Source organism: Salvelinus fontinalis, chromosome 39, assembly GCF_029448725.1.
Source record: "Salvelinus fontinalis isolate EN_2023a chromosome 39, ASM2944872v1, whole genome shotgun sequence".
NCBI lineage: Eukaryota > Metazoa > Chordata > Actinopteri > Salmoniformes > Salmonidae > Salvelinus > Salvelinus fontinalis.
In genome coordinates, this window is record NC_074703.1 from 11762171 (window position 1) to 11884066 (window position 121896).

At 42.8% G+C, this 121896-nt stretch overlaps 2 protein-coding genes, 1 long non-coding RNA gene and 5 gene segments (V, D, J or C); 4 read left to right on the top strand and 4 right to left on the bottom strand.

The window, feature by feature from the left end:
• Positions 1–5742: 5742 nt before the first annotated feature.
• Positions 5743–6314, bottom strand: LOC129838919 (Ig kappa-b4 chain C region-like). The segment is given in 1 exon segment: positions 5743–6314. A coding segment is annotated over 1 exon segment (243 nt).
• Positions 6315–7834: 1520 nt separating this feature from the next.
• On the top strand, positions 7835–8747 carry LOC129838918 (Ig kappa chain V region K29-213-like). The segment is given in 2 exon segments: positions 7835–7904; positions 8055–8747. Coding segments are annotated over 2 exon segments (366 nt in total).
• Positions 8748–18377: 9630 nt separating this feature from the next.
• LOC129838367 (Ig kappa-b4 chain C region-like) lies at positions 18378–22292 on the bottom strand. The segment is given in 3 exon segments: positions 18378–18969; positions 20010–20126; positions 22124–22292. Coding segments are annotated over 3 exon segments (603 nt in total).
• A 2928-nt stretch (positions 22293–25220) lies between these two features.
• LOC129838368 (uncharacterized) lies at positions 25221–43352 on the top strand. Its single transcript, XM_055905302.1, has 5 exons — positions 25221–25287; positions 25432–25771; positions 40770–40914; positions 41732–41813; positions 41944–43352. The coding sequence occupies exons 1-5, from the start codon at positions 25239–25241 to the stop codon at positions 42267–42269; spliced, it is 942 nt and encodes a 313-aa protein (XP_055761277.1). The 5' UTR covers positions 25221–25238; the 3' UTR covers positions 42270–43352.
• Positions 43353–48903: 5551 nt separating this feature from the next.
• On the top strand, positions 48904–51255 carry LOC129838920 (uncharacterized). The gene is made up of 3 exons (XR_008756931.1): positions 48904–50158; positions 50343–50394; positions 50553–51255. It is a non-coding gene; the product is annotated as an uncharacterized LOC129838920 (long non-coding RNA).
• Positions 51256–66374: 15119 nt separating this feature from the next.
• Positions 66375–67825, bottom strand: LOC129838369 (Ig lambda chain C region-like). The segment is given in 3 exon segments: positions 66375–66963; positions 67617–67733; positions 67822–67825. Coding segments are annotated over 3 exon segments (438 nt in total).
• An 867-nt stretch (positions 67826–68692) lies between these two features.
• Positions 68693–69567, top strand: LOC129838916 (Ig kappa chain V region 3547-like). The segment is given in 2 exon segments: positions 68693–68762; positions 68922–69567. Coding segments are annotated over 2 exon segments (390 nt in total).
• A 12518-nt stretch (positions 69568–82085) lies between these two features.
• Positions 82086–118397, bottom strand: LOC129838370 (immunoglobulin kappa light chain-like). Its single transcript, XM_055905303.1, has 3 exons — positions 118334–118397; positions 87262–87540; positions 82086–82511 (listed from the first exon to the last, which is right to left on the bottom strand). The coding sequence occupies exons 1-3, from the start codon at positions 118395–118397 to the stop codon at positions 82195–82197; spliced, it is 660 nt and encodes a 219-aa protein (XP_055761278.1). The 3' UTR covers positions 82086–82194.
• Positions 118398–121896: the final 3499 nt, after the last annotated feature.

Below are 121896 nucleotides of genomic sequence, written 5' to 3' on the forward strand. Positions count from 1 at the left end.
CTGAATCACAATTCCAGGGGGTCAGAAGTTTACATACACTAGGTTGACTGTGCCTTTAAACAGCTTGGAAAATTCCAGAAAATGATGTCATGGCTTTAAAAGAATCTGATAGGCTAATTGACATAATTTGAGTCAATTGGAGATGCACCTGTGGATGTATTTCAAGGCCTTCCTTCAAACTCAGTGCATCTTTGCTTGACATCATGGGAAAATCAAAAGAAATCAGCCAAAACCTCAGAAAGAAAATGTAGAGTCTGGTTCAGCCTTGGGAGCAATTTCCAAACGCCTGAAGGTATCACGTTCATCAGTAAAAAACAATATTACGCAAGTATAAACACCATGGGACCATGCAGCCATCAAACTGCTCAGGAAGGAGACGTGTTCTGTCTCCTAGAGATGAGCGCTCTTTGGTGCGAAAAGTGCAAATCAATCCCAGAACAAAAGAAAAGGACCTTGTGAAGATGTTGGAGGAAACAGGTACAAAAGTATCTATATCAAGAGTAAAACGAGTCCTATATCGACATAACCTGAAAGGCCGCTCAGCAAGGAAGAAGCCACTGCTCTAAAACCGCCATAAAAAAGGCAGACTACGGTTTGCAACTGCACATGGGGACAAAGATCGTACTTTTTGGAGAAATGTCCTCTGGTCTGATGAAACAAAAATAGAACTGTTTGGCCATACTGACCATCGTAATGTTTGAAGGAAAAAGGGGGAGGCTTGCAAGCTGAAGAACACCATCCCAACCGTGAAGCACGGGGGTGGCAGCATGATGTTGTGGGGTTGCTTTGCTGCAGGAGAGACTGGTGCACTTCACAAAATAGATGGCATCATGAGGCTGGAAAGTTATGTGGATATATTGAAGAAATATCTCAAGACATCAGTCAGGAATTTAATGTAATGGCTTCTAGGAGTAGTGTGTGGAGGAGTCAGGCGCAGAGAGCAGGGTAGTTCAAAACGTGGATCTTTATTCCAAGAACAGAGTAACGGTCACGCCAAACACAAGGGCGCATAAAATACCCAGTCCAACAAATAGGATGAAACTGTCCAGGAAAACGGAATCCACAATAATCCACACACCATGAACAGAAAAACAAGCCCGCACAAAAGCCAGCGGGCCTAACAGGTTTAAATAGCCCAAAACAAAACCCAAACAAGAAAAAGGTGAAACTAATCAGACAAAACTAACTGAAACAGAAAAGGGGATCGGTGGCAGCTAGTAGGCCGGCGACGACGACCGCCGAGCGCCGCCCGAACAGGAAGAGGCACCATCTTCGGCGGGATTCGTGACAGTTAAAGCTTGGTCGCAAATGGGTCTTCCAAATAGACAATGACCTCAATCATACTTCCAAAGTTGTGTCAAAATGACTTAAGGACAACAAAGTCAAGGTATTGGAGTGGCCATCACAAAGCCCTGACCTCAATCCCATAGAAAATTTGCGGGCAAAACTGAAAAAGCGTGTGAGAGCAAGGAGTCCTACAATCCTGACTTGGTTATGTAAGAAATTGTAATAGATACTGGAAACTTGTTATAACAACTTCTCAACACAAGCTATACTTTGCACAACATGCACCCCCCCCCCCCCCCCCCCCCCCCGCTTTTCTCTCAGACACATTCTGCTCTCATCAGATAACAACCACAGACACACACACCCACACCCAGAACAGGCCCCTGCAACAACAACACGCACACACATTCTTTTCAAGGTTGGGACTCGAAGACAAAGAACAATGTTAAGAGCCAATGGAACGTCGACACCAGGCCCGAACAGGACTACCCACGACCCAGAGCGACCAATCCGACGAACAGACTCCCAGAATATACCTACGTCATTTTACTGTATAAATGATCTGCACACCATGTTTCGGGGCTCCTTCCGATAGTTCCATAAGAACTAGACGAACGAGTCCGTGCAGCACGCTTTGCCAGATATCTTTACCTTTGAATAAACTGCCTTTACTATATCTAAGTCCACCCTGTCTAGCGTCTCAACTTGGTCTCATTTCTCCAGTAACGATTCATCAACAGTCACAACATCTCTGTCAGGAGGAATGGGCCAAAATTCACCCAACTTTTTATGGGAAGCTTGTGGAAGGCGACCGGAAACGTTTGACCCAAGTTAAACAATTTTAAGGCAATGCTACCAAATACAAATTGAGTGTATGTAAACTTCTGACCCACTGGGAATGTGATGTAAGAAATAAAAGCTGAAATAAGTAATTCTCTCTACTATTATTCTGACATTTCACATTCTTAAAATAAAGTGATGATCCTAACTAACCTAAGACAGGGAATTAATACTAGGATTAAATGTCAGGAATTGTGAAAATGTGTTTAAATGTATTTGTCTAAGGTGTATGTAGACTTCCGACTGTATGCTACAGTCGGAATGTTGTGTAACCCTCTACATTGTGTAACCCTCTACAATGTTGTGTAACCCTCTCACCAGGCTCGAATTTGACTCTCACAATATTAACTTATTAACAATATTAACTTACGTAGAGAATCTCAACAGCATGGGATGTTAGGTGAGAAGGACATCTCCAATAAGAATCGCTGTTGTAAACTATCTAGGGTGATGACAAATAGGGTATTAACTTCAGATGGAATGACTATAGATTTTTGTTATTGTATAAGGATATAAGCTCCCATTTAAATGAAATTGAAACAGGAAATGACTCCACCAAAGCAACATACAGTACATTAGGTTCAAGATGTGTTTTTACATTTTCAGTGCACCACACCAAAATAAAAATAAAAAATAAACCCCAATGAGTCGTGCACAACACATGTCCAAAGCTTGCTTAACCCGTTGGAGCTTTTTTTTTTATGACACACATAAAGTCCCGAAGCACCCCACCGTTGTGGTTACTCACTACTCGTAGATATTCCCTCAGCGAAGTATGGCAGTTCCTTGCAGGTTTCCTCACAAGATCCACACCAAGCACCGCTATCAATGCAGACAGTACTCTTTAGCAGTAACCAATATCCCATGGGAACATGAACTCGTTAATCTTTCCCAAGCAATTCTCTCTCGGTGTCACACGATGCTAGGCTAACCTCAAGGCTAGTCTTATAACAACTCTCTTATAAAATAAAATTGGTATTTCCCTTCACAACTTGTAAGGTATGGGTCCTATTTTTATCGTCTCCTATTATAATTTTTCTTCACCAACGGTCATAATGTAATGTCCATCCTTTTCTCAACGTCTTCACGTTTCGTTAGTTCGCTTCATTGTTTTTGTTCTTTGAGTTTTCTCTTCCTAATAAAAGGGATGGAAACATACCACGCTGCATCTGGTCTAATCATTATGCCGATCGTGACACTAACTGAAGTTTGTTTAGTGCTTTATCCAGGTAGCCAGAAAGTAGAGCATTCCAGTATTCTAATCTAGAAGTGACAAAGCATGGATTAACTTTTCTGCATAATTTTTGGAGGGAAAGTTCTTTATTTTTGCAATGTTACGAAGATGGAAAAAAGTTGTCCTTGAAATAGTCTTGATATGTTCGTCAAAAGAGAGATCAAGGTCCAGAGTAACGCAGAGGTCCTTCACAGTTTTATTTGAGACGACTTTACAACCATCAAGAATAATTGTCAGATCCAACAGATGATCTCTTTGTTTCTTAGGTCCTAGAACTAGCATCTCTTTTTTGTCAGAGTTTAAAAGTAAAAATATTTGCCACCATCCACTTCCTTAAATTAGAAACACAGGCTTTCAGGGAGGGCAATTTTGGGGCTTCGCTATGTTTCATCGAAATGTACAGCTGTGTATGGTCCGCATAGCAGTGAAAGTTAACATTATGTTTCCGAATGACATCACCAAGAGGTAAAATATATAGTGACCTGCACTTCGAATAGCTAGAATTTCATCAGCATGATACAAAAACATACAATAAAACCCCTAAACATTACCCATACATCCTCCCTCACACTACTGACGTAGTTCCAGAGAGCAGCAGGTGAAGCAGGAGACTGGAGACGTCAGAGCTCTGGAGATCTCCCCTTTAGATCAGCCAGCAGCATCACACAGTCCTCAGACAGACTGCAGTTACTGAATATGCTTCAATTGTAGATGTCTAAAATCAATATCACTCCCAATTCAGCAGTTCTATCAGAAACCATGTCAGGGATTAAATAGTTATCATGTTTCTACATCACATCACACAACATTTATTAATAAAGTCTGACTGTCCAGGAAGACTATTTACATATAAGACACTTTGCATTAGCAGCACATGCTTCAGTGGTCTGGGAGTGTTTATATCCCTGTGAGTTGAACACTTCATGACTGAGAGCTGTCCTGACCAACAGAATTTCAACAATGACTTTTATAATGAGCTGTGTGTGGATATTGATGTTCCTAATTCAAGGTATGATTTATACTTTGTTGGTCTAAAATTACTTTCTTCAAATATTGTATCTTAATTTTGCCTCAAATTGAGAAAATGAGACATTAGAGATTTAGACAACATGGTCAAATGTTATCACATATATAATGAGTTCTTAAATGTCTATTTTTCAGAATTCAGAGGTCAGTACACTGTGACTCAGACTCCTACAGTGGAAACTGTTATTCTCGGAAAACCAGTCTCTCTGAACTGTAAAACCAGCAGTAATGTGTATCGAGCAGGTTACTCTGATGCCCGTCTTGCCTGGTATCAACAGACAGCTGGAGGAGCTCCTAAACTCCTTATTTACTATGCTACAACACTTCAGTCTGGGACTCCATCTAGATTCAGTGGCAGTGGATCTGGGAGTGACTTCACTCTGACCATCAGTGGAGTCCAGGCTGAAGATGCAGGAGATTACTACTGTCAGAGTTTCCACTATCCCAATAGTAAATATGTGTTCACACAGTGATACAGAGTCGTACAAAAACCTCCCTCAGTCAGACTGCACAGTGACTGTACTGCTACAGCTGGGACCTACTGCAGGTACTGAGGGGGAAGAGACAGTGACATGGAACACTGGTTACTGGACGAGGTCAACTGTGACATGTGACAATATGTTTAGAAAGCAATCATTCAGATCACATGACCATAATCATCATCATCATCATGGTTATTACTTATAGTATTTATTATGCCCTGAAAGTGTATATACAAGTTATTAGATGTTTTGAAACACAATGCCTTTCCATATGTAAATGCTGAAGTAAAACAAAAGGTGTTGTGACATCAACATTACTTCAAAGTTACAATCACTTCAGTTACAACCACAATAACAATAACCGACAAAGACAATGGGGAACAGAGGACACATATATATACATACTAATCAGGGGGAATGGGAACCAGGTGTGCGTAATGAGACAAGACAGTCCGGTTTTGGTGGTAATGAATCTAGTTGCGTGATGCCTAGAAGGGCGCCGACATAGACCTCCGGAGCTGGTGAACGGAATGAGCAGCAGTAAATGGGGGATCCGTGAACCTACCAGTGGTAGAAAAAGTACCCAATTTTCATACTTGAGTAAAGGTAAAGATCCCTTAATAGAAAGCGTCTCAAGTAAAAGTGAAAGTCACCCAGTAAAATACTACTTGAGTAAAAGTTTTAAAGTATTTGGTTTAAAATATACTTAAGTATCAAAAGTAAATGTAATCGCTAAAATATACTTAAGTATCAAAAGTAAATGTAATCGCTAAAATATACTTAAGTATCAAAAGTAAAAGTACAAGAATAAATCATTGAAAATTCCTTATATTGCCTCCCGGGTGGCGCAGTGGTCTAGGGCACTGTATCGCAGCGCTAGCTGTGCCACCAGAGACTCTGGGTTCGCGCCCAGGCTCTGTCGCAGCCGGCCGCGACCGGGAGGTCCGTGGGGCGACGCACAATTGGCCTAGCATCGTCCGGGTTAGGGAGGGTTTGGCCGGTAGGGATATCCTTGTCTCATCGCGCACCAGCAACTCCTGTGGCGGGCCGGGCGCAGTGCCCTCTTAGAGAGGAAAGCCCTCTGTTAGTCTACATGTCAGTGATCAATAAGACAGAGAACATCTGATCTCAGAACAGAGTCAAAGCAGAGGAACCAGCAGCCTCTCTCCACAGGGATGTGTGACTGAGGGATCCTACCCAGAACAGTCAGCCTTCTTCAAGGCCTTGGTGACTGGAGTCTGGGATTTCTGCTGGGCTTCACAGGTCACCTCTCCTGCCTTGGTCCACTCCTGGCCAGTGAGAGTCAGGGTGCTGCTCCAGCTGTACAGACCATCCTTCTCCAGGACCCTAGAACTGGCCTCTTGTATCTGGCTGGTCCCGTCCACTTTCCAGCTCATGGTCCAGTCTGAAGGGAAGCCCTTGTTGGCCAGACACATCAGTGTGGCTGTTGTTGTACTGGACAGCACTGTTAGCTGGAACAAACAGATCACATCAACTAAGTAACTCCATCAAGTACAGCTACGGTAATATATTATCTTCAGCAAAGGACACATCGCTATACAGTGATTTAAAATGCCGTCTAAATATGAATGTAGAAGTTAGATTGTTTATATAATTTGTGGTATCAGGGTGGGTGGGAGAGAAAGGAGTTAGCTACAGCTGAATGAGTGAAGGTAACCTGTAGTGGACCTGTCATATTTGTTTGTGTTTTTTCTGACCAGAGGGAGCGGGCGCTCGGTGTCACACAACTTGGGTAAATGTCTGTTTCTTGCTTTGTTCTTAGAAACAGGGCACCATTGAAAGGGGTGATTTATGGGATAGCATTACGTGTGGAGGTGGAGCAATTGCAGTTTAACATTTCTGTTGTTTGTGACGCCCGCCGTTTGGTGCGACGCAGACCCAAGAGTGGTGAAACAGAGGAGTCATTGTCAGTCCTTTTGATTTGAGTCTGACAAAGTCATGTTATGATGTATTAGATATCCTGTTAGAGTTTTTGTGCAGAATCCACTGCTCTGTTTCAGGTGTTGGAAGTCTGCAGGAGGGCATGGGACAGAGGATTGTGTAGTTTCGCTGGATAAAGTTGTGTGTGTCAACTGTAGGGGTGCTCTTGCTGCTGGAGGTCTGAAGTGTCCGGTGTGAGAGAGGCAGGTTGAAGTGGCCAGAGTCTGAGTAGTGCAGAGGGTGTCATATGCTGAGGCAGTGAATGAAGTGCAGGAGGATGGGTCAAGAGTGAGGCATCCTGAGAGGATCACAGTGAGTAGTAGATTTGTGCCAGCACAGAGGGATAGGGCAACGAGTGAATTACGCTTCAGTAAGGTTGTTGTCTTAGCGTTCATAGTAATGGTTATAAACTGTTCCACAGGAATGGTAGGTAAAACACAAAGAATAGATGTTGTCGTGGCAGCTGCAGAGAAGTATATGGGTATACGAGATTAGACTTCAGAAGAGTTACAGGGTGTGTTGAGGGGTGGTGTCCCGTCCTCCCAGGTCGTTGGCATGGTGCAGGAGCAGATATGGTCAAAGTAGTGGAATGGGGTAGTGGGTTTTAATGTGTAGGTGGTAGCTGAAGAGAAGTACCTGGTGTACAAGATTTTACTGCAGACAATTACTGGGGAGGTGATTATATTTTTATGAAATAGTGGTATGTGGGTGTAGGGTTAGTTGGTGTAAGTTTATCCTTTTAGGAACAGGAATAATAAAGATAATTTAATGTAGATACTGTAGGCCGTGACTGTTCTCACAATTTAGTACAGTAGGTGGCGGTGTATACACCTTTAAATTGGATGCAATCCGCCAACCTAATCCCAAAGAAGAAGAAGAGCTCTTCAACTACAGTTTCCCTGGGGACCAATGAAGTCTGTTTGCATAGAGAGGACACTTTGCATAGATAGCACATGCTTCAGTGGTCTGGTAGTGTTTATATCCCTGTGAGTTTAACACTTCATGACTGAGAGCTGTCCTTCATGACAACAGAACCACAACAACCATGACTTTTATTACCATCTTCATCTGGACACTTGCTTTCTGCTTTCAAGGTTAACATTTTCAGAATTTGTTGTTTAAAAATAATTACATCTACACAAAGGTATAACATACAGTATATTAATGTTAATATTTCTATTCAGAAGTATTCATTACAACATGTAACATTTATTTCATATAAATGTTTTTATTCTATTTTCCAGAATCCAGAGGACAGTACACTGTGACTCAGACTCCTTCAGTGGAAACTGTTCTCCCAGGACAGATGCTCTCTCTGAAGTGTAAAACCAGCAGTAATGTTTACAACAATGACTTTTTAGCCTGGTACCAACAGAAACCTGGAGGAGCTCCTAAACTCCTTATTTACCGTGCTACAACACTTCAGTCTGGGACTCCATCTAGATTCAGCGGCAGTGGATCTGGGAGGGACTTCACTCTGACCATGAGTGGAGTCCAGGCTGAAGATGCAGGAGATTACTACTGTCAGAGTGAACACAGTGGTGATGTGTTCACACAGTGATACAGAGCCGTACAAAAACCTCCCTCAGTCAGACTGCACAGTGACTGTACTGCTACAGCTGGGACCTACTGCAGGTACTGAGGGGGAAGAGACAGTGACAGGGAACACTGACTGAACTAAAATACACCGAGCTAAATATATCAGTGATGGTGACTATAATGTAAACTTATCCACCTTCATGTGAAATCATTCCTGAACTGACAACACCCATAGGTCCAGACTACATAAATATGCCTTCCCTTTTGCTGTGGCTAACAAACCTTTTATTTAACATTTCAGACAATAAGTTGAATGGACTCTATCTATGTGAAATAATAATGTCTCACATAATTTCATAATAAATATCCCAGTCCCTGTATTGGCTAATGAATTTCAAGTTAAGTTTGAACCATATTTACTGAGATCATATAACATGATTATGACCCAGTAGAACAACCTGAGGTTCCGTCATACAAGAGACAGCGACATGGAACACTGGTTAGTGAAGTCAACTTAGAATATGTTTAGAAAGCATCATTCAGATCACATATTCCCCATCATCATCATCATCATCATCATTGTGCTGGACCTCCAAAAGTTATTTGAAGTTCTGAATACCCACAATACCGGTCCAATATGCAAAATAAGATGTAGAGAAGTAAAGAAAAATAAGGTGATGTTACATCAGCATCAGCCCCCCTAGATACAATCCCCATATGAACCTCACAACCAAATATTGATCCTCTAGCATTATTTTAACTATTTTTATGAGCAGGTTACTGACTGTTACATCTGTGAATAAGACATGATGCTGGGATCAAACATTTGACACATTCGTGTAGAGACATACACTATCTACATAAAGTATAATAGAAATTTCATGTGTCATTAATTACATGATGGTATATCTGTTATGTCTCCCTCACTGAATCCACCATGGAGGTTAAATCCAGTCCACTACCTCACATCTGGCCCAGTCCAGGGTATTTCAGTCAGTGAAACTGTTCAACTGCTAGACTGGAAGCTGTGGGAGTGAAACTGAGATTTACATAGACAGGGCTGGGTGGTTCTGCTTGTCCCAGAATAGAGCAGCACTGTCACCAGATGTTCACTCTGTTCCCAGGGGGTTGGAGGTAGAGAAGACCAGAGGAAAAACAATGGAGAAGTGTAGAGTACACAATGTTGAAAACTATTGCTAAAACATCTAATATAATAAAATCATATAGAGGAATTAAACATTGTAAATATACATATGTTATGGAAAGTAACTGTTCAGCAGTGTGAGTTCTGAGAGCAGATCTTAGAGGTTTATTATCAAATATCACTAATTATTATCACTGGTATTGATGCTACAGGATAACTGGATTATTCAGTTGTAGAAATTAATGCAGAGTATTTGTTGGATCAGATGCCCTTTTAATTCTGTTTGAAAACATGAGAGTAGCTATATGCTGCAATACTAAATAATGAAAGAAGCTGATTAATATAAATAATTATGACATGTTCTGCCTATTCATGTGATAGTGATCACTGTAATCATGATTAAATCAACTACACTACGTAACCAAAAGTATGTGGACATCTGCTCGTCGAACATCTCATTCCAAAATCATGGGCATTAATATGGAGTTGTTTCACCCTTTGCTGCTATAACAGCCTCCACTCTTCTGGGTTGGCTTTCCACTAGATGTTGGAACATTGCTTTGGGGACTTGCTTCCATTCAGTCACAAGAGCATTAGTGAGGTTGGGCACAGATGTTGGGCGATTAGGACTGGCTCACAGTCGTTCTTCCAATTCATCCCAAAGCTGTTCGATAGGGTTGAGGTGAGGGCTCTGTGCAGGCCAGTCAAGTTCTTCCACACCGATCTCGACAAGCCATTTCTGTATGGACCTCCCTTTGTGTACGGGGGCATTGTTATGCTGAAACAGGAAAGGGCCTTCCCCAAACTGTCACCACAAAGTTGGATGCACAGAATTGTCTAGAATGGCATTGCATGCTGTAGCGTTAAGATTTCCCTTCACTGGAACTAAGGGGCCTAGCCCGAACATGAGAGTAGCTATATGCTACAATGCTAAATTATGAAAGAAGCTGATTAGTATGAAATGTGCTGCCTATTCATGAGATGGTGATCACTGGAATCATTACTAAATGAACTCTTCTGGTTATTTTCCTAATCAAAACAAGATGTATTTCAACTCAGAGGGAAGAAGACATGTACAACTTAATCTCAAAATAGTTTATTTAACACACAGCACTACTGATATTATTCACTATTATACTGTAACATTCAGCTCTAAAACACTAATGTTTCCAGAACTATCACCATGTGGGGACTCTCAAGCCCTTTACAATGGCTTCTCCTGTCTCTAGACGCTACACTGGCTTTTCCGGAAGGTGGCTGAATCACTGGTGTCGTTGTTGGCGACCCTGCAGGTGTACACCTCTCCCTCTTCCCAGCGTGCCTTGCTCAGGGTCAGGTTGCTGCTCCGGCTGTGAAAGACGCCATTCCCCCTCCATCACCTCTGCCCTGTCCACCTCCCAGATCACCAACACCCCCTGGGGGGAATAGCAGGCCAGTGTGGCCGAGCCCCCAGAGAGCTGCTCAGAGGACAGAGGGGGCGGGGGGGGGGGGGGGGGGGGGGCAGAGACACTGTGGACCTGACAGAAGGACCAGCTGGAGGAGAGGAGAGAGGAGAGAGGAGGTTCAGCTACTACTACAAATGTATAATGGGAGAGGTCGTACAAAAACGTCCCTCAGTCGGACTGCACAGTGACTGTACTGCTACAGCTGGGACCGACTGCAGATCCTGAGGGGATGAGATGATCCAGTACAAAGACACAGTGTGTAGTAGAGCTGAACAACAATAGAGTCAAACTAGAGCTGTGTCTAGAAGACCTTAGATCATAACTGATCACTAAATGTTTCTCCTGACCATTAACTACATGTTAACTCTGTTGAGTAATTCAAGGAAAACCGTTCACACTAAGACTGCAGTTACTGACCCTGACCACTCGGGGGAGAATTGGAGCAGATACTGTCTGATCTAATAACACAGTAATAACAATATGCTCCATTTGTAGATGTCTACAATCAATATATCAGTCCGCATTCAGCACTACAATCAGAAACCATGTCAGGGATGAAATAGTTATCATGTTTCTACATCACACAACATTTATTAATAAAATCTGACTGTCCAGGAAGACTACTTAAGTGAAAAGGCCAGAGGAGGTATTGTATATGGCCAATATACCATGGCCAAAGGCTGAACTTAAGCACGACTCAACGCGGAGTGTCTGTACACAGCCCTTAGCCTGGTATATTTGACATATTTCACAAACCACTGAGGTCCTTTGTTTCTGTTATAATAAATTGGTTACCAAAATAATTAGAGCAGTAAAAATAAAAAATAAATCATACCAATGGTATACAGTCTCATAGACCACGGCTGTCAGCCAATCAGCGTTCAGGGCTCGAACCCCCCAGTTTATAATTACATATAAGACACTTTGTTTTGAGATAACATAACATGATTATAACCCACTTAAACGATCTAAGGTTCTGTCAACTTATAACCTCTCACCTGCCACACCCGGCTAGAACCTTCCAGAACCTTCCCAGCCTATGATTGAGCCCAGATGAGTGAGGCTTGTTTACCAATCAAGGCCATGACTGGCTGGACAATCAGCCTCAACCATTAAAATGCTGCTGTTCACACAGATCCCTTCAACTACAGTATTCATGTGGCACCAAAAAGTATGTTTGCATAGTGATTACTACTGTCAGAGTTTCCACAGTGGTAATGTGTTCACACAGTGATACAGAGCCGTACAAAAACCTCCCTCAGTCAGACTGCACAGTGACTGTACTGCTACAGCTGGAACCTACTGCAGGTGCTGAGGGGAGGAGATGATCCAGTACAATGACACAGTGTGTAGTAGAGCTGAACAACAATATCTATGTCTTATAACTCAAAGCTGTTAGATCATATTCAGTCATTATCCCATGTGTTCCTTACTGCATTTTTTACTCATTTTTATTGAGTATCTCAAGGAGACCCATGAAACCATCTATCTACAAAAAGGTTCAAATCTTCCAAAACAGACTTCCTTACTTCAGATCGTTTGGATATTGTATTCTTAAGATGTAGAGGAGATGCTGAGTTTCATGTACTGTAATTATGGTCTACAAAGTCCAAGTGTGTCTCATTAGAGACACAGGAGAGGAGGGAGGGAGCTGACCTCAGGAATCGAGTCAGGAACAGAGTAGTAGTCCTGCACATTGGAGCCCCTCTTCTCACAGTGTAAGTCCAACAGTCCAGTAGTCCAGTATTTACAATATTAAATAATTTGGTGGGTGTTTACATTTGTCTTATTCCACATATGTAAAAGTGTGTATTATGCACATGTGAATCGTAAAATGTTTTTTTTGTAAATGGTACTCTTAGTCAGGGATCAGACATTACTGAGGGCAACCCTAGAGCAATTAGGGTTAAGTGCCTTATTCAAGGGCACATCAAAAGATTATTTCACCTAGTCAGCTCAGAGATTCAAACCACCAACCTTTTGGTTACCTGCCCAATGCTCTTAACCGCTAGGCTACCTGCCACCCTAATTACCATGAACACTAAGCAACAGACACGATTATACACACTGAGTATACAAAACATTAAGAACACCTGCTTTTCCATGACATAGAACTGACCAGGTGAATGCAAGTGAAAGCTATGATCCCTTATTGATGTCGCTTGTTAAATCCACTTCAATCAGTGAAGATTAAAGGGGAGGACACAGGTTAAAGATGGATTTTTAAGCCTTGAGACAAGTGAGACGTGGATTTTGTGTCAAGAACTGCAACGCTGCTGAACAATCAGCCTCAACCTTTAAAATGCTGCTGCTCACACAGATCTCTCCAATGGAAAGACTGCATGAACTCGAATCAGGAAGATTTTTCGTTGGTCGCTATCGGTCTGAGACGTGGGCACAAAGCAACGAGCTACCTCACTAGCAAACACGCTCAACTCCATACAAGATAATATGAAATTGCATTATTCAAGCTGGCGTCAAGGTTTGGGTGGAGGTGGTTGAGCAATACTGGGCTGTGACTGGAGCAGAGATGCATAGAAAGGTAGTGGGGTTCGGAGTTGAGGTGGACAAAATGGAGTGTAGTGGTGGAGTGGAAAAAGGTGGAGGTATAGTAAGAGTAAAGGTTAAGAAGAAGAGGAAGCCTGAGGAGCCTTTGCACATCTCCTCAGGAGAGTAGTGTAATGGAATTTTAATACTTGTCCTTTTCTTCTAACTAATTTCTGTGTTCTATTTATGTGCAGTTCTATAAACCAATTTCTGTGTTCATGCATGTGGCTGACTGAAAGAATCCTCACTATCAGTAGCTGCAATTTGGCAGTATGCCCAGACTTTGTTTTGAAAACGAGAACGAAAGATATCTCAGTTTCAAAGTCTCAGCTTAGAGAGTAGAAGCCTCGTGAGGTATTGGTCTGTCACATGTTATGAACCAGTATTGGTCGGTCACATGAATGAAACAAAACAGTAATGATTAATTAATTATGCTAAATCATGCAAATATAACGTGTCTGTGTATAACCTTATATAAGACAAATGCTGGGAATGCCCAGGAAGAGCTCCTGATTGACACGAGTACTACGGTGCATTGAGTTGGTTGGAATCTCTCCAGTGTGCTGACAATAAACAATGATTCACTTAAGATTGACTTTGAGTGTCACTGTGTAAGAATTTCCACGATAGTAGTGATGAGGGAGGTTCGGTTCGCAGTGTTGTACTGAGAGAAGTGGAGGTCAAGGTGTTGGTGAAGTTTCAGGACCAAGGTGGAGTCACGGCGGGGAGTCTGATCGCGTTGACTATGGATTTGGAGAGTAAGGTAGGAGAGGTTGTGTCTGCTAAAGTTGATGTAAGTTGGGTGGTGGTGTGTTTCAATGTTAAACAGTATGAGACGGCGCTCAAACTCAAGCAGGTATGCTAAACGTTTGGTTGATAGTAGCCTGCCGGATCAAACTGGACGGAAGTGGGTGAAGGGAGTTAATGCAGGAGTTCCAGAAATTGTTAACATGGTAAAGCTCCTCCAAGATGATGAGATGGGAAGAAGGTGGAGGAGAACATACATATGGGGAATGTGAAGACGGGCCCGGTTAATGTTGTTCAGTGATGAAAAGACAGGTGGTAGTGCAGGAGGTGAGGAGTGTGTGAAAAATATTGTATGCAGAAGCAGTGAAGGTAGTTCACGCAGAAACAATCGAGGCACCCAAAACAGCAGGTATTCCAGGGCAAATTGGGATGCAGGTTGGGCGTGAAGTAGGGAGCAGAATGGGGGAGAACACAAGAATGGTAGTAAATATGAGAAAGGCTGTTACATTTGTGACAGAACCAATCAATTGCACAGAGAAAATACAATCAAAGACTAAGAAGATACAGATCATAGTGGAGCAGGCAGTGAGGTATCTTGAGATCACAGTACTGACATGGGAAAATGTACAGGATGACCTCAATAAGATTGAGAATTAGTCCAGACAAGAATCATGTATTGGTTACTTTTCATTATGGTGTTATTCAATCAATGCAATGCCAGAAGTTTGATGGCTAATGGGCAAGAGTTCAAACAGTTTATTGAGGAGTTACCAGCCAAGCCTGATGTGATATGAGTAGGCTTTAACCTACTCTAGATTTTACATTACAAGGTTATGATGAAGAGAGCATAATAGATTAGAAACATGATTTAAGTAAAGGCTGATTTGTAATTCATATATACAGAATAAAAAACAGTACACCCTGCCAGCACGGCCACATGCGAACCACTCAGGCGGATAATGACGCGTGGAAGAGAGAGAGGAACGAGATGGGAATAACAATCCAGGCTATTTGCTCTGACACCGGCATAATGATGTAATGAAACAAGCAGGGAGCAGGTTTCAAACCCTCAAAATTTTAGCCACGCCCCCACAACTTGCAACAAATCATTTGTATCTATCTTTCCACATCTACCTACACACGTATCTACCTACACACGCTTAATTTTCTGAAAAATATATATATTGGTCATGGCTCCCGAGTGGCGCAGAGGTCTAAGGCACTGCATCTCGATGCAAGAGGCTTTACTGTAGTCCCTGGTTTGAATTTAGGCTGTATCACATCCGACCGTGATTGGGAGTCCCATAGGGCTGCGCACAATTGGCCCAGCGTCATCCGGGTTTGGCCGGGGTAGGCCGTCATTGTAAATAAGAATTTGTTCTTACCTGACTTGCCTAGTTAAATATAGGTTCAATTTAAAAAACAACTGCTGGCAACCGCAGCACAATCAATAGGAGGTGAACAGTGGCTGGTGCTGAAAATATAGCTAACTTGTTATGCAAGTGTTGCACACCAACAGATGGAGAAAACCTACACCAGTCGAACAATTCATTTCAACAATAATCTTCATTTTAATTTGACTTTACAAACAACAAGAGGTCTTAATTGGAGTCTATTTATTCGGAGCCTAGAACCAATATAAAATAACTTAACTGGCTGAGGTAAGCTATGAGGCTTAACAGCCTAATAGAAATAGGATGTATTTTATTAGGCCTACTTACAATTGCAACTGGTCAAAAATGTAGCATCCTACATGAAACAATAATTTACAGAAAAAAAGTCTGCACGTTCAAAATAAACAATGTAACTAAAAAGAAAGCGCACATTTGTAATTCCCAAACTCTAAAAGTAATTGGAAATGTAGATACAAATGATGTGTGACATTGTGGTTTCAATAAGAATGTAGCCCATCATGCAAATGTTTCCTATTAGCAGGACAATAGACTTTTTATAGCCCGGCTGCTGTTGTGAAAATCCCTCAACTTGCAATGTATTCGATGCTTAAGTACTCTAGTGTTACGTTTCTAACTCAAAACAGCATTTCTTCATCAACATCTTTATGCTTTCGTTAATCTTCTTCATCTTCTTCCTTTTTTTCTGTAGTGATTTTGAGCAAATTTCTCAAGGGCCACAGTTGAGTCGTCTATGAAGATGACGTTATTGAATATCTCGCCAGCTTTGATCCATGCCTGGGCCTACAGGATGCAATATTTTTGTTTGTCAGACGAATCATTGGGTCGAAACTACAGAACAGTACAAAACAAGCGAACACACAATGTTAATGTTCAGAGAATAAAAAATATATATATATATTTTATATATATATTTATATATATATACAGTAGGGAGAACAAGAATTTGATACACTGCCGATTTTGCAGGTTTTCCTACTTACAAAGCATGTAGAGGTCTGTAATTTTTATCATAGGTACACTTCAACTGTGAGAGACGGAATCTAAAACAAAAATCCAGAAAATCACATTGTATGAATTTTAAGTAATTAATTTGCATTTTATTGCATGACATTGCACATTGCATGCCTTTTTCTCGCTCATTCTAGGTTTAATGAAAACGAAATCTCCAAAATATTGTTACTTTCTAAACAAAGCAATTATTATTATTAATTCATTTGGAACTATATAAAAGCCCCTCAGATATTCTCAGATATTCTCATAATGTCTTTTGACATTATGGCTGAAATAGCAGACTCTCAAATGGCGGGCCAAAGTAGGTCATTTGAGTTCTCAGAGGATGATTATTCCCGGATCATAATGAAGGACTCGCTTTTTGATGAAACTGGCCCAATGACAGACTGCAATGCAGACTTAGTTATCACGTCTCTCAAGAATCTACGGATCCGTGAGACAAAACAATATTATCATGCAGTCACCTTAAGTGTTTATCTAAGGAATTAGTCTATTGACTTGGAGTTACATTGTGTTGTTTAAGTGTTCCCTTTATTTTTTTGAGCAGTGTATATAAAAGTTATTTGAAGTTTTGAAACACAATTCCTGTCCATATGCAAAGCAAGATCTACAGAAGTAAAACTAAATATGTTATGACCTCAACATTACTTCAAAGTTACAATCACTTCAGCCCCCAAAACAAGTCCTCATATGAACCTCAACCAAATGTCTGATTTAAATGGATGTGATCTTCTAACATTATATTCACTATTTTAATGAGCAGGTCACTGACTGTTGCATCTGTGAATGAGACATGATGCTGGACTCAAACATCAGACACATTTACACTACTGGTGGGAGGAGCTATTGGACGGACAGGCTCATCGTAATGGCTGAAATGGAATACATGTTGTGTTTGATATCGTTGAATTGATTTCATTCCAGCCGTTACAATGATGCCATGCTCCTATTGCTCCTCCCACCAGCCTCCTCTGCACTACATACGCTATCTACATACAGTATAATACCCATTTTATCTGTATTTAACTACATGGTGCCATATCATTTGTCTCTCTCCCTGATTCCACCATAGAGGTTAAAACCAGTCACTCCCTCACATCTGGCCCAGTCCAGCGTATTTCAGGCTGTGAAACTGTTCAACTGCTAGACTGGTAGCTGTGGGAGTGAAACTGAGATTTACATAGACAGGGCTGGGTGGTTCTGCTTGTCCCAGAATAGAGCAGCACTGTCACCAGATGTGCACTCTGTTCTCAGGGGGTTGGAGGTAGAGAAGACTCTATCTTGAAGATGTGATACTTGTAATATTATGTGGACAAATGTATTGCATTTAAGCAAAATACAGGAATGATCACATTGGTGAGAGCCCGACATATCGATCAAATGTTCAAAGGCATTAGACTAAGACTATAAATCAAGAATGTTAAAAACTGCTCCAAGAAAGATGAATAAGGAGTACCATCTATTACATGTGGCTAGACCTCTCCTGTTAATCTGTTAACATTGTAGTATCTAGACCTCTCCTGTTAATCTGTTAACATTGTAGTATCTAGACCTCTCCTGTTAATCTGTTAACATTGTAGTATCTAGACCTCTCCTGTGAAAATAGTAGTATATTGTTTCATAGAAACTGTGAATAAGGCTTTATGAATATATTGCTGTATCATTCAACAACATTTAAGATTAAAGTCTATTTGGGTTTATTGAAAGAGACAATGAAAATATTTGTTCCAAAAGGAAAATCTTTATTTTCATCGATTCATCAAAGCATCAAAGCAAACATTCCTACAGAATCTAATAGTAATAAAACAGAACACATCACATCTAACACTGATACAACCTCAGTCTACAGAGAGGATTGACACATGAACTCAAGCAAAGCCCTCTGTTAGTCTACATGTCAGTGATCAATAAGACAGACAACATCTGATCTCAGAACAGAGTCAAAGCAGAGGAACCAGCAGCCTCTCTCCACAGGGGTGTGTTACTGAGGGATCCTACCCAGAACAGTCAGCCTTCCTCAGGGTCTTGGTGACTGGACTCTGGGATTTCTGCTGGGCTTCACAGGTCACCTCTCCTGCCTTGGTCCACTCCTGGGCAGTGAGAGTCAGGGTGTTGCTCCAGCTGTACAGGCCGTCCTTCTCCAGGACCCCGGGACTGGTCTCCTGGTTCTTGTTGGTCCCGTCCACTTTCCAGCTCATGGTCCAATCTGAGGGGAAGCCCTTGTTGGCCAGACACGTCAGTGTGGCTGTTGTTGTACTGGACAGTTCCTCACTAGAGGGGGGCAGGACGGTGAGGGTGGGGGCACTGTTACCTGGAACAAACAGAACACATCAACTGCATCTACTATGTCTAAAATATTTCTAAAAGCAATAGACATACAAATACATTGATTTGGAAATGCCTTTTAAATATAATGTAGTTAGATTGGTAAAAGGTTTGAAGAAAACACAAAACGTAATATGATAGATATACAAAGCAGATTTATGAACAATATGAGTCAAGTGTAAGTGCTTAACTTTAGCATTACTAGTATGTCAGATATTTTAGGATTGTTTCTGATCAGAATACTCAGAACATCTACAGTATATGAAGATAATCCAAGAGGTTGTATGCAAACATAAGACTCTTTCACAAAGCAACAATAACTGCAGTAACAAACACTTTAAGAGTTATAAATTCTGCTCTCATTCAAATCAGACATACAAATAAACCTACTATTTAACATTATGATTGAATAAAATATTATTTGAAAGAAGGTTCAGTGAAAAGCAATAGAAAAATGCAATGTTTTTAAAATAAAGATTTATAAAATCAAAATATATTTAAGAAAGTGTAATCAGAAAGAAATATGAAGAGAGCTTGTTACTTACTTCCAACATCTAGTCTGGTGCCGCTACCAAAAGTGTACCACAGTGATACAATCCCTGTTACTGCTCGTACAAAAACCTCCTGACCATTGGGGAAGCTGAATTTCTTTAGACTGTGGTTCAAATATCTAACTCTAATATGGTATGAATACTTGCCAAATATTGTTTTATCGTCTTCATTTGAAATAAAGTGTTTATTGTTTATTTGTTTTAAACCTACAGTTTATTGTACATGTCCTACTAGGTGCAGTATGTTTATTCATACAACTAGTCTAAAATGTAGGCTAATCACTTTCATAGTTTAAAAATACAGGTCAAATTTGATTAGATGTAATAACATTTATATTCTAATTGACCATATTATGTGAAGGCCGTGTGCATTTAAAAAAAATCATCTTAAAAGTTTTTTTGAGGCGAAATGGTTAGAGAAATTGAAACATGACATCAAAACGTGAATATAACAGTTAATTTGGGGTTTACTTACTTCCAACATCAAGTCTGGTGCCGCTACCAAAAGTCCACCACAGTGATACAATCCCCGTTACTGCTGGTACAAAAACCTCTCTGTGTTGTGATGCTGCAGCTGTTACAGTGAAGATCACTCATACAGAATCATAATCAACACAAATACACTTTAACATCTTCCAGTTAGAACAAACACTTCATATTAGCTGTTTCTAGATAATACAAATATGAATTGTATCTTAAATCCAGATATGAGTCCAGATACTTTTTTCCTTCCTCTGTGTATCAGGTGTTCTCCTAGTCTGTAGGTACAGTCCAGCATTAGATCAGTGTTGCTAGTATTCCTCCATATTGTCCATATGAAAGACAACAGCAGCAGCAGTAGTGATAGTGATCATGTTGTATATTCCTTTATTAAACATGTTGATCTCAGATTTAACAGTGGTGGTATAGTCACAGAGGACAGACAACACTACCAGAGGAATCCTACCAGCTTTAGTTAAGAGAAGTGTTCACTAACTGATTAGAGGAACTTATATGAGAGACCAAGCATGAGTGAACAGACAGTTCATTATATCTGATCATCATCAGAATAACAATATAATGGTGGTGTGACATAAAAGTTACCATACATTAGTTATCTGAGTAAACAGTTGCTGTTTGATTTTATAAAAGGGGCAGCAGGTAGCCATCGGTGAAAGTGTTGTGCCAGTAACTGAAAGGTCACGATTTCGAATTACGAAATTATTTCAGACCGTTTGGATATTGTATTCTTAAGATGCTCTCCCTCGCCCTCCATTTGGCTTACAAGCAAAAACTAGAGGAGGAGGCACCAGTGAACTGTTTTGCTAGCACAGACTGGAATATGTTCCGGGATTCTTCCAATGGCATTGAGGAGTACACCACATCAGTCACTGGAGTCAGATGTTGGTTTGTTGATCGCCACAGTAGTGGCCCTCTAGGATTATTGCTGGGCTGGCGTTAACCCTTCCAGCTTGCTTGTGGGGGAGTGCCAATTGTCTGTCTCCGGTCATCCCTCCAGAAATATACCTTCTGCTCCTTGTAGTCCATAGTATCACGCTCAAACTTTTTCCGCTTGTTTCTTTTGTCTCCTACGCAAGTTTATCACAAATGTTTTCCACATTGGTCAGAATGTTCTCTCTTTTGTCCTTATCAGTGATCTTGGTTTCTAGATCAACATTTAACTGTGTCACTTGATCTCTAGTCGCGCTCAATTGTTCTGTCACTTCTTGTATGGTAAGCGCCATTAAATGAAACGAGCATTTATGTCACGCCCTGACCTTAGAGAGCCTTTTATTTCTCTATTTGGTTAGGTCAGGGTGTGATTTGGGTGGGCATTCTAGTTTGTCTATTTCTTTGTTGGCCGGGTATGGTTCCCAATCAGAGGCAGCTGTCTATCGTTGTCTCTGATTGGGGATCATACTTAGGCAGCCCTTTTTCCCACCTTCAGTGGTGGGATCTTGTTTTTGTACAGTTACTGTACAGCCTGCAGAACGTTACGTTCGTTTATCTTTTGTTGTTTTTTTGGTGTTCATCAAAATAAAGAAAGATGTTGTCACGCCCTGACCGTAGAGAGCTTTTTATGTCTCTATTTTGGTTTGGTCAGGGTGTGATTTGGGTGGGCATTCTATGTTCCCTTTTCTATGTTTTGTATTTCGTTGTGTTTGGCCGGGTGTGGTTCTCAATCAGAGGCAGCTGTCTATCGTTGTCTCTGATTGAGAACCATACTTAGGTAGCTTTTTCCCACATGGTTTTTGTGGGTAGTTGTTTTCTGTTTTGTGTTTCTGCACCTGACAGAACTGTTCGTTGTCGTTTTGCTCTTTGTTATTTTGTACAAGTGGTTGTTTGAAATAAAACACTTACCACGCTGTGCTTTGGTCCACACCTTCTTCAACAGACGACCGTTACAGATGTACGCTTACGACGTTGTGCCTTGGCCTCATTCCGACGACGGACATAACAATTTATTAAGAATCTCGCACCATCGGTCACAAAAAGAGGGATTGTTCGAACCAAGAGCAGGTGCTTTTTGTATCAGTAATCCTCGTGGAATTATTTTATTCCTTAAATAAACACTTAAGGTGACTGCATGATAATATTGTTTTGTCTCACGGATCCGTAGATTCTTGAGAGACGTGATAACTAAGTCTGCATTGCAGTCTGTCATTGGGCCAGTTTCATCAAAAAGCGAGTCCTTCATTATGATCCGGGAATCATCATCCTCTGAGAACTCAAATGACCTACTTTGGCCCGCCATTTGAGAGTCTGCTATTTCAGCCATAATGTCAAAAGACCGCTAGACTTGAAAAGAGTCTCAAAAAGGAGTGCTGTATGGTAGAGAGTTCATGTACAAAAGCTGAAGAACATACGCACATCCAGCTACTTTCCGCAGGTGCTGGATTGGTGGCAAACTCATGGAAAACAGGAAGGATAACGCTGCACACTGCTGCTCATGCTCCCAGGTGATATTTATTTACAACAACGTTTTGACCCTAAGGTATCCATATCCCAGGTGGGGGTGGAAGGTCCTATATAAGGGCAGTACTCAGTGACATCACTTCCTGAAACATGTAAAAAAAATGTATAACATAGTTTCACAATATTAACATTCAATGTATCAAAATATATGATCATACACTGTCACGTCCTGACCATAGTTCTTGTGTGTTTTGCTTGTTTAGTGTTGGTCAGGACGTGAGCTGGGTGAGCATTCTATGTTGTGTGTCTAGTTTGTCTGTTTCTGTGTTCAGCCTAATATGGTTCTCAATCAGAGGCAGCTGTCAATCGTTGTCCCTGATTGAGAATCATATATAGGTGGCTTGTTTTGTGTTGGGAGTTGTGGGTGGTTGTCTTCTGTCTTTGTGTTCTGCACCAGATAGGACTGTCTCGGTTTTCACATTTTGTATTTTGTCTCTTCTTTATTAAATCATGTTGAACACTAGCCGCGCTGCATTTTGGTCCTCTCCTTCACCCCAGGAAGAAAGCCGTTACATACACAGAGAATGTGTTCAATATTTACAGTAATACACATACAATATTCAATTAGGATAAAAAAAAAAATATTTAGACATATTGAAACGATAAAAACGGTTTCAAGTCAAACTCCTCGTTAAGGCCAAGACAATGCAGTGTGTTGAGCCTGTGGATCCAGAAAGATTCCCTTTGAAGAATAATGAGTTGGCTGGACATGCCGAGAGATGAGTTTCAGATTGGTCTGCGGTGTAGCATCTTGTGTCTATAAAATGAGCTGCTCGTTATGCGTAGATAATTCTTTCTACTGCAGTTTTTTTCAAAATAAATAACGTTAGCCATGGAGAACTCACATCCCACACCCGATGTGGGATGTGAGATCAATAAAAGTAGTTGCAATCATGTTGGAGGTCAATTAAATAATCAATATGTGTTTATGTTTTACATACCAAGTGTTGCCATCGATTCCTTGTAGAGACACCACACTGCTGCTTTTGTCACATGGGTGGCAGCAGCTTTCCACTGAAGTGTTTGTGTCCTGTTTGTGTCCTGGGTGACGCAGACCTGGTGGTGAGAGTGGTAAAACAGAGGAGTCATTGTCAGTCTTTTTGAGTTTTGAGCCAGATAAAGTCATGTTAGGATATATTAGTTATCCTCTTTGAGCCTTTGAGCAGAATCCACTGTACTGTTTCAGGTGCAACGTTTGTGGTCATGTTGCAGCAGATAATTTCATGTAGATAGGCCATGACTGGCCTCACCCTTTAGTACAGTAGGTGGCGGTATATTCACCTTTAAATTGGATGCAATCCGCCAACCCAATCCAGAAGAAGAAGAAGAAGAAGAGCTCTTCAACTACAGTTTTTTTGCATAAAGAGGACACTTTGCATAGACAGTACATGTGTCAGTGGTCTAGGAGTGTTTATAGCCCTGTGAGTTTAACACTTAATGACTGAGAGCTGTCCTACATGACAACAGAACCCACAACAACCATGACTTTTATCACCATCTTCATCTGGATATTTGCCCTCTTCTTCAAGGGTAAAGAAAATTAAGTTCCATGTTTGTATAATGAAAGTAATCAGTCTGAGTGAACTGAAGGTTAAGAATGTGTTATTAATTCCTGGCTATGTACAATTATCAGTTCTCTCTCTGTTTCAGAATCCAGAGGACAGATCACTGTGACATAGACTCCTGCAGTGAAAACTGTTCTCCCAGGACAGACAGTCTCTCTGAACTGTAAAGCCAGCAGTGATGTGTATCCTAACTGTAGGCGTTTAGGTAAACCATGTTTAGCCTGGTATCAACAGAAACCTGGAGAAACTCATAAAGCATTGGTCTACTACGGAAGCGTCCTCTTCTCTGGGACTCCATCTAGATTCAGTGGCAGTGGATCTGGGAGTGACTTCACTCTGACCATCAGTGGAGTCCAGGCTGAAGATGCAGGAGATTACTACTGTCAGAGTTTCCACAGTGGTAATGTGTTCACACAGTGATACAGAGCCGTACAAAAACCTCCCTCAGTCAGACTGCACAGTGACTGTACTGCTACAGCTGGGACCTACTGCAGGTACTGAGGGGAGGAGATGATCCAGTACAATGACACAGTGTGTAGGAGAGCTGAACAACAATAGAGTAAAACCAGAGCTGTGTCTAGAAGACCTTACATCATAACTGATCACTAAATGTTTCTCCTGACCATTTACTACATGTTACCTCTGTGGAGTAACTCAAGGAAAACCATCAACCAATATGAATTAGAGATGTGCAATGATCAAAACCCTAAAGATGACCTGTGTTTTGAATAGCTAGAATTTAAACATGATTAAAACACATAATAAAGCCCCTAAACATTACCCATACATCCTCCCTCACACCACTGTGGTAGTTCCAGAGAGCAGCAGGTGAACCAGGAGACATCAGAGCTCTAGAGATCTCCCTGCAGTTACTAACCCTGACCAAGACAGAAAGATACTATCTGGTCTAATAACACAGTAATAACAATATGCTCAATTGGTAGATGTTTATAATCAATATATCAGTCCCCATTCAGCACGTATATCAGAAACCAGTAACATAGTTATCATGTTTCTACGTCACACAACAGGTATTAATAAAGTCTGACTGTCCAGGAAGACAATTTACATATAAGACACTTTGCATTAGCAGCACATGCTTCAGTGGTCTGGGAGTGTTTATATCCCTGTGAGTTAACACTTCAAGACAGAGAGCTGTCCTTTATGACAACAGAACTTCAACAATGACTTTGATTATGAGATTCTTGTGGATATTGATGTTCTTAATTCAGGGTAAGACTATTGAATATCATGATCTGCAAATTATTTTTCTTATCGAAATATTAAATGTAAATTGCCTCGACAGATTGAGATTCATGAACATGTAGACAAAACAAAAACAGTTTAATGAAAAAATCTTAAATGTCTCTGTTTCAGAATCCAGAGGACAGGTCACTGTGACTCAGACTCCTACAGTGGAAACTGTTCTCCCAGGACAGACAGTCTCTCTGAACTGTAAAACCAGCAGTAATGTGTATGGTAATTGTTACAATGGTCAGTCATCGGGCCATCAGTGTCTATCCTGGTACCAACAGAAACCAGGAGAAAAACCCAAACTCATGATGCTTCCAGGGAACACACTCCATTCTGGGACTCCATCTAGATTCAGTGGCGGTGGATCTGGGAGTGACTTCACTCTGACCGTCAGTGGAGTCCAGGCTGAAGATGCAGGAGATTACTACTGTCAGAGTTACCACAGTGGTAATGTGTTCACACAGTGATACAGAGCCGTACAAAAACCTCCCTCAGTCAGACTGCACAGTGACTGTACTGATACAGCTGGGACCTACTGCAGGTGATGAGGGGGAAGAGACAGTGACATGGAACACTGATCAGTAGAGGAGGCCAACTTTGAATATGTTTACAAAGCATCATTCAGATCACATGTTCCCCATCATCATTATCTTTGTTATCAAGGTTGATACTAGTTTTATTTGTCATGGCCTGAAAGCTCACTTATAAAGTTAGATGTTTTGAAAAACATGTTTTATTTATTTTTTATTTAATTTGACTATTTTCCCAGATTAGTCTCATTGAGATTAAACATCTATTTTACAAGAGATACCTGGCCAAAATAACAGCAAAACTTTACACACAATTACAACATCAAACACAATGCACAACAGTTTGAAAACAGAAATGTACACATTGAGAAGGCAAGAATTCTTTACAGAGGTGTAGTGCATCTGGGGGTCAAAACATTGACAGCCCCCACACTTCATTGTCCACCATAGTTTTTACCCGAGCTACTCATTCAAAGAGAGGACCTCCTAGAAAGGCCAGAGAACTGGAACAAGTTTTTTTAACACAGCTCTGTAAGGGCCTTAGGTACAGTCAACAAGATAGAGTCATGTGAGCGTAGATGATATTTGTCTGGTTGACAATGGTGATACACAGTTTAAATGGGAGCTATTACCAGTCCAAATGCCAAGTAAGAAGCAAAACAATTTGGCTAAGCAATAATGCATGAGGCCATGTTTTATGACATTTTTATCATGGCTGTGATATCGTTATAGCCACGAGGCGAAGAACATGGCCTGTTTCATAACACATGGCCTCGAGTATATAAAGGGTTGTGTCACGAACGCCGTAGAGAGGAGACCAAGGCGCAGCGTGATTAATATACATCTTCCTTTTAATAAATAAGAAGACTGAACAAACTATACAAAATAACAAAACGAACGTGAACGCTAAATGACACGAGTGCAGATATGCAACATCACATAGACAATAACCCACAAAACCAAAATGGAAATGGCAACCTAAATAGGATCCCCAATCAGAGACAATGATAAACAGCTATCTCTGATTGGGAACCAATTTAGGCCACCATAGACCTACATTACCTAGACAATACCAAAACCCCATAGATATACAAAAACCCATAGACAAGACAAAAACACCCATACCACCCTCGTCACACCCTGACCTAACCAAAATAACAAAGAAAACAAAGATAACTAAGGTCAGGGCGTGACAGTACCCCCCCCCCCCCCCCGTCCGCAAACCTAAACATATATGGCAGGGTCTGGGTGGGCATCTAACCTCGGTGGCGGCTCTGGTTCTGGACGCCGCCCCCCTTCTTTACACTGAGTCCGCTTTTGTAGCACAGACCCGTGGATCATCGTCGGAGGCCCCGGGCTGGGGACCCTCGCTGCGTGGATCAACGCCGGATGTTCTGGACTGGGGACCGTTGCTGGAGACCCCGGACTGGGGACCTTCGCTGGAGACCCCGGGCTGGGGACCGTCGTTGGCAGCTCCGGACAGGAGGGCGACTCTGGCAGCTCCGGACAGGAGGGCGACTCTGGCAGCTCCGGACAGGAGGGCGACTCTGGCAGCTCCGGACAGGAGGGCGACTCTGGCAGCTCCGGACAGGAGGGCGACTCTGGCAGCTCCGGACAGGAGGGCGTCGCTGGAGGCTCCGGACTGAAGGGCGCCGCTGGAGGCTCCGGACTGACGGGCGACGCTGGAGGCTCCGTACTGGAGGGCGTCGCTGGAGGTTCCGGACTGGAGAACGTCTCTGGAGGCTCCGGACTGGAGGGTGTCGTTGGAGGCTCCGGTCTGGAGGGCGTCGCTGGAGGCTCCGTACTGGAGGGCGTCGCTGGAGGCTCCGGACTGGAGAACGTCTCTGGAGGCTCCGTACTGGCAGCCTTTGTTGGAGGCTTCATGCCATGACTCCTCACTGGAGGCTTCTTGCCATGGATCATCACTGGAGGCTTCTTGCCATGGATCATCACTGGAGGCTTTGTGCCATGGATCATCACTTGAGGCTTCTTGCCATGGATCATCACTGGAGGCTTCGTGCCATGGATCATCACTGGAGGCTTCGTGCCATGGATCATCACTGGAGGTCCCGGGCTGGGGACACGCACCTCAGGGCAAGTGCGAGGAGCAGAACAGGGCGTACTGGACCCTGGAGGCGCACTGGAGGCCTGGTGCGTGGTGCCGGAACTGGTGGTACCGGGCTGGGGACACGCACCTCAGGGCGAGTGCGGGGAGGAGGAACAGGACGTACTGGACTCTGGAGGCGCACTGGAGGCCTGGTGCGTGGTGCCGGAACTGGTGGTACCGGGCTGAGGACACGCACCTCAGGGCGAGTGCGGGGAGGAGGAACAGGATACACTGGACCGTGGAGACGCATTGGAGATCCAGAACATAGAGCTGGCTCAATATGTCCTGGCTGGATGCCCATTCTAGCCCGGCAAATGTTTGCCCCTCCTTGTGTGCCCCTCCCCAAAAAATTATTGGGGCTGCCTCTCGGGCTTCCGTGCAAGCCGTGTTTCCTCATCTCGTTGCCGTTCCTCTATTCTCCGGCACTTCTCCTCGTAGTATCGCCTTTCTGCTTTCGCTGCCTCTATCTCTTCTTCAGAAAGGCGATACTCCCCCGGCTGTGTCCAGGGTCCTGATCCATCTAATATCTCCTCCCAGGTCCATTTCCCCCATTAAGCGCTGTCCCTTTTTTTCACGCTGCTTGGTCCTTGTTTGGTGGGTTATTTTGTCACAAACGTCGTAGAGAGGAGACCAAGGCGCAGCGTGATTAATATACATCTTCCTTTTAATAAATAAGAAGACTGAACAAAATATACAAAATAACAAAACGAACGTGACCGCTAAATGACACGAGTGCAGACATGCAACATCACATAGACAATAACCCACAAAACCAAAATGGGAAATGGCAACCTAAATAGGATCCCCAATCAGAGACAACGATAAACAGCTGTCTCTGATTGGGAACCAATTTAGGCCACCATATTACCTAGACAATACCAAAACCCCATAGATATACAAAAACCCATAGACAAGACAAAAACACCCATACCACCCTCGTCACACCCTGACCTAACCAAAATAATAAAGAAAACAAAGATAACTAAGGTCAGGGCGTGACAGGTTGCCAGCATACCTTTTTTTTTTTTTTTCCCAAACCATGTATTTCTCAACAAAACGTGATGCTACATTCACTAACACTGGTTGTCAAGTGACATTTTATCACATTTTCAATGTACCACATCAAAATAAATAAAAATAATAAACCCCAATGATTTGTGCACAACCAATGTCCAAATTACTTGCAAGTTTGCTTAAACCATTGGTGCGCATTGGAGCTAAAACAATGACGACATACACAAAGTTCCAAAGTACCCCCATTTGTGGTTACTCACTACTCGTAGATATTGCCTTAGCAAAGTATAGTAGTTCCGTGCAGGTGTCCTCGATCGACAAGTGGATCTTGCTTGTGAGGACAAGATCCACAAGCAAACACAGCTACCAATGCAGCCAGTACTCCATAGCAGCAACAGACATCCCATGGAAACCCGAACTCGTCGAGCATCCACAAGCAATTCTCTCCAGGTCTCACATGATGCTAGGCTAACCTTGAGGATGTCGATTGTCCCCACAATGCGAAGGCAGCTTCAGTCTCCAATAGGTCTTAATTTTTATTTTACCTTTATTTAATTAACTAGGCAAGTCAGTTAAGAACCAAATTCTTATTTTCAGGAACAGTGGGTTAACTGCCTTGTTCAGGGGCAGAACGACAGATTTTTACCTTGTCAGCTCAGGGATTCGATCTTGCAACCTTTCGGTTACTAGTCCAGCGCTCTAACCACTAGGTTACTTGCCTCCCCATTAACAAAATAATAATACTCTTTTATAAAAATAAAATCAGGATTTCCCTTCAAAACTCTGTAGTTGTGTTTTGTTCTCTCTTTATCATCTCCTTTAGTCGTTTATCGTCACCAACACCGATCAAGTCTCTACACTACTTTCTTCCCAGGCCTCCTGTTAACCAGGTCCACTCTCCCATTGGCCACAACTTAACAAGCTACATTATTGGCCAAAACTTAACAAGATATGTGGGATCAAATTTAAAAGTTAACCAACCTATTCACTTGTACATTAATAAAGAAGCATTGCTTACAAAAAATGCATTAACGACATTACAAATCAGGAGCAATTGGAACACCTTTTAAATCAAATACCAATTAATTATAACAAATAAACTTTATACTTGTTTTTTTACAAGGGTATTAAAGATGTGTATCCCCTTTTCTGACAGCCATTCCAGAAAGCACTTCACTGCCCAGTTGGTCGGTCTTGATGTAGCTACCGTCCTAACTTCCTTTTCTATGTCGTCTATAGCAGCGCTAACGTTACTGATTTCTGCATGACTAACATTTATGGCAATTTAGCTAGCTTGCACTTAGCAAGTGCATCGGCGATGTCGTACCCACAGCAACTATTCAAATATTCCCAAACCAGAAACCGTGGATTGATGGCAGCATTCACGCGAAACTGAAAGCACGCAAACCACTGCTTTTAATCAGGACAAGTTGACCGGAAACATGACCGAATACAAACAGTGTAGCTATTCCCGCCGCAAGGCAATCAAACAAGCTAGGCGTCAGTATAGAGACAAAGTAGAGTCGCAATTCAACGGCTCAGACACAAGAGGTATGTGGCAGGGTCTACAGTCAATCACGGACCATAAAAAGAAAACCAGCCCCGTTGCAGACCAGGATGTCTTGCTCCCAGACAGACTAAACAACTTCTTTGCTCGCTTTGAGGACAATACAGTGCCACTGACACGGCCCGCTACCAAAACCTGCGGACTCTCCTTCACTGCAGCCGACGTGAGTAAAACATTTAAACGTGTTAACCCTCGCAAGGCTGCAGGCCCAGACGGCATCCCCAGCCGCGTCCTCAGAGCATGCGCAGACCAGCTGGCTGGTGTGTTTACGGACATATTCCATCAATCCTTATCTCAGTCTGCTATTCCCACATGCTTCAAGAGAGCCACCATTGTTCCTGTTCCCGAGAAAGCTAAGGTAACTGAGCTAAACGACTACCGCCCTATAGCACTCACTTCCGTCATCATGAAGTGCATTGAGAGACTAGTCAAGGACCATATCACCTCCACCCTACCTGACACCCTAGACCCACTCCAATTTGCTTACCGCCCCAATAGGTCCACAGACGATGCAATCGCAACCACACTGCACACTGCCCTAACCCATCTGGACAAGAGGACTACCTATGTGAGAATGCTGTCCATCGACTACAGCTCAGCATTTAACACCATAGTACCCTCCAAACTCGTCATTAAGCCTGGGTCTCGACCCTGCCCTGTGCAACTGGGTACTGGACTTCCTGACGGGCCGCCCCCAGGTGATGAGGGTAGGTAACAACATCTCCACCCCGCTGATCCTCAACACTGGGGCCCCACACGGGTGCGTTCTGAGCCCTCTCCTGTACTGACTGTACACCCACGACTGCGTGGCCATGCACGCCTCCAACTCAATCATCAAGTTTGCAGACGACACTACAGTGGTAGGCTTGATTACCAACAATGACGAGACAGCCTACAGGGAGGAGGTGAGGGCCCTCGGAGTGTGGTGTCATAAAAATAACCTCACACTCAACGTCAACAAAACAAAGGAGATGATCGTGACTTCAGGAAACAGCAGAGGGAGCACCCCCCTATCCAAATTGACGGGACAGTAGTGGAGAGGGTAGTACGTTTTAAGTTCCTCGGCGTACACATCACAGACAAACTGAACTTTTACAGATGCACAATCGAGTGCATCCTGTCGGGCTGTATCACCGCCTGGTAAGGCAACTGCTCCGCCCACAACCATAAGGCTCTCCAGAGGGTAGTGAGGTCTGCACAACACATCACCGGGGGCAAACTACCTGCCCTCCAGGACACCTACACCACCCGATGTCACAGGAAGGCCATAAAGATCTTCAAGGACAACAACCACCCGAGCCACTGCCTGTTCACCCCGCTATCATCCAAAAGGCGAGGTCAGTACAGGTGCATCAAAGCAGGGACCGAGAGACAGCTTCTATCTCAAGGCCATCAGACTGTTAAACAGCCACCACTAACATTGAGTGGCTGCTGCCAACATACTGACTCAACTCCAGCCACTTTAATAATGTAAAAATGGATGAAAAATGTATCACTAGCCACTTTAAACAATGCCAGTTCAATTAATGTTTACATACCCTACATTACTCATCTCATATGTATATACTGTACTCAATACCATCTACTGCATCTTGCCTATGCCGTTCTGTACCATCACTCATTGTAACGGCTGTCGTCTTCCTCCTCCTCGGACGAGGAGAGGCGAGAAGGATCAGACCAATATGCGGAGTGATTTGCGTTCATGATGATTTATTATAACGAAACAATCCAGAACACTTACAAATACAAAAACAACAAACGTGACAAAACCGAAAACAGTCCCGTGTGGCACGAACACTAACACGAGATACAACCACCCACCAACACACACGTGAACCCCGGCTGCCTAAGTATGATTCTCAATCAGGGACAACGATTTACAGCTGCCTCTGATTGAGAATCATACCCGGCCGAACACAAACAACCCGACATAGAAAAATAACACATAGACAACCCACCCCAACTCACGCCCTGACCAACTAAATACATACAAGAAAAAGGAAAAACAGGTCAGGAACGTGACATAACCCCCCCCCCTTAAGGTGCGAACTCCGGGCGCACCAGCATAAAGTCTAGGGGAGGGTCTGGGTGGGCGTCTGTCCACGGTGGCGGCTCTGGCGCTGGTCGTGGTCCCCACCCCACCATAGTCAAACCCCGCTTCCTTGGCCTCCTCCCACTGGCCACCCTCCCAATCAACCCCACTAGATTAAGGGGCAGCACCGGACTGAGGGGCAACACCGGACTGAGGGGCAACACCGGACTGAGGGGCAACACCGGACTGAGGGGCAACACCGGACTGAGGGGCGGATCCTGGCTGGCTGGCTCTGGCGGATCCTGGCTGACTGGCTCTGGCGGATCCTGGCTGGCTGGCTCTGGCGGATCCTGGCTGGACGGCTCTGGCGGATCCTGGCTGGACGGCTCTGGCGGATCCTGGCTGGACGGCTCTGGCGGGTCCTGGCTGGATGGCTCTGGCGGGTCCTGGCTGGACGGCTCTGGCTGGTCCTGGCTGGACGGCTCTGGCTGGTCCTGGCTGGACGGCTCTGGCTGGTCCTGGCTGGACGGCTCTGGCTGGTCCTGGCTGGACGGCTCTGGCTGGTCCTGGCTGGCGGAAGGCTCTGGCTGGTCCTGGCTGGCGGAAGGCTCTGGCTGATCCTGTCTGGCGGAAGGCTCTGGCTGATCCTGTCTGGCGGAAGGCTCTGGCTGATCCTGTCTGGCGGAAGGCTCTGGCTGATCCTGTCTGGCGGAAGGCTCTGGCTGATCCTGTCTGGCGGAAGGCTCTAGCGGCTCCTGTCTGGCGGAGGGCTCTAGCGGCTCCTGTCTGGCGGAAGGCTCTAGCGGCTCCTGTCTGGCGGACGGCTCTAGCGGCTCCTGTCTGGCGGACGGCTCTGAAGGCTCAGGACAGACGGGCGGCTTTGAAGACTCAGTACAGACGGGCGGCTTTGAAGACTCAGTACAGACGGGCGGCTTTGAAGGCTCGGGACAGACAGACAGCGCTGGGCAGGCAGGCAGCTCAGACAGCGCTGGGCAGGCAGACAGTTCAGACAGCGCTGGGCAGGCAGACAGCTCAGACAGCGCTGGGCAGGCAGGCAGTTTAGACAGCGCTGCGCAGGCAGGCAGCTCAGACACTGGCTGCGCTGGAGAGGAGGAAGGCTCTGACAGCTCTGACATAGACAACCCACCCCAACTCACGCCCTGACCAACTAAATACATACAAGAAAAAGGAAAAACAGGTCAGGAACGTGACACTCATTCATATATTTGTATGTACATATTCTTATTCATTCTTTGCACTTGTGTGTATATATAGTTGTTGTGAAATTGTTAGGTTAGATTACTCGTTGGTTATTACTGCATTGTCGGAACTAGAAGCACAAGCATTTCGTTACACTCGCATTAACATCTGCCAACCATGTGTATGTGACAAATAAAATTTGATTTGAATTGATTATAGCTAATTTGTCCCATTTAGCTAGCTTGATGTTGCTAACTAATTTGTCATGGGATATAACGTTAAACATTGAGTTGTTATTTTACCTGAAATGCACAAGGTCCTCTACTCTGCCAATTAATCCACAAATAAAACGGTCAACCGAATCGTTTCTAGTCATCTCTCCTCCTTCCAGGATTTTTCTTCTCTTGACTTTATATTGCGATTGGCAACTTTCATAAATTAGGTGCATTACCACCACTGACCTAGTTCGTCTTTCAATCATCCACGTAGGTATAACCAATGAGGAGATGACACGTGGGTACCTGCTTCTATAAACCAATGAGGAGATGGGAGAGGCAGGACTTGCAGCGCAATCTGCATCAGAAATAGAACCGACTTCTATTTTAGCCCTTGGCAACGCAGACGCCCGTTAGCACGCGCGAGCAGTTTAAGTGTAATAATTAATCCAACTGCACTGTCAGATTTACAGTAGCTATTACAGCGAAAACATGCCATGCGATTGTTTGAGGACGGCGCCCCACATCAAAATATTTTTCCACCGGCACAGGTTTCATACATTCACAAATAACGATTAAATATTCACTTACTTTTTGAAAATCTTCCTCTGATTTGTCATCCAAAGGGTCCCAGCTATAACATGTAGTGTCATTTTTTTAGATAAAATCCTTCTTTATATCCCAGAAAGTCTGGCACCATAGATTTGAGTAATCCACTCGTTCAACATGCAGAGAAAGGAATCTGAAAATCTACCCCTAAACTTTGTTTCAACAAGTCAAAATACGTTTCTAATACTTCTCAGATACCCTAAAATGTAATCAAACTATAACATTTTCTACGGAAAGAAGCATGTTCAATAGTGTCATCATGCGTGTGCAAACACAAATTTCCAAGACTGTGTCCTTCTGCTAAAACTGATATTTCTTATTCGTTTTTGAAGTTACAAGCCTGACACCTTGAACATGGACTGCTGACACCCTGTGGAAGCCATAGGAATTGCATCCAGGAAGCTAATTTTCAATATGACCTTTCTCTTGCCTTTCTAAGACGATGGTCTCTCTCAAAAAAAGAAAAAACTTTTTTTTCTTTGGATATTCTCCTACCATATCTATTGTGCTATGTTCTCCTACATTATTTTAACATTTCTACTATTTCTACTAGACCTGGAGAGATCCTCAGACCCCTTGTGAGACCATATGCTGACACATGCACATTTGTGGCCTGCTGGAGGTCATTTTGCAGGGCTCTGGCAGTGCTCCTCCTTGCACAAAGGCGGAGGTAGCGGTCCTGCTGCTGGGTTGTTGCCCTCCTACGGCCTCCTCCACGTCTCCTGATGTACTGGCCTGTCTCCTGGTAGCGCCTCCATGCTCTGGACACTACGCTGACAGACACAGCAAACCTTCTTGCCACAGCTCGCATTGATGTGCCATCCTGGATGAGCTGCACTACCTGAGCCAATTGTGTGGGTTGTAGACTCCGTCTCATGCTACCACTAGAGTGAAAGCACCGCCAGCATTCAAAAGTGACCAAAACATCAGCCAGGAAGCATAGGAACTGAGAAGTGGTCTGTGGTCACCACCTGCATAACCACTCCTTTATTGGGGGTGTCTTGCTAATTGCCTATAATTTCCACCTTTTGTCTATTCCATTTGCACAACAGCATGTGAAATTTATTGTCAATCAGTGTTGCTTCCTAAGTGCACAGTTTGATTTCACAGAAGTGTGATTGACTTGGAGTTACATTGTGTTGTTTAAGTGTTCCCTTTATTTTTTTGAGCAGTGTACTTATTTTTCTGTGAATTGCTGAAATGCAAAAACTTGACTACCATTTTCAAGTCAATTTGCAAAATTTCTGAATCCCCATTTGATGGCATTTGTGTCCGTAATGGGGCCAGAATCTAAATTGATTTGTTGGGGCAGAGAGGTGGAAGTGCAACCTTTCAGAGATTTGACAGTTTTCCAAAATGTAGCCAGATTCCCCTTACAATCAGAAAGAGTGATTACATAATAATCAGATATAGCCTTTCTGACTAGTCTTACACATTCACCGCCTGGTATGGCAACTGCTCAACATCTGACCGTAAGGTGCAACAGAGGGTAATGAGTACGGCCCAGTAAATCACTGGGGCCGATCTTCCTGCCATCCAGGACCTCTATACCAGGCGGTGTCAGAGGAAGGACCAACAAATTGTCAAAGTCTCCAGTCACCCAGGTCATAGACTGTTCTCTCTGCTACCGAACAGCAAGCGGTACCGGATCACCAAGTCTAGGTCCAAAAGACTCATTAACAGCTCCTACCCCAAGCTATCAAGAGACCGCTGAACATTTATTTAATTTCACCTTTATTTTCCCAGGTTAGTCTCACTGAGATTAAACATCTATTTTACCCTCCCCCTCCCCCCCTTTGTTTTTACACCGCTGCTACTTGCTATTCATTATCTATGCATAGTCACTTTACCCATACCTACATGTAGAAATTACCTCAACTAAGCTGTATCCCCACACATTGACTCGGTACCGGTACTCCATGCATATAGCCTCGTTATTGTTATGTAATTTTATTGTTACTTTTTATTTTATTTTTTACTTTAGTTATTTAGTAAATATTTTCTTAACTCTATTCCTTGAACTGCATTGTTTTTACGGTTAGGTCTACACCTGTTGTAGTCGGCGCATGTGACAAATACAATTTGATTTAATTCCCCAGTTGCCTAAAATATTGCCAATCTGGGCCTAAGCCCGTGTTCCTGGAGTTGACCCAAGCAACATTTCTGTTACAAATTACTTCGAATAATTCCGGAGTGATCCAGGCATTCGATCTACCTTTAACTCTCAGAGTTTTGAAGGGGGCATGGTTATCTACATATTGAGGACATTTACAAAAAACCTTAAAGCTAAATCGGGATCAGGGGTAGCTGAGATACATTCAATGTCACTAAAATAAAGATCATGTAAAAAGTCACTAAAGTTTTTAAAGTTCCTCTTAGTGATGACACAAGGCTGATATTTATGTATTCTCACTTGTCTGATGCAGACAACTGGGCAATGCTCAGAAAAATCCAGTGGGAAAACTCCACTAGCAACATGTTTAAGTGGAGTATTCGTCAAGATAAGATCAATCAGGGTAGATTTTGATGGCTCTTTAGGATTGGGCCGTGTAGGGTAAGTTATGAGCTGAGACAGGTTTAGCTCAGAGCAAAAATCGTTCAGCATATCTGACACTGGTGTCCTCCAATCAATATTAAAATCGCCCAAAATTAATATTTCAGATTTACCATACCTAGATAGCAATTCAGATAAATTATTGATGGCATTTCTGTTATGTGTCCCTCCCTGAATCCACCATAGAGGTTAAAACCAGTCAATTCCCTCACACTGGCCCAGTCAAGGGTATTTCCGGCAGTGAAGCTGGTAAACTGGTAGCTGTGGGAGTGAATCTGAGAAAACTCATAGACAGGGCTGGGTGGTTCTGCTTGTCCCAGAATAGAGCAGCAATGTCACCAGATGTTCAATCTGTCACCAGGGAGTTGGAGGTAGAGAAGACCAGGGGAAATATAATGAAGAAGTGTAGATTACACATAGTTGAAAACCATTGCTAAAACATCTCATTTAATAAAATCAAATAGAGGAATTAAACATTGTAAATATCTATGTTATGGAAAGTAACTGTTTAACAGTGTGAGTTCTGAGAGCAGATCTTAGAGGTTTATTATCAAATATCACTAATTATCATCACTGGTATTGATGCTACAGTATAACTGGATCATTCAGTTGTAGAAATTAATGCAGAATATTTGTTGGATCAGATGCCCTTTTAATTATTTTTTGAAAACATGAGAGTAGCTATATGCTGCAATGCTAAATTATGAAAGAAGCTGATTAATATAAATAATTATGACATGTTCTGCCTATTCATGTGATAGTGATCACTAGAATCATGATTAAATCAACTACACTACGTAACCAAAAGTATGTGGACATCTGCTCGTCGAACGTCTCATTCCAAAATCATGGGCATTAATATGGAGTTGTTTCACCCTTTGCTGCTATAACAGCCTCCACCCTTCTGGGAAGGCTTTCCACTAGATGTTGGAACATTGCTTTGGGGACTTGCTTCCATTCAGCCACAAGAGCATTAGTGAGGTCGGGCACGGATGTTGGGCGATTAGGACTGGCTCACAGTCGTTGTTCCAATTCATCCCAAAGCTGTTCGATAGGGTTGAGGTGAGGGCTCTGTGCAGGCCAGTCAAGTTCTTCCACACCGATCTCGACAAGCCATTTCTGTATGAACCTCGCTTTGTGCACGGGGACATTGTTATGCTGAAACAGGAAAGGGCCTTCTTCAAACTGTTGCCACAAATTTGGATGCACAGAATTGTCTAGAATGTCATTGCATGCTGTAGCATTAAGATTTCCCTTCACTGGAACCAAGGGGCCTAACAATGCTAAATTATGAAAGAAGCTGACTGATATAAATTAGTATGAAATATGCTGCCTATTCATGAGATGGTGATCACTGGAATCAATATTAAATGAACTCTTCTGGTTATTTTCCTGATCAAAACAAGATGTATTTCAACTCAGAGGCAAGAAGACCTGGACAACTTAATCTCAAAATAGTTAATTTAACACACAGCACTACAGATATTATTCACTATTATACTGTAACATTCAGCTCTAAATCAAATCAAATCAAATGTATTTATATAGCCCTTCTTAGATCAGCTGATATCTCAAAGCGCTGTACAGAAACCCAGCCTAATACCCCAAACAGCAAGCAATGCAGGTGTAGAAGCACGGTGGATAGGAAAAACTCCCTAGAAAGGCCAAAACCTAGGAAGAAACCTAGAGAGGAACCAGGCGGGGTGGCCAGTCCTCTTCTGGCTGTGCCGGATGGAGATTATCACAGAACATGGCCAAGATGTTCAAATGTTCATAAATGACCAGCATGGTCATATAATAATAATCACAGTAGTTGTCAAGGGTGCAACATGTCAACACCTCAGGAGTAAATGTCAGTTAGCTTTTCATAGCCGATCATTGAGAGTATCTCTACCACTCCTGCTGTCTCTAGAGAGTTGAAAACAGCAGGTCTGGGACAGGTAGCACGTCCGGTGAAAAGGTCAGGGTTCCATAGCCACAGGCAGAACAGTTGAAACTGGAGCAGCAGCACGGCCATGTGGACTGGGGACAGCAAGGAGTCATCATGCCAGGTAGTCCTGAGGCATGGTCCTAGGGCTCAGGTCCTCTGAGAGAGCGAAAGAAAGAAAGAGAGAAAGAGAGAATATAGAGAGAGCATACTTAAATTCACACAGGACACCGGATAAGACAGGAGAAATACTCCGGATATAACAGACTGACCCTAGCCCCCCAACACATAAACTACTGCAGCATAAATACTGGAGGCTGAGACAGGAGGGGTCAGGAGACACTGTGGCTCCATCCGATGATACCCCCAGACAGGGCCAAACAGGCAGGATATACCCCCACCCACTTTGCCAAAGCACAGGCCCCACACCACTAGAAGGATAATTCCAACCACCAACTTACCATCCTGAGACAAGGCCGAGTATAGCCCACAAAGATCTCCGCCACGGCACAACCCAGGGGGGCGCCAACCCAGACAGGAAGACCACGTCAGTGACTCAACCCACTCAAGTGACGCACCCCTCGTAGGGACGGCATGGAAGAGCACCAGTAATCCAGTGACTCAGCCCCTGTAATAGGGTTAGAGGCAGAGAATCCCAGTGGAGAGAGGGGAACCGGCCAGGCAGAGACAGCAGGGCGGTTCGTCGCTCCAGAGCCTTTCCGTTCACCTTCACACCCCTGGGCCAGACTACACTCAATCATAGGACCTACTGAAGAGATGAGTCTTCAATAAAAACTTAAAGGTTGAGACCGAGTCTACGTCTCTCACATGGGTAGGCAGACCATTCCATAAAAATGGCGCTCTATAGGAGAAATAAACGCTAATGTTTCCAGAACTAGCACCATGTGGGGACTCTCAAGCCCTTTACAATGGCTTCTCCTGTCTCTAGATGCTACACTGACTTTTCCGGAAGGTGGCCGAATCACTGGTGTCGTCCTGGGCTACCCTGCAGGTGTACACCACTCCCTCTCCCTCTTCCCTCTTGCTGCTGCGGCTGTGAGACGCCACTCTTTTCCTCTGCGGTGGTCAGGACCCCCTCCATCACCTCTGCCCTGTCCACCTCCCAGATCACCAACAACCCCTGGGGGGAGTAGCTGCTCAGCAGGCAGGCCAGTGTGGCCGAGCCCCCAGAGAGCTGCTCAGAGGACGGGGGGGGGGAGCAGAGACACTGTGGACCTGACAGAAGGACCAGCTGGAGGAGAGGAGAGGAGAGAGGAGGTTCAGCTACTACTACTAATGTATAATGGGAGAGGCCGTACAAAAACGTCCCTCAGTCAGACTGCACAGTGACTGTACTGCTACAGCTGGGACCGACTGCAGGTGCTGAGGGGAGGAGATGATCCAGTACAGTGACACAGTGTGTAGGAGAGCTGAACAACAATAGAGTCAAACTAGAGCTGTGTCTAGAAGACCTTAGATCATAACTGATCACTAAATGTTTCTCCTGACCATTAACTACATGTTAACTCTGTTGAGTAACTCAAGGAAAACCATCAACCAATATGAATATAGATGATGTGCAATGATCCAAACCCCTAAAGATGACCTGCTTTTTAAACAGCTAGAATTTAATCAACATGATTCAAGCACATACAATAAAGCCACCAAACATTACCCATACATCCTCCCTCACACCACTGTGGTAGTTCCAGAGAGCAGCAGGTGAAGCAGGAGACTGGAGACGTCAGAGCTCTGGAGCTCTCCACTTTAGATCAGTCAGCAGCATCACAGTCCACACACAGACTGCAGTTACTAACCCTGGCCACTGGAGGGAGACAGAAAGCAGATACTGTCTGGTCTAATAAACACAGTAATAACAATATGCTCCATTTGTAGATGTCTACAATCAATATATCAGTCCTCATTCAGCACTTATAACAGAAACCATGTCAGTGATTACATAGCTATCATGTTTCTACATCACATCACACAACATTTATTACTAAAATCTGACTGTCCAGGAAGACTATTTAAGTGATAAAGCCAGAGGAGGTGTTGTATATGGCCAATATACCATGGCTAAAGGCTGTTCTTAAGCATGACTCAACGCGGAGTGTCTGGACACAGCCCTTAGCCTGGTATATTTGACATATATCACAAACCACTGAGGTGCTTTGTTTCTGTTATAAACTGGTTACCAAAATAATTAGAGCAGTAAAAATAAAAGTTATTTTCATACCCATGGTATACGGTCTCATAGACCACGGCTGTCAGCCAATCAGCGTTCAGGGCTCGAACCCCCAGGTTTATAATTACATATAAGACACTTTGATTTGAGATAACTTAACATGATTATAACCCACTTAAACGATCTAAGGTTCTGTCAGGTTAAACTCTCTCCTGCCACGCCCGGCTAGAACCTTCCAGAACCTTCCCAGCCTATGATTGAGCCCAGATGAGGCTTGTTTACCAATCAAGGCCATGACTGGCTGGACAATCATCCTCAACCATTAAAATGCTGCTGTTCACACAGATCACTTCAACTACAGTATCCATGTGGCACCAAAAAGTATGTTTGCATAGTAAGGACACTTTGCATAGACAGCAAATGCTTCAGTGCTCTGGGAGTGTTTATAGTCCTGTGAGTTTAACACTTCATAACTGAGAGCTGTCCTTCATGACAACAGAACCCACAACAACCATGACTTTTATCACCATTTTCATCTGGATATTTGCCTTCTGTCTCCAAGGTAATGCATTTTACAGAAAATTACCTGGACAATTGCAATGATATAACCTCATTATAGTTTTATTGAATATGCTATATTGACAAATGAATGAACAATGTAGTGCTAACTCTACACAACACCTCTGTTTCAGAGTCAAGAAGCCAGTACACTGTGACTCAGACTCCTGCAGTGGAAACTGTTTCAGTGGGTCATTCAGTCAGTCTCAACTGTAAGACCAGCAGTAATGTGTACAGTGACTTCTTTGGACAGAGGATGGCCTGGTATCAACAGAAACCTGGAGGAGCTCCTAAACTCCTAATATACTTAGCTAAAACCCTTCAGTCTGGGACTCCATCTAGATTCAGTGGCAGTGGATCTGGGAGTGACTTCACTCTGACCATCAGTGCAGTTCAGGCTGAAGATGCAGGAGATTACTACTGTCAGAGTGAACACAGTGGTGGAGTGTTCACACAGTGATACAGAGCCGTACAAAAACCTCCCTCAGTCAGACTGCACAGTGACTGTACTGCTACAGCTGGGACCTACTGCAGGTGGTGAGGGGGCAGAGGCAGTGAAATGGAACAATGGTCACGAGAGGAGGTCAACTGTGACATGTGACAATATTAGAAAGCAATCATTCAGATCACATGACCATCCTCATCATCATCATCATGGTTGTGACTTATAGTTTTGTCATGGCCTTTAAGTGTATATAAAAGTTATTTGATGTTTTGAAACACAATACTTGTCCATATGCAAAGCAAGATCTACAGAAGTAAAACAAAAGGTGTTATGACCTCAACATTACTTCAAAGTTACAATCACTTCAGCCCCCAAAACAAGTCGTCATATGAACCTCAACCAAATGTCTGATTTAAATTGATATGATCTTCTAGCATTATATTAACTATTTTAATGAGCAGGTTACTGACTGTTAGATCTGTGAATGAGACATGATGCTGGACTCAAACATCAGACACATTTACACTACATACAGTATCTAAACTCAGCAAAAAAATTAACTTCCTCTTACTGTCAAATGCATTTATTTTCAGCAAACATACGTGTAAATATTTGTATGAACATAACAAGATTCAACAACAGACATAAACTGAGCAAGCTCCACAGACATGTGACTAACAGATATTGAATAATGTGTCCCTGAACAAAGGGGGGTCAAAATCAAAAGTAACAGTCAGTATCTGGTGTGGCCACCAGCTGCATTAAGTACTGCAGTGCATCTCCTCCTCATGGACTGCACCAGATTTGCTGTGAGATGTTACCCCACTCTTCCACCAAGGCACCTGCAAGTTCCCGGACATTTCTGGGGGGAATGGCCCTAGCCCTCACCCTCCGATCCAACAGATCCCAGACGTGCTCAATGGGATTGAGATCCGGGATGTGATACTATTAATGTTATGTGGACAACTTTTAAAACAAATGTAGCTTAATGCAGGTGTGATCATCACATTGGTAAGAGTCCAAGATATAAATAAAATATTCAATAGCATTACCTTACTGTCTTTAAAAGTCTAGAAGTCAGCTGGGTCAAAAACTGAACAAGGGCTACGGTCTATTACATGTTGCTAGACCTCACCTGTTAATCTGCGAAAATTTTATTATTATCTTGTGTTAGGGAGGGAAAGTTATGCTTACATGGAGAAAATCGGACGTCTCTAAAACGAAAATGGATGGCCCTCACTGAACGCTTGAAAATGATACAAGTGACCCTCCCCTTTACCCACAATAATAATTAAAACATAAAATGGATAGCAGGGAACACGCCTACCGTTTACCCTAATTTCTTGAACAGACCAGAGCTTTGATATGCAGTTTTATAAAGTGCTCTTCGCCCTGTAAGCATCAGGCCTCCATGGCAACACTGGAATGTTGATAACGCACAGGGCTGAAGGCCAGAACGTTGTGGACAAGAGTAGGGGTGGAAAGATCTCCTTTATAATAAAAGCATTGCATGGTATTTGCAGGACATTTTATAAAAATTCTACATCATTTTACATATTAGCAGAATGTTTTTTTAATACCATACAAATTACCGAAATTGCAGGCTAAGAATGGACAGAGAGATATTCTTACGTGTGCATCTTATCATGTTTCTCTAATGCCAAATCACATCTTGTTTGCAACAAAACTGTCCCTGTAATGCAAATAATTCAATCTGAGATGTAATTAGGAATCTGAGCACGATACTTTCAAAAGTTAGCCTTTCCATCCCAGACTGAGTAGGTCTTCCGACGTAGTGAAATATAACCTTTAACCTGATGAGGACCAGAGGGCGCTGTTTTCACTTTGGGGGAAAATCGTACCCAATTTAAACGGCCTCGTACTCAATTCTTGCTCGTACAATATGCATATTATTATTACTATTGGATAGAAAACACTCTCTAGTTTCTAAAACCGTTTGAATTTTGTCTGTGGGTAAAACACAACTCATTTGGCAGCACACTTTCTGACCAGGAAGTGGAAAGTCTGAAATCGATGCTGTGTTCAAGTGTCTGCCTATAAATGGGCATGATACGTATGACTATACGTGCACGTCATACACCTTCCCCTAGATGTCAAGAGGAAGTGAGAGGAGAAAGGAGTTGATTATCTCGGTCTGAGGTTGAATAAACCCTCTTGGAACGACATGTCCCCCATTTTCTGTTCTCTGCAAGGCGCGTGGTGGGACCTGTTATTGCCTACTGGAAAGCTGTCGTTATGGGCGAATACTATCTCCGGCTTTGATTTTATTTGATACATGTCACAATATCATCGTAAAGTATGTTTTTTCAATATAGTTTTATTAGACTATTGAAATTTATTCGGGACGTTAGGCGTGTTGCGTCGTTTGCGTTTGTTCACGAAGGAGAGGTTAGCGCCGCATGGCCAGTGTGCTTGCTAATTCAAGAGGGAAAGAGGACGTTCTGAATCCAAACAACGACGGTTCTGGACAAAGGACCCCTTGTACAACATTCTGATGGAAGATCAGCAAAAGTAGGAACCATTTTGTGATGCTATTTCATATATCTGTCGAACTGTGTACTAGTAGCTTTGCGCTCAGGTTTTGGTTATTCCCTTACCATAACTAAGTCTTATGTCATAATGAAGATATTTTTAGAATTCTAACACTGCGATTGCATTAAGAACTAATGGATCTATCGTTTCCTATACAACATGTATTTTTTTGTAATGTTTATGAATAGCTATTTGGTCAGAATAGGTGAGAGTCTAATAGAAATATCCGCACATTCTGGGAAAAAGTTGCTACGTTAGCACATTGTATAACCACGGATTTCAGCTCTAAATATGCACATTTTCGAACAAAACATAAGTGTATGTATAACCTGATGTTATAGGACTGTCATCTGAGTAAGGTTTATGAAGGTTAGTGAAATTTAATATCTTTTGCTGGTTTATTTGCTAACGCTAACGTGCCTATTGCTATCGCTAACGTGCCTTGATGAATGAATGCGGTAGTGTGGTAGGCTATTGTAGTAAGCTAATATAATGCTATATTGTGTTTTCGCTGTAAAACACTTTTAAAAAATCGGAAATATTGGCTGTATTCACAAGATCTTTGTCTTTCATTTGCTATACACCATGTATTTTTCAGAAATGTTTTATGATGAGTATTTCGGTATGTCACGTTGGTGTCTGTAATTATTCTGGCTGCTTTCGGTGCAATTTCTGATTGTAGCCGCAATGTAAACTATGATTTATACCTGAAATATGCACATTTTTCGAACAAAACATAGATTTATTGTATAACATGTTATAAGACTGTCATCTGATGAAGTAGTTTCTTGGTTTCTTTGGTTTGTTCTAGGTTAGTTTGGTTGATTTTGTGCATGCTACCTGTGCTGTGAAAAATGTCTGTGCTTTTTTCTATTTGTTGGTGAGCTAACATAAATATATATTGTGTTTTCCCTGTAAAACATTTAAAAAATCGGACATGTTGGCTGGATTCACAAGATGTGTATCTTTCATTAGCTGTATTGGACTTGTTAATGTGTGAAAGTTAAATATTTCTAAAAAATATTTTTTGAATTTCGCGAGAAGGAGTAAGGGTCGGACCAAAACGCAGCGTTGTACGATGACATAATGAATTTATTAATAAAGCAAAGACGAACACACGAAGAACACTTGAATAGAAACAAAACAACAAAACGACGTAGACAGACCTGAACTTGAGAACTTACATAGACACGAAGAACGCACGAACAGGAAAGACTAGCCAAACGAACGAACAAACGAAACAGTCCCGTGTGGTGCAACAGACACAGACACAGACACAGGAACAATCACCCAACAAACAAACAGTGAGAACAGCCTACCTTAATATGGTTCTCAATCAGAGGAAACGTCTAACACCTGCCTCTAATTGAGAACCATATCAGGCAACACATTTAACCCAACATAGAAACACATAACATAGAATGCCCACCCCAACTCACGCCCTGACCAACTAAACACATACAAAAACAAGGAAAACAGGTCAGGAACGTGACAGAACCCCCCCCCCCTCAAGGTGCGAACTCCGGGCGCACCACCTAAAGTCTAGGGGAGGGTCTGGGTGGGCATCTGTCCACGGTGGCGGCTCCGGCTCCGGACGTGGTCCCCACCCCACCATAGTCAAACCCCGCTTCCGTAGCCTCCTCCAAATGGCCACCCTCCAAATTAACCCCACTGGATTAAGGGGCAGCTCCGGACTGAGGGGCAGCTCCGGACTGAGGGGCAGCTCCGGACTGAGGGGCAGCTCCGGACTGAGGGGCAGCTCCGGACTGAGGGGCAGCTCCGGACTGAGGGGCTGCTCCGGACTGAGGGGCTGCTCCGGACTGAGGGGCTGCTCCGGACTGAGGGGCTGCTCATGGCTGGCTGGCGGCTCTGGCTGCTCATGGCTGGCTGGCGGCTCTGGCTGCTCATGGATGGCTGGCGGCTCTGGCTGCTCATGGATGGCTGGCGGCTCTGGCTGCTCATGGATGGCTGGCGGCTCTGGCTGCTCCTGTCTGGCGGACGGCTCTGGCTGCTCATGGCAGACGGGCGGCTTTGAAGGCTCAGTACAGACGGGCGGCTTTGCAGGCTCAGTACAGACGGGCGGCTTTGAAGGCTCAGTACAGACGGGCAGTTCAGGCGGCGCTTGGCAGACGGACAGCTCAGACGGCGTTGGGCAGACGGGCAGACTCTGGCCGGCTGAGGCGCACTGTAGGCCTGGTGCGTGGTGCCGGAACTGGAGGTACCGGGCTAAGGACACGCACCTTCAGGCTAGTGCGGGGAGCAGCAACAGTACGCACAGGATTCTGGAGGCGCACAGGAGGCTTGGTGCGTGGTACCGGAGGTACTGGGCTGGAGACACGCACCACAGGGCTAGTGCGTGGAGGAGGAACAGGGCTCTGGAGACGCACAGGAGGCTTGGTGCGTGGTGCCGGAACTGGTGGTACCGGGCTGAAGAAACGCACCATAGGGCTAGTGCGTGGAGGAGGAACAGGGCTCTGGAGACGCACAGGAAGCCTGGTGCGTGGTGTACGCACCCTTGAGCACTGAGCCTGCCCAACCTTACCTGGTTGTATGCTCCCCGTAGCCCGACCAGTGCGGGGAGGTGGAATAACCCGCACTGGGCTATGTAGGCGAACCGGGGACACCATGCGTAAGGCTGGTGCCATGTATGCCGGCCCGAGGAGACGCACTGGAGGCCAGATGCGTTGGGCCGGCTTCATGACATCCGGCTCAATACTCAATCTAGCCCTGCCAGTGCGGGGAGGTGGAATAACCCCCACCGGGCTAAGCACACGTACAGGAGACACCGTGCGCTCTACCGCATAACACAGTGTCTGCCCGTACTCTCGCTCTCCACGGTAAGCTCGGGGAGTTGGCGCAGGTCTCCTACCTGACTTAGCCACACTCCCTTGCAGCCACCCCCCAAGAAATTTTTGGGCTTGACTCACAGGCTTCCGTGCTAGCCGCGTACCCTCATAACTCCGGTTCCTCTCTCCGGTTGCCTCTGCTCTCCTAATTGCCTCCAGCTGTTCCCATGGGAGGCGATCTTTACCAGCCAGGATCTCCTCCCATGTGTAGCAACCCTTGCCGTCCAAAACATCCTCCCATGTCCATTCCTCCTTCGTGCGCTGTTGCTTTCTCCCACGCCGCTTGGTCCTTGGTTGGTGGGTGATTCTGTAACGGCTGTCTAATTCCTCCTCCTCGGATGAGGAGAAGGAGTAAGGGTCGGACCAAAATGCAGCGTTGTACGATGACATAATGAATTTATTAATAAAGCAAAGACGAACACACGAAGAACACTTGAATAGAAACAAAACAACAAAACGACGTAGACAGACCTGAACTTGAGAACTTACATAGACACGAAGAATGCACGAACAGGAAAGACTAGCCAAACGAACGAACAAACGAAACAGTCCCGTGTGGTGCAACAGACACAGGAACAATCACCCAACAAACAAACAGTGAGAACAGCCTACCTTAATATGGTTCTCAATCAGAGGAAACGTCAAACACCTGCCTCTAATTGAGAACCATATCAGGCAACACATTTAACCCAACATAGAAACACATAACATAGAATGCCCACCCCAACTCACGCCCTGACCAACTAAACACATACAAAAACAAGGAAAACAGGTCAGGAACGTGACAAATGAAGGAAGGTTACAAGTGTTTCCCTAAAAGCTGTCTGGGTTTAAACATCGTCTAATGTACAGAATGTTCATAGTTTAATCAATTAATTGTGACAGAATTGGATTACATCCCAAGCAAAGTCAATTTCTCAGCTTGTTTCTAGCATAAAGCATCGCCGACCAAAGAGCAGTTATAGATCACTTTATAGATTGTTTCCATAGGATAACCTTTTGAAGAACCCTTTTTGGTTCTAGGTAGAACTACTTGGAACCAAAAGGGGCTATCATATGGGGACGGCAGAAGAACCCTTTTGGAAGAAAAAAAATTATAAGATTGTAGGCTATTTAAAGCGTGCATGGTGGGTCGAGGAATTGACCGACAAATCTATGGATATAGCAGCCTATAGCCTAATTTCGCTGGTCAAACGGATAGCCCTACCTCTTATTTCTTAAATAGGAAGAAATAGGCATCAACACAAAGCCCTCTTGCTGTTAGTAAAGACTAATTAAAATGAAGACATATTGAAATTAATTATGTCTACTTGAATTTGCCTACTTTCAGCACCATGAGCTGTCTGACTATTGTGCCGCGGCTGCAGCTTCAAGTTTCAGCACAATGTCAATGACTTGAATCTGGATTATTGTGAGGTCAATAACTCATATGAATAGCCTACATCATGGGCAAGAAACATATTGTTTTTAATAAAATCAAAGTTGACTTCCGGTCCTCCTTCTCATCTTTGCGCTGTCCTTCTCAAACTGAACAAAAGATAGGCTATAGGCTAGTCTGCACGCAATATAGTATTTTACTGGGTGACTTTCACTTTTACTTATTTTTTTTTTTGGATCTGCCTGGTCAGAGGCAGTAGGGATGACAAGAGATGTTCTTTGATAAGACGTCACTCTGACCAACAGTGGAGTCCAGGCTGAAGATGCAGGAGATTACTACTGTCAGAGTTACCACAACATCAATAGTAAAGATGTGTTCACACAGTGATACAGAGCCGTACTAAAACCTCCCTCAGTCAGACTGCACAGTGACTGTACTGCTACAGCTGGGACCTACTGCAGGTGCTGAGGGGGAAGAGACAATAACATGGAACACGGGTCGGTAGAGGAGGTCAACTTTGAATATGTTAAAAAGCATTATTCAGAACACGTTCTCCATCGTCATCATCATCATCATCACCATCATCATCATCATCATCACCATAACCTTCATGTTTTTTAAGATGGCGCCGATAGACTTGATCGCCGTGTTCCTGGCTCCTAAGCAACTTTGCAATATTTTGGGGTGTTGGGACAACCTGTCACATTGTCCAAGGTGTGTTTGTGTTATGATAAACAATGTGTTTTCTGTCCACATAAAGATTGTGATACAGCATTGAAAAAGACCCACCACTGACCAAATGTCTCTTTGTTTTCCAGTCCAACAGGGATGCATCCTTCAGACCATCCGGTGCATGGATATCCTGTGTGATCCGAGAGTGAGCGTCCAGTTGTGGAGACTGCAGCACATCAAGCCTGTGGACGGCCAAGTCAGTACTCATCAAATATGATACAATATTGTGTAAAACATTGAATTTATAGATATATGGAGACGTTGACTTTATGTCCCCTTTTCCCCATGTTTTGGACATGGAGCGTGACATGCGGAACATCAGGCTCACCCCACGTGATCAACACCACCCTCAGCAAGAAGATCTGCTGGAAGTGACGTACTCTCTCACTCTGGGGGTAAGACCTAATTTAAACATCACAGATATAAATTCCCACTGTGCCCATGATAAACTGCAATGTGAATTGTGTTGTACTACTGAATGAAACTGAGGACATGGACTCAGCCTTTGTAATGTAACCTATTCTAGGAGCTTATTGTTTGTGTATGATCTTCATTAATTGTTCACTTGTTTTTCAACAGCGTCAGGTACAGGCAGGGATGACTGGGGCCTTCAGCAAGTAAAACACAGGGGGTAAGAAATAATTTGAACATCACAGATAGATAATTCCCACTGTGCCCATGATAAAGTTAACTACAGTACATGCCTTTAGTTGGCTGCTTTGAGAACTTGTATGTAATATAACCTAGTTCGTGTATGAACTATGTGGAATATTTTTGGACTATTGACAGGAGGAGCAATATGAGTCTGTCAGAGGTCGTCACACTCGATGGGGATGTTGATGGAAGTTTTTTATGATCCACACAACAAAGAAGTAGGTGTCACTTCTAGTGATGTGGAGCTGACCTTGGACCTGGTGCCAGTAAGGATAGTCTTCACAGAGGCTGCAAGGCCCTCCCTACTTGATATAGAATTCCTTCAACATCACTGTCCGTCAATGGTAAGGTCCCTTGCACCATAAAGACAGTTGACCTCCACCACTGCTGTGGTGCACACCAGACCATCTGGTGAGGCACTGTTAGTTGGATTTATCTGTTAATTGAATGATTAGAATGTTCTGCCCTGAAACATATAATTGTATGGAATTGATTAGAATGTATAAAATCATAATCAATAAATGTGTAGTCCTAGTCAGAATTAGGGTAAAACAATATGCCTTTATGGTATTTTAAACACAGACTGTCTGAGCTCGGTGCCGACCTGAATAGAGATGTGGGAGAGAACGGGGAGTACGTCTCAAGGACAAGGTCTCCATAATCTCTGTCGGCTGGGTAGTGAGACAGTGTGTGCGTAGCAGGACATTGTGTGCGTATGTTTGTGTGAATGTGTGTGCGTATGGTTGCGTGAATGTGTGTGCGTGAGAAGTCAGTATAAAATGAATTGTTTTGTATTCTTGACTTTAGAACATTCCCGTGAATAAACCTTTTTGACTATTTTAGCTGGGCCTCAGTCTGTTTCATTCGACCAGGATCTTACAAATTCTAGTTTGCAGACTGAGTAATATAATTAAATTGGGTTATGTACCTTGAGAACATAATTCTCTTATCAGGCACCCAGGACCCCAGACCCCGTGACCCAAGGCCCTGACTCCTGCACACCCATCCCTGTAGCCATTTGAATGCCTTGATGCCCTCCTCTTTGTTATCTGTGACCTACTTTATAGACAACACCCCATCCAACGACTGATCTGAGGACCCATTTTAGCTGCGACGAAGTAAAGTGCTTGGCCCAAACCACTGCTCCATAATTGCTGGCCGTCAACCTCCTTCTCCTCATGGTGTGCCAGTTGGTGTTGGCGCGCTGTCCAACAGTTGCCTGCCGTATATCCTCCTGCTGCTCCATCGACAGAGCCATGCCAGCCAGGATGCCTGTAAGCCCCAGTTCCCCTTGTTTTTTAACAATGTCCGGTACAGACAGGGATGACAGGGAGGGTAGTGGTTGTTCTGGGACAGGTTCAAGGAGACATGCCATTCCACTGAACCTGTCCTGTAGACGGTTCCTCAGCCACTGAAGATCCTCCTCTGTGGGCTCTTAGGACAGAGGGTTGTAGTCTTCGGCCGGGTACAGGTCCTCCACTGAAAGCACCTGGTTGGGCACGGCTAGCTTCCTCCAATCACATTCTATATCCGTACGGCCGATATTGTGAATCGCCAAAATCTGCTGCATGGCTACACTTATGAGCTCCACAGATGCATTTGCATGTGGTAGTGAGAATCCCCTGGTCACCTATAGAGACCTGCCAAGAAGAAGGATGTTAAGTGCCACATGCCTTTCAATGCATGACTTTGAACACCTTAAAATGCATTTATTGTAAGAAATGTGCTTGATAAATTAAGTTGGATTTAATTGATGACATTAAGGATGTAGAATTTTTAATAAACTGTAATTTTCTCATGAGTGCAAGTGCAGTTTTTCCATAAACTTTTAATTGATAACTTTTATCACTTGACATATCAATCGTATAGTTGGAAGGATCCTATAAATCAAGACTGTGTGAATGCATGTACCACTCCGAATAAATAAATAATGTGCCTTTGAATATTTGTCTCTGGTAATGAAACTACAGTACAGGCTGGATGTCTAAACAAAGTCAAGTCTGAATGTCAATAGACTTTTAGATTCATTCTCATCAATGACAACATTCTAGAACTGAGTTATCACTCATCGAAGTCTGGTATCCGGGTTAATCTGGTTAATGATTATATCATTGATATTATACGCTCAAACTTAACTTAATAGCTACACTCTACGACATTGGATAAACTTTATCCCTCATGCTGGCCCTGACCAAACCAGTAAGTTGCCCCTCACTATAGCTGCACTTCTCCACATTGCCAGAATTATAGTGGACTTCTCTCCTTTAAATGCTCTTGTGCTCATCCTTGAAAAATGACATAAGTTCTGAAATAGACACCAAATTCAACATACTGTACAAACAATTATCTAGGCTAAATAAAACAAAATTATATTTTTATTTATTTCTCTCTAAACTGGCGGCTAGCCAGACGTTAAAATAGAACTTGATTCTATTTTTTACACTTGATGCGCTGCAGGTCCCGCCTCTCCCATTTCTTCATTGGTTTTTAGGCGCATATACCCACAAAAGATGAACTGAAATCCACACTCCAGTCCAGTTGGGGGTGGTAATCTACCTTAAAGTTGGTTGCCAACCGACATATAAAGTCCACAGAAGAAGAAGAAGACTACTACTACTACTACTACTACTACTACTACTACTACTACTACTACAACAACTACTGAAGTAGGAGAGATTACTAGAAACTAACTATGTTTCCCCTTTTATCTGTGGATTAAATGTCAGAGTAGAGAACACATGATTTTGTGTGACTCAAAATGGGTCAAAATTCTACAAAGATCCAGAAAAAAAGGACCTTGTGCATTTCAGGTAAAATAACAACCCAATGTTTATATCCCAGGACAAATTAGCTAGCAACAGCAAGTCAGCTAGCTACACTACCATTCAAAAGTTTGGGGTCACTTAGAAATGTCTTTGTTTTTGAAAGAAAAGCACAAATTGATCAGAAATACAGTGTAGACATTGTTTATGTTATAAATGACTATTGTAGCTGGAAACGGCAGATTTTTTATGGAATATCTACATAGACGTACAGAGGCCCATTATCATCAACCATCACTCCTGTGATCCAATGGCACGTTGTGTTAGCTAACCTAAGTTTATCATTTTAAAAGGCTAATTGATCATTAGAAAAACCTTTTGCAATTATGTTAGCAGAGCTAAAAACTGTTGTGCTAATTAAATAAGCAATAAAACTGGCCTTCTTTAGACTAGTTGAGTATCTGGAGCATTAGTATTTGTGGGTTCAATTATAGGCTCAAAATGGCCAGAAACAAAGTCCTTTCTTCTGAACTCGTCAGTCTATTCTTGTTCTGAGAAATGAAGGCTATTCCATGCGAAAAATTGCCAAGTACTGAAGATCTCGTACAACGCTGTGTCTCAACGTCAACCAGTCTCAACGTCAACAGTGAAGAGGCGACTCCGGGATGCTGACCTTCTAGGCAGAGTTGCAAAGAAAAAGCAATAACTCAGACTGGCCAATAAAAATAAAAGATTAAGATGGGCAAAAGAACACAGACACTGGACAAAGGAACTCTGCCTAGAAGGCCAGTATCCCGGAGTCGCCTCTTCACTGTTGACGTTGAGACTGGTGTTTGGCAGGTACTATTTAATGAAGCTGCCAGAGGACTTGTGTGGTGTCTGTTTCTCAAACTAGACACTCTAATGTACTTGTCCTCTTGCTCAGTTGTGCAACGGGGCCTCCTCCCACTGTGAAGGGAGTAGGGGATTAGAGTCAATTTTTGGGGGAAGCCTGGCTTCCCTTTGCATCCATGAATACACGCCACTGCACATCAACTAAGTAACTACAAGTAAAGTTACAGTAAGAGCTTATCTTCAGCAAAGTACACATCAAAATATAGTGATTTGGAAATGCCTTCTTACAGTGAATGTCAAAGTTAGATTGGTCAAAGAAGTAAAAAAACCCACTAAAGTAATATGATACAAAGCAGATTTATGAACCAAACAAGTAGAAAGTGTTTAAATAACTAGAGTTACTAGTCATATGGTGTCAGTTATACCTGTTATACAGATATTTTTTAGGAATGGATCTGATCAGAATAGCCTAGTCATATTCATAGTATTTGAAGAATTTGAACATAAATGAGTTTTAATCACATATCAACCACGTTAGATCATGAAGTCGGTTACGAACATAAATGACTTGTACATTCAACAGCTCACTAAAAAGCTTAAACTTAAGCTGGGCATTTTCTTTAGGAATATGTCTTGTTTTTCATTTCAAGCTAGAAAATACCTTTTAGCCTTTGTTGGACTATGGTGATATTCTGGAATGTTCCAGGATCTTACCTGCACACACTAGACAGTCTACCATGATAATCTTAGATTTGTAACTAACACAAGACCTCTAGCACATCACTGTACCTTGTATCAGTTAGCAGGATGGCCATCCTTAACTGTGAGTCAAAATATTCACTGGTACATGTTTGTCTATGAGGACATCTTAGGACAGCTGCCAATATATTTAAGAACTATTCACACTACAGTCATGGACATTACTGTCTGAGATCACAGAACTGTATTTTATATAATGTCCCCAACATAAGAACTGAGTTTGGTAAGAGTGCTTTTAGATTTGCTGCCTCATCATCTTGGAACACTTTGAAAAAGGGCTTCAAATTAGATCATCGTACTCGGATTATTGATTTTAAATCCTGGATTTGAGGACTGCTGACCAATAACTGCACATGTTTTTAAACCTACTCTTGTACGCAGTTTGCACTGTTTTAACTTCCATTCATTATGTTGTGGTGTTGTGTCTCATGTGTACACTGTATGGATGCTGCTCTCTTGGCCGGGGCTCACTTGAAAAACATCTCGATCTCAATGTGACTTCTCATGTAAATAAAGGATACTTAAATTAAATGAAATCTTAAAATGTAGAAAGGATGCTGGGTTTCATGTATTGTAATTATGGCCCACAGAGTCCCAATGTGTCTGATCAGAGACACAGGAGAGGAGGGAGGGAGCTGAACTCAGTCAGGAACAGAGTAGTAGTCCTGCACAGTGGAGCCCCTCTTCTCTCAGTGGCAGTCCACTAGTGCTGTGTGGTTTTAAATATACTTAAGGATCAAAAGTAAAAGTATAAATAATTTCAAATTCCTACTATGCAAACCAGACAGCACCATTTTCTTGTTTTTTTATTTATTTACGGATAGCCAGGGGCACACTCCAACACTCAGACATCATTTACCAAAAAAAGTACTTTTGGGTGTCAAGGAAAATGTATGGGGTAAAAAATACATTATTTTCTTTAGAAATGTAGTGAAGTAAAAGCTGTACAGATACACCAAAAAGTACATGTACACCAAAACATGACTAAAGTAGTACTTTAATGTATTTTTTATTTAAGTACTTTGCACCACTGGGTAACAGTGTTCGTACCGGACAGTTGTGATTGTCCATTCCATATTGTACATTTTTATGACCTGTCCTGTTTTTAGGATATGTTGTTTGTTAACATTACAACACATTCTTTATTTGATTGAGCCCCATTTAGGTTAGAGAAATTTGCTTCCTGTAGCACTATTTCCAAAAAGTTTTGGGGCACTGTAAAGTCCATGGAGAACAAGAGCACCTCCTCCCGGCTGCCCACTGCACTGAGGATAGGAAACACTGTCACCACCGAAAAATCTACGATAATCGATCATTTCAATAAGCATTTTTCCACGTCTGGCCATGCATTCCACCTGGCTACCCCAACCCTGATGTTCTGAAAGAACTGCAAAATCTGGATCCCTACAAATCAGCTGGGCTAGACAATCTGGACCCTCTCTTTCTAAAATGATCCGCCGAAATTGTTGCAACCTCTATTACTAACCTATTCAACCTCTCTTTCGTATCGTCTGAGATCCCCAAAGATTGGAAATCTGCCGCGGTCATCCCCCTCTTCAAAGGGGGAGACACTCTAGACCCAAACTGTTATAGACCTATATCCATCCTGCCCTGCCTTTCAAAAATCTTCTAAAGTCAAGTAAATAAACAGATCACCGACCATTTCGAATCCCACCGTACCTTCTCCACTATGCAATCTGGTTTCCGAGCTGGTCATGGGTGCACCTCAGCCACGCTCAAGGTCCTAAACGATATCATAACCACCATCGATAAAAGACAGTACTGTGCAGCCGTCTTCATCGACCTGGCCAAGGCTTTCGACTCTGTCAATCACAGTATTCTTATCGGCAGACTCAATGGCTTTGGCTTCTCAAATGACTGCCTCGCCTGGTTCACCAACTACTGTACTTCTCAGATAGAGTTCAGTCTGTCAAATCGGAGGGCATGTTGTCCGAACCTCTGGCAGTCTCTATGGGGGTGCCACAGGGTTCAATTCTTGGGCCGACTCTTTTCTCTGTATATATCAATGATGTCACTCTTGCTGCTGGTGATTCTCTGATCCACCTCTACGCAGACGACACCGTTCTGTATACATCTGGCCCTTCTTTGGACACTGTGCTAACAAACCTCCAAACGAGCTTCAACGCCATAGAACACTCCTTCTGTGGCCTCCAACTGCTCTTAAATGCTAGTAAAACTAAGTGCATGCTCTTCAACCGATTGCTGCTCGTACCCTCCCACCCGACTAGCATCACTACTCTGGACGGTTCTGACCTAGAATATGTGGACAACTACAAATACCTAGGTGTCTGGTTAGACTGTAATCTCTCCTTCCAGACTCACATTTAGCATCTCCAATCCAAAATGAAATCTAGAATCGGCTTCCTATTTTGCAAAAAAACCTCCTTCACTCATGTCGCCAAACTTACCCTCGTAAAACTGACTATCCTACTGATCCTTTACTTCGACAATGTCATTTACAAAATAGCCCCCAACACGCAAACTGAATGTAGTCTATCACAGTGGCATCCGTTTTATCACCAAAACCCCATATACTACCCACCACTGAGACCTGTATGCTCTCGTTGGCTGGCCCTCACTACATATCCGTCACCAAACCCACTGGCTCCAGGTCATCTATATGTCTTTGCTACGTAAAGCCCCGCCTTATGTCAGTTCACTGGTCACCATAGCAACACCCACCCGTAACATGCGCTCCAGGAGGTAAATTGCACTGGTCATCCCCAAAGCCAACAATTCCTTTGGCTGCCTTTTCTTCCAGTTCTCTGCTGCCAATGACTGGAATGAATTGCAAAACTCTCTGAAGCTGGAGTCTTATATCTCCCTCTCTAACTTTAAGCATCAGCTGTCTGAGCAGCTTACCCATCACTGTACCTGTACACAGCCAATCTGTAAATAGCACACCTGACTACCTCATCCCCATATTATTACTTACCCTCTTGCACCCCAGTATCTCTACTTGCACATCATCATCTGCACATATATTACTCCAGTATTTATTTATTTTACCAGGCAAGTCATTTAAGAACAAATTCTTATGTTCAATAACAGCTTAGGAACAGTGGGAACCTTTTCTCAATAGGGGGTGCTGTTTACACTTTGAAAAACATTCGTTCCCAAATTAAGCTGCCTCGTACTCAATTCTTGCTCGTACAATATGCATATTATTATTACTATTGGATAGAAAACACTCTCTAGTTTCTAAAACCGTTTGAATTATTTCTCTAAGTGAAACAGAACTCATTCTGCAGCTCACTTCCTGTCAAGAAGTGAGATTTCTGAAATCGAGGTCTCTGTTCCAGGGTCGGTTTATAAATTCCCTTGTAAGCTATGGGGCTACATGCACTGCATACGCCTTCCCCTAGATGTCAGTAAGCGGTGAGACTTTGAATGGAGTGGATAGCACCATCTGGGGGAGTATAAATCCTCTTGGAACGGAAGGACCGACCTTTTCGACGCGGGGCCTGACGCAGGAGGGACACCAAGCATGGCGTCCTGAAAAGCTTTCGGTTTAGCAGTTCTATATCTCCGGCTCTGATTTAATTTGTTTTTTTGTCTTAAAAACTTCATAAGGTAGTTAATTTAAACCGACTTATAGCAGTTTATAGCAGTTTATTGCGATTTTCTGGAATTTCTTTGTCATGCGTCGTCGCGAGTTGGACACCTCTCCGGCATATGGCTAACGTTAGCTGCTAATTACACGGTTGAAGAGGACATCTTTCAACCAAAAGACGATTGTTCTGGACAAAGGACACCTTGCCCAAGATTCTGATGGAAGCTCAACAAATAGTAAGAGGTCTTTATGCTATTAATTCGTATTTATGTTGAAAAATGTGAAACAATAATTCCGCCATGAATTGCGGTGCGGTCTCGCTTTAGCGCACGCTGTATATCATAGTAACGTTAATTTTAAAAATCTAACACAGCGATTGCATTAAGAACTAATATATCTTTCATTTGCTGTCCAACCTGTATTTTTTAGTCAAGTTTATGATTAGTTATCGATTAGATTAGGTGCCTCTCCAAGATGGCGCCGGACAGATTGCTTGAAGTTTGACTACTAATCACATTGTATAACCACGATTTGTGCCGTTAAATATGCACATTTTCGAACAAATCCTATATGCATTGTGTAATATGATGTTACAGGACTGTCATCTGATGAAGTATATGAAGGTTAGTCAAAAATTATATATCTTTTGCTGGTTTGTTAGGATCGCTAACCTTTGCTGCTGGTAAACGGCTTGTGTTTCTGGCTATTGTGGTAAGCTAATATAATGCTATATTGTGTTTTCGCTGTAAAACTATTGGAAATATTGGCTGGATTCACAAGATGTTGGTCTTTCATTTGCTGTACGCTGTGTATTTTTCAGAAAAGTTTTATGATGAGTATTTAGGTATTTGACGTTGGTCTCTGTAATTATTCTGGCTGCTTCGGCACTATTTCAGATTGCAGCTGCAATGTAGAACTGTGATTTATACCTGAAATATGCACATTTTTCTAACAAAACATATGCTATACAATAAATATGTTATCAGACTGTCATCTGATGAAGTTGTTTCTTGGTTAGTGGCTATTTATATCTTTATTTGGTCGAAATTGTGATAGCTACCTATGCAGGAAAAAAATGGTGGGAAAAAAAAGTTGTGTCTTTTGCTATCGTGGTTAGCTAATAGATTTACATATTGTGTCTTCCCTGTAAAACATTTTAAAAAATCAGAAATGATGGCTGGATTCACAAGATGTGTATCTTTCATCTGGTGTCTTGGACTTGTGATTTAATGATATTTAGATGCTAGTATTTACTTGTGACGCTATGCTAGGCTATGCTAGTCAGCTTTTTTACTGATGGGGGTGCTCCCGGATCCGGGATTGGGACCAATTAGAAGTTAACAGAACGACAGATTTTTACAGTGTGAGCTCAGGGATTTGATCTTGCAACCTTTCGGTTACTAGTCCAATGCTCTAACCACTAGGCTACCTGCCGCTAAATTGTAATTATTGTCTCCTCTAGGGCCTATTTATTGCCTACCTCCCTACTCTTCTACATTTGCACTCTGTACATATATTTTTATTTTCTTTTGTGTTATTGACTGTACCTTTGTTTATGTGTAACTCTGTTTTGTTGTTTTTGTCGCACTGCTTTGCTTTATCTTGGCCAGGTCACAGTTGTAGATGAGAATTTGTTCTCAACTGGCCTACCTGGTTAAATAAAGGTGAAATAAATAGAGAAATTGATCGGAGAAACCTGCATGATGTAAGTGTCCGTCTCATTACACTGTCATACATTTTATGTCCTGTAGGCTACAGAAAAAGCCACATACTCTTTCTACCATATCCTATATCCGCTACATGATTTATGTTAGATGATTATTTTCTATGGAACGTTGGTGGAACGCCACAGCGATGTGTCTCTCCAACAGCACCCTGGAGAGGAGCACTGGGAATGGACAAGCAAAATGTTTTGCACCCCTGCCTTTGTCAAAGTGGGTACTGCTAATCATAGGGCTGCATCAGCGCTCACCTAAAAAGCCCATATGCCACTGGTTGAGAGAAATTATCATTGTTTTTGGGCAAAATTATGTGAGGTTTTATGTGTTGCTGAATGTGTGTCTTGGTCAGTTTAGCTCAAAAAATGTCGCCTAATCCTGCCTAATGAGCGGGCTGGCCTTGCCAATGATCACTGGAAGGTGGAAACTGACTGGAATTCATTGTATTTTTGCCCTTTTTATTCACGTAATTGAACATTACTTGAAAGTTACAATCGCCTCAGGCTCCCAAACCCTCAAAAGTCCCCAAATGGACCTTACAACCAACTGTGGAAATTCAATGGATGTGATCATCTACAGCAGCATATTCACTTTTTTCATGAGTAGGTTACCGACTGTTAGCTCTGTGAATGAGACCTGATGCTGAATTCAACATGAGACGCATGTAAACTACTTGTACATAAACTATCCTCATGAAGTATAATACCCATTTTATCTGTCATTAATTACATGGTGGAATATCTGTTATGTCTCCCTCTCTGAATCCACCATAGAGGTTAAAACCAGTCCAATCCCTCACACCTGGCCCAGTCCAGGGTATTTCAGGCAGTGAAACTGTTCAACTGCTAGACTGGTAGCTGTGGGAGTGAAACTGAGATTTGCATAGACAGGGCTGGGTGGTTCTGCTTGTCCCAGAATAGAGCAGCACTGTCACCAGATGTTCACTCTGTTCCCAGAGAGTTGGAGGTAGAAAAGACTCTATGACTATGTTGAAGATGTGATACCGGTGGAATGATGTGGATCTTGTAAAACAAATGTAGCTCAATACAGGTGTGATCGATCAAATGTTCATTAACATTAGCTTACTGTCTTTATGAGTATATACAGTGCTTTACAAAAGTATTCACCCCCCTTGGTGAAAAGTGGTGCGTGCATATGTATTCGACCCCTTTGCTATGAAGTCTCTAAATAAGATCTGGTGCATCCAATTGCCTTCAGAAGTTACATAATAAGTTAAATAAAGTCCACCTGTGTGCAATCTAAGTGTCACAGTATATATACATCTCAGTATATATACACCTGTTCTGAAAGGCCCCAGAGTCTGCAACACCACTAAGCAAGGGGCACCACCAAGCAAGCGGCAAAATGAAGACCAAGGAGCTCTCCAAACAGGTCATGGACAAAGTTGTGGAGAAGTACAGATCAGGGTTGGTTATAAAAAAATATCCAAAACTTTGAACATCCCACAGAGCACCATTAAATCCATTATTAAAAAATTGAAAGAATATGGCACCACAACAAACCTGCCAAGAGAGGGCATCCCACCAAATTGCTCGGACCAGGCAAGGAGGGCATTAATCAGAGAGGCAAAAAAGAGACCAAAGATAACCCTGAAGGAGCTTCAAAGCTCCACAGCGGAGATTGGAGTATCTGTCCATAGGACCACTTTAAGCCGTACACTCCACAGAGCTGGGCTTTACGGAAGAGTGGCCAGAAAAAATAAGCAAACATGTTTGGTGTTTGCCAAAAGGCATGTGGGAGACTCCCCAAACATATGGAAGAAGGTACTCTGGTCAGATGAGACTAAAATTGAGCTTTATGGCCATCAAGGAAAACGCTATGTCTGGCGCAAACCAAACACCTCTCATCACCCTAAGAATACCATCCCCACAGTGAAGCATGGTGGTGGCAGCATGCTGCTGTGGGGATGTTTTTCATCGTCAGGGACTGTGAAACTGGTCAATATTGAAGGAATGATGGATGGTGCTAAATACTGGGAAATTCTTGCGGGAAACCTGTTTCAGTCTTCCAGAGATTCGAGACTGGGACTGTTGTTTATTTTTTTTTGTTGTCTTATATCTTGTTTGCCTGCAATATTTTTTATTGTGGAACAATCTCAATGCTGTGCGTTACAGGGAAGACATCCTCCTCCCTCATGTGGTACCCTTCCTGCATGCTCCTCCTGACATGACTCTCCAGCATGACAATGCCACCAGCCATACTGCTCATTCTGTGTGTGATTTCCTGCAAGACAGGAATAACAGTGTTCTGCCATGGCCAGCGAAGAGCCCGGATCTCAATCCTATTGCGCACGTCTGGGACCTGTTGGATTGGAGGGTGAGGGCGAGGGCCATTCCCCCCAGAAATGTCCGGGAACTTGCAGGTGCCTTGGTGGAAGAGTGAAGTAACATCTCACAGCAAATCTGGTGCAGTCCATGAGGAGGAGATGCACTGCAGTACTTAATGCAGCTGGTGGCCACACCAGATACTGACTGTTACTTTTGATTTTGACCCCCCTTTGTTCAGGTACACATTATTCAATATCTGTTAGTCACATGTCTGTGGAGCTTGCTCAGTTTATGTCTGTTGTTGAATCTTGTTATGCTCATACAAATATTTACACGTATGTTTGCTGAAAATAAATGCATTTGACAGTGAGAGGACGTTTCTTTTTTTGCTGAGTTTAGTATCTAGACCTCTCCTGTTAATCTGTTAACATTGTAGTATCTAGACCTCTCCTGTTAATCTGTTAACGTTGTAGTATCTAGACATCTCCTGTTAATCTGTTAATGTTGTAGTATCTAGACCTCTCCTGTTAATCTGCTAACGTTGTAGTATCTAGACCTCTCCTGTTAATCTGTTAGCATTCTAGGATCTAGACCTCTCCTGTTAATCTGTTAACGTTGTAGTATCTAGACCTCTCCTGTTAATCTGTTGACATTGTAGCATCTTGTGTTAATATGAACTGCTGTAAAATGGCGCCGGAGAAGAAGGCAGACATTTTACGTCAATTTTTTTGTGTTGTTTGTACTTATTTGACTTATTTTGTACATAATGTTGCCGCTACCGTCTATTATGACCGAAAATAACTTCTAGAAATCAAGACTGCGATTACCACGGACTAGCAGAGTCCTTCATTTCCTTTTCCGACTCTGACGAGCCCGACGCAAAGGATATACTGCTTCCTCGGGAACAGGCCCCAATCCCAGTGATCTGCGTGAAGAGGAGGCGGAGAAAGAGGGGCCGAAAGGGCGGGCTGACTTCTGATAATTCGTAGGCAAATCTAATAAACCCCCACTTCCCTCCATTCTGCTAGCAAACGTGCAATCTTTGGAGACATCGACGAGTTTCGAGGAAGATTAAACTACCAACGGGACAATAAAAACTGTAACATCTTATGCTTCATGGAGTCATTGCTGAACGACGACAACATCAACATACAGCTGGCTGGTTATACGATGTTCCCGGGAGGATAGAACAGCGACGTCTGGTAAGACAAGGGGCGGCAGAATATGTATTTTTGTAAATAACAGCTGGTGCACGATATCTAAGGAAGTCTCGAGCTATTGCACACCTTCAGTAGAGTATCTCATGATAAACTGTAGACCACACTACCTACCGAGAGAGTTTCCATCTGTATTCTTCATAGCTGTTTACATACAACCACAGTCAGAGGCTGGCACTAAGATAGCATTGAATGAGCTGTATTCCGCCATAAGCAAACAAGAAAACGTTCACCCAGAGGCGGTGCTCCTAGTAGCCGGGAACTTTAATGCAGGGCAACTTAAATTCGTTTTACCAAAATTCTATCAGCATGTTAAATGTGCAACCAGAGGAAAAATAACTCTGGACCACCTATACTCCACACACAGAGACGCATACAAAGCTCTCCCTCGCCCTCCATTTGGCAAATCTGACCATAATTTTATCCTCCTGATTCCAAGCTCAAATTAAAGCAGGAAGCACCAGTGACTCGATCAATAAAAAAAGTGGTCAGATGAAGCAGATGCTAAGCTACAGGACTGTTTTGCTAGCACAGACTAATATGTTCCGGGATTCCTCCGATGGCATTGAGGAACACCACATCAGTCATTGGCTTCATCAATGAGTGCATCGATGACGTCGTCCCCACAGTGACCGACCGTACATGCATACCCCAACCAGAAGCCATGGATTACAGGCAGCATCCGCACTGAGCTAAAGGCTATAGCTGCCGCTTTCAAGGAGCGGGACTCTAACCCGGAAGCTGATAAGAAATCCCGCTATATCCTCCGACGAACCATCAAAAAGGCAAAGCATCAATACAGGACTAAGATCGACTCGTACTACACTTGCTCTGACGCTAGTCGGATGTGGCAGGGCTTGCAAACCATTATAGACTACAAAGGGAATTACACCCAAGAGCTGCACAGTGACACAAGCCTACCAGACAAGCTAAACTACTTCTATGCTCGCTTCGAGGCAAATAACACTGAAACATGCATGAGAACACCAACTGTCATGGAAGACTGTGTGATCACGCTCTCCGCAGCCGATGTGAGTAAGACTTTTAAACAGGTCAACATTCACAAGGCCGCAAGGCGAGATGGATTACCAGGACATGTACTGCGAGCATGTGCTGACCAACTGGCAAGTGGTAACGTGCCTAAATGACTACCGACCCGTAGCACTCACGTCTGTAGACATGAAGTGTTTTGAAAGGCTGGTCATGGCTCACATCTACAACATCATCCCAGCAACCCTAGACCCATTCCAATTTGCATACCGCCACAACAGATCCACATATGATGCAATCTCTATTGCACTCCACACTGCCCTTTCCCACCTGGACAAAAGGAACACCTATGTGAGAGTGCTATTCATTGACTACAGCTAAGCTTTCAACACCATAGTGCCCTCAAAGCTCATCAATAAGCTAAGGACCCTGGGACTAAACACCTCCCTCTGCAACTGGATCCTGAACTTCCTGACGGGCCGCCCCCAGGTGGTAAGGGTAGGTAACAACACATCTGCCACGCTGATCCTCAACACAGGGTCCCCTCAGGGATGCGTGCTAAGTCCCCTCCTGTACTCCCTGTTCACCCATGACTGCATGGCCAAGCATGACTCCAACACCATAAATTAAAATTGCCGATGACACAACAGTGGTAGGCCTGATCACCGACAGCGACGAGACAGCCTATAGGGAGGAGGTCAAAGACCTGGCCATGTGGTGCCAGGACAACAACCTCTCCCTCAATGTGATCAAGACAAAGGAGAGTGTTGTGGACTACAGGAAAAAGAGGACCGAGCACGCCCCCATTCTCATCGATGGGGCTGCAGTGGAGCAGGTTGAGAGCTTCAAGTTTCTTGGTGTCCACATCACCAATAAACTAACATGGTCCAAGCACACCAAAACAGTCGTGAAGAGGGCATGACAAAACCTATTCCCCTTCAGGAGACTGAAAAGATTTGGCATGGGTCCTCAGATCCTCAAAAGGTTCTACAGCTGCACCATCGAGCATCCTGACTGGTTGCGTCACTGCCTGGTATGGCAACTGCTCGGCCTCTGACCACAAGGCACTACAGAAGGTAATGTGTATGGCCCAGTACATCACTGGAGCCAAGCTTCCTGCCATCCAGGACCTCTATACCAGGCGGTGTCAGAGGAAGGCCCTAAAAATTGTCAAAGACTCCAGCCACCCTAGTCATAGACTGTTCTCTCTGCTACCGCACGTGGTACCGGAGTGCCAAGTCTAGGTCCAAGAGGCTTCTAAACAGCTTCTACCCCCAAGCCATAAGACTCCTGAATATCTAGTCAAATGGCTACCCAGACTATTTGCAATGCCCTCCCCCCTCTCACCCTCTTTACACCACTGCTGGTCTCTGTTGTCATCTATGCATAGTCAATTTAATAACTCTACCTACATGTACATACTACCTCAACTAACTGGTGCCCGCACATTGACTCTGTATCGGTACCCCCCTGTATATAGTCTCGCTACTGTTATTTTACTCCTACTCTTTAAATACTTGTTGCTTTTATTTCTTATTCTTATCCGTATTTTTTTTTAACTGCATTGTTGGTTAGGGGCTCGTACTTAAGCATTTCTCTGTAGGTCTACATCTGTTGTATTTGGCGCATGTGACTAACATTTGATTTGATTTGCTGGTTGAAGATGTGGTTTCAAGTGAGAACATAAATAACTAAGCAATGACATTTAGGTCTGATAGTTTTCAAAGAAACTGTGAATCAGGCTTTATTAATATATGTATATACCATTCAACAACATTTAAAACAAATGTCTAATTATTAAAAGAGACAAAAATATTTGTTCCAAAGGGAAATCTTTATTTTCATCTATTTATCAAAGCATCAAAACAAACATTCCTACAGTATCTAATAGTAATAAAACAGAACACATCACATCTAACACTGATACAACCTCAGTCTACAGAGAGGATTGACGCATGAACTCAAGCAAAGCCCTCTGTTAGTCTACATGTCAGTGATCAATAAGACAGAGAACATCTGATCTCAGAACAGAGTCAAAGCAGAGGAACCAGCAGCCTCTCTCCACAGGGGTGTGTGACTGAGGGGTCCTACCCAGAACAGTCAGCCTTCCTCAGGGTCTTGGTGACTGGAGTCTGGAATTTCTGCTGGGCTTCACAGGTCACCTCTCCTGCCTTGGTCCACTCCTGGGCAGAGAGAGTCAGGGTGCTGCTCCAGCTGTACAGACCATCCTTCTCCAGGACCCTAGAACTGATCTCCTGGTTCTTGCTGGTCCCATCCACTTTCCAGCTCATGGTCCAGTCTGAAGGGAAGCCCTTGTTGGCCAGACACGTCAGTGTGGCTGTTGTTGTACTGGAAAGCTCCTCACTAGAGGGGGGCAGGACAGTGAGGGTGGGGGCACTGTTACCTGGAACAAACAGAACATATCAACTAAGTAACTACATCAAGTACAGCTACAGTAAAATATTATCTTCAGCAAAGTACATGTCAAAATATGGTGAATTGGAAATGCCCTCTAAATATGAATGTTAAAGTTAGATTGTTTAGAAGATGTGGAGAAAACACTAAAGTAATATGACACAAAGCAGATTTATGAACCAAACAAGTAGAAAGTGTTTAAATAACTAGAGTTACTAGTCATATGGTGTCAGTTATACATGTTATACAGATATTGTTTAGTAATGGATCTGATCAGAATAGCCTACTCATATTCATAGTATTTTCATCACATATCATCCATGTTAGATTATGAAGTCAGTTACAACCATAACTGAGACCCTTTGTCTTCACACTAACTGTGAAGGCTACCATGAACACAATGCAACATTGATGAATATTATCTACAATACTATTAAATAGTTATTTTCCAGAGTTAGGAGTTATAGTCCTCAATCATACAAACCAGACATAAATAAACTTACAATTTATCATTTTATTCAATAAAATGTTATTTGAAAGAAGGCTCAGCCAAAAGTATATTTTCATGGAGACAGAGTTTAAGAAAGTAAAATACAAAAAAAATGTCATCAGAAAGAAATATCAAGAGAGGTTGTTACTTACTTCCAACATCAAGTCTGGTGCCGCTACCAAAAGTCCACCACAGTGATACAATCCCCGTTACTGCTGGTACAAAAACCTCTCTGTGTTGTGTTGCTGTAGCTGTTACAATGAAGATCACTCATACAGAATCATAATCAACATAAATACACTTTAACATCTTCCAGGTAGAACAAACACTTCATATTAGCTGTTTTCCTGATAATACCCATATGAATTGTATCTTAAATCCAGATATCCAGAGTTTCCAGAGTATTTTTTCCTTCCTCTGTGTATCAGGTGTTCTCCTAGTGTGTAGGTACAGTCCAGCATTAGATCAGTGTTGCTAGTATTCCTCCATATTGTCCATATGAAAGACAACAGCAGCAGCAGTAGTGATAGTGATCCATGTTGTATATTCCTTTATTAAACATGTTGATCTCAGATTTAACAGTGGTGGTAAAGTCACAGAGGACAGAGAACACTACCAGAGGAATCCTACCAGCTTTAGTTTAGAGAATTGTTCACTAACTGATTAGAGGAACTTATATGAGAGACCAAGCATGAGTGAACAGACAGTTCATTATATCTGATCATCATCAGAATAACAATATAATGGTGGTGTGACATAAAGTTACCATACATTAGTTATCTGAGTAAACAGTTGCTGTTTGATATAATTAAAGGGGCAGCAGGTAGCTAGAGGTGTTGGGCCAGTAACTGGAAGGTCACTATTTTGAATATCCGGGTCGACAAGGTGAGAAATATGTTGATGTACTTTGAGCAAGGCACTGGCAGACCCTGGTCTCGAACCTACTCTCATAGGATGTCTCAAGGGGAGTTGGGATATGCAACAAAAAAAAATCTAATTCACACATGGTCATAAAACACACGTGTACATGTGTGAAATAGGACACATTTAAGCACCCACCTAATTATTATAAAAGAAAGCTCAACCAGGCCAAATTATATTCTGATGGGAGCCTACTTGGAAACTGAAATAGATTTGAAACATTCATTTGCATAATGCATCTGCTCCGCTGCTCTGAGACCATTTATATCCCTGTGAGTTTAACACTTCATGACTGAGTGCTGTCCTTCATGACAACAGAACAACAACCATGACTTTTATCGTGAGCTTTTTGTGGATATTGATATTCTTAATTCAGAGTAAGATTTTACAATTTATTGCTCCTAAAATGACTTCCTTACAAGTAATATGTAATCTAAATATGTAATATTTAATTGAAATATGTAAACTGAATAATACCTACAATTAGACAAAACAAACACAGATCAATTAAAAGTTATTGAATGTCTCTGTTTCAGAATCCAGAGGACAGATCACTGTGACTCAGACTCCTACAATGAAAACTGTTCTCCCAGAACAGACAGTTATTATAAACTGTAAAACCAGTACAAATGTAGCAGATGGTTGTCCTGGGGATTACACCTGTATGGCCTGGTACCAACAGAAACCTGGAGGAACTCCTAAACTCCTGATGCACTCTTCAAACAGACTTCAGTCTGAGATTCCATCTAGATTCAGTGGAAGTGGATCTCATAGTGACTTCACTCTGACCATCAGTGGAGTCCAGGCTGAAGATGCAGGAGATTACTACTGTCAGAGTTTCCACTATCCCAACAGTGTCAGCGTGTTCACACAGTGATACAGAGCCATACAAAAACCTCCCTCAGTCAGACTGCACAGTGACTGTACTGCTACAGCTGGGACCTACTGCAGGTGCTGAGGGGGAAGAGACAGTGACATGGAACACTGACTGAACTAAAATACACTGAGCTAAATATATCAGTGATGGTGACTATAATGTTAATTTATCCACCTTCATGTGAAATCATTCCTGAACTGACAACACCCATAGGTCCAGACTACATAAATATGCCTTCCCTTTTGCTGTGGCTAACAAACCTTTTATTTAACATTTCAGACAATAAGTTGAATGGACTCTATCTATGTGAAATAATAATGTCTCCCATGATTTCAGAATAAATATCCCCATCTCTGTTATGTCCCTCTATTGGGTAATGAGTTTCAAGCAAAGATTGAACAATATTTACTGAGATCATATAACATGATTATAACCCACTAAAACAACCTGAGGTTCTGTCATACAAGAGACAGTGACATGGAACAGTGGTGCAGTGAAGTCAACTTAGAATATGTTTAGAAAGCATCATTCTAATCACATGTTCCCCATCATCATCATCATCAATGTAGTGCACCTTCAAAAGTTATTTGAAGTTCTGAAATACCCACAATACCGGTCCAATATGCAAAACAAGATGTAGAGAAGTAAAGAAAAATAAGGTGATGTTACATCAGCATCAGCCCCCCTAGATACAATCCCCATATGAACCTCACAACCAGGTATTGATGTGATCATCTAGCATTATATGAACTATTTTAATGAGCAGGTTCCTGACTGTTACATCCGTGAAGGAGACATGAGGCTGGACTCAAACAGACATATTATCTGTCCTTAATTACATGATGGCATATCTGTTATGTCTCCTTCCCTGAATCCACCATAGAGGTTCAAACCAGTCCACTCCCTCACATCTGGCCCAGTAAAGGGTATTTCAGGCAGTGAAACCGTTCAACTGCTAGACTGGAAGCTGTGGGAATGAAACTGAGATTTACATAGAACAGATAGATGTGATTGTGGACAGCGAGGAAGTAGGAGAAGAGCTGAGTGTAGTGGGAAGATGTGTGTTGAGGAAGAATGGCATCAGACATGATAAAGAAGGTGGAGCCTTGCCTTTTGTCAGATCCAGTTGTGGTTTCATGGTGGGTGGGAAAGGAGTTGGGGGTAATTGAATCAGTGAAGGTAACCTGTAGTGGACTTGTGATATTTGTTTGTGTTTCTTCTGATCAGAGGCTGCGGACACTCTGTATCACTCAACTTGGGTCAAGAGCTGTTTCTTGCTTTACTCTTAAGAACAGGGCACCATTGAAAGGGGTGATTTCTAGGGTAGCATTAAGTGTGGATGTAGCGATTGAAGTTGAAAATTCCTGGTGTTTGTGACGCCCGCCGTTTTGTGCAACACTGACCCGGTGGTGAGCGTGGTGAAACAGAGGAGTCATCGTCAGTCCTTTTGAATTTTGAGCCAAACATGTTAGGATATATTAGTTATCCTGTCAGAGCTTTTGTGCAGAAGCCACTGCTCTGTTTCAGGTGCAACATTTATGGTCATGTTGCAGCAGTGTGTAGGAGGGAGATTCCAAGATGTGGGAAGTGTGCAGGAGGGCATGGGACAGAGGATTGTGTAGTTTCGGTGGATAAAGTTGTGTGTCAACTGTAGGGGTGCTCATGTTGCTGGAGGTCGGAAGTGTCCGGTGCGAGAGAGGCAGGTTGAAGTGGCCAGAGTAGTGCAGCGGGTGTCATATGCTGAGGCAGTGAATGAAGTAGAGGAGGATGGGTCAAGGTTGGAGGGATCCTGAGAGGATCCCAGTGAGTAGAAGATTTGTGCCAGCATAGAGGGAGTTATGCTTCAGTAAGGTTGTCTTCTTAGCATTCATAGAATTGGTTATCAACTGTTCCACAGAAATGGTAGGTAAAACACAGAGAATAGATGTTGTCGTGGCAGCTGCAGAGAACTATTTGGTTATACAAGATTAGACTTCAGAGAGCTACATGGTGTGTTGAGGGGTGGTGTCCTGTCCTCCCAGGTCGTTGGCATGGTGCAGGAGCAGATAGGGTCAAAGTAGTGGAATGGGGTAGAGGGTTTTAATGTGTAGGTGGTAGGTGAGGAGAAGTAACAGGGTGTATGGGATTTTATTGCAGAAGAGTTAATGGGCAGGTGATTTTATTTTTTACGAAATAGTGGTATATAGGTGTAGGATTAGTTGGTGTGTAAGTTTGTCCTTTTAGGAACAGGACTAATGAGGTGGAGGTGTATGCACCTTTAAATTATATGAGATCTGCCAACCCAACCCAATTCAGAAGAAGAAGAAGAGCTCTTCAACTACAGTTTCCCTGGGGATCAATACAGTCTGTTTGCATAGAGAGGACACTTTGCATAGGCAGCAAATGCTTCAGTGGTCTAGGAGTGTTTATATCCCTGTGAGTTTAACACTTCATGACTGAGAGCTGTTCTTCATGACAACAGAACCCACAACAACCATGACTTTTATTACCATCTTCATCTGGACACTTGCTTTCTGCTTTCAAGGTTAACATTTTCAGAATTTGTTGTTTAAAAATAATTACATCTACACAAAGGTATAACATACAGTATATTAATGTTAATATTTCTATTCAGAACTATTCATTACAACATGTAACATTTATTTCATATAAATGTTTTATTCTATTTTCCAGAATCCAGAGGACAGTACACTGTGACTCAGACTCCTTCAGTGGAAACTGTTCTCCCAGGACAGATGGTCTCTCTGAAGTGTAAAACCAGCAGTAATGTTTACAACAGTGACTTTTTAGCCTGGTACCAACAGAAACCTGGAGGAGCTCCTAAACTCCTTATTTACCGTGCTACAACACTTCAGTCTGGGACTCCATCTAGATTCAGTGGCAGTGGATCTGGGAGTGACTTCACTCTGACCATCAGTGAAGTCCAGGCTGAAGATGCAGGAGATTATTACTGTCAGAGTGCACACCATGTAAGTGCCTGGGTGTTCACACAGTGATACAGAGCCGTACAAAAACCTCCCTCAGTCAGACTGCACAGTGACTGTACTGCTACAGCTGGGACCTACTGCAGGTACTGAGGGGGAAGAGACAGTGACATGGAACACTGATCAGTAGAGGAGGTGAACTTTGAATATATTTACAAAGCATCATTCAGATCACATGTTCCCCATCATCATCATCATCATCATCATGCTTGTGAATAATTATTGTCATGGCCGAAAAGATCACTTATAAAAGTTATATGAAGTTTTATAACACACATTATCAGTTCATATGCAGTGTCAGATCTACAGATGTAAAAAATTAATAATGGTGAATTTACATCAGCATCACCACCCCTAAATCAAATCCCCATATGTACCTCATAACCAAATATGTGATGTGATCATCTAGCATTATATGAACTATCTTGATGAGCAGGTTACTGACTGTTACATCTGTGAATGAGACATGATGCTGGACTCAAACATGAAACATGTTTGAATAATATATATTTTATCTGTCATTAATTATATGATGGAATATCTGTTATTGTAACTTCCCTGAATCCACCAAAGAGCTTAAAACCAGTCACTACCTCAGATCTGGCCCAGTCCAGGGTATTTCAGTCAGTGAAACTGTTCAACTGCTAGTGTGGTAGCTGTGGGAGTGAAACTGAGATTTTCATAGACAGGGCTGGGTGGTTCTGCTTGTCCCAGAATAGAGCAGCACTGTCACCAGATGTTCACTCTGTCCCCAGGGGGTTGGAGGTAGAGAAGACCAGGGGAAATATAATGAAGTGTAGACTACACTTTGAAGAAAAACATTGCTAAAACATCTCATTTAATAAAATCATATTTGGAATTAAACATGATAAATATATACAGTATGTCATGGAAAGTAACTGTTTAGCAGTGTGATTTCTGAGAGCAAACCTTCAAGGTTAATTATCAAATTATCAGTTGTAGAAATTATTGGAGAGTATTTGTTGGATCAGATGCCCTTTTAATTCTGTTTGAAAACATGAGAGTAAATTTACAGTTGAAGTCGGAAGTTTACATACACTTAGGTTGGAGTCATTAAAACTCGTTTTTCAACCACTCCACACATTTCTTGTAAACAAACTATAGTTTGGCAAGTCGATTAGGACATCTACTTTGTGCATGACACAAGTAATTTTTCCAACAATTGTTTACAGACAGATTATTTCACTTATAATTCACTGTATCACAATTCCAGGAGGTCAGAAGTTTACATACACTAGGTTGACTGTGCCTTTAAACAGCTTGGAAAATTCCAGAAAATGATGTCATGGCTTTAAAAGAATCTGATAGGCTAATTGACATAATTTGAGTCAATTGGAGATGCACCTGTGGATGTATTTCAAGGCCTTCCTTCAAACTCAGTGCCTCTTTGCTTGACATCATGGGAAAATCAAAAGAAATCAGCCAAAACCTCAGGAAAAAAATGTAGACCTCCACAAGTCTGGTTCAGCCTTGGGAGCAATTTCCAAACGCCTGAAGGTATCACGTTCATCTGTACAAACAATATTACGCAAGTATAAACACCATGGGACCACGCAGCCATCAAACTGCTCAGGAAGGAGACGTGTTCTGTCTCCTAGAGATGAGCGCTCTTTGGTGCGAAAAGTGCATATCAATCCCAGAACAAAAGAAAAGGACCTTGTGAAGATGCTGGAGGAAACAGGTACAAAAGTATCTATATCCACAGTAAAACGAGTCCTATATCAACATAACCTGAAAGGCCGCTCAGCAAGGAAGAAGCCACTGCTCCAAAACCGCCATAAAAAAGGCAGACTACGGTTTGCAACTGCACATGGGGACAAAGATCGTACTTTTTGGAGAAATGTCCTCTGGTCTAATGAAACAAAGATATAACTGTTTGGCCATACTGACCATCGTTATGTTTGAAGGAAAAAGGGAGAGGCTTGCAAGCTGAAGAACACCATCCCAACCGTGAAGCACAGGGGTGGCAGCATCATGTTGTGGGGTTGCTTTGCTGCAGGAGAGACTGGTGCACTTCACAAAATAGATGGCATCATGAGGTTGGAAAGTTATGTGGATATATTGAAGAAATATCTCAAGACATCAGTCAGGAATTTAATGTAATGGCTTCTAGGAGTAGTGTGTGGAGGAGTCAGGCGCAGAGAGCAGGGTAGTTCAAAACGTGGATCTTTATTCCAAGAACAGAGTAACGGTCACGCCAAACACAAGGGCGCATAAAATACCCAGTCCAACAAATAGGATGAAACTGTCCAGGAAAACGGAATCCAAAATAATCCACACACCATGAACAGAAAAACAAGCCCGCACAAAAGCAGGTTTAAATAGCCCAAAACAAAACCCAAACAAGAAAAAGGTGAAACTAATCAGACAAAACTAACTGAAACAGAAAAGGGGATCGGTGGCAGCTAGTAGGCCGGCGACGACGACCGCCGAGCGCCGCCCGAACAGGAAGAGGCACCATCTTCGGCGGGATTCGTGACAGTTAAAGCTTGGTCGCAAATGGGTCTTCCAAATAGACAATGACCCCAATCATACTTCCAAAGTTGTGTCAAAATGACTTAAGGACAACAAAGTCAAGGTATTGGAGTGGCCATCACAAAGCCCTGACCTCAATCCCATAGAAAATTTGCGGGCAGAACTGAAAAAGCGTGTGAGAGCAAGGAGGCCTACAATCCTGACTTGGTTACAACATCTCTGTCAGGAGGAATGGGCCAAAATTCACCCAACTTTTTATGGGAAGCTTGTGGAAGGCGACCGGAAACGTTTGACCCAAGTTAAACAATTTTAAGGCAATGCTACCAAATACAAATTGAGTGTATGTAAACTTCTGACCCACTGGGAATGTGATGTAAGAAATAAAAGCTGAAATAAGTAATTCTCTCTACTATTATTCTGACATTTCACATTCTTAAAATAAAGTGGTGATCCTAACTAACCTAAGACAGGGAATTTTTACTAGGATTAAATGTCAGGAATTATGAAAATGTGTTTAAATGTATTTGGCTAAGGTGTATGTAGACTTCCGACTGTATGCTACAGTCGGAATGTTGTGTAACCCTCTACATTGTGTAACCCTCTACAATGTTGTGTAACCCTCTCACCAGGCTCGAATTTGACTCTCACAATATTAACTTATTAACAATATTAACTTACGTAGAGAATCTCAACAGCATGGGATGTTAGGTGAGAAGGACATCTCCAATAAGAATCCCTGTTGTAAACTATCTAGGGTGATGACAAATAGGGTATTAACTTCAGATGGAATGACTATAGATTTTTGTTATTGTATAAGGATATAAGCTCCCATTTAAATGAAATTGAAACAGGAAATGACTCCACCAAAGCAACATACAGTACATTAGGTTCAAGATGTGTTTTTACATTTTCAATGCACCACACCAAAATAAAGATAAAAAATAAACCCCAATGAGTCGTGCACAACACATGTCCAAAGCTTGCTTAACCCGTTGGAGCTTTTTTTTTTACGACACACACAAAGTCCCGAAGCACCCCACCGTTGTGGTTACTCACTACTCGTAGATATTCCCTCAGCGAAGTATGGCAGTTCCTTGCAGGTTTCCTCACAAGATCCACACCAAGCACCGCTATCAATGCAGACAGTACTCTTTAGCAGTAACCAATATCCCATGGGAACATGAACTCGTTAATCTTTCCCAAGCAATTCTCTCTCGGTGTCACACGATGCTAGGCTAACCTCAAGGCTAGTCTTTCTTAACACAATTAATACAATTATAACAACTCTCTTATAAAATAAAATTGGTATTTCCCTTCACAACTCGTAAGGTATGGGTTCTATTTTTATCGTCTCCTATTATAATTTTTCTTCACCAACGGTCATAATGTAATGTCCATCCTTTTCTCAACGTCTCCCTTATTGGTCAAAACTTAAACTTAAAAGTAAACCAACCTATTCACTTATACATTAAAGAAGTATTTCTTCAAAATAAATGCATTAACAACATTACAATTCGGGAGCAATTCAATCACCTTTTAAATCTCATACCAATTAATTATAACAAATAAACTCAATACTTGGTTCTAACAACAGTATTACAGTTGAAATTATAAAAAAAGCTGATTGATCTAAATGAGTATGAAATGTTCTGCCATCAAGAGATAGTGATCACTGGAATCATGATTAATGTAACTCTTGGGGTTATTATTCAATCAAAACAGTTTTTATTTGAACTCAGAGGCAAGAAGACATGTACAACTTAATCTCAAAATAGTTCATTTAACACACAGCACTACTGACATTATTCACTATTATACTATAACATTCAGCTGTAAAACACTAATATTTCCAGAACTAGCACCATGTGGGGACTCCATAGACCCCTACAATGGATTCTAGACACAACAATGATTTCTCTGGAAGGTGGCTGAATCACCGGTATCGTCATGGACGGCCCTATAAAACTATAAGACACTGAGCTAAATATATCAGTGATGTTGACAATATGTCAACTCATCCCCAATCATGCCAAAGCATTCCTGAAGTGATAATACCCATAATCTATGTCCAGACTAAATAAATACTCCTGGCCTTTTGCCATGGCAAACAAACTTTTTCGTAACATGTCACACAATAATTTGAATGGACTCCATCTATGTGCAATAGTAATGTCTCACATCATCTCAGAATAAATAACCCAGCTTCTGTAAGGTCCCTCAGTCAGGTAGTGAATTTCAATCAAAGAATCAAAACATTTTATTGAGATGATATAACATGATTATAACCCCCTAAAAAGTCCTGTTGTTCTGTCAAGGCATAATTCCTCTCCTGTCACTCCTGGCTTGATCCTTTCAGCACCTTCTCATTCTTTAATTGAACCCAGCTGGAATTATATGTCTATGTTGGCCTGGTATGGTTCCCAATCAGAGACAGCTGTTTATCGTTGTCTCTGATTGGGGATCATATTTAGGTAGCCATTTCCCCATTGTGATTTGTGGGATCATGACTATGTATTAGTTGCCTGTGAGCATTATATTAGCTTCACGTTTCGTTAGTTCGCTTCATTGTTTTTGTTCTTTGAGTTTTCTCTTCCTAATAAAAGAGATGGAAACATACCACGCTGCATCTGGTCTAATCATTATGACGATCGTGACATTAACTGAAGTTTGTTTAGTGCTTTATCCAGGTAGCCAGAAAGTAGAGCATTCCAGTATTCTAATCTAGAAGTGACAAAGCATGGATGAACTTTTCTGCATAATTTTGGGACGGAAAGTTCTTTATTTTTGCAATGTTACGAAGATGGAAAAAAGTTGTCCTTGAAATAGTCTTGATATGTTCGTCAAAAGAGAGATCAAGGTCCAGAGTAACGCAGAGGTCCTTCACAGTTTTATTTGAGACGACTTTACAACCATCAAGAATAATTGTCAGATCCAACAGATGATCTCTTTGTTTCTTAGGTCCTAGAACTAGCATCTCTTTTTTGTCAGAGTTTAAAAGTAAAAATATTTGCCACCATCCACTTCCTTAAATTAGAAACACAGGCTTTCAGGGAGGGCAATTTTGGGGCTTCGCTATGTTTCATCGAAATGTACAGCTGTGTATGGTCCGCATAGCAGTGAAAGTTAACATTATGTTTCCGAATGACATCACCAAGAGGTAAAATATATAGTGACCTGCACTTCGAATAGCTAGAATTTCATCAGCATGATACAAAAACGTACAATAAAACCCCTAAACATTGCCCAGACATCCTCCCTCACACTACTGACGTAGTTCCAGAGAGCAGCAGGTGAAGCAGGAGACTGGAGACGTCAGAGCTCTGGAGATCTCCCCTTTAGATCAGCCAGCAGCATCACACAGTCCACAGACAGACTGCAGTTACTGAATATGCTTCAATTGTAGATGTCTAAAATCAATATCACTCCCAATTCAGCAGTTCTATCAGAAACCATGTCAGGGATTAAATAGTTATCATGTTTCTACATCACATCACACAACATTTATTAATAAAGTCTGACTGTCCAGGACGACTATTTACATATAAGACACTTTGCATTAGCAGCACATGCTTCAGTGGTCTGGGAGTGTTTATATCCCTGTGAGTTGAACACTTCATGACTGAGAGCTGTCCTGACCAACAGAATTTCAACAATGACTTTTATAATGAGCTGTGTGTGGATATTGATGTTCCTAATTCAAGGTATGATTTATACTTTGTTGGTCTAAAATTACTTTCTTCAAATATTGTATCTTAATTTTGCCTCAAATTGAGAAAATTAGACATTAGAGATTTAGACAACATGGTCAAATGTTATCACATATATAATGAGTTCTTAAATAATAATGAGTCTATTTTTCAGAATCCAGAGGTCAGTACACTGTGACTCAGACTCCTACAGTGGAAACTGTTCTTCTCGGAAAACCAGTCTCTCTGAACTGTAAAACCAGCAGTAATGTGTATCGAGCAGGTTACTCTGATGCCCGTCTTGCCTGGTATCAACAGACAGCTGGAGGAACTCATAAACTCCTTATTTACCATGCTACAACACTTCAGTCTGGGACTCCATCTAGATTCAGCGGCAGTGGATCTCATAGTGACTTCACTCTGACCATCAGTGGAGTCCAGGCTGAAGATGCAGGAGATTATTACTGTCAGAGTTACAACAGTGGTCCAGTGTTCACACAGTGATACAGAGCCGTACAAAAACCTCCCTCAGTCAGACTGCACAGTGACTGTACTGCTACAGCTGGGACCTACTGCAGGTACAGAGGGGGAAGAGACGGTGACATGGAACACTGGTTACTAGACGAGGTCAACTGTGACATGTGACAATATGTTTAGAAAGCAATCCTTCAGATCACATGACCATAATCATCATCATCATCATGGTTATTACTTATAGTATTTATTATGCCCTGAAAGTGTATATACAAGTTATTAGATGTTTTGAAACACAATGCCTTTCCATATGTAAATACTGAAGTAAAACAAAAGGTGTTGTGACATCAACATTACTTCAAAGTTACAATTACTTCAGTTACAACCACAATAACGATAACCAACAATAACCGACAAAGACAATGGGGAACAGAGGGCACATATATATACATACTAATCAGGGGGGATGGGAACCAGGTGTGCGTAATGAGACAAGACAGTCCGGTTTTGGTGGTAATGAATCTAGTTGCGTGATGCCTAGAAGAGCGCCGACATAGACCTCCGGAGCTGGTGAACGGAATGAGCAGCAGTAAATGGGGGATCCGTGAACCTACCAGTGGTAGAAAAAGTACCCAATTTTCATACTTGAGTAAAAGTAAAGATCCCTTAATAGAAAGCGACTCAAGTAAAAGTGAAAGTCACCCAGTAAAATACTACTTGAGTAAAAGTTAATAAGTATTTGGTTTAAAATTCACTTAAGTATCAAAAGTAAATGTAATCGCTAAAATATACTTAAGTATCAAAAGTAAATGTAATCGCTAAAATATACTTAAGTATCAAAAGTAAATGTAATCGCTAAAATATACTTAAGTATCAAAAGTAAATGTAATCGCTAAAATATACTTAAGTATCAAAAGTAAATGTAATCGCTAAAATATACTTAAGTATCAAAAGTAAATGTAATCGCTAAAATATACTTAAGTATCAAAAGTAAATGTAATCGCTAAAATATACTTAAGTATCAAAAGTAAATGTAATCGCTAAAATATACTTAAGTATCATAAGTAAATGTAATCGCTAAAATATACTTAAGTATCAAAAGTAAAAGTACAAGAATAAATCATTGAAAATTCCTTATATTGCCTCCCGGGTGGCGCAGTGGTCTAGGGCACTGCATCGCAGCGCTAGCTGTGCCACCAGAGACTCTGGGTTCACGCCCAGGCTCTGTCGCAGCCGGCCGCGACCGAGAGGTCCGTGGGGCAACGCACAATTGGCCTAGCGTCGTCCGGGTTAGGGAGGGTTTGGCCGGTAGGGATAGCCTTGTCTCATCGCGCACCAGCGACTCCTGTGGTGGGCAGTGCGCGCTAGCCAAGGTAGCCAGGTGCACAGTGTTTTCTCTGACACATTGGTGCGGCTGGCTTCCGGTTTGGAGGTGCGCTGTGTTAAGAAGCAGTGCGGCTTGGTTGGGTTGTCCTTCGGAGGACGCATGGCTTTCGACCTTCGTCTCTCCAGAGCCCGTACGGTAGTTGTAGCGATGAGACAAGATAGTAATTACTAACAATTGGATATGACGAAATTGGGGAGAAAAGGGGGTAAAATTTAAATAAATAAATAAATAAAAATAAATTCCTTATATTACGCAAACCAGACGGCATGATTTTCTTGTTTTTTAAATTTACTGATAGCACACTTCAACACTCAGACATCATTTACAAACGAAGCATTTGTGTTCAGTGAGTCTGCTAGATCAGAGGCAGTATCTATCTACACTATGATATCTATACTAGCTATACTACACTATCCATCTACACTGCACTATCTACACTGCACTATCTACACTACACTATCTACACTGCACTATCTACGCTATCTACGCTACACTGTCTACACTATGCTATCTACACAATCTACACTGCACGATCTACACTACACTATCTACATACACCAGCTACAATATCTACTCTACAATATCTACTCTACAATATCTACTCTACAATATCTACTCTACAATATCTACTCTACACTATCTACACTACGCTATCTACACTACACTACCTACATACACTATCTACATTCAACATATACACTACACTATGTATCTACACTACACTACATACACTATCATAGTACATAAAGTATAATATCCGTTTGATCTGTCATTAATTGCATGATGGCATATCTGTTATGTCTCCCTCCCTGAATCCACCATGGAGGTTAAATCCAATCCACTCCCTCACATCTGTCCTAGTCCAGGGTATTTCAGGCAGTGAGACTGTTCAACTGCTAGACTGGTAGCTGTGGGAGTGAAACTGAGATTTACGTAGACAGGGATGGGTGGTTCTGCTTGTCCCAGAATAGTGCAGTACTGTCACCAGGTGTTCACTCTGTTCCCAGGAGGTTGGAGGTAGAGAAGACTCTATGACTATCTTGAAGATATGATACTGGTGATATTATGTGAACAACTTTTGAAGCAAATGTAGCTTAATGGAGGTGTAATCACATTGGTGGTAATCGAAGATATCGATCTTCAATAGCATTAGATTACTGTCTTTATAAGTCTATAAGTCAAGCAGGTCAAAAACTTCCAAGAAACATGAATAGAGTACCTAATACACATGGCTAAACCTCTCCTGTTAATCTGTGAAAATAGTAGTATCTTTTGTTAGTATGAACTACTGGTTGATGACGTTGTGGTTAGAACATAAATAACTAAGCAATAAGGTTTAGGTCGGATAGTTTTCATAGAAACTGTGAATCTGGCATTATGAATGTATTTCTATATCATTCAACATTTAAGACTAAAGTCTAATTATTGAAAGAGACAATAAAAATATTTGTCCAAAGGGAAATCTTTATTTTCATCTATTAATCAAAGCATCAAAACAAACATTCCTACTGAAGAAAAAATACATCTGTTTAACTTTGGTGTAAACTAAAGGAGTGTGTTTTGAATTATTTTTGTTGTATTAATGCTATTTAATCTCTCCTCAGACTAATATTATTCTGTTTGTCCTGTGGGTACCTTTGCCACTGTTCCACCCGTTGTGTGTTGCGCTGTCATGGTGTATAAGGATACCTACTTTATTGGTATCTAATACCAATAAAACAGAACAAATCAAATCTATCACTGATACAACCTCAGTCTACAGAGAGGATTGCACTCTCAGAGAGGAAAGTCCTCTGTTAGTCTACATGTCAGTGATCAATAAGACAGAGAACATCTGATCTCAGAACAGAGTCAAAGCAGAGGAACCAGCAGCCTCTCTCCACAGGGATGTGTGACTGAGGGGTCCTACCCAGAACAGTCAGCCTTCCTCAGGGTCTTGGTGACTGGAGTCTGGGATTTCTGCTGGACTTCACAGGTCACCTCTCCTGCCTTGGTCCACTCCTGGGCAGAGAGAGTCAGGGTGCTGCTCCAGCTGTACAGACCATCCTTCTCCAGGACCCTAGAACTGGCCTCTTGTATCTGGCTGGTCCCGTCCACTTTCCAGCTCATGGTCCAGTCTGAAGGGAAGCCCTTGTTGGCCAGACACGTCAGTGTGGCTGTTGTTGCACTGGACAGCTCCTCACTAGAGGGGGGCAGAACGGTGAGGGTGGGGGCACTGTTACCTGGAACAAACAGATCACATCAACTAAGTAACTCCAAGTACAGCTACAGTAAGAGATTATCTTCAGCAAAGTACACATCACAATAAAGTGATTTGGAAATGCCGTCTAAATATGAATGTAGAAGTTAGATTGTTTATATAATTTGTGGTATCAGGGTGGGTGGGTGAGAAAGGAGTTAGCTGCAGCTGAATGAGTGAAGGTAACCTGTAGTGTACCTGTGATATTTGTTTGTGTTTCTTCTGACCAGAGGGAGCGGGCGCTCCGTCTCACACAACTTGGGTAAATGTCTGTTTCTTGCTTTGTTCTTAGAAACAGGGCACAATTGAAAGGGGTGATTTATGGGATAGCATTAAGTGTGGAGGTGGAGCAATTGCAGTTTAACATTTCTGTTGTTTGTGACGCCCGCCGTTTGGTGCGACGCAGACCCAATGGGGAGAGTGGTGAAACAGAGGAGTCATTGTCAGTCCTTTTGATTTGAGTCTGACAAAGTCATGTTAGGATATATTAGTTATCCTGTTAAAGCTTTTGTGCAGAAACCACTGCTCTGTTTCAGGTGTTGGAAGTCTGCAGGAGGGCATGGGACAGAGGATTGTGTAGTTTCGCTGGATAAAGTTGTGTGTGTCAACTGTAGGGGTGCTGATGTTGCTGGAGGTCTGAAGTGTCCGGTGTGAGAGAGGCAGGTTGAAGTGGCCAGAGTCTGAGTAGTGCAGAGGGTGTCATATGCTGAGGCAGTGAATGAAGTGCAGGAGGATGGGTCAAGAGTGAGGCATCCTGAGAGGATCACAGTGAGTAGTAGATTTGTGCCAGCACAGAGGGATAGGGCAACGAGTGAATTACGCTTCAGTAAGGTTGTTGTCTTAGCGTTCATAGCAATGTTTATCAACTGTTCCACAGGAATGGTAGGTAAAACACAGAGAATAGATGTTGTCGTGGCAGCTGCAGAGAAGTATATGGGTATACGAGATTAGACTTCAGAAGAGTTATAGGGTGTGTTGAGGGGTGGTGTCCCGTCCTCCCAGGTCGTTGGCATGGTACAGGAGCAGATAGGGTCAAAGTAGTGGAATGGGGTAGTGGGTTTTAATGTGTAGGTGGTAACTGAAGAGAAGTACCTGGTGTACAAGATTTTACTGCAGAAGTGTTAAAGTGTTTTTTATGATGTAGTGGTATACAGTGCATTCGGCAAGTATCCAGACCCCTTGACTTTTTCCACATTTTGTTACGTTACAGCCTTGTTCTAAAATGGATTCAATTGTTTTTTCCCATCATCAATCTACACACAATACCCCGTAATGACAAAGCAAAAGAAGTTTTATCACATTTACATAAGTATTCAGACCCTTTACTTCGTGCTTTGTTGAAACACCTTTGGGAGCAATTACAGCCTCGAGTCTTCTTGGGTATGACGCTACAAGCTTGGCACACCTGTATTTGGGGAGTTTCTCCCATTCTTCTCTGCAGATCCTCTCAAGCTCTGCCGGGTTGGATGGGGAGCGTCGCTGCACAGCTAATTTCAGGTCGCTCCAGAGATGTTCGATCGTGTTCAAGTCCGGGCTCTGGCACAGTATGGTTAGTTGGTGGTTCAAGTTTTTCATTTTAGGAACAGGAATAATAAAGACAAAGTTATGTAGATAGGCCGTGACTGGCCTCACCCTTTAGGGCTGTAGGCGAATTGGAGGGGGTCGAGTGTGCCAGGGAGGGAGGAGGTGATGTGGTCTTTAACTAGCGTCTCAATGCACTTCATGATGACAGAAGTGAGTGCTACGGGTCGGTAGTCATTCAGTTCAGTTTAAATAAGAATAAATAAATAAAATGAAATCTTAAGATGTAGAGGAGATGCTGGGTTTCATGTACTGTAATGGTAGTCTACAGAGTCCCAGTGTGTCTGATCAGAGACACAGGAGAGGAGAGGAGGGAGCTGGACTCAGTCAGGGACAGAGTAGCAGTCATACACAGTGGAGCCCCTCTTCTCTCAGTGTCAGTCCAATAGTCCAGTAGTACAGTATTCAGTCCACTCAGTCCACACAGCTCACTGCACTAACACTAGTCTCCATGCAGGGGGCGACACCTGGCCAATGATCACTAGGAGGTGCAAACTGACTGGTATTCCTCTTTTCCATAGACATCAGTATGTTACCATACCATATTACCATAACACTAATTAACAGACAAAGTGATGTATGTTATATGATAACATAATGTATTACTTGTATTTTCTTCTCTCCAGCATTCATTATAGTATAGTCTTGCTGTACAATATTGATAGTGATCATATGTGATAGCCCTTAAACCAATAATAGCATTGTATTTATACCCTTTTTATTACATTTATTTATTTACATATTATTATGGAATTCTATGATTATTAGGTGACAAGATCATCAGATTGTAATGGACTCTCAGTTCTAATCTGATGGAATCAGTTCTAATCCGACTGATGGAATCTGTCGTTCTGCCCCTGAACAAGGCAGTTAACCCACTGTTCCTAGGCCGTCATTGAAAATAAGAATTTGTTCTTAACTGTTCTTAACTGACTTGCCAAGTTAAATAAAGGTAACATTTTTTTTTTTAAATGAATCCTTAGTGGTCTAAGTTTACTGAATAATGGTGGATGGGGAGAAGACCAAAAGATTATTTGCATAGTGATGATGCTCTGCACAGACAGAACATGCTTCAGTGCTCTGGGAGTGTTTATATCCCTGTGAGTTTAACACTTCATGACTGAGAGCTGTCCTTCATGACAACAGAACCCACAACAACCATGACTTTTATCACCATCTTCATCTGGACACTTGTTTTCTACATACAAGGTTACAATTTTCAGAATTTATTGTTGAAAATTTATTAAATCTACAGTGTTTACATGAACAGTATATCAATGTTACTATTTCTATTCAGAACTATTCATTACAATATGTAACATTTCATTCATATAAATGTTTTTACTATATTTTTCAGAATCCAGAGGACAGTACGTTGTGACACAGACTCCGGCAGTGAAAGCTGTTGTCCCAGGACAGCCAATCTCTCTGAACTGTAAAACCAGCAGTAATGTGTATAGTAATAACTATCTAGCCTGGTACCAACAGAAACCTGGAGGAGCTCTTAAACTCCTTATTTACTATGCTACAACACTTCAGTCTGGGATTCCATCTAGATTCAGTGGCAGTGGATCTGGGAGTGACTTCATTCTGACCATCAGTGGAGTCCAGGCTGAAGATGCAGGAGATTACTACTGTCAGAGTGAACACAGTGGTCCAGTGTTCACACAATGATACAGAGCCGTACAAAAACCTCCCTCAGTCAGACTGCACAGTGACTGTCCTGCTACAGCTGGGACCTACTGCAGGTGCTGAGGGGGAAGAGACAGTGACATGGAACACTGATTAGTAGAGGAAACATTGAATAAGGTTAGAAAGCATCATTCAGATCACATGTTCCCCATCATCATCATCATCATCATCATCATCATCATCATCATCATTATCAGAGAACTGGAACACTTTTTGCCCCCAGCTCTGTACAGGCCTTAGGTACAGTCAACAAGATACAGTCATGTGTAGACGATAGTTGTCATTTGTCTGCTGGACAATGTAGGTACACAGGTCAAATGGGAGCTATTACCAGTCCACATGAGAAGCTAAACAAAAGGTGTTTTGACCTCTTCATTACTTCAGACCCCAAAACAAGTCCTCATATGGACCTGAACCTAATGTCTGATTTAAATGGATATATTCATCTACAGCAAAATATTAACTTGTTGTCCTTAGTAGGTTACTGACTGCTAGACCTGTGAATGAGACCTGATGCTGGACTCAACCATTAAACACATGTATACTATCCAACTACTATATACACATACTACATAAAGTATAATACACATTTTATCTGTCATCAATTGCATTATGGCATATCTGTTATGTTTCCCTTCCTGCATCCACTATAGAAGTTAAAACCAGACACTCCCTCACATCTGTCCCAGTCCAGGGTGTTTCAGACAGTGAAACTGGTCAACTGCTAGACTGGTAGCTGTGGGAGTGAAACTGAGATTTACATAGACAGGACTGGGTGGTTCTGCTTGTCCCAGAATAGAGCAGCACTGTCACCAGATGTTCACTCTGTCCCCAGGGGGTTGGAGGTAGAGAAGATCTTGGGAAATTTTATGGAGTAGTTTACACTACATATTGTTGAAAACCATTGCTAAAACATCTAATTTAATAAAATCATATTAAGAATTAAACATTGGAAACATACATATGTTATGGAAAGTAACTGTTTAGCAGTGTGAGTTCTGAGAGCAAATCTTAGAGGTTTATTATCAAATATCACTAATTATTATCACTGGTATTGGTGTTAACAGAATCATACAGTTGTATAAATGATTACAAAGTATTTGTTTGATCAGATGCCCTTTTAATTCTGTTTGAAAACATGAGAGTAGCTGTAAACTACAATGTTAAATTATGAAAGAAGCTGATTGATATAAATTAGTATGAAATATGCTGCCTATTCATGAGATAGTGATCACTGGAATCCCACTTAAATCAACTCCTGGGGTTATATTTCAATCAAAACAAGCTTTATTTAAACTCAGAGGCAAGAAGACATGTACAACTAAATCTCAAAATAGTTTATCACACAGCACTACTGATATTATTCACTATTATACTGTAACATTCAGCTCTAAAACACTAAAACACAAACACCATGTGGAGACTCTATCCTCCAGCAATGGCTTCTAGACACTAGTGACTTCTCCGGAAGGCGGCCGAATCACTGGTGTCGTTGTTGGCGACCCTGCAGGTGTTCACCTCTCCCTCTTCCCAGCGTGCCTTGCTCAGGGTCAGGGTGCTGCTGCGGCGCCCGCCCTTCTCTTCCTCTGTGGTGGTCAGGACCCCTCCTTCACCTCCACCCCGTCCACCTCCCAGTTCACCATCGCCCCCTGGGGGGAGTAGCCGCTCAGCAGGCAGGCAAGAGTGCTGCTCAGAGGGAGGGGGGAGCAGAGATACTGCGGGCCTGACAGAGGGAGCAGCTGGAGGAGAGGAGAGGGTCAGCTACCACTACTACTCTATAACATTAGGAGAGGAGAGGGTCAGCTACCACTACTACTCTATAACATTAGGAGAGGAGAAGGTCAGCTACCACTACTACTCTATAACATTAGGAGAGGAGAGGGTCAGCTACCACTACTACTCTATAACATTAGGAGAGGAGAGGGTCAGCTACCACTACTACTCTATAACATTAGGAGAGGGTCAGCTACCACTACTACTCTATAACATTAGGAGAGGGTCAGCTACCACTACTACTCTATAACATTAGGAGAGGAGAGGGTCAGCTACCACTACTACTCTATAACATTAGGAGAGGGTCAGCTACCACTACTACTCTATAACATTAGGAGAGGAGAGGGTCAGCTACCACTACTACTCTATAACATTAGGAGAGGAGAGGGTCAGCTACCACTACTACGCTATAACATTAGGAGAGGAGAGGGTCAGTTACCACTACTACTCTATAACATTAGGAGAGGAGAGGGTCTGCTACCACTACTACTCTATTACATTAGGAGAGGAGAAGGTCAGCTACCACTACTACTCTATAACATTAGGAGAGGAGAAGGTCAGCTACCACTACTACTCTATAACATTAGGAGAGGAGAGGGTCAGTTACTACTACTACTCTATAACATTAGGAGAGGAGAGGGTCAGCTACCACTACTACTCTATAACATTAGGAGAGGAGAGGGTCAGCTACCACTTCTACTCTATAACATTAGGAGAGGAGAGGGTCAGCTACCACTACTACTCTATAACATTAGGAGAGGAGAGGGTCAGCTACCACTACTACTCTATAACATTAGGAGAGGAGAGGGTCAGCTACCACTACTACTCTATAACATTAGGAGAGGGTCAGCTACCACTACTACTCTATAACATTAGGAGAGGGTCAGCTACCACTACTACTCTATAACATTAGGAGAGGAGTGGGTCAGCTACCACTACTACTCTATAACATTAGGAGAGGAGAGGGTCAGCTACCACTACTACTCTATAACATTAGGAGAGGGTCAGCTACCACTACTACTCTATAACATTAGGAGAGGAGAGGGTCTGCTACCACTACTACTCCATAACATTAGGAGAGGAGAGGGTCAGCTACCATTACTACTCTATAACATTAGGAGAGGAGAGGGTCAGCTACCACTACTACTCTATAACATTAGGAGAGGAGAGGGTCAGCTACCACTACTACTCTATAACATTAGGAGAGGAGAGGGTCTGCTACCACTACTACTCTATAACATTAGGAGAGGGTCAGCTACCACTACTACTCTATAACATTAGGAGAGGGTCAGCTACCACTACTACTCTATAACATTAGGAGAGGAGAGGGTCAGCTACCACTACTACTCTATAACATTAGGAGAGGGTCAGCTACCACTACTACTCTATAACATTAGGAGAGGGTCAGCTACCACTACTACTCTATAACATTAGGAGAGGAGAGGGTCAGCTACCACTACTACTCTATAACATTAGGAGAGGAGAGGGTCTGCTACCACTACTACTCTATAACATTAGGAGAGGAGTTGGTCAGCTACCACTACTACTCTATAACATTAGGAGAGGAGAGGGTCAGCTACCACTACTACTCTATAACATTAGGAGAGGAGAGGGTCTGCTACCACTACTACTCTATAACATTAGGAGAGGAGAGGGTCAGCTACCACTACTACTCTATAACATTAGGAGAGGGTCAGCTACCACTACTACTCTATAACATTAAGAGAGGAGAGGGTCAGCTACCACTACTACTCTATAACATTAGGAGAGGGTCAGCTACCACTACTACTCTATAACATTAGGAGAGGGTCAGCTACCACTACTACTCTATAACATTAGGAGAGGAGAGGGTCAGCTACCACTACTACTCTATAACATTAGGAGAGGAGAGGGTCTGCTACCACTACTACTCTATAACATTAGGAGAGGAGTTGGTCAGCTACCACTACTACTCTATAACATTAGGAGAGGAGAGGGTCAGCTACCACTACTACTCTATAACATTAGGAGAGGAGAGGGTCTGCTACCACTACTACTCTATAACATTAGGAGAGGAGAGGGTCAGCTACCACTACTACTCTATAACATTAGGAGAGGAGAGGGTCAGCTACCACTACTACTCTATAACATTAGGAGAGGAGAGGGTCAGCTACCACTACTACTCTATAACATTAGGAGAGGAGAGGGTCAGCTACCACTACTACTCTATAACATTAGGAGAGGAGAGGGTCAGCTACCACTACTACTCTATAACATTAGGAGAGGAGAGGGTCAGCTACCACTACTACTCTATAACATTAGGAGAGGGTCAGCTACCACTACTACTCTATAACATTAGGAGAGGGTCAGCTACCACTACTACTCTATAAAATTAGGAGAGGAGAGGGTCAGCTACCACTACTACTCTATAACATTAGGAGAGGAGAGGGTCAGCTACCACTACTACTCTATAACATTAGGAGAGGAGAGGGTCAGCTACCACTACTACTCTATAACATTAGGAGAGGAGAGGGTCAGCTACCACTACTACTCTATAACATTAGGAGAGGGTCAGCTACCACTACTACTCTATAACATTAGGAGAGGAGAGGGTCAGCTACCACTACTACTCTATAACATTAGGAGAGGAGAGGGTCAGCTACCACTACTACTCTATAACATTAGGAGAGGAGAGGGTCAGCTACCACTACTACTCTATAACATTAGGAGAGGAGAGGGTCAGCTACCACTACTACTCTATAACATTAGGAGAGGGTCAGCTACCACTGCTACTCTATAACATTAGGAGAGGAGAGGGTCTGCTACCACTACTACTCTATAACATTAGGAGAGGAGATGGTCAGCTACCACTACTACTCTATAACATTAGGAGAGAAGAGGGTCAGCTACCACTACTACTCTATAACATTAGGAGAGGAGAGGGTCAGCTACCACTACTACTCTATAACATTAGGAGAGGAGAGGGTCAGCTACCACTACTACTCTATAACATTAGGAGAGGAGAGGGTCAGCTACCACTACTACTCTATAACATTAGGAGAGGAGAGGGTCAGCTACCACTACTACTCTATAACATTAGGAGAGGAGAGGGTCAGCTACCACTACTACTCTATAACATTAGGAGAGGAGAGGGTCAGCTACCACTACTACTCTATAACATTAGGAGAGGGTCAGCTACCACTACTACTCTATAACATTAGGAGAGGAGTGGGTCAGCTACCACTACTACTCTATAACATTAGGAGAGGAGAGGGTCAGCTACCACTACTACTCTATAACATTAGGAGAGGGTCAGCTACCACTACTACTCTATAACATTAGGAGAGGAGAGGGTCTGCTACCACTACTACTCCATAACATTAGGAGAGGAGAGGGTCAGCTACCATTACTACTCTATAACATTAGGAGAGGAGAGGGTCAGCTACCACTACTACTCTATAACATTAGGAGAGGAGAGGGTCAGCTACCACTACTACTCTATAACATTAGGAGAGGAGAGGGTCTGCTACCACTACTACTCTATAACATTAGGAGAGGAGAGGGTCAGCTACCACTACTACTCTATAACATTAGGAGAGGGTCAGCTACCACTACTACTCTATAACATTAGGAGAGGGTCAGCTACCACTACTACTCTATAACATTAGGAGAGGAGAGGGTCAGCTACCACTACTACTCTATAACATTAGGAGAGGAGAGGGTCTGCTACCACTACTACTCTATAACATTAGGAGAGGAGTTGGTCAGCTACCACTACTACTCTATAACATTAGGAGAGGAGAGGGTCAGCTACCACTACTACTCTATAACATTAGGAGAGGAGAGGGTCTGCTACCACTACTACTCTATAACATTAGGATAGGAGAGGGTCAGCTACCACTACTACTCTATAACATTAGGAGAGGGTCAGCTACCACTACTACTCTATAACATTAAGAGAGGAGAGGGTCAGCTACCACTACTACTCTATAACATTAGGAGAGGGTCAGATACCACTACTACTCTATAACATTAGGAGAGGTTCAGCTACCACTACTACTCTATAACATTAGGAGAGGAGAGGGTCAGCTACCACTACTACTCTATAACATTAGGAGAGGAGAGGGTCTGCTACCACTACTACTCTATAACATTAGGAGAGGAGTTGGTCAGCTACCACTACTACTCTATAACATTAGGAGAGGAGAGGGTCAGCTACCACTACTACTCTATAACATTAGGAGAGGAGAGGGTCTGCTACCACTACTACTCTATAACATTAGGAGAGGAGAGGGTCAGCTACCACTACTACTCTATAACATTAGGAGAGGAGAGGGTCAGCTACCACTACTACTCTATAACATTAGGAGAGGAGAGGGTCAGCTACCACTACTACTCTATAACATTAGGAGAGGAGAGGGTCAGCTACCACTACTACTCTATAACATTAGGAGAGGAGAGGGTCAGCTACCACTACTACTCTATAACATTAGGAGAGGAGAGGGTCAGCTACCACTACTACTCTATAACATTAGGAGAGGAGAGGGTCAGCTACCACTACTACTCTATAACATTAGGAGAGGAGAGGGTCAGTTACTACTACTACTCTATAACATTAGATGAGGGTCAGCTACCACTACTACTCTATAACATTAGGAGAGGGTCAGCTACCACTACTACTCTATAACATTAGGAGAGGAGAGGGTCAGCTACCACTACTACTCTATAACATTAGGAGAGGAGAGGGTCAGCTACCACTACTACTCTATAACATTAGGAGAGGGTCAGCTACCACTACTACTCTATAACATTAGGAGAGGGTCAGCTACCACTACTACTCTATAACATTAGGAGAGGAGAGGGTCAGCTACCACTACTACTCTATAACATTAGGAGAGGGTCAGCTACCACTACTACTCTATAACATTAGGAGAGGAGAGGGTCAGCTACCACTACTACTCTATAACATTAGGAGAGGAGAGGGTCAGCTACCACTACTACGCTATAACATTAGGAGAGGAGAGGGTCAGTTACCACTACTACTCTATAACATTAGGAGAGGAGAGGGTCTGCTACCACTACTACTCTATTACATTAGGAGAGGAGAAGGTCAGCTACCACTACTACTCTATAACATTAGGAGAGGATAGGGTCAGCTACCACTACTACTCTATAACATTAGGAGAGGAGAGGGGCTGCTACCACTACTACTCTATAACATTAGGAGAGAAGAGGGTCTGCTACCACTACTACTCTATAACATTAGGAGAGGAGAGGGTCAGCTACCACTTCTACTCTATAACATTAGGAGAGGAGGGGGTCAGCTACCACTACTACTCTATAACATTAGGAGAGGAGAGGGTCAGCTACCACTTCTACTCTATAACATTAGGAGAGGAGAGGGTCAGCTACCACTACTACTCTATAACATTAGGAGAGGAGAGGGTCAGCTACCACTACTACTCTATAACATTAGGAGAGGAGAGGGTCAGCTACCACTACTACTCTATAACATTAGGAGAGGGTCAGCTACCACTACTACTCTATAACATTAGGAGAGGGTCAGCTACCACTACTACTCTATAACATTAGGAGAGGAGTGGGTCAGCTACCACTACTACTCTATAACATTAGGAGAGGAGAGGGTCAGCTACCACTACTACTCTATAACATTAGGAGAGGGTCAGCTACCACTACTACTCTATAACATTAGGAGAGGAGAGGGTCTGCTACCACTACTACTCCATAACATTAGGAGAGGAGAGGGTCAGCTACCATTACTACTCTATAACATTAGGAGAGGAGAGGGTCAGCTACCACTACTACTCTATAACATTAGGAGAGGAGAGGGTCAGCTACCACTACTACTCTATAACATTAGGAGAGGAGAGGGTCTGCTACCACTACTACTCTATAACATTAGGAGAGGAGAGGGTCAGCTACCACTACTACTCTATAACATTAGGAGAGGGTCAGCTACCACTACTACTCTATAACATTAGGAGAGGGTCAGCTACCACTACTACTCTATAACATTAGGAGAGGAGAGGGTCAGCTACCACTACTACTCTATAACATTAGGAGAGGAGAGGGTCTGCTACCACTACTACTCTATAACATTAGGAGAGGAGTTGGTCAGCTACCACTACTACTCTATAACATTAGGAGAGGAGAGGGTCAGCTACCACTACTACTCTATAACATTAGGAGAGGAGAGGGTCTGCTACCACTACTACTCTATAACATTAGGAGAGGAGAGGGTCAGCTACCACTACTACTCTATAACATTAGGAGAGGGTCAGCTACCACTACTACTCTATAACATTAAGAGAGGAGAGGGTCAGCTACCACTACTACTCTATAACATTAGGAGAGGGTCAGCTACCACTACTACTCTATAACATTAGGAGAGGAGAGGGTCAGCTACCACTACTACTCTATAACATTAGGAGAGGGTCAGCTACCACTACTACTCTATAACATTAGGAGAGGAGTGGGTCAGCTACCACTACTACTCTATAACATTAGGAGAGGAGAGGGTCAGCTACCACTACTACTCTATAACATTAGGAGAGGGTCAGCTACCACTACTACTCTATAACATTAGGAGAGGAGAGGGTCTGCTACCACTACTACTCCATAACATTAGGAGAGGAGAGGGTCAGCTACCATTACTACTCTATAACATTAGGAGAGGAGAGGGTCAGCTACCACTACTACTCTATAACATTAGGAGAGGAGAGGGTCAGCTACCACTACTACTCTATAACATTAGGAGAGGAGAGGGTCTGCTACCACTACTACTCTATAACATTAGGAGAGGAGAGGGTCAGCTACCACTACTACTCTATAACATTAGGAGAGGGTCAGCTACCACTACTACTCTATAACATTAGGAGAGGGTCAGCTACCACTACTACTCTATAACATTAGGAGAGGAGAGGGTCAGCTACCACTACTACTGTATAACATTAGGAGAGGAGAGGGTCTGCTACCACTACTACTCTATAACATTAGGAGAGGAGTTGGTCAGCTACCACTACTACTCTATAACATTAGGAGAGGAGAGGGTCAGCTACCACTACTACTCTATAACATTAGGAGAGGAGAGGGTCTGCTACCACTACTACTCTATAACATTAGGATAGGAGAGGGTCAGCTACCACTACTACTCTATAACATTAGGAGAGGGTCAGCTACCACTACTACTCTATAACATTAAGAGAGGAGAGGGTCAGCTACCACTACTACTCTATAACATTAGGAGAGGGTCAGATACCACTACTACTCTATAACATTAGGAGAGGGTCAGCTACCACTACTACTCTATAACATTAGGAGAGGAGAGGGTCAGCTACCACTACTACTCTATAACATTAGGAGAGGAGAGGGTCTGCTACCACTACTACTCTATAACATTAGGAGAGGAGTTGGTCAGCTACCACTACTACTCTATAACATTAGGAGAGGAGAGGGTCAGCTACCACTACTACTCTATAACATTAGGAGAGGAGAGGGTCTGCTACCACTACTACTCTATAACATTAGGAGAGGAGAGGGTCAGCTACCACTACTACTCTATAACATTAGGAGAGGAGAGGGTCAGCTACCACTACTACTCTATAACATTAGGAGAGGAGAGGGTCAGCTACCACTACTACTCTATAACATTAGGAGAGGAGAGGGTCAGCTACCACTACTACTCTATAACATTAGGAGAGGAGAGGGTCAGCTACCACTACTACTCTATAACATTAGGAGAGGAGAGGGTCAGCTACCACTACTACTCTATAACATTAGGAGAGGGTCAGCTACCACTACTACTCTATAACATTAGGAGAGGGTCAGCTACCACTACTACTCTATAACATTAGGAGAGGAGAGGGTCAGCTACCACTACTACTCTATAACATTAGGAGAGGAGAGGGTCAGCTACCACTACTACTCTATAACATTAGGAGAGGGTCAGCTACCACTACTACTCTATAACATTAGGAGAGGGTCAGCTACCACTACTACTCTATAACATTAGGAGAGGAGAGGGTCAGCTACCACTACTACTCTATAACATTAGGAGAGGGTCAGCTACCACTACTACTCTATAACATTAGGAGAGGAGAGGGTCAGCTACCACTACTACTCTATAACATTAGGAGAGGAGAGGGTCAGCTACCACTACTACGCTATAACATTAGGAGAGGAGAGGGTCAGTTACCACTACTACTCTATAACATTAGGAGAGGAGAGGGTCTGCTACCACTACTACTCTATTACATTAGGAGAGGAGAAGGTCAGCTACCACTACTACTCTATAACATTAGGAGAGGATAGGGTCAGCTACCACTACTACTCTATAACATTAGGAGAGGAGAGGGGCTGCTACCACTACTACTCTATAACATTAGGAGAGAAGAGGGTCTGCTACCACTACTACTCTATAACATTAGGAGAGGAGAGGGTCAGCTACCACTTCTACTCTATAACATTAGGAGAGGAGGGGGTCAGCTACCACTACTACTCTATAACATTAGGAGAGGAGAGGGTCAGCTACCACTTCTACTCTATAACATTAGGAGAGGAGAGGGTCAGCTACCACTACTACTCTATAACATTAGGAGAGGAGAGGGTCAGCTACCACTACTACTCTATAACATTAGGAGAGGAGAGGGTCAGCTACCACTACTACTCTATAACATTAGGAGAGGAGAGGGTCAGCTACCACTACTACTCTATAACATTAGGAGAGGAGAGGGTCAGCTACCACTACTACTCTATAACATTAGGAGAGGAGAGGGTCAGCTACCACTACTACTCTATAACATTAGGAGAGGAGAGGGTCAGCTACCACTACTACTCTATAACATTAGGAGAGGAGAGGGTCAGCTACCACTACTACTCTATAACATTAGGAGAGGAGAGGGTCAGCTACCACTACTACTCTATAACATTAGGAGAGGGTCAGCTACCACTACTACTCTATAACATTAGGAGAGGGTCAGCTACCACTACTACTCTATAACATTAGGAGAGGAGAGGGTCAGCTACCACTACTACTCTATAACATTAGGAGAGGAGAGGGTCAGCTACCACTACTACTCTATAACATTAGGAGAGGGTCAGCTACCACTACTACTCTATAACATTAGGAGAGGGTCAGCTACCACTACTACTCTATAACATTAGGAGAGGAGAGGGTCAGCTACCACTACTACTCTATAACATTAGGAGAGGGTCAGCTACCACTACTACTCTATAACATTAGGAGAGGAGAGGGTCAGCTACCACTACTACTCTATAACATTAGGAGAGGAGAGGGTCAGCTACCACTACTACGCTATAACATTAGGAGAGGAGAGGGTCAGTTACCACTACTACTCTATAACATTAGGAGAGGAGAGGGTCTGCTACCACTACTACTCTATTACATTAGGAGAGGAGAAGGTCAGCTACCACTACTACTCTATAACATTAGGAGAGGAGAGGGTCAGCTACCACTACTACTCTATAACATTAGGAGAGGAGAGGGGCTGCTACCACTACTACTCTATAACATTAGGAGAGAAGAGGGTCTGCTACCACTACTACTCTATAACATTAGGAGAGGAGAGGGTCAGCTACCACTTCTACTCTATAACATTAGGAGAGGAGGGGGTCAGCTACCACTACTACTCTATAACATTAGGAGAGGAGAGGGTCAGCTACCACGTCTACTCTATAACATTAGGAGAGGAGAGGGTCAGCTACCACTACTACTCTATAACATTAGGAGAGGAGAGGGTCAGCTACCACTACCACTCTATAACATTAGGAGAGGAGAGGGTCAGCTACCACTACTACTCTATAACATTAGGAGAGGGTCAGCTACCACTACTACTCTATAACATTAGGAGAGGGTCAGCTACCACTACTACTCTATAACATTAGGAGAGGAGTGGGTCAGCTACCACTACTACTCTATAACATTAGGAGAGGAGAGGGTCAGCTACCACTACTACTCTATAACATTAGGAGAGGGTCAGCTACCACTACTACTCTATAACATTAGGAGAGGAGAGGGTCTGCTACCACTACTACTCCATAACATTAGGAGAGGAGAGGGTCAGCTACCATTACTACTCTATAACATTAGGAGAGGAGAGGGTCAGCTACCACTACTACTCTATAACATTAGGAGAGGAGAGGGTCAGCTACCACTACTACTCTATAACATTAGGAGAGGAGAGGGTCTGCTACCACTACTACTCTATAACATTAGGAGAGGAGAGGGTCAGCTACCACTACTACTCTATAACATTAGGAGAGGGTCAGCTACCACTACTACTCTATAACATTAGGAGAGGGTCAGCTACCACTACTACTCTATAACATTAGGAGAGGAGAGGGTCAGCTACCACTACTACTCTATAACATTAGGAGAGGAGAGGGTCTGCTACCACTACTACTCTATAACATTAGGAGAGGAGTTGGTCAGCTACCACTACTACTCTATAACATTAGGAGAGGAGAGGGTCAGCTACCACTACTACTCTATAACATTAGGAGAGGAGAGGGTCTGCTACCACTACTACTCTATAACATTAGGAGAGGAGAGGGTCAGCTACCACTACTACTCTATAACATTAAGAGAGGAGAGGGTCAGCTACCACTACTACTCTATAACATTAGGAGAGGGTCAGCTACCACTACTACTCTATAACATTAGGAGAGGGTCAGCTACCACTACTACTCTATAACATTAGGAGAGGAGAGGGTCAGCTACCACTACTACTCTATAACATTAGGAGAGGAGAGGGTCTGCTACCACTACTACTCTATAACATTAGGAGAGGAGTTGGTCAGCTACCACTACTACTCTATAACATTAGGAGAGGAGAGGGTCAGCTACCACTACTACTCTATAACATTAGGAGAGGAGAGGGTCTGCTACCACTACTACTCTATAACATTAGGAGAGGAGAGGGTCAGCTACCACTACTACTCTATAACATTAGGAGAGGAGAGGGTCAGCTACCACTACTACTCTATAACATTAGGAGAGGAGAGGGTCAGCTACCACTACTACTCTATAACATTAGGAGAGGAGAGGGTCAGCTACCACTACTACTCTATAACATTAGGAGAGGAGAGGGTCAGCTACCACTACTACTCTATAACATTAGGAGAGGAGAGGGTCAGCTACCACTACTACTCTATAACATTAGGAGAGGGTCAGCTACCACTACTACTCTATAACATTAGGAGAGGGTCAGCTACCACTACTACTCTATAACATTAGGAGAGGAGAGGGTCAGCTACCACTACTACTCTATAACATTAGGAGAGGAGAGGGTCAGCTACCACTACTACTCTATAACATTAGGAGAGGAGAGGGTCAGCTACCACTACTACTCTATAACATTAGGAGAGGAGAGGGTCAGCTACCACTACTACTCTATAACATTAGGAGAGGGTCAGCTACCACTACTACTCTATAACATTAGGAGAGGAGAGGGTCAGCTACCACTACTACTCTATAACATTAGGAGAGGAGAGGGTCAGCTACCACTACTACTCTATAACATTAGGAGAGGAGAGGGTCAGCTACCACTACTACTCTATAACATTAGGAGAGGAGAGGGTCAGCTACCACTACTACTCTATAACATTAGGAGAGGGTCAGCTACCACTGCTACTCTATAACATTAGGAGAGGAGAGGGTCTGCTACCACTACTACTCTATAACATTAGGAGAGGAGATGGTCAGCTACCACTACTACTCTATAACATTAGGAGAGAAGAGGGTCAGCTACCACTACTACTCTATAACATTAGGAGAGGAGAGGGTCAGCTACCACTACTACTCTATAACATTAGGAGAGGAGAGGGTCAGCTACCACTACTACTCTATAACATTAGGAGAGGAGAGGGTCAGCTACCACTACTACTCTATAACATTAGGAGAGGAGAGGGTCAGCTACCACTACTACTCTATAACATTAGGAGAGGAGAGGGTCAGCTACCACTACTACTCTATAACATTAGGAGAGGAGAGGGTCAGCTACCACTACTACTCTATAACATTAGGAGAGGGTCAGCTACCACTACTACTCTATAACATTAGGAGAGGAGTGGGTCAGCTACCACTACTACTCTATAACATTAGGAGAGGAGAGGGTCAGCTACCACTACTACTCTATAACATTAGGAGAGGGTCAGCTACCACTACTACTCTATAACATTAGGAGAGGAGAGGGTCTGCTACCACTACTACTCCATAACATTAGGAGAGGAGAGGGTCAGCTACCATTACTACTCTATAACATTAGGAGAGGAGAGGGTCAGCTACCACTACTACTCTATAACATTAGGAGAGGAGAGGGTCAGCTACCACTACTACTCTATAACATTAGGAGAGGAGAGGGTCTGCTACCACTACTACTCTATAACATTAGGAGAGGAGAGGGTCAGCTACCACTACTACTCTATAACATTAGGAGAGGGTCAGCTACCACTACTACTCTATAACATTAGGAGAGGGTCAGCTACCACTACTACTCTATAACATTAGGAGAGGAGAGGGTCAGCTACCACTACTACTCTATAACATTAGGAGAGGAGAGGGTCTGCTACCACTACTACTCTATAACATTAGGAGAGGAGTTGGTCAGCTACCACTACTACTCTATAACATTAGGAGAGGAGAGGGTCAGCTACCACTACTACTCTATAACATTAGGAGAGGAGAGGGTCTGCTACCACTACTACTCTATAACATTAGGATAGGAGAGGGTCAGCTACCACTACTACTCTATAACATTAGGAGAGGGTCAGCTACCACTACTACTCTATAACATTAAGAGAGGAGAGGGTCAGCTACCACTACTACTCTATAACATTAGGAGAGGGTCAGATACCACTACTACTCTATAACATTAGGAGAGGGTCAGCTACCACTACTACTCTATAACATTAGGAGAGGAGAGGGTCAGCTACCACTACTACTCTATAACATTAGGAGAGGAGAGGGTCTGCTACCACTACTACTCTATAACATTAGGAGAGGAGTTGGTCAGCTACCACTACTACTCTATAACATTAGGAGAGGAGAGGGTCAGCTACCACTACTACTCTATAACATTAGGAGAGGAGAGGGTCTGCTACCACTACTACTCTATAACATTAGGAGAGGAGAGGGTCAGCTACCACTACTACTCTATAACATTAGGAGAGGAGAGGGTCAGCTACCACTACTACTCTATAACATTAGGAGAGGAGAGGGTCAGCTACCACTACTACTCTATAACATTAGGAGAGGAGAGGGTCAGCTACCACTACTACTCTATAACATTAGGAGAGGAGAGGGTCAGCTACCACTACTACTCTATAACATTAGGAGAGGAGAGGGTCAGCTACCACTACTACTCTATAACATTAGGAGAGGGTCAGCTACCACTACTACTCTATAACATTAGGAGAGGGTCAGCTACCACTACTACTCTATAACATTAGGAGAGGAGAGGGTCAGCTACCACTACTACTCTATAACATTAGGAGAGGAGAGGGTCAGCTACCACTACTACTCTATAACATTAGGAGAGGAGAGGGTCAGCTACCACTACTACTCTATAACATTAGGAGAGGAGAGGGTCAGCTACCACTACTACTCTATAACATTAGGAGAGGGTCAGCTACCACTACTACTCTATAACATTAGGAGAGGAGAGGGTCAGCTACCACTACTACTCTATAACATTAGGAGAGGAGAGGGTCAGCTACCACTACTACTCTATAACATTAGGAGAGGAGAGGGTCAGCTACCACTACTACTCTATAACATTAGGAGAGGAGAGGGTCAGCTACCACTACTACTCTATAACATTAGGAGAGGGTCAGCTACCACTGCTACTCTATAACATTAGGAGAGGAGAGGGTCTGCTACCACTACTACTCTATAACATTAGGAGAGGAGATGGTCAGCTACCACTACTACTCTATAACATTAGGAGAGAAGAGGGTCAGCTACCACTACTACTCTATAACATTAGGAGAGGAGAGGGTCAGCTACCACTACTACTCTATAACATTAGGAGAGGAGAGGGTCAGCTACCACTACTACTCTATAACATTAGGAGAGGAGAGGGTCAGCTACCACTACTACTCTATAACATTAGGAGAGGAGAGGGTCAGCTACCACTACTACTCTATAACATTAGGAGAGGAGAGGGTCAGCTACCACTACTACTCTATAACATTAGGAGAGGAGAGGGTCAGCTACCACTACTACTCTATAACATTAGGAGAGGAGATGGTCAGCTACCACTACTACTCTATAACATTAGGAGAGGAGAGGGTCAGCTACCACTACTACTCTATAACATTAGGAGAGGAGAGGGTCAGCTACCACTACTACTCTATAACATTAGGAGAGGAGAGGGTCAGCTACCACTACTACTCTATAACATTAGGAGAGGAGAGGGTCAGCTACCACTACTACTCTATAACATTAGGAGAGGAGAGGGTCAGCTACCACTACTACTCTATAACATTAGGAGAGGAGAGGGTCAGCTACCACTACTACTCTATAACATTAGGAGAGGAGAGGGTCAGCTACCACTACTACTCTATAACATTAGGAGAGGGTCAGCTACCACTACTACTCTATAACATTAGGAGAGGAGAGGGTCAGCTACCACTACTACTCTATAACATTAGGAGAGGAGAGGGTCAGCTACCACTACTACTCTATAACATTAGGAGAGGAGAGGGTCAGCTACCACTACTACTCTATAACATTAGGAGAGGAGAGGGTCAGCTACCACTACTACTCTATAACATTAGGAGAGGGTCAGCTACCACTGCTACTCTATAACATTAGGAGAGGAGAGGGTCTGCTACCACTACTACTCTATAACATTAGGAGAGGAGATGGTCAGCTACCACTACTACTCTATAACATTAGGAGAGAAGAGGGTCAGCTACCACTACTACTCTATAACATTAGGAGAGGAGAGGGTCAGCTACCACTACTACTCTATAACATTAGGAGAGGAGAGGGTCAGCTACCACTACTACTCTATAACATTAGGAGAGGAGAGGGTCAGCTACCACTACTACTCTATAACATTAGGAGAGGAGAGGGTCAGCTACCACTACTACTCTATAACATTAGGAGAGGAGAGGGTCAGCTACCACTACTACTCTATAACATTAGGAGAGGAGAGGGTCAGCTACCACTACTACTCTATAACATTAGGAGAGGGTCAGCTACCACTACTACTCTATAACATTAGGAGAGGAGTGGGTCAGCTACCACTACTACTCTATAACATTAGGAGAGGAGAGGGTCAGCTACCACTACTACTCTATAACATTAGGAGAGGGTCAGCTACCACTACTACTCTATAACATTAGGAGAGGAGAGGGTCTGCTACCACTACTACTCCATAACATTAGGAGAGGAGAGGGTCAGCTACCATTACTACTCTATAACATTAGGAGAGGAGAGGGTCAGCTACCACTACTACTCTATAACATTAGGAGAGGAGAGGGTCAGCTACCACTACTACTCTATAACATTAGGAGAGGAGAGGGTCTGCTACCACTACTACTCTATAACATTAGGAGAGGAGAGGGTCAGCTACCACTACTACTCTATAACATTAGGAGAGGAGAGGGTCTGCTACCACTACTACTCTATAACATTAGGAGAGGAGTTGGTCAGCTACCACTACTACTCTATAACATTAGGAGAGGAGAGGGTCAGCTACCACTACTACTCTATAACATTAGGAGAGGAGAGGGTCTGCTACCACTACTACTCTATAACATTAGGATAGGAGAGGGTCAGCTACCACTACTACTCTATAACATTAGGAGAGGGTCAGCTACCACTACTACTCTATAACATTAAGAGAGGAGAGGGTCAGCTACCACTACTACTCTATAACATTAGGAGAGGGTCAGATACCACTACTACTCTATAACATTAGGAGAGGGTCAGCTACCACTACTACTCTATAACATTAGGAGAGGAGAGGGTCAGCTACCACTACTACTCTATAACATTAGGAGAGGAGAGGGTCTGCTACCACTACTACTCTATAACATTAGGAGAGGAGTTGGTCAGCTACCACTACTACTCTATAACATTAGGAGAGGAGAGGGTCAGCTACCACTACTACTCTATAACATTAGGAGAGGAGAGGGTCTGCTACCACTACTACTCTATAACATTAGGAGAGGAGAGGGTCAGCTACCACTACTACTCTATAACATTAGGAGAGGAGAGGGTCAGCTACCACTACTACTCTATAACATTAGGAGAGGAGAGGGTCAGCTACCACTACTACTCTATAACATTAGGAGAGGAGAGGGTCAGCTACCACTACTACTCTATAACATTAGGAGAGGAGAGGGTCAGCTACCACTACTACTCTATAACATTAGGAGAGGAGAGGGTCAGCTACCACTACTACTCTATAACATTAGGAGAGGGTCAGCTACCACTACTACTCTATAACATTAGGAGAGGGTCAGCTACCACTACTACTCTATAACATTAGGAGAGGAGAGGGTCAGCTACCACTACTACTCTATAACATTAGGAGAGGAGAGGGTCAGCTACCACTACTACTCTATAACATTAGGAGAGGGTCAGCTACCACTACTACTCTATAACATTAGGAGAGGGTCAGCTACCACTACTACTCTATAACATTAGGAGAGGAGAGGGTCAGCTACCACTACTACTCTATAACATTAGGAGAGGGTCAGCTACCACTACTACTCTATAACATTAGGAGAGGAGAGGGTCAGCTACCACTACTACTCTATAACATTAGGAGAGGAGAGGGTCAGCTACCACTACTACGCTATAACATTAGGAGAGGAGAGGGTCAGTTACCACTACTACTCTATAACATTAGGAGAGGAGAGGGTCTGCTACCACTACTACTCTATTACATTAGGAGAGGAGAAGGTCAGCTACCACTACTACTCTATAACATTAGGAGAGGATAGGGTCAGCTACCACTACTACTCTATAACATTAGGAGAGGAGAGGGGCTGCTACCACTACTACTCTATAACATTAGGAGAGAAGAGGGTCTGCTACCACTACTACTCTATAACATTAGGAGAGGAGAGGGTCAGCTACCACTTCTACTCTATAACATTAGGAGAGGAGGGGGTCAGCTACCACTACTACTCTATAACATTAGGAGAGGAGAGGGTCAGCTACCACTTCTACTCTATAACATTAGGAGAGGAGAGGGTCAGCTACCACTACTACTCTATAACATTAGGAGAGGAGAGGGTCAGCTACCACTACTACTCTATAACATTAGGAGAGGAGAGGGTCAGCTACCACTACTACTCTATAACATTAGGAGAGGAGAGGGTCAGCTACCACTACTACTCTATAACATTAGGAGAGGAGAGGGTCAGCTACCACTACTACTCTATAACATTAGGAGAGGAGAGGGTCAGCTACCACTACTACTCTATAACATTAGGAGAGGAGAGGGTCAGCTACCACTACTACTCTATAACATTAGGAGAGGAGAGGGTCAGCTACCACTACTACTCTATAACATTAGGAGAGGAGAGGGTCAGCTACCACTACTACTCTATAACATTAGGAGAGGGTCAGCTACCACTACTACTCTATAACATTAGGAGAGGGTCAGCTACCACTACTACTCTATAACATTAGGAGAGGAGAGGGTCAGCTACCACTACTACTCTATAACATTAGGAGAGGAGAGGGTCAGCTACCACTACTACTCTATAACATTAGGAGAGGGTCAGCTACCACTACTACTCTATAACATTAGGAGAGGGTCAGCTACCACTACTACTCTATAACATTAGGAGAGGAGAGGGTCAGCTACCACTACTACTCTATAACATTAGGAGAGGGTCAGCTACCACTACTACTCTATAACATTAGGAGAGGAGAGGGTCAGCTACCACTACTACTCTATAACATTAGGAGAGGAGAGGGTCAGCTACCACTACTACGCTATAACATTAGGAGAGGAGAGGGTCAGTTACCACTACTACTCTATAACATTAGGAGAGGAGAGGGTCTGCTACCACTACTACTCTATTACATTAGGAGAGGAGAAGGTCAGCTACCACTACTACTCTATAACATTAGGAGAGGAGAGGGTCAGCTACCACTACTACTCTATAACATTAGGAGAGGAGAGGGGCTGCTACCACTACTACTCTATAACATTAGGAGAGAAGAGGGTCTGCTACCACTACTACTCTATAACATTAGGAGAGGAGAGGGTCAGCTACCACTTCTACTCTATAACATTAGGAGAGGAGGGGGTCAGCTACCACTACTACTCTATAACATTAGGAGAGGAGAGGGTCAGCTACCACGTCTACTCTATAACATTAGGAGAGGAGAGGGTCAGCTACCACTACTACTCTATAACATTAGGAGAGGAGAGGGTCAGCTACCACTACTACTCTATAACATTAGGAGAGGAGAGGGTCAGCTACCACTACTACTCTATAACATTAGGAGAGGGTCAGCTACCACTACTACTCTATAACATTAGGAGAGGGTCAGCTACCACTACTACTCTATAACATTAGGAGAGGAGTGGGTCAGCTACCACTACTACTCTATAACATTAGGAGAGGAGAGGGTCAGCTACCACTACTACTCTATAACATTAGGAGAGGGTCAGCTACCACTACTACTCTATAACATTAGGAGAGGAGAGGGTCTGCTACCACTACTACTCCATAACATTAGGAGAGGAGAGGGTCAGCTACCATTACTACTCTATAACATTAGGAGAGGAGAGGGTCAGCTACCACTACTACTCTATAACATTAGGAGAGGAGAGGGTCAGCTACCACTACTACTCTATAACATTAGGAGAGGAGAGGGTCTGCTACCACTACTACTCTATAACATTAGGAGAGGAGAGGGTCAGCTACCACTACTACTCTATAACATTAGGAGAGGGTCAGCTACCACTACTACTCTATAACATTAGGAGAGGGTCAGCTACCACTACTACTCTATAACATTAGGAGAGGAGAGGGTCAGCTACCACTACTACTCTATAACATTAGGAGAGGAGAGGGTCTGCTACCACTACTACTCTATAACATTAGGAGAGGAGTTGGTCAGCTACCACTACTACTCTATAACATTAGGAGAGGAGAGGGTCAGCTACCACTACTACTCTATAACATTAGGAGAGGAGAGGGTCTGCTACCACTACTACTCTATAACATTAGGAGAGGAGAGGGTCAGCTACCACTACTACTCTATAACATTAAGAGAGGAGAGGGTCAGCTACCACTACTACTCTATAACATTAGGAGAGGGTCAGCTACCACTACTACTCTATAACATTAGGAGAGGGTCAGCTACCACTACTACTCTATAACATTAGGAGAGGAGAGGGTCAGCTACCACTACTACTCTATAACATTAGGAGAGGAGAGGGTCTGCTACCACTACTACTCTATAACATTAGGAGAGGAGTTGGTCAGCTACCACTACTACTCTATAACATTAGGAGAGGAGAGGGTCAGCTACCACTACTACTCTATAACATTAGGAGAGGAGAGGGTCTGCTACCACTACTACTCTATAACATTAGGAGAGGAGAGGGTCAGCTACCACTACTACTCTATAACATTAGGAGAGGAGAGGGTCAGCTACCACTACTACTCTATAACATTAGGAGAGGAGAGGGTCAGCTACCACTACTACTCTATAACATTAGGAGAGGAGAGGGTCAGCTACCACTACTACTCTATAACATTAGGAGAGGAGAGGGTCAGCTACCACTACTACTCTATAACATTAGGAGAGGAGAGGGTCAGCTACCACTACTACTCTATAACATTAGGAGAGGGTCAGCTACCACTACTACTCTATAACATTAGGAGAGGGTCAGCTACCACTACTACTCTATAACATTAGGAGAGGAGAGGGTCAGCTACCACTACTACTCTATAACATTAGGAGAGGAGAGGGTCAGCTACCACTACTACTCTATAACATTAGGAGAGGAGAGGGTCAGCTACCACTACTACTCTATAACATTAGGAGAGGAGAGGGTCAGCTACCACTACTACTCTATAACATTAGGAGAGGGTCAGCTACCACTACTACTCTATAACATTAGGAGAGGAGAGGGTCAGCTACCACTACTACTCTATAACATTAGGAGAGGAGAGGGTCAGCTACCACTACTACTCTATAACATTAGGAGAGGAGAGGGTCAGCTACCACTACTACTCTATAACATTAGGAGAGGAGAGGGTCAGCTACCACTACTACTCTATAACATTAGGAGAGGGTCAGCTACCACTGCTACTCTATAACATTAGGAGAGGAGAGGGTCTGCTACCACTACTACTCTATAACATTAGGAGAGGAGATGGTCAGCTACCACTACTACTCTATAACATTAGGAGAGAAGAGGGTCAGCTACCACTACTACTCTATAACATTAGGAGAGGAGAGGGTCAGCTACCACTACTACTCTATAACATTAGGAGAGGAGAGGGTCAGCTACCACTACTACTCTATAACATTAGGAGAGGAGAGGGTCAGCTACCACTACTACTCTATAACATTAGGAGAGGAGAGGGTCAGCTACCACTACTACTCTATAACATTAGGAGAGGAGAGGGTCAGCTACCACTACTACTCTATAACATTAGGAGAGGAGAGGGTCAGCTACCACTACTACTCTATAACATTAGGAGAGGGTCAGCTACCACTACTACTCTATAACATTAGGAGAGGAGTGGGTCAGCTACCACTACTACTCTATAACATTAGGAGAGGAGAGGGTCAGCTACCACTACTACTCTATAACATTAGGAGAGGGTCAGCTACCACTACTACTCTATAACATTAGGAGAGGAGAGGGTCTGCTACCACTACTACTCCATAACATTAGGAGAGGAGAGGGTCAGCTACCATTACTACTCTATAACATTAGGAGAGGAGAGGGTCAGCTACCACTACTACTCTATAACATTAGGAGAGGAGAGGGTCAGCTACCACTACTACTCTATAACATTAGGAGAGGAGAGGGTCTGCTACCACTACTACTCTATAACATTAGGAGAGGAGAGGGTCAGCTACCACTACTACTCTATAACATTAGGAGAGGGTCAGCTACCACTACTACTCTATAACATTAGGAGAGGGTCAGCTACCACTACTACTCTATAACATTAGGAGAGGAGAGGGTCAGCTACCACTACTACTCTATAACATTAGGAGAGGAGAGGGTCTGCTACCACTACTACTCTATAACATTAGGAGAGGAGTTGGTCAGCTACCACTACTACTCTATAACATTAGGAGAGGAGAGGGTCAGCTACCACTACTACTCTATAACATTAGGAGAGGAGAGGGTCTGCTACCACTACTACTCTATAACATTAGGATAGGAGAGGGTCAGCTACCACTACTACTCTATAACATTAGGAGAGGGTCAGCTACCACTACTACTCTATAACATTAAGAGAGGAGAGGGTCAGCTACCACTACTACTCTATAACATTAGGAGAGGGTCAGATACCACTACTACTCTATAACATTAGGAGAGGGTCAGCTACCACTACTACTCTATAACATTAGGAGAGGAGAGGGTCAGCTACCACTACTACTCTATAACATTAGGAGAGGAGAGGGTCTGCTACCACTACTACTCTATAACATTAGGAGAGGAGTTGGTCAGCTACCACTACTACTCTATAACATTAGGAGAGGAGAGGGTCAGCTACCACTACTACTCTATAACATTAGGAGAGGAGAGGGTCTGCTACCACTACTACTCTATAACATTAGGAGAGGAGAGGGTCAGCTACCACTACTACTCTATAACATTAGGAGAGGAGAGGGTCAGCTACCACTACTACTCTATAACATTAGGAGAGGAGAGGGTCAGCTACCACTACTACTCTATAACATTAGGAGAGGAGAGGGTCAGCTACCACTACTACTCTATAACATTAGGAGAGGAGAGGGTCAGCTACCACTACTACTCTATAACATTAGGAGAGGAGAGGGTCAGCTACCACTACTACTCTATAACATTAGGAGAGGGTCAGCTACCACTACTACTCTATAACATTAGGAGAGGGTCAGCTACCACTACTACTCTATAACATTAGGAGAGGAGAGGGTCAGCTACCACTACTACTCTATAACATTAGGAGAGGAGAGGGTCAGCTACCACTACTACTCTATAACATTAGGAGAGGAGAGGGTCAGCTACCACTACTACTCTATAACATTAGGAGAGGAGAGGGTCAGCTACCACTACTACTCTATAACATTAGGAGAGGGTCAGCTACCACTACTACTCTATAACATTAGGAGAGGAGAGGGTCAGCTACCACTACTACTCTATAACATTAGGAGAGGAGAGGGTCAGCTACCACTACTACTCTATAACATTAGGAGAGGAGAGGGTCAGCTACCACTACTACTCTATAACATTAGGAGAGGAGAGGGTCAGCTACCACTACTACTCTATAACATTAGGAGAGGGTCAGCTACCACTGCTACTCTATAACATTAGGAGAGGAGAGGGTCTGCTACCACTACTACTCTATAACATTAGGAGAGGAGATGGTCAGCTACCACTACTACTCTATAACATTAGGAGAGAAGAGGGTCAGCTACCACTACTACTCTATAACATTAGGAGAGGAGAGGGTCAGCTACCACTACTACTCTATAACATTAGGAGAGGAGAGGGTCAGCTACCACTACTACTCTATAACATTAGGAGAGGAGAGGGTCAGCTACCACTACTACTCTATAACATTAGGAGAGGAGAGGGTCAGCTACCACTACTACTCTATAACATTAGGAGAGGAGAGGGTCAGCTACCACTACTACTCTATAACATTAGGAGAGGAGAGGGTCAGCTACCACTACTACTCTATAACATTAGGAGAGGAGATGGTCAGCTACCACTACTACTCTATAACATTAGGAGAGGAGAGGGTCAGCTACCACTACTACTCTATAACATTAGGAGAGGAGAGGGTCAGCTACCACTACTACTCTATAACATTAGGAGAGGAGAGGGTCAGCTACCACTACTACTCTATAACATTAGGAGAGGAGAGGGTCAGCTACCACTACTACTCTATAACATTAGGAGAGGAGAGGGTCAGCTACCACTACTACTCTATAACATTAGGAGAGGAGAGGGTCAGCTACCACTACTACTCTATAACATTAGGAGAGGAGAGGGTCAGCTACCACTACTACTCTATAACATTAGGAGAGGGTCAGCTACCACTACTACTCTATAACATTAGGAGAGGAGAGGGTCAGCTACCACTACTACTCTATAACATTAGGAGAGGAGAGGGTCAGCTACCACTACTACTCTATAACATTAGGAGAGGAGAGGGTCAGCTACCACTACTACTCTATAACATTAGGAGAGGAGAGGGTCAGCTACCACTACTACTCTATAACATTAGGAGAGGGTCAGCTACCACTGCTACTCTATAACATTAGGAGAGGAGAGGGTCTGCTACCACTACTACTCTATAACATTAGGAGAGGAGATGGTCAGCTACCACTACTACTCTATAACATTAGGAGAGAAGAGGGTCAGCTACCACTACTACTCTATAACATTAGGAGAGGAGAGGGTCAGCTACCACTACTACTCTATAACATTAGGAGAGGAGAGGGTCAGCTACCACTACTACTCTATAACATTAGGAGAGGAGAGGGTCAGCTACCACTACTACTCTATAACATTAGGAGAGGAGAGGGTCAGCTACCACTACTACTCTATAACATTAGGAGAGGAGAGGGTCAGCTACCACTACTACTCTATAACATTAGGAGAGGAGAGGGTCAGCTACCACTACTACTCTATAACATTAGGAGAGGGTCAGCTACCACTACTACTCTATAACATTAGGAGAGGAGTGGGTCAGCTACCACTACTACTCTATAACATTAGGAGAGGAGAGGGTCAGCTACCACTACTACTCTATAACATTAGGAGAGGGTCAGCTACCACTACTACTCTATAACATTAGGAGAGGAGAGGGTCTGCTACCACTACTACTCCATAACATTAGGAGAGGAGAGGGTCAGCTACCATTACTACTCTATAACATTAGGAGAGGAGAGGGTCAGCTACCACTACTACTCTATAACATTAGGAGAGGAGAGGGTCAGCTACCACTACTACTCTATAACATTAGGAGAGGAGAGGGTCTGCTACCACTACTACTCTATAACATTAGGAGAGGAGAGGGTCAGCTACCACTACTACTCTATAACATTAGGAGAGGGTCAGCTACCACTACTACTCTATAACATTAGGAGAGGGTCAGCTACCACTACTACTCTATAACATTAGGAGAGGAGAGGGTCAGCTACCACTACTACTCTATAACATTAGGAGAGGAGAGGGTCTGCTACCACTACTACTCTATAACATTAGGAGAGGAGTTGGTCAGCTACCACTACTACTCTATAACATTAGGAGAGGAGAGGGTCAGCTACCACTACTACTCTATAACATTAGGAGAGGAGAGGGTCTGCTACCACTACTACTCTATAACATTAGGATAGGAGAGGGTCAGCTACCACTACTACTCTATAACATTAGGAGAGGGTCAGCTACCACTACTACTCTATAACATTAAGAGAGGAGAGGGTCAGCTACCACTACTACTCTATAACATTAGGAGAGGGTCAGATACCACTACTACTCTATAACATTAGGAGAGGGTCAGCTACCACTACTACTCTATAACATTAGGAGAGGAGAGGGTCAGCTACCACTACTACTCTATAACATTAGGAGAGGAGAGGGTCTGCTACCACTACTACTCTATAACATTAGGAGAGGAGTTGGTCAGCTACCACTACTACTCTATAACATTAGGAGAGGAGAGGGTCAGCTACCACTACTACTCTATAACATTAGGAGAGGAGAGGGTCTGCTACCACTACTACTCTATAACATTAGGAGAGGAGAGGGTCAGCTACCACTACTACTCTATAACATTAGGAGAGGAGAGGGTCAGCTACCACTACTACTCTATAACATTAGGAGAGGAGAGGGTCAGCTACCACTACTACTCTATAACATTAGGAGAGGAGAGGGTCAGCTACCACTACTACTCTATAACATTAGGAGAGGAGAGGGTCAGCTACCACTACTACTCTATAACATTAGGAGAGGAGAGGGTCAGCTACCACTACTACTCTATAACATTAGGAGAGGGTCAGCTACCACTACTACTCTATAACATTAGGAGAGGGTCAGCTACCACTACTACTCTATAACATTAGGAGAGGAGAGGGTCAGCTACCACTACTACTCTATAACATTAGGAGAGGAGAGGGTCAGCTACCACTACTACTCTATAACATTAGGAGAGGAGAGGGTCAGCTACCACTACTACTCTATAACATTAGGAGAGGAGAGGGTCAGCTACCACTACTACTCTATAACATTAGGAGAGGGTCAGCTACCACTACTACTCTATAACATTAGGAGAGGAGAGGGTCAGCTACCACTACTACTCTATAACATTAGGAGAGGAGAGGGTCAGCTACCACTACTACTCTATAACATTAGGAGAGGAGAGGGTCAGCTACCACTACTACTCTATAACATTAGGAGAGGAGAGGGTCAGCTACCACTACTACTCTATAACATTAGGAGAGGGTCAGCTACCACTGCTACTCTATAACATTAGGAGAGGAGAGGGTCTGCTACCACTACTACTCTATAACATTAGGAGAGGAGATGGTCAGCTACCACTACTACTCTATAACATTAGGAGAGAAGAGGGTCAGCTACCACTACTACTCTATAACATTAGGAGAGGAGAGGGTCAGCTACCACTACTACTCTATAACATTAGGAGAGGAGAGGGTCAGCTACCACTACTACTCTATAACATTAGGAGAGGAGAGGGTCAGCTACCACTACTACTCTATAACATTAGGAGAGGAGAGGGTCAGCTACCACTACTACTCTATAACATTAGGAGAGGAGAGGGTCAGCTACCACTACTACTCTATAACATTAGGAGAGGAGAGGGTCAGCTACCACTACTACTCTATAACATTAGGAGAGGAGATGGTCAGCTACCACTACTACTCTATAACATTAGGAGAGGAGAGGGTCAGCTACCACTACTACTCTATAACATTAGGAGAGGAGAGGGTCAGCTACCACTACTACTCTATAACATTAGGAGAGGAGAGGGTCAGCTACCACTACTACTCTATAACATTAGGAGAGGAGAGGGTCAGCTACCACTACTACTCTATAACATTAGGAGAGGAGAGGGTCAGCTACCACTACTACTCTATAACATTAGGAGAGGAGAGGGTCAGCTACCACTACTACTCTATAACATTAGGAGAGGAGAGGGTCAGCTACCACTACTACTCTATAACATTAGGAGAGGAGAGGGTCAGCTACCACTACTACTCTATAACATTAGGAGAGGAGAGGGTCAGCTACCACTACTACTCTATAACATTAGGAGAGGAGAGGGTCAGCTACCACTACTACTCTATAACATTAGGAGAGGAGAGGGTCAGCTACCACTACTACTCTATAACATTAGGAGAGGGTCAGCTACCACTACTACTCTATAACATTAGGAGAGGAGAGGGTCAGCTACCACTACTACTCTATAACATTAGGAGAGGAGAGGGTCAGCTACCACTACTACTCTATAACATTAGGAGAGGAGAGGGTCAGCTACCACTACTACTCTATAACATTAGGAGAGGAGAGGGTCAGCTACCACTACTACTCTATAACATTAGGAGAGGGTCAGCTACCACTGCTACTCTATAACATTAGGAGAGGAGAGGGTCTGCTACCACTACTACTCTATAACATTAGGAGAGGAGATGGTCAGCTACCACTACTACTCTATAACATTAGGAGAGAAGAGGGTCAGCTACCACTACTACTCTATAACATTAGGAGAGGAGAGGGTCAGCTACCACTACTACTCTATAACATTAGGAGAGGAGAGGGTCAGCTACCACTACTACTCTATAACATTAGGAGAGGAGAGGGTCAGCTACCACTACTACTCTATAACATTAGGAGAGGAGAGGGTGAGCTACCACTACTACTCTATAACATTAGGAGAGGAGAGGGTCAGCTACCACTACTACTCTATAACATTAGTAGAGGAGAGGGTCAGCTACCACTACTACTCTATAACATTAGGAGAGGAGAGGGTCAGCTACCACTACTACTCTATAACATTAGGAGAGGAGAGGGTCAGCTACCACTACTACTCTATAACATTAGTAGAGGAGAGGGTCAGCTACCACTACTACTCTATAACATTAGGAGAGGAGAGGGTCAGCTACCACTACTACTCTATAACATTAGGAGAGGAGAGGGTCAGCTACCACTACTACTCTATAACATTAGTAGAGGAGAGGGTCAGCTACCACTACTACTCTATAACATTAGGAGAGGAGAGGGTCAGCTACCACTACTACTCTATAACATTAGGAGAGGAGAGGGTCAGCTACCACTACTACTCTATAACATTAGGAGAGGAGAGGGTCAGCTACCACTACTACTCTATAACATTAGGAGAGGAGAGGGTCAGCTACCACTACTACTCTATAACATTAGGAGAGGAGAGGGTCAGCTACCACTACTACTCTATAACATTAGGAGAGGAGAGGGTCAGCTACCACTACTACTCTATAACATTAGGAGAGGGTCAGCTACCACTACTACTCTATAACATTAGGAGAGGAGAGGGTCAGCTACCACTACTACTCTATAACATTAGGAGAGGAGAGGGTCAGCTACCACTACTACTCTATAACATTAGGAGAGGAGAGGGTCAGCTACCACTACTACTCTATAACATTAGGAGAGGAGAGGGTCAGCTACCACTACTACTCTATAACATTAGGAGAGGGTCAGCTACCACTGCTACTCTATAACATTAGGAGAGGAGAGGGTCTGCTACCACTACTACTCTATAACATTAGGAGAGGAGATGGTCAGCTACCACTACTACTCTATAACATTAGGAGAGAAGAGGGTCAGCTACCACTACTACTCTATAACATTAGGAGAGGAGAGGGTCAGCTACCACTACTACTCTATAACATTAGGAGAGGAGAGGGTCAGCTACCACTACTACTCTATAACATTAGGAGAGGAGAATGTCAGCTACCACTACTACTCTATAACATTAGGAGAGGAGAGGGTGAGCTACCACTACTACTCTATAACATTAGGAGAGGAGAGGGTCAGCTACCACTACTACTCTATAACATTAGTAGAGGAGAGGGTCAGCTACCACTACTACTCTATAACATTAGGAGAGGAGAGGGTCAGCTACCACTACTACTCTATAACATTAGGAGAGGAGAGGGTCAGCTACCACTACTACTCTATAACATTAGTAGAGGAGAGGGTCAGCTACCACTACTACTCTATAACATTAGGAGAGGAGAGGGTCAGCTACCACTACTACTCTATAACATTAGGAGAGGAGAGGGTCAGCTACCACTACTACTCTATAACATTAGGAGAGGAGAGGGTCAGCTACCACTACTACTCTATAACATTAGGAGAGGAGAGGGTCAGCTACTACTCTATAACATTAGGAGAGGAGTGGAGATAAACGTGTGTTACATTCATGCTCTACAGTTTAGCACATCAAGAGCAACAGAACACTAGGAGGGGGTTCCCTGGACACAGATGAAGACTAGTCCAAGACAAAAAATCACTTTCATATAGTCTGGATACAGTATCATTTAATATTCACAATTTTAAATCTGACATGAAATCTTCATATCCATTTATGTCAAATCAACTCTGAGATACAAGCCCAAAATGACCTCAAAATACATTTCAGAACTATAGATGAGGTTCACCTTCAAACCATGTCAGTGTTAACATTTACTATGAATGCAATACAAAGTGTTGCTTATATTACATAAATAGTCGTTGCTAAATCTCAACAGAACAATGAGGTGATATTCAATACAGTATATCAAAATGTGCTCTTTATAATCACATGTTAAAATGCTTATGGTTTTATTGCCAAATGAACATGGTGGTATGTGAACAATTCTCTCACTTCGGTGACTCTGCCCTCTACCAATCCACCGATCTGTCCACAAAAATCTCTAAAAATATTTTTTTTCTGGAGAAGATGATAACATCTCATAACATTGTTCAATAGCATGATTTAACTGTGTTAAATGAGAGAAAAAAGACAAACTTGGAATTACTTTTCAGCATCAGTTTTGTTCCGCTTCCAAAAGTGTATCACAGTGATTCATTCTGGTGAAGTCTCCGTACTAAAACCTCCTTTTCACAATATTGAGAACCTTCATACGCAGAGCAATCTCAATACCACCCTAATAGTACTGAGGTACTAGCATGATACAATAGGGACTGATAGTACTGAAGTACTAGTATAATACAATAGGGACTAATAGTCCTGGGTTCTGAGTACATCTGAGTAAAGAACAACGATAATTAATTCATCTTGGATCACTGATTTACATAATGAGGTATTTGAAATATTATAATATAATTTAATAACAATCTGTATCTGTATAATTTGTGTCATATTAAACAGTTATGAATGTGGGTCCTTACCAGGAAGACTATTTGCATTGGTAGCACATGCTTCAGTGGTCTGGGAGTGTTTATAGCCCTGTGAGTTTAACACTTCATGGCTGAGAGCTGTCCTTCATGACAACAGAACTTCAACAATGACTTTGATCATGAACTTCTTGTGGATATTGATGTTTTTAATTCAGGGTAAGACTATTGAATATCATGATCTGCAAATAATTTTTCTTATCGAAATATTAAATCTATATTGCCTCGACAGATTGAGATTCATGAAAATGTAAATAAAACAAACACGTTTCAAAACATTCTTAAATTGATATTTTTTTCAGAATCCAGAGGACAGGTCACTGTGACTCAGACTCCTACAATGAAAACTGTTCTCCCAGAACAGACAGTTATTATAAACTGCAAAACCAGTGTGACTGTATCTTTTGGTTGTACTGGGAGTTATTACTGTATGGCCTGGTACCAACAGAAACCTGGAGGAGCTCCTAAACTCCTGATGCACTCTTCAAACAGACTTCGGTCTGGGATTCCATCTAGATTCAGTGGCAGTGGATCTGGGAGTGACTTCACTCTGACCATCAGTGGAGTCCAGGATGAAGATGCAGGAGATTACTACTGTCAGAGTGAACACAGTGGTCCAGTGTTCACACAGTGATACAGAGCTGTACTAAAACCTCCCTCAGTCAGACTGCACAGTGACTGTACTGCTACAGCTGGGACCTACTGCAGGTGCTGAGGGGAGGAGATGATCCAGTACAATGACACAGTGTGTAGGAGAGCTGAACAACAATAGAGTCAAACTAGAGCTGTGTCTAGAAGACCTTAGATCATAACTGATCACTAAATGTTTCTCCTGACCATTTACTACATGTTACCTCTGTGGAGTAACTCAAGGAAAACCATCAACCAATATGAATATAGATGATGTGCAATGATCCAAACCCCTAAAGATGACTTGTGTTTTGAATAGCTAGAATTTAATCAACATGATTCAAGCACATACAATAAAGCCACCAAACATTACCCATACATCCTCCCTCACACCACTGTGGTAGTTCCAGAGAGCAGCAGGTGAAGCAGGAGACTGGAGACGTCAGAGCTCTGGAAATCTCCACTTTAGATCAGTCAGTCTGCAGCATCTCACAGTCCACACACAGACTGCAGTTACTGACCCTGACCACTGGAGGGAGACAGAACGCAGATACCATCTTGTCTAACACAGTAATAACAATATGCTTAATTTGTAGATGTCTGTAATTAAAGCACTTAGAGCACTTAAATCAAAAACCATGTAAATTATTACATAGCTATCATGTTTCTACATCACACAATATTTACTAATAAAGTCTGACTGTCCAGGAAGACTATTTACATACAGTATAAGACAATTTGCATTGGCAGCACATGCTTCAGTGCCCTGGGAGTGTTTATAGCCCTGTGAGTTTAACACTTCATGACTGAGAGCTGTCCTTCATGACAACAGAACTTCAACGATGACTTTCATCATGAGCTTTGTGTGGATACTGACTTTCTTAATTCAGGGTAAGATTTTTGAATTTAATGCTCCAAAATTAACTTTGTTATCGAAGTATGTAATCTAAATATTACCTCTGCCTTAAAATTCAGACAAAAACATGTTTAAAATACAGTATTCTTATATGTCTCTGTTTCAGAATCCAGAGGACAGGTCACTGTGACTCAGACTCCTGCAGTGAAAGTTGTTCTCCAAGGACAGCCAGTTATTATAAATTGTAAAACCAGTTTAAATGTAGCAGATTTTTGTGCTGGGTCTTATACCTGTATGGCCTGGTACCACCAGAAATCTGGAGGAGCTCATAAACTCCTGATGCACTCTTCAAACCAACGTCAGTCTGGGACTCCATCTAGATTCAGTGGCAGTGGATCTGGGAGTGACTTCACTCTGACCATCAGTGGAGTCCAGGTTGAAGATGCAGGAGATTACTACTGTCAGAGTTTCCACTACCCCAACAGTGTCAGGGTGTTCACACAGTGATACAGAGCCGTACTAAAACCTCCCTCAGTCAGACTGCACAGTGACTGTACTGCTACAGCTGGGACCTACTGCAGGTGCTGAGGGGGACGAGACAGTGACATGGAACACTGTTCACTAGAGGAGGTCAACTGTGACATGTGACAATATGGTTAGAAAGTAATCATTCAGATCACATGACCATCCTCATCATCATCATCATGGTTATGACTTATAGTTTTTGTCATGGCCTTTAAGTGTATATATATACAAGTTATTTGAAGTTTTGAAACACAATTCCTGTCCACATGCAAAGCAAGATCTACAGAAGTAAAATTAAAGGTGTTATGACCTCAACATTACTTCAAAGTTACAATCACTTCAGCCCCCCAAAACAAGTCCTCATTTGGACCTCAAACAAATGTCTGATTTAAATGGATGTGATCTTCTAACATTATATGAACTATCTTGATGAGCAGGTTACTGACTGCTAGATCTGTGAATGAGACATGATGCTGGACTCAAACATCAGACACATTTACACTACATACAGTATCTACATAGAGTATTATGCCCATTTTATCTGTCATTAATTGCATGGTGGCAAATCTGTTACCAGCCTGATAGTACCGAAGTACTAGTATAATACAATAGGTACTGATAGAACTGAAATAGTAGTATAATACAATAGGAACTGATAGTACTGAAGTTCTAGTATAATACAAGAGGGACTGATAGTACTGAGGTACTAGTATAATACAATAGGGACTGATAGTAGTGAACTACTAGTATAATACAATAAAGACTGATAGTAGTGACGTACTAGTATAATACAATAGAGACTGTAGTAGTGAAGTACTAGTATAATACAATAGGGACTGAGAGTACTGAAGTACTAGTATAATGCAGTGGGGACTGATAGTTCTGGGTTATGAGTATAATCCACTGTAGAATGCAGATAATTACATTCTACAGTGGATTATATGCAGATAATTACAATTACAGACTTCACTCTGACCATCAATGGAGTCCAGGCTGAAGATGCAGGAGATTACTACTGTCAGAGTGAACACAGTGGTGGAGTGTTCACACAGTGATATAGAGCCGTACAAAATTCTTCCTCAGTCAGACTGCACAGTAACTGTATTGCTACAGCTGGGACCTACTACAGGTGCTGAGGGGGAAGAGACAGTGACATGGAACAATGAGTGAACTAAAATACACTGAGATAAATACACAGGTGATGCTGACAATAATGTCAACTTATCCCCTCTCATGTTTAATCATTCTTGAAGTGATAACACCCATATGTCCAGATGACATAAATAGTCCTCCCATTTTGTTATGGCCAACCTGAAACATGTTACACAATATGTTGAAAGGAATCCATCTATGAACACTAATAATGTCTCACAACATTTCAGAATAAAACCTCCAGCCTCTGTGAGATTCTTCTGTCAGGTTTTAATTTCAAGCGAAAAATCGACTTTATTTATTGAGATGGTATAACATGATTATAACCCCTAATCCCTAACACAGTGTTTCCCAAACCTCTCCTTAAGTATTTGAGGAAGTCCACATATTTGATTTTATTCCAGAATTACTACAACTGCTTTTCCTAGTGAGGGGCTTGCTGATTAGGGGACCATTTGAATCCGCTGTGTTAGTTCAGGAACACATCAAATACTGTAAGTGGACTGTCTGGGGGGACTTCAAGAGAGGTTTGGGAAACACTGCCCTGAAATGACCTGTGGTGCAGTCAACACAAAACCTCTCTAACACCACGCACTGCTAGAACATTCCAGCACCTTCCCAGTCTTTAATTGAGGCGTGTTTACCAATCAAGGCCATAATTGGCTGGGCAATCAGCCCCACCTCTTAAAAATGCTCCTGCTCACACAGATCTCTTCAATTACACTGTCTCTGTGGGACTAAGAAAGTCGGGCATAGTTATTAGTTGTACACTGTAGCAAAACTTTTGCATTGGAAAAAGATTTGAAACGAATACAAGAGTTTCTATTGGACAAATTCAGCTAGGTCCCTCCCCATTTTGTTCCGTTTGCTACTGTTTGCTTGTGTTAGGTTCCATTAGGTTCCCTCTGGGGAAGTGTATTCATTACAGAAACCCTTTACCATTTTAGAACCAAATGGATACTTTATTGCTCGGCTTAATGGACTTTAGAGGTCATAATGGATGTAACTCAAGTCCATTTCTAATGTAGTGTAACTGTGAATAATATAATAATTCTTAATTCTACTTTTTCTTTAAGTTGTTGTCTGTTATTGTTGTTATTATTTTTATATTATTTTATTATTGACCATTTCACTATTCTTGATATCCCAATTTGTGCCTTGCTTGGACATTGGTATTGTAGTGGTCACGTCCTGTATTTTTGTTAGTCAAAAGAAACAAACGGAAGCAAACAGAGCAAAATGAGAGTTTCAATTGGAAAAATTCAGATAGGTCCATCCCTGTTTCGTTTTGTTTGTTTCCGTTTAAGAAACGTTTTGCAACAGAGTCGCGGGAATGAGGACACCCCTGTTTGCATAGCTTGGGCACTTTGCATAGACAGCACATGATTCACTGCTCTAGGAGTGTTTATATCCCTGTGAGTTTAACACTTCATGTGAGAGCTGTTCTTCATGACAACAGAACCCACAACAACCATGACTTTTATCACCATCTTCATCTGGACACTTGCTTTCTGCTTTCAAGG

Excerpts from the sequence above, each read along its gene's own strand:
- LOC129838370 (XM_055905303.1), bottom strand. The coding sequence starts at position 118,397 with ATGGTATCTGCGTTCTGTCTCCCTCCAGTGGTCAGGGTCAGTAACTGC. Across the intron at positions 87,541-118,333 it reads CTGCAGTCTGTGTGTGGACT|CTGCTCCCTCTGTCAGGCCC; the intron begins GTGAGATGCTGC and ends CCTCTCCTCCAG. Across the intron at positions 82,512-87,261 it reads TTCGGCCGCCTTCCGGAGAA|GTAACAGTGCCCCCACCCTC; the intron begins GTCACTAGTGTC and ends TGTTTGTTCCAG.
- LOC129838368 (XM_055905302.1), top strand. The coding sequence starts at position 25,239 with ATGACTTTGATTATGAGATTCTTGTGGATATTGATGTTCTTAATTCAG. Across the intron at positions 25,772-40,769 it reads AGTGGTAATGTGTTCACACA|TTCCAGAGAGCAGCAGGTGA; the intron begins GTGATACAGAGC and ends CCACTGTGGTAG. Across the intron at positions 40,915-41,731 it reads GGAGACAGAAAGCAGATACT|CTGTCCTTCATGACAACAGA; the intron begins GTCTGGTCTAAT and ends CATAACTGAGAG.